The 144,179-nt window shown below is 38.3% G+C and overlaps 1 protein-coding gene and 1 long non-coding RNA gene across 8 annotated transcripts; one reads left to right on the top strand and one right to left on the bottom strand.

Moving 5' to 3' along the window:
- Nucleotides 1-28,640: 28,640 nt before the first annotated feature.
- Nucleotides 28,641-117,741, bottom strand: CSNK1G3 (casein kinase 1 gamma 3). 7 transcript variants are annotated; one of them, XM_052777707.1, is made up of 14 exons: nt 117,513-117,741; nt 90,613-91,030; nt 86,738-86,778; nt 78,262-78,331; nt 62,729-62,877; nt 61,182-61,416; nt 50,436-50,521; nt 50,224-50,308; nt 45,120-45,268; nt 43,987-44,082; nt 43,204-43,299; nt 34,753-34,859; nt 34,357-34,380; nt 28,939-29,060 (listed from the first exon to the last, which is right to left on the bottom strand). In XM_052777707.1, exons 2-14 carry the CDS (start codon nt 90,788-90,790, stop codon nt 29,006-29,008), a joined length of 1,371 nt encoding a protein of 456 aa, XP_052633667.1. In that variant the 5' UTR covers nt 90,791-91,030; nt 117,513-117,741; the 3' UTR covers nt 28,939-29,005. The 7 variants fall into 7 exon arrangements, with proteins under 7 accessions (XP_052633665.1, XP_052633672.1, XP_052633671.1 ...); XM_052777708.1 differs by lacking the exon at nt 34,357-34,380; XM_052777709.1 differs by lacking the exon at nt 43,204-43,299.
- A 401-nt stretch (nt 117,742-118,142) lies between these two features.
- LOC128137802 (uncharacterized) lies at nt 118,143-121,449 on the top strand. Its single transcript, XR_008233850.1, has 3 exons — nt 118,143-118,350; nt 119,837-119,906; nt 121,063-121,449. It is a non-coding gene; the product is annotated as an uncharacterized LOC128137802 (long non-coding RNA).
- The last annotated feature ends 22,730 nt before the right edge of the window (nt 121,450-144,179 follow it).

Raw genomic sequence — 144,179 nt, 5'->3', positions numbered from 1 at the left:
GGTTTGCATGACAAGGTTTTGGTAGCGGGGGGCTACAGGGGTGGTTTCTGTGAGAAGATGCCAGAAGCTTCCCCTTTGTCTGACAGAGCCAATGCCAGCCAGCTCCAACATGGACCCGCCGCTGGCCAAGGCAGCGATGGTGGTAGCACGTCTGGGATAATGTATTTAAGAATGGGAAAGAAAAAGTTGCTGTGCAACAGCAGCTGAGAGAGAGGAATGAGAATATGCGAGTGAAACAACCCTGCAGACACCAAGGTCAGTGAAAAAGGAGGGGGAGGAGGTGCTCCAGGCGCTGGAGCAGCCCATGGGGAAGACCATGGTGATGCAGGCTGTCCTCCCCCAGCCCATGGAGGTCCACGGTGGAGCAGATATCCACCTGCAGCCCATGGAGGACCCCACGCCAGAGCAGGTGGATGCCCAAAGGAGGCTGTGACCCCATAGGAAGCCCGCGCTGGAGCAGGCTCCCGGCAGGACCTGTGGCCCCGTGGAGAGAGGACCCCACAGAGCAGGTTTTCTGGCAGGACTTGTGACCCTGCGGGGGACCCACACTGGGGCAGTCTGTTCCTGAAAGACTGCTGCCTGTGGACAGGACTTGCATTGGAGCAGTTTGTGAAGAACTGCAGCCTGTGGGAAGAGCTCACGTTGGAGAAGTTCATGGAGGACTGTCTCCCGTGAGAGGGACCCCACGCTGGAGCAGGGGAAGAGTGAGGAGTCCTCCCCCTGAGGAGGAAGGAGCAGCAGAGACAATGTGTGATGAACTGACCCCAACCCCCACTCCCCGTCACCCTGCACCACTGCAGGGGAGGAAGTAGAGAAATCAGGAGTGAAGTTGAGCCTAGGAAGAAGGGAGGGGTGGGGGGAAGTTGTTTTAAGATTTGGTTTTATTTCTTATTATCCTACTCTGATTTTGATTAGCAATAAATTAAATTAATTTCCCCAAGCTGAATCTGTTTTGCCTGTGATGGTAATTGGTGAGTGATCTCTCCCTGTCCTTATCTCGACTCACCATCATTATGTTATAGTTTCTCTCCCTTGTCCAGCTGAGGAGATAGAATGGCTTGGTGGGCACCTGGCATCCAGCAAGGATCAACCCACCGTAACATATAATTCAGCATACTTAATCCCACCTAAGCAGTCATCCTAATCTTGTGCATTTCAGTAGCAAGTGGACTGATTTGGTATCCATTCTGTAGATTCAAAGGCATATTCATGTCCACAAAAAAAATAATGGGAAAGCAAAGAGACTCTATAGATAGGATCCAAATAAATTGAGAAGTAAAATTGAATAATACTGACTTATCAACTTCAGGCAGTGCCAAATCCTTGTCATCAGAATTATTTTTCTTCCAAGATCTTACTGTGTTATGCGTTCTTACTCTTCATAAGGCCTTCAGTTTTATGAACAATAAATGTTTTCCATACCATGAATGGATGCATTTAAATGCAATGTTTTTATTATAAAAGCTAAAGAAAAGCGTTAAAAATTAGCCCAACCAAAGAAAAGTAAGCTAAAGAAAAACAAACATTTCTTTTACTATGACAGTTCAAATGCTGTGTTTGCATCCAACCAAGGTGCATGGTCAGACAATCTCTTACATTGAAGGATATTAAAAATAACCAATACTCAACATACACTATGGGTTCCTTAACTTTTTGGACCCTGAACCATGTCAGCTCTCAAAATTACTTTTTTTTTTTTTACATGAAAATATTAGAGATGTTTCCTAGCATGAACTGAAGCCTGCCTTGAAGACCAGCTGTACATACACAACCTTGAAGACCACTGGTGTTTTTTGTATTAACAATGCCTACAATAAAAGAAAATCAAGTTTAAGAAGATAGTAACCATACTCACATTAGATACAGACACGGTTTGAAGCTGAATGAAAAACATGTTCACATTTGGATTTGATAATACTGAAATCGGAAGGCTGTAGGTCAAAGTTGCAGAACTATTTTCAGATTTCAAGAGCTTCCTTTTGACTACTTTCAACTTGAGGTGAAATGGTGTAAGAATATTTGGATTTTTCTGGTAATTTTGGCAATTGAATTAGTAATAAAGAAATAAACACCTTTTATATAAAAGTACCAACAACAAATACAAGGAATTTAATTAGGCCTTCAAGTTCAATATTTACCCATAAAAAATTCAGTTTTCCCCAAATGAGGTGTTTCTGCTGAAATAGCAGTATGCAAATACCATTTCAGTCCAAAAATGCAGCTATTACATAATAAGCTCACCTCATTAAAAAAAAAAAAAGCCTGGTCTGAGTCAAATTTTCATTGGAATTATTTGTACCTCAGAATAACAAAGACGTTAGCAAAATATTTCAGTCAGACCTTCCAAATCTCACTACTCTGAATTGCTCCAACTTAACTACATTTTAAACACAATAAAACTCAGCAACTATAATCTAAATCGTACACTTACCAGTCTTTTTCCCACAAGCCTTGAAGTCTAAAAGTTGCCATGGAAACAAATTCTACATTTCCACAAATTGGAAGAGCCAGTTAAAAACAAAACAAAACTGAAGAAAGATTAACTCATTGCTAACTATGCCCTGTTCAAGGTATAAAGATGGCAATGGCTAACCAGCTTGTAAGCAGTCAGGAATAACAAGAGTTACACTCTCATTAATTAATAAATTAATCAGGGATCTAAAGTGGTATGGTTCTCATAAGACCTTAAAAAAAAAAATTAAAGAAAAAAAAACACCCCACACTGTTTCTTCCAAAGAAGCATTTTTACAGTGCATTTACAACATGCCATTGTAACTGTTAATGTGTGATAAGAGTGCCACTAAACCACAAATTATCCTGTAACCTAAGTGGAGGCAGAACTGCTGGCTGAAGCTTTAGATTCAAGCAGCTTATACTCAAAGTGTTGCCTACATCACAGAATTACAGAGATATTTAATCTCTCACAGCTTTGGTTTCCTATCTATAAAATGGGAGTGGCAATACTTGTAATAACAGATAATACTTGTGAAAGGTACTGCTTAATGTTTATCTGCATGGCTACCTAATCATGCAACATCATACATTTGCCATATTGTGCTCTTTTTGTATTCCATGATGTTCATCTGTGATCTTGAGCAATACAAAGAAGCTGCAACTCCCGAGGTGATCTCTTGTTTCTGTAGAGGTGAACAGATGCATCTCCTGATATCTATTTTATAACAAGGTCTGATACGTTTCAGATTATACATGACCTAAAAGCAGATGAAAAATCAAAACACAAGGGCTAGAAGCCAAGAACATCCACAACTGGGGATCGGCTATCCTTGTTTGACCTTAGTCAAATTCTACTATTGGATGAATTAGGACTGGAATTCTTGTTATACCAGAAGTCCTTTTCTTATCCATAGGACATAAAAATAATCAGAAATGGTTCTGATATGGAAATTTGCTTGCAAAGTCTCCTGCTTCTGGGTGATATTATTCTCAAAATATCTAAGGTTGGGGGGCATCATCCTCCTGTTCAGTTTGACATCTGATTTATCCTCTAAATCCTCACCATTCATTTTAACCTTGTTTAATCACTATATTGATCTTAAACACTGTGTCTTCTGAGAATGCCAACGAATGTGACAGTCCTGATAATGGCTTATGTCATGTGAATCCCTGTCAATTATAAACCAGTTTCAGAGCACTAATGACACTGAAGTACATCAGATAATAACCATTCTTAACCTAAACCAGATTTGAAAACACAATGTAGAACAGCTGTATTCAGGTTTTTCACCTTTTTTTTCAGTAGGTTTTTCTAAGAGATCTTTGAAACATGGCAAGTTATTCATCAGGAGTTTTGAACCTGTACAGTAAAGAGTCACATAAACTGAAAAAGTTTAAAATCAGGAGTTGACGAGGAGTCAACAGATCTTTGGAATGCATTACAGCCCCATCCTGACTGCATCAGAAAACATATATGAAAAAAAAAGGCCATCTCATTTCTGCTTCTATTTTTTCTTACTATTCTTTAATTCTCAGTCTAGAAAGTTTCTTATAAAACAAGTATTTTCTTCACCCTCAATTGTAAAGCAATAAAGCAACAAAAAAGACAGCAAATATCTAAAGAATCTATATATTTCCTTAAAATTTAATAAATATTACAGGAATTGATTTTTTTTTTTTTTAACTTTAAATTGTGCATTAGAGGCAGACTAACTTTTTCCAGTTCTCCTCAAAAATAAATATGGCTACAATGGGAGGTCTTAAACCCTCAGTATTATTCCTCTGTGCTGTTTCAGTGCAAACAGTGAAACTATTTCTAGAAATTCAAACCACTCTTATAAGTGGCAGTTAGTAAAATCAAACCTATTGTTAAATACAGCTTTATTCTTCTTTTCCACTGGCAAAAACCAAGAAGGTATATGCTATTTTTGCTATAAAAATGCAAATTTGCAAAAATGCTATATGCTATTTTTGGCTTTGTAAAGACCAACTATAATTACAAATTTCATCAAATTTCCTAGCACTGTCTGCACAGGATAAACATTCACTGCTTTTACTTAGAAGTATGTTTCAACATTTTCAGATGAGAAACAATAGGTGTTCATGTGGCTTTAAGACTACCCCAGTTTCAGACTAGCTACTGTCTCTGGTTATTGAAGAAAAATCAGTGACAGAGCTTATAAGTAAAAGCGTTTTAGCATAATAAATGAAAAAAAGTAATAGATACTAAAGGAAGAAGGGGAGAGACAGCAAGAGAGAATTGCATGTTTCTTAAGACATATGGCACTGAGGACACTGATTAACTAATACCATCTAAACCAGAATATTCTAAGGGTGTTACATGTCAGACAAAGCTTTAAGGAGCAAAATAACTACTCCTCTCTCTGCTAAGAAAGCATACAGTAATAATCATTAAAGTAATCAGTCTCTGATTCAATCTTTTTTGTTTTATAAATCTTTAAAGCACCTCTGTATTGTTCTTTTCAAGTCCATTCTCCTTTTATGGTTTGATCACCTGCAACTCTCCCTCTGAGGCTGAAGACTCAACACCATTTTTTCCTACATCTTCTGTCAGGCAGAAAAGAAATAAGAAAATCTTCAATGATCTTTCCTTTTATAAAGTGACTATCATACAACTTTGAAAGCATTACTGCTTTTTGAAACTGTTTTTTCACACAGCAGTAGGGTGCACACACACTTGACCCAACATTAAAAGTTATATGCTTTAGTAATTCATTTCAAGGCATTCGTATTGCACCCCACTATCTGCCATGACAATTGACGTACTGTTTAGCAATCAGTATACATACAAGCTTACAATGCTATTTTTGTCATTTTAGAATAATCATCTAGAGTCAATGTAGCCTTTGATTTTCTAGCAAACAAATCTTTGCTATTTTTGGACTACAGTCCTGAAGTTACCTCAAACTGATCTTCATAAATATCATCATCAGTCTGCAACTTTACAGTGTTCCTTGTGAGTTTCCTTCACCTTTGCTTCAAACTAATTTACTTTCCCAGTAGAAATTATGTCTCCACTAAGACTAACACATGTTCATTTTACCACAAATTTTATCACAGTGATTTCAAATAGCCAATTACAAGATGTACTCTGATGCACAGGAGTTAAACAATAAAGTTTCCATTTAGGATACTCTAATCATTAGTTCACTGCTGACCCTTGAACATTTTCTACAAATAATTCTTCTTTACTATACAGGAAATAGAAAAAACACCTTAGTCCCTAAATAATGCGCATTTTATCTTTAACCAGAAGTTGCAAAATAGTTTGATTTCTTACTAATATAGTAACTTGGATTAAAAGCATGATATTTTTTGATCTGTATTCTCTTCATGTCACAAGTATTCACAGAGACCCTTGCACGCTAACCCTGTTTGCAAAGTGTAGATTCTTCCTTACAGAGTTCACTAATACTCTTCCTTATGCATACACCTAGAAATCTGAGGTACATTAACCCAGACAATGGTATGTTGCCTTGTTTCCTTAGTTCAAGGCTTGTTCGATTACATTCTGTATGGAAAATCCTATGCATTTTCAATCTTAAACCAAGATGTTGTAACATCTTACATATCGGTCAGAACATTCTCATCTGTTAAGAATGGCAAAACTTTTTGAGGAATTCATGGTTTTCATGTTTTGTGACACTTCTCCCTTTCTCAAAGGTTTGGACACGGGAGATACTTTTTGTGGTCTCATGTACAGTCTGAAAACATGTTCACTAAAGTGGACCGCTGTAGATTTCCATCTTCTAAAAACTGCATTTTTAGTCAGGCTGATTTTAAGCCAGCTAACTTCCAGTCATTATCCCTGTTTTCACTAGACATAAATAACTTTCACCAACACATGGGAAACACCATAGACTGTAACATCTTCCAATCCCTCAGAAACCAGACAACAATTATAGAGGACGTTAGCATCAAGCAACAGTTTCACAGACAATGAGAGACTGAGCCATTACATCTCTGAGAACAGCTGACAGCTTGCCCTCATTTAAAGAAGCATTCGCAATGCCTTCCAACAATAGGCCCAAGTCTATTCCACTTCTTTTCCACAGCTATATAAAGAGCATAGATCCCATATTCAGCTGGCTGTGCAGATCTTCATAGCACGTCTGAGATTGCCAATCAGGACACAAGACACAACCAATGCGGTGGGTTCCGCATTGACGTGTTCCTGCATTGATATCATTAAATTGCTGTGGAAACCATTCTATAACCATTCGAATTGTATTTACAGAGAAAATTGAAATAGTGTCTCTTCTTTGAATCTACTGTCTACTATCAGAATACCTGCTTTAAAATTATGTCCTTGCAGAAAGGCCTTCCACGATTTAATGTTTCCTTCCTTGGAAAAGCATCCGCTAAGACTTAGAACACACACATATTTTAATCACTAAAAATATAATACAATAAATCAGATAAACAAAACCTAACAAATACAAATACAACCCTACAGTTATAGATTGAATGGACTTTTTTTGTTGCCATCCTGTGAAAGGTTTAACCAGTGCCAGATTATTACCTTTGCCTTTTTATTAATCTTATCTGCACTGTTACGTTCACAGGCTACTACAAACATTGCATAAAGCCTTGTCTATATGGTAAATAAGCTCTATCTGGTTACCTAAGCACAACAGAAACCATTTTCTATGACCCGAATACAAAATTAAACATCTAAAAATGCAAACCTTAGGGAAAAAGACAACTAGGGTTTTCTGCCAGAATATATTATTTACATTTAATATTCATATTATCCTGTCAAATTTTCAAGCAATGAAAGTGAACAATATTTAGTGTAATTTAATTTTAAATCTTATGCTAACTGTCAGTGACCTTTGAACCTTGGAAGTAGTGCTACCATCCGCATGGAAAATGTAATTATGGAATTTGATTTCCTATATGTTGTAAGCAATGAAACTGCTTTAATTGACACTGATATGTATTTGTAATAACTTCTGTGTAAATTAAAAATCAATGCCAATTGTAGCTCCCTGGATACTATTTCTATCAAACTGGTTATTTCTTTAGAATTGGAAATATGCAGAAGCAAACATTTTGCAGAATGTACAGTATATGTTTTAAATCCCAGTGTAGTTTGCATGCATGCCATTTATGTTTCAAGCTTGCATATGTCACACTTATGTACACACACAAAGACAGATCCCATCCGATCGAGGCTATCTTCAGGAGATTTTGCTTCCAGCTGAGTTTTGATTGATTGTCAAGCATGCTTTACAATGACTAAGTGGGATATCATTGTATTATCTGGTATCAATGCTGCAGTGCACCATAGATATCCAAAACAGGGCTACAAAGGAAACTAAAAGTAGAGTTATTCACTTGACTTTTTTTTTTTTTTCAATTTTTATAAGGCAATCTAGATTTAGCAAACCTTTCAGCCCTGTTGTGCTTTCAGAGAAATACTTGGCAAACGCTGCTAATTTATTTCTTTCTTATCAATTTTCTTTGTCCCTATACTCATTGTTTAAATGTTGGAAAGCAAACTACAAATACAAATAGCTAAAATGAAGTTACAAGTTCATACCAAGGAGGGTGTTTTTGTTTGGCATCAATAAAAATATTTTGCCATCTGGAAACAGGTATTCTTTGTGAATTCAGGTAGATTTCAGACTAGGCTTTGAAATAGTCACAATAGCTGCTGTGAGGAGTGGAAGGTGATCTTTGTGGTTTCAGCCCTCAAAACCAGCATGCTGAATTGCGTAAAATATTTTTCTATTGTCATAAATATCATAGTAACTTATAATTTTTTCCCTAAAACTGATAGAAGTATATTTTGAAATTACCTTTTATGTTTAAATGATGTTAACCATATAAGCTATGTACTAAATAAAGATGGATTGAAGAACAATGAAAAGAACAAGAACACTCACAGCTCAAAGGTTTTGCTCTCACACACAGCACAGGGCCACATCTGATCTCACAGGGGTTTTTCCTGCTGTGACTGCATAGACTTCATTAAGCTTTATCCTTTATATAAACACAAATGAATACATAAATAGAAAGCAAAGAATTGCACAGATTTTACACTAGAAAAAGGGGCGGGGGAGCAATCTTAATTGGAAAGCATCCAGCTACAGCTCCAGTTCTGTTTTCAAAAGCTGTTCGTTCACATTGTACCTGTAGCAAGAAAGCTAATTTACATCATAGCTGCAAAGCAGCAAAACCAGTTCAACATTATAAAATATTAAGGAAATTTTGACTTTCAAAGAAATAGCATTTCTAACCTGTAATGGAAACTCGGCATGACCTAAATCAGGTCTTTAAATTAGAAGCATTAAACCATACCAGCCCTTTATAGTAATTTCTTTTTGCTCCATGTCAAGTAGAGAACTCTCTTCTTTCTTGGATCCTTTGCTAGCAGTACTAGTCAGTCACTGGGATGTACTTAGGACTTGTGCTCCACAGTGAGAACCATTACCACCCCTCTCACTCCAGGCTCTTTTCAGCAAACTGCGTTTGAGAAGAAGGGAAAATAGAAAAAAATCAGACAACTTCAAAACATAATTGATTTCTGTTAGCTTGCAAAAACAAGCACGTTTTTATAATCAATGATTTTATTGTAAGCAACTTCTCATGAACTAATCCCTTTTAAAAATAAATGAATGAGAAGAAACATTTTATAAGCTAGATTTTGTAAATGCCAGAGAGGCCCAGCATAACCCAACATAGCTGTAGTTGTATTTTACTCGGCAAACAAACCTTCAACTTGTATTTTGCTTCTGATGTAGCCTAAAAGCACTTTATTATATTAAAGCTTATTGATGCCTGTAAGGCCCTTTTGCCTACAGCTATTTCAAATGTAGTGAAATAATGCAACACTAATCTCTAAGACTTTTATTCCATAATAGATGTTTTTCTCACTAAATCAATTCAAAGGCTAATTGGGGTGGAAGGTGACTATCTCTAGTGGTTATAAATACATTTGCATTGCTATCAATCTTTTACACGACTGATGTTTAACGAGGCTGAACAGGAGCTCAGTCAAGCCTTGGAACGGTAAAACTCAGCTCAAACACGTAGTCAATGCTGCCATCAAGTGGCAAAACGAGCAGTTGCACGACTCGTCCGCTTCCAGCTCAGACTTCCTCGCACGCACTTCCTTGCCGGTGAGCACCCACGCAAGGGGAGGAGCAGCAGAAAGAGGCGGCAGGGTTGCAAGATTCTTTTGCTCAACTCCATACTTGTCCTGTGGGTTCCAACCTCCGAGCAGCAGTTCCAGCATACAGGTACTGTTGCCCAAACTCCCTCAGCTCTGCTGGTCACCTGAAACCCAACCCGTTACCATCTACCCCAGCCAGGGGTAACAAAGAGCAGCAAACAGCCCATGACGATTTAAACCAGACAAGCCTCACCTCATGGACTAGACAGACCAGAAAAAGTTATTGATTCCTTCAGTGTATCTTGGACCACAGTCTACATCCATACATTCTAAGTCACTCAAAACACCTGTAAGTATATTTCCCTCTTCTGTCCAACAGAGTCTCTACTCACTTTCTGAAATAAGCTTGCTCACACACACAACCCAGAAAAAAAGGCAAACACTTTGCAGTTGTATTGGGCACATAATTTAAGGTGTTATATATATATTCCACAAGTTCCAGGTGTCAGAGAGACAAGGACCCTCAATGCTCATCATGTGACCACCTCCAAAAAATTTACAGGCAAGGCTGTTCGTAATATTCCTCTGAGCTAAGTAGAACGGGATATCCAAAGCACGTAAGTCCAGTTTACCTTCCCCAAAAAAACCTGAATTTGTCTGAAACAGGTGATAAGGGTCTCCACAGACAATAAACTTAAAGAAACAATTTTGGGCTGAAGCATGTTTAAAAACATTTTTACAGCTTTTGCCTAATGAGAAATATAGAGATACAGGAAAGAAAGCAGCTGTTTTTCTACCAGAAAATTTATTTGGGGAAAGAGCCATTTTGTTTACTTGGTTTGCTTGTGAAACAGTCAGATTATCTAAGTGAGCTCAGTGACTCTTTCCTCCGTGCATCATTTCTGCATGGACAGCTTGCAATGAAGTCTATCTTCCTCTTGAAACTAATCTAAACCAATCTAAACCAATGATTTTGCCTACAGCTGCAACTTTTACCCATCACCAGCCAGACTGTTACAAGCATTATGCATGGAAGGATCATACATAGTGAATGGCATGTATATAATAAGCAAGCAGCCAATACAACCTTTATGAAGTTACAGTATTACTAGGTGCTCTCCAGAGATTTACAACCAGAAACTTAAAGTAGCCAATTGCTGATAGAAGACTGGGTTTACTGAAGCCAGCTATTATAATTCCAGAATTTTGCTTTCATGTGCCTAATGTTGCAGTAAACAGTTCATGAACCGTAAGTTATGATGTTAAGGCACTGGGCAAGAAACTTGTATTCTGTCCATTACTACTGAGTGTTTGTACATATGGTGTCAGAAGACAGTATTCCCTCTGTAAATATTAATGCTGTAGCATCATACTTCACATTGCAAATAAAGACAGTGACACAAAGCCTGTGTCTATGAATACACAGGCTAAAATGAGTACTGAAATAGAAGTGGAAGCCTAAGGGAAAACAGCATTATGAAGACAGACAAAATGAACAAAATAAAGTTAGAATCGTTGCAGACGCATATGCACAATGGTAGTTAATAGCATCTTCTCTAACTACAGTGTAAATTTGCACTGTTGTTTAAAAGGAACTAGGGGATATACTTGTCAGATGGTCAGAAAAAAAAAAACGTTTAAAAAGCTTTCTCAAGACTTAAGCCAAAAATTCACATAAAAAAAAAAAGAAAGAGTCCAGAATAAAAGTTCAGTTTAGGAGGCCTGTGGCTAAATAGGGAATGAATGTTACAAACAAAACCAAACTCACCTCAAATGTGTTGCATACACTGCAGCATTAGTATTGCTCCTTTCCTGCATTCCAAGATCACAGCTGGTGTCACACTGACATTTTTAATTTCTGCCTCAAGTACTTTTAAACAGAGAAATATACAATTAGAAGACAACTGAACAAACTACACCTTCTCATTTATTTGTTGCTCAGAAATCGAGACCTTCGCTGTTTATTGAAAGTTCCAAAACATGACCAGTTGAGGACAAATCTAACTGGTTTGCACAGTGTAAGCAGATGTGAAAAAAGGAAAAACTGAATACAGATAAAATATGCAGGATGTCAAAATAGGCATTCCAAATAGAAAAAGATAGCAATTGTCCATTCCAGATTATTTTCCTTGATATTGTGAAATACTGCAATGTATTAACAACAAAAATAAAACAAACTAGAACAAAAATAAATATAAAAAGGATGCGGCACTGTATATTAGGGCTAGTTAATGTGTCAGTGCAACCAAGACTACAGTCAGAGCCTGCCAATCCAACTAATGTTGCAGCCATTTCTAAATTTCCTTACCACTGCCATGCCACAGCAACAGAGGGGAGATCTGTGAAATCGGTCTCTAGCACTGTGACAAGTCATTGCTAAAGTTGTTCAGTGCCAGCCTAAGACAAGTTTCTAAAATCCTAGTAGCATCAGCACACTTACCTTTGAGCTTTCATTGTTATTATGCAGGAGTTGGATGTTCTACAGGCAACAAAACGCTCCCGGTCAAGTGGTAGCATTTTATGATCTTGCATTCTGAGTATCAGCCTCTGAAGTTCTACAATTATTGCACAGAATTACCAGTTCTTTCATATAGTAGGGCTAATGCATATTTTCAGAAGTTTAAAAAAAAAAAAAAAAAAAAAAAAAAAAAAGGACTAGGTTTTGGGTAAGCTCTGCTGAACTAATCTAGGAAGGTTAACACCAAGATTTTCCAGGCATCTAGCGTCTAAAGAGGTATACAACAGATAAGCCAGTGTAGAACGTGAAATTGGGGTCAAAGATGCTCTAGATACACATGGAAGTTCGAGTTCAGAAAGCAATCAGGCAACTTAACGGAAGAAAAAATAAAATTCACTGAGGTTATTAAACTGATAAATACTGCTTGTGACCAACAAAGTTCCTGAACTGTGGAATGCTGAAAGAGGTGACTACTGGGGAAAGTATTACTATAAGCTTTCACTTTCTCATGTTCTTTCTTGGGTATCTGATAGCGATCACTGAAGGTGACAGACTACTCTGCTAAATATACATTCAGTCTGCTGCAACATGGTTGTTCTTTTAGTGTGACCTTCAAAATCTTAGCTGTTTTCACTCTTAATTTGAACTAAGCATATTTGGTAAAACTACATTTGAAAAAAGTCACAAAAATTCATTAGAAATGTCCTTGTAATCACCTGTCTATGCTGAGACTGCTTGTAGTTTCTGATAAGCCATCTTAGTTTAAAAATATACTTCATTAAAAGCTTCACAGCTATTGAGTCAGACAACCTTGTATCTTCACATGAAACACGAACTAAACGTAATCTGCTGAGTTCCCATGCAAACGTATTTTATCCTTTTAGCTCTGCACCTTCTTTCATAAGTTATGAGGGCTCACTGCTACACTGCTTTTACATTAGCATGTTTGCTGAAGGTAAAGTTCAAACAAGCACAGCATCAGTGATGACCATAAACTAATATTTTACTAATAGGGAATGTTTGAATTTAAATCACTAAAACACTTCAGCAACCATAAAGTTCAGTTCATGAGTATTTTAAAGTTAAAAATTATAACAGCTAGCTATTTATCTATGCTTTTGTTTTATTTTGTTTCGATCTAAGAGCAGCATTGATGTTTAAAAAGAAAGATAGTTTTTGTTGCATGGTAAGATCATCCACATGGAAGCAGATGCAGTTTTTCTGCTGAATCAGGCCCTAATTTATATCATATTTTATCCAGCAGAAATGCCCTAGTTTTGTTGTACTATGTTAGCATCTATTAAAACAAAATTGGAATCTTTACAGTCCAACAGCTTTCCTTAAAAGACTCTTAGAGGCAGGTTTGATCTTTACATCATGAATTTCATTTCATTGTAAGCTCTTACATTTATATTACTGCTTAACATGAACTCTCACTGAAATGTGACCTGACAATTTCTATCTATAATTATTCATGCTAAGCTTTCTGCTTAACAACTATCAGGCTGAAAGTGTAGTACAGTTACTGTAGAAATCATATTTCCTGCTATTTGAGACAACGAAGGTCATACCAGCTTCACATAAAAGGAAATGTAATTTTTCATGTTTTTCAATTGCGGCATACATTTTAAATTCCTTATTATAATCACTTATAATAGAGTGTTTGCCAACATTGCTTTTTTCCCCAACTCCCTTTTCTCTCTTTTAAGTCAGGCATATAGTTTATCATTAGCACTGCCCTGCCTACAGGATAAAAATACAAAATACACAGATTCAAAACTTACTGAGCAATACAGCTGAAAGAAAACCCAAACCAAAACACCCAGGCTCAAGCCTGTCTGTGCCCGAGTTTTATTCACGCATTCTTATCCCATTGGCAAAATAACTTCAGCTTTCTGGAGTATGCATTCAAAGAAAGGATCCCAAAGAGATCTATAAGCTGTTAAGCATCATGTTCTTATTAAGCCAGATCAATAAGAGTAAGTACACAAGTCTAGTTCCATGATGAAATATGTGGTCAATTTCTAATTCAGTTTTATCTGCACATTAGCGCCTCAGTTCCTAGCTGGTCATCAGTACACAGTAACTATAGTTACTGTGCTAATTTCTGCATTACACATTTGTACATTAGACTTCCAAAGTTACTGGAAGGTTCAGAACAATAGATATTGCCATCATGAAAAGACAGTTACTGAAATTTTGAGTGCATTTTTCTAGTTAAAATTTTCTAGTTTTTCTATTATGGTTTTTCTTATAGCAGATAAATGTATTTAGAAATATGCAGGTATCTTTTGTGCTCTGTACGTATTCTTCCATGCTCACAGAAAATGCTCTACTGTACAATTTAAAAAAATATAATTTCAACAAGTTGTAAAACATTGTTTTGGTTTTGTGTGGCAGGGTTTTGGTAGTGGGGGACAGGCTGCAGGGGTGGTTCCTGTGAGAAGCTGCTAGAAGCTTGCCCGGCTCCAAGTCGGACCTGCCTCTGGCCAAGGCCAAGCCCTTCAGTGACAGTGGTAGCGCCTCTGGGAGAACAGATTAAAGAAGGGGAAAAAACCTGCAGTGGGGAAGAGATTGGAATGTGTGAGAAACCCCTGTGCAGACACCAAGTTCAGTGAAGAAGGAGGGGGAGGAGGAGCAGGGGAGGAGGGGATGCCCCTGCAGCCTGTGGTGAGACGGCAGGCTGTCCCCCCCCAGCCCATGGAGGGGAGCAGGGGAGCAGATGCCCACCTGCAGCCTGGGGAGAGAGGAGCTCACGCCAGAGCAGGGGGATGCCCCCCAAGATGGCTGGGACTCCATGGGAAAGCCCACGCTGGAGCAGCCTGTGCCCAAAGGACTGCAGCCCGTGGAAAGGACTCGCATGGGAGAAGTTCGTGAAGGACTGTCTCCTGTGGGAGGGACCCCACACTGGAGCAGGGGACAAGTGAAGAGTCCTCCACCTGAGGACAAAGGAGCAGCAGAGACAATGTGTGATGAACTGACCCCAACCCCCATTCCCTGTCCCCCTGTGCTGCTGGGGGGAGGAGGTAGAAAAAACCAGGAGTGGAGTTGAGCCAGGAAGGAGGTAGGGGTGGGGGAAAGGTGTTTTAAGATTTGGTTTTATTTCCCATTATCCTTGTTTTGATTGGTAGTAAGTTAAATGTATTTTGTTTTTTCCCCAAGTTGTCTTTTGCCCATGACCATAATTGGTGAGTGATCCCTCCCTGTCCTTGTCGTGACCCACAAGATTTTCTTTATATTTTCTCCTCATCACACTGGGACTGGGGGGGAGGAGTGAGCAAGCGGCTTCGTGGTGCTTTGGTGCTGGCTGGGCTTAAAGCACGACAAACATACAAATAGTTATAAGATAGTTCTTAAAAACAAAATTCACAGTCTTTTTTTTGTAGATGAGTTACAAGACACCTATTGAACATTCATAGGGTGTCAACATTTATGGAAGTTTAACATATTGAACACAAGATCAGTAGCTGGATTGGGGTTTTTTTAAGCAACGCATTTTAGCTACAAAATGGAGCATTTTCTGAAGCAGATATTCCATTCCTGGTTACAGTTCCCAATAAAGCATATTTTATTTGGCAATAACTAATGATTTCAGTTACAAAGTGCATATAATAAGAACTTTCAAAAGTCCACTCTAAGTGGCAGCATTGCAGCACAGCTGAAATAAAGTATTTTAGCACCCACAGCAGAGAAAAAAAAAAAAAAAAGGAATAAACAACGCCATGGAAAAATTCATTCAGCAGCATTGTTAGTTTTGTGTCCGTACAAGTGGTAGAAAATGTTTTGGTCCAGAGCTCCTTCTCTCCCTCAATAGCTCCATGCCAGTGATCCTGGACAGCACAGCTCCTGTCTCGCAACAATCCTTACCTCTGTACTCCTCCCTTCCCACAGGCAATTAACTCTGTCAAGAGACTGGAAATCTACCTGCTGTGCAGTTAGCTTGTGAGAGAGAAACATGAGCGTCTGGTGAGGGTGGTTATACAAACGCTTACTGTCAAGGTTTTACACTCGTACATGGATAGAGATCAGCTAAGGCAAATACTTGTAAAAATATGCAGCTTGATAGAAACCTCAACACTGACAGCAATCCCACCAAAGCATGTCAGCTGTATCCAATGAAATCCAGCAATGTTGATTTAATACACTGTAGCACACTGACCAAAAAAAAAGACATTATATGGAGATGGCACTGGGGTCATGACTGCTGAATGCATAGTAATTGCAGCCCATAATCAAGTTTTGAGCCATCAGCTCTATTACTAAGTTCCTCAAAAGCTGCATCTAAAAACCTGCTAGCATACTAACTGTGGAACCCAAGGCTAATATTGAATATCATACATTCAAGACATGGATATTCACTCTTTTATATGTTATTTGTAGACTTCAATATTGAGAAGCAGTATTATAGAACAGTTACAGTGTGCTACTAGACAGGACAAGACAAACAGCCACACGACAAAACAGTTTGGCTGCTACTGACATGCTTCTTGACAAGGTTAAATTCTGTCTCATGGACCAAATTCAACACAGGCATTAGTGTAATAATGCTTCTCTAGAATATGCCCATCTAGATTGATTTGACTGTGAAAGAATCCAGACCACTGGGTTCTGTGTACTATCAGTTGCATGGATGACCTGCTAGATAGCAATTCCAACATGAAATCAAGTATGATTGTGTAGTACCTCTAATACACTTTCTGTATTAAAAATACAGCAGTTGTATATGACTCATAGAACAATTTCCACATCAACTCTTACAGTTGCATGTATTGTACTTGGATGAGTTATTGGCACACTAAACAAGTTCATCTATGATAGGCATACCATGAGGAAAATCTTTGCAGCCAAAAGCCTGAATGAAACTATCTTCACCAGAACACATAATTACTTCTGAGACACCAATAACTGTTTCTGTTACACGTACAGATTTAGTGTATTACTATCTCTTCCTCCTCTTCATCTTCTCCCTCTTCCCCATCTTCATCACCTTCGTTACCTTCCCTTCACATCCAAGCACAATCCCTATACTATTCCCAGGATACACATCTGGTTCCACTGCCTCTCCATTTCCTTATTACACTTTAGTTTGACCAACACATCCTTATTCAGCCGTCCTGATCTCCTCCCACAATTACTTACACATTGCAATCAATACATTATAGAAGCCACACAGCCAACCATTCCTGTGTTCAAACTTCTGATCTCAAACTTCTTGGTAGGCTTGCACAGACACCACTTACTTTGAGTGACCAGCAGAGCTGCACCCTAAGTCTGCTGGTGACAAGACCAGGATCATCATCTGCTTCTGCTCCAGATGAGCTCATCGAGGCAGCAGACTCAACTTATCCTATCCCTCCAGGATGCAACAAAAGAGCAGCTTCTGATGCTTAGCATCTATAAAGGATGAAAAGGATTTCCAAGCTTGCAGGAAAGAGAAGACATGTTGCCCCAGACCATGCGCAAAGCCTTGTTCCTCAATACTCCTAGCCAGTTATGTGCATGAAGAACTTCAGTTAAGCCAATACATCAGGTAATTAATTACCTGTACTACTTCTCAGTAGCAACTATTATTCTTATACAGATCTTCTGCTACTTACTGTTGCAATAGGTGGTACAAACTTGTTCCTAGCTGTGTCCTCTTGGCTTGACCACCCACATTTTCTCAGCGCACACACAGTCCTTCTCTCCCAGGCTATTGAGTTGAACTGCTCTGCAGGGTAACAGCAAAGGCCACCTGACTTGCAACTTGCATCTGTCTGGGCCGGGCCTCCCGGGATGCTCTGGCACTTAGAGGAAACCTACCTTGCCCTGCCTAAACTCTCATTGGTTAGCTCTGCCCAGAGGGTCCAAAGGCTTAGTTGTCCTCATCTTTATTGTCTAAATATTTAGGTCAGGGTTTTGTAAACGTCCCAGGGACTGATCCAAATGCTGAAGGGAAGAGAAGCGCTGATTCCCACGGGTTCTACATCAAGCCTGTCCTTTACAGAAAAAAAAATCAAACTTGATCCAGTGGAGAGGGTGTTGACTCCGAAGGCTGACAGAAAATTATTGACTTTGTTCATTTGCTTCCTGAATTTTAAAAATAAAATAAAAGCATAGGAACCCATTCAAAGAAATGGTTTTTTTCCATATCTCCCGCTCGTATCGTTTGCAAAATGTACTTAGTCTTTTACTTCCAGTTGCTCCGACAGAGCAGCCACGGAGAGACTGCTGAAATGTGGGGGCATCACCTGGGTACAGGGACTGACCAGAACAGAAGGAGTGCTACTGAAATCACAGAGCCCTTGTTAGGCTACAGAAGAAATGGGGAGGAACTGGGCAGAGATTTTGATCTCCCTTGACCTGCACTGCTTGGGAAATGCATTTCAACACACAGCTGGGGAGCCCAGAGGGAAATACAGGAGGCCAGAAGGCAGCTATTCAGGGAACCACATGGCCAAGGCCAAGCAATGTCCAGAGGAGGAGCCACCCCACAAACCCACCTCACAGGCTGGGCACTGCTGCATCCCCAACTCCGCCCATCACAACTCTTGCTCAAGCAGGTTCTGAAGCAGGAGCTCCAAAGCCACCACTGCAGCAAAGAGGGCAAGGACATTTCTGCATGTGGGAGAGGTGCCCATCTGGGTAACCTCCACAATGGGGTACTTTGATCCCTAATGCTGCAGCCATCCCTCTTTCTCCCTGGCCACCAGCTCTTACAGCCAACGGGACACACCACTGCCCTGGCATTGCCTACACATTTCAACAGTTCCATTTACTGCTCGACTCTTTGAGACCAAACATCTGCAGCTCTGGAAATGACAAGTAACAACTGCTATGTAGCAGCTTCCTCTCTTGCTGCACCAGCATGCCAGGACACAGGCATATCATAATAGCTACTTAATTATATAGCCACCTACCGATCTCTATTTCATGCATCTCCTCCAAAGACAGAAACTTATGCAATGGTAAAAACACTCACCTGCAGAACTCATGCCTCCCTAATTGTAGAAACCAGAATATACAATATTTAAAGCCTTTTCCCAGTTAAGGAAGCTCTGTACAGATTCTAAGACCACGTTCCACTGTAACACTCAGAACACCATTCCAGTAAAAGATTTAAACTACATTTAGCATCTCCCAGGCTTCCTCTCTACTTCACTCTTACCTCCTACCCCCAGGAAGATGATTCATTCTTTTTGCAGACGCAGGTTGTCTCCATGGAAAGCTCATGGAAGAAAAGCATACCTTATACCAAATGCAAGTACTGGTTTGTTATGGATCTAGACTCTTCCCATATTCTTTGGCCAAAGTATGAAAGTTCTCTCTCATACATAAGGCACAGAAAACAAGTTGTCTGAGAAAAGAACCATGATCTGAAATTTTGTACGATATACTATGCAAGTCAGCATAAAGTATAGAAACTAGGATCAATGTGTTCAAACCTACTGAAGCCAAGATGCATGGCAAAGTTTTGTAAGAATTTAGATATCTGAAGCATTGAAGAATTCATGCTATTTTGTCTAGGTTCACCAGAAAAATCTCTCTAGTCAATGCAAGAAATTAATAATAAAAAAAATACTCAATTAATATGTGAGAAACTTAAGACCCATTTAGAAACTCGTGCCCAAACTGTCAATTAGCCAAACCAAGTGTAGGTCTATACTGCCAGCCAAAGATGACAGCATCAAAAATAGAATGAATATTTTGCAGTTATGCTGTCTCAAGCTCAGCCCCAGGAAGGTGGCTGTTCATCTACGACTCTTCATGTCCAAGCAACGACCGCTCAATGCCAGCACTTCAGGCATTTGGAAAACAGTATAATAGCATGTTCCTAGCATCTGAGTTCATGTTGGATGATCAATCTGTCTATTTGTAGATAATCTCAAATATGACTAAGAGATTCCATGACAGTATATCTTACATAGCCTTCTACTTTATCACTACAAAGAGGTGTATGTAGTACATAACTCACTCCATTGAATCTTCATTACTTCCTTCAAATATTGCAGCAATGGCTTATATTAGAATAGAATCATAGACTCATTTAGGTTGAAAAAGACACTTAAGATCATCAAGTCCAACCTCAAATTAGACAACATCAAGTCCATCAAGTTAATATAACACTGCCAAGTCCACCACTAAACCATGTCCCTAAGCACCACATCTACACATCTGTTAAATACCTCCAGGGATGGTGACTCAACCACTTCCCTGGGCAGCCTGTTTCAATGCTTGACAACCCTTTCAGTGAAAAAATTTTTCCTACTATCCAATCTAAACCTCCCTTCGCACAACTTGAGGCTGTTCCCTCTTATCGCTTGTTACTTGGGAAAGAGACTGACACCCACCTCATTACAACCTCCTTTCAGGTAGTTGTAGAGAGCGATTAGGTTTCCCCTCAGCCTCCTTTTCTCCAGGCTAAACAGCCCCAGCGCCCTCAGCTGCTCCTCATAAGAGTTATGCTCCAGGCCCCTCACCAGCTTCGTTGCCCTTCTCTGGACACACTCCAGCACCTCAGTGTCTTTCCTGTAGTGAGGGGCCCAAAACTGAACACAGTACTCGAGGTGCGGCCTCACCAGTGCCGAGTACAGGGGGACAATCACCTCCCTGCTCCTGCTGGCTGCACTATTTCTGATACAGGCCAGGATGCCGTTGGCCTTCTTGGCCACCTGGGCACACTGCTGGCTCATATTCAGCCGACTGTCAACCAGCACCCCCAGGTCTTTCTCGGCCGGGCAGCTTTCCAGCCACTCTTCCCCAAGCCTGTAGCGCTGCATGGGGTTGTTGTGACCCAAGTCCAGGACCCGGCACTTGGCCTTGTTGAACCTCATACAGTTGGCCTTAGCCCATGGATCCAGCCTGTCCAGATCCCTCTGTAGAGCCTTCCTTCCCTCAAGCAGATCAACACTCCCCCCCACTTTGGTGTCATCCGCAAACTTACTGAAGGTGCACTCAATCCCCTCACCCCAATCATTGATAAAGATATGAAACAGACCTGGCTCCAGTACTGACCCCTGGGGACCACCACTCGTGACCGGCCACCAACTGCATTTAACTCCATTCACCAGAATTCTTTGGGCCCGGCCATCCAGCCATTTTTTTACCCAGCAAAGAATACACCTGTCCAAGCCATGGGCAGCCAGTTTCTCCAGGAGAATGCGGTGGGAAATGGTGTCAAAGGCTTTACTAAAGTCCAGGTAAAGAAAATCCACAGCCTTTCCCTCAACCACTATGTGGGTCATCTTGTCATAGAAGGGGAGCAGGTTGGTCAAGCAGGACCTGCCTTTCATAAACCCATGCTGACTGGGCCTGATCACCGGGTTGTCCTGTACGTGCCATGTGATGGCACTCAAGACGATCTGCTCCATAACCTTTCCCTGCACCGAGGTCGTACTTACAGGCCTGTACTTCCCCAGATCCTCCTTCCTGCCCTTCTTGTAGATGGGCATCACGTTCGCTAACTTCCAGTCAACTGCAACCTCCCCGGTTAGCCAGGACTGCTAACAAATGATTGAAAGGGGCTCCGTGAGCACTTCCACCAGCTCCCTCAGTGCCCTTGGGTGGATCCCATCCGGCCCCATAGACTTGTGTAAGTGGTGTAGCAGGTCACTATCCTTTTCCCCTTGGATTATGATGGCTTCATTCAGCTCCCTGCCGTCTTCCAGCTCAGGGGGCTGGGTACACTGAGAACAATTGGTCTTACTATGAAAGAATGAGGCAAAGAAGGCATTAAGTACCTCAGCCTTTTCCTCATCCTTTGTCACTGTGTTTCCTCCTACATCCAAAACCACATGGAGATTCTCCGTAGCCCTCCTTGTGTTGTTCATGTATTGATAGAAACATTTTTTATTGTCTTACAGCAGTAGCCAGACTGAGTTCTAGCCGGGCTTTGGCCTTTCTAATTTTCTCCCTGCATGACCTCATGGCATCCTTGTAGTCCTCCTGAGTGACCTGCCCCTTCTTCCAAAGGTCACAAACTCTCCTTTTTTTCCTGACTTCCACCCAAAGCTCTCCGTTCAGCCAGACCAGTCTTCTTCCCCGCTGGCTCGTCTTTCAGCACATGGGGACAGTCTGCTCCTGTGCCTTCAAAATTTCCGTCTTGAAGAACATCCAGTCTTCCTGGACTCTTTTGCCCTTCAGGACTGCCTCCCAAGGGACTCTGTCAACCAGGCCCCTAAACAGGCCAAAGTCTGCCCTCCAGAAGTCCACGGTGGCAGGTCTGCTGACCACCCTCCTTGCTCCTCCCAAGAACTGAAAATTCTATCATTTCACGATTCCTACACCCAAGACGGCCTCCAGCCATCACATCACCCACAAGTCCCTCTCTGTAAACAAACAACAGGTCCACTGGGGCACCTGACCCAAATACAGATTCTCAGGGGACATTACTAACCAGTTCCTCGAGCAGCCTAAAGCCTGCTCTTCCAAAATCCAGGGTAGCATCTCTGCTCACAGTTTTTCTTATATTGCCAAAGATTTTAAACTCAACAATTTCATGATCCCTGTTGCCAAGACAAGCCACCAATCATCACTTCATCCACAAGACCATCTCTATTTACAAACAACTGACCTAGGAGGGCACCCTCCTACTCAGCTCCCTTAGCACCTGTATCAAAAAGTAATCTTCAACATGCTTCAGGACCTTGACAGGCTTTTGGAGTGGGCCCATGCAAACCTCAAGAAGTTCAACAAGGACAAGTTCAACAACCTGCACCTGCATCACAGCAATCCCCAGTATCAGTACAGACTGGGGGATGAAGGGATTGAGAGGAGAGAAAGACTTGGGGGTGCTGGTGGATGAAAAATTGGACATAAACCAGCAACGTATGCTTGCAGCCCAGAAAGCTGATTGTATCCTGGGCTGCATAAAAAGAAGCATGGCCAGCAGGCCAAGGGAGGTGATTCTCTGCCTCTACTCTGCTCTGGTGAGGCCCCACCTGGAGTACTGCACCATGCTCAGGGGCCCCCAGTACAAGAAACATTTGGGCCTGCTGGAGCGGGTCCAGAGGAGGGCCACAAAAATGATCAGAGGGCTGGAACACCTCTGCTATGAAGAAAGGCTGAGGCAGTTGGGGTTGTTCAGCCTGGAGAAGAAAAGGCTCTGGAAAGGCCTTATTGCAGCTTTTCAATGCTTAAAGGGGGCTTGTAAGAAAGATGGAGAGAGACATTTTACCAAGGCCTGCAGCGACAGAACAAGGGACAAGAGTTTTAAACTGAAAGAGGGTAGATTTAGATTGGAAGTAAGGAAGACTTTTTTTTACGTGGGGCTGGTAAGACCCTGGAACAGGTTGCCCAGAGAAGTTGTGGATGTCCCATCCCTGGAATTGCTCAAAGTCAGCTTGGAGGGGGCTTTGAGCAACCTGATCTAGTCAAAGAATTCAACGCCCATGTCAGGGAGGGGTGGACTCGATGGTCTTTAAAGGTCCCTTCCAAACCAAAACATTCTGTGATAATATGAATTCCCTGGACCTCTTTGTGTCTGCTGTATGACAGTCCCAGTTAACATCTGGGAAGTTGACATCGCCCATAAGGACAAGGGCAACTGATTTAGAGGGGGGGTTAATTCCTTATAGACTAATACATCAGTGCCATCATCCTGGCTGGGTGATCTGTAGCAGACTCCCACAACAATATCTGCTTTATTAGCTTTTCCCCTAATCCTTACCCAGAGGCTCTCAACCGTGTCACCCCCAGCTGCAAGCACTGTACAGTCCAACCCCACCTTTACCCACAGCGCTACCTCGCTGCCCTGCCTGCCTCTCCTGAAGAGCCTAGAACCGTCCATCACAGCACGCCAGTCGCAGGACTCTTCCCACCAAGTCTCGCTGACGCAAACATTGCCGTAGCTCTGGGACTGACCCAAAGCTTCCAGGTTTGGAAGCTTATTCCTCATACTGCGGGCATTTGTGTACAAACATTTGAAATGTGCTCCACTGTATTTGGTACATTGTGGAGCAGAGTGAAAGCCCTCACCAGCACAACATCACTCAAACCTCACCATGCTGTCCCAGAGCTTATCACTAGTAACCCTGTCCTGCCTCGCACCTCTGCACAGTCACCTTCCTGAGCAATGGCCGTGGCTTCTGCAAGAGGGGACAGCCAGTGCCTCTGGCACATGGAGGGCTGCTACACCTCACTGCACTCAGTGCAATGCTTCAAGCAACAGACTACAGCACGTGCCACTGCACTGAAGCTTTGTGCTGTGGACCCGAGACCTTGGTCCTTGGAAAGAAAACCAGCCTGAGAAAGCAGGCCAGCCCCTTTGCCAACTGCCACCTTGCATTGAGCTTCAAAAATAGGGTCAGTCTCATTTTTGTTGGGGCTTTCCCTTGTCCCCATTGCACAAACACCATCTTGAGACCTCCAACCACCACATCACTCACAAGCCCTTCTCTGTACACAAACAACACGTCCAGCAGGGTGCCTTCCCTAGTTGGCTCACTCACCAATTGTGTCAGGAAGTTATCTTCCACACACTCCAGGAACCTCCTAGACTGTTTCCTCCCTGCTGTATTGTATTTCTAGTGGACATCTGGCAAGTTGAAGTCCCCCATGAGAACAAGGGCTAGTGATTGTGAGACTTCTCCCAGCTGCTTATAGAATATTTCATCTGCCTCTTCATCTGGTTGGGTGGTCTATAACAGACTCCCACCATGATATCTGCCTTGTTGGCCTTTCCTCTGACTCTTGCCCATAAACACTTGACCCTTTGATCACCATCGTCAACCTCTAGACAATCAAAACATTTCCTAACAAAAAGGGCTACTCTACCACCTCTCCTTCCTTGCTTATCCCTCCTGAAGAGTTTATAGCCATCCATTGCGGCACTCTCATTCAATGTTCTCGAACGCTCTTGAATGATCTAGAGGCTCGTCCCTCTATTCACTAATGAAAAGGCATAAACATATATTTTTCAGCACTGTATTTTCAATTCAATGTCATGGTCATTTTCCAAATCCTGGAATAAAAAATAGTTAGAGCACAGTCTAGAATTTACAAATCCTCAATCAACATTTAAATTCTCAAGCTTTTTCAGAAGGAAGCAAAAGGCAGTTTAGGGATCAACATAAAAAATGGTCAGGTACAATGATCACAACTCACTGGATCCTTGCTTCCTTATCATTTGCTCTGTCCATCGACTGCTTTAAGTTTTCATGAAATTGTGAGTACTTGATTATCACCGAAGGCCGTGTATCAATGACTTCCTCGTTCCAGGCAATAGAAGAGCTCAGGGCACTGAGGTAGAGGTCTGTAGTTTACAAAACACCTATCAAAAAATTAAACACAGTCTCTGCCACAAACATGAAAGTAGCCTAACCACTCTAATATTTACAAAGCAGTTTCTTGGTGTTCCATATTTTTGGAAAATTTCAAAACCTAAGTGTTAGCTAAACGCTCAGGGCTAGCTAAACACTGAAGTGCTGCTCTTCAGTACACAAGAAAACACAAGTGTAGTCTAAAAAATAACTTGCAACTCAAACTAGTTAATGAAGAGTTGGTGCGTTGGTTTTGGATTTGTTTTTTTTTTAAGCAGTACTTTTTGACTCAGTAGCCTTTAATGACAACAGGATAATATTTCAGAGACAAGTTATGTGAAGACAAAAATATCTTAAATACCCCATGTCATAGTATGTGTCACCACAGGAAGTCCCACAAATATTCAGTAAAGCTGTATTTTGAGTAAGGTTCAAACAGATGTGGTAATAAGATATGGAACAGCCTATCTTACAAGAAAAATAAAAATTGAGCATCTGAGAACTGAATACATCCTTAAAACTATACTAGCTCAGTTATGATCACTCATCCTGAAAACTTAGAGGAAGGTATCCTTGGAAAATATACTGTTTAGTTTGATAAGACAATCAGTGAAACCGTACAGTGGCTTAATTCTGACACAACCAATTCTGCAATCTTCATGTTTGAAATATCCTTTAAAAAAAAGCTACTAAAGGCTTCTAAAAAGCTACTGAAAAATACATGGAAAAAAAAATTTAAGCACTCCAGTGTTAAAATTCCTAGTCTCAAAAAGAAGTTCTGAGGAAAACTTTAGTTTGAATAAAAAGAAACATGAAATTGAAAAAAATTTTCACTTGCAATAGTTCTGTAGCTCTGTAAGAGCACAAGCAACTGAAAACATCTGTTTATGAAGCAAACTGCTAGGAATCTTAACTAGAAGTCTAGCAACTGATTTTGCCTACTAACATTGTTCTCAAGTAAATATGCCCTTTTTTATATCATATCAAATGCTTTACAGATAAGAGCAATCATCTCAAGGTCGTGACTGAAGAACTAACTATAAGTCTTCCTTTTCTAGATACCTACCTAGCAAAATTCAAGACACATTTATTGCATATGTCACAGTATCTGTAATGGCTTTTATTCTAGGTGGCACAGACTGCATAGACTTTAATCCATGGAGACCATGAGTAGATTTCCTAGTTACAAACACATGCATTGAAATCTTTTCCCTCTATTGTTAACATTAGGTGTATTAAAGCATATAACAATAATACCTGTTAACTAAGCAAACATGACTATAACTGCAATGTTGAGGTAGCATTTCGAGTAATATACTTTCATATTCCTTGCCATCCAAAAAGGTTAAAACTGTTCAGCAATTCTTAAACAGCTTCCACTATTTCATCCAAGACTGTAGGAAAGGGGGAAAAAAGGCAAGTTTTAAAAAACTATCTTTATTTTTTTGTCTTACATTTAAACAGGGATGTAGTTCATTTTTAGACATCCAGCCAATGTTTACTTCATTAGTTTAGACAAGAAAAAAAAGGATATAAATGCAGATCATATTGGCATAACCTGAACATATCCACATCAGTACTGACCACTTTGCTTTGCTAGAAGAAAACCTTCTTCAGCATTAAAATCAAGCACTTAAAAAAAAAAAATGCTGAAAAGCAAGTGCCTAGATACTGGTCGTTTCAGCAAATAAACAGCTTATATATATTCAAATATTTTAAGTCCACAATATACACACTTTCTTGTTATGTGTATGGACTTCAGACCATACAAACAATGTACAGGTCAAAAACCTCCGAGAATAAAACTAATCAGGTATGTGAGAAATATACTTAACCACATGTACTTATAAATCTTACAAAGCAACAAAGTTGGTCAAGTTCTACAAAGGAGGATGTGTTTTCATACGAGAACAGTCAAGTAACCTACCTTTCAGCTCAAATAAAAACAAAGAAGCAACTTCCATGAGTTTGAGATAATCAGTAACACAAACTGGTGGAGTAGAATCTTATGACCTGTTATATGGTATGTATTTGTAGGCCAAGTTCACTTTTTTAAAACAAAAACTTAAGATCATGAACAGTAATAATGACAAAGATCAAAGTATACATATGAGCACATAATCCAAACAACAAAACACACTTTTGGCTGTTAAGGAAAAATAAATTACAAAATACAATTAAAGCCCTTGCAAATGCAATAATGAATTCAAAGGTGTGCATTTATTTTAATATATATTTTAAATGCTACCACAAAACAGATTAAAAATAAATAAGTATGCCAAAAGGGATGTATGGATAGAAAAAAATGCTAATTAGCTCTAGAAGAATTAAAAAAAAATGGACATAATCTGAATTTTGGTCAACAAATCTGTCTAGCCACTTCCATCTTTCACACCCCTTCTTCAGTAACTGACAGCTAAACGTCACAAAAGCACACCTCTGTCATTACGGCTTTAAAAGAAGCATATATTTTCTGAAGAAGAAAATATAAAATGGGCTGCCTTGCCTACAGAATTGCTGGTTTGTTTATATTGCAGGCACTTCATTGGACTGTGGGGAAGTACCTGACACATCCTTGCCATCCTATTATAGTAATGACATTACACTGAAGACAAGAAATTTCCAGGAAAATATCTCAGGAAATTTTGGGTGCTATGGGCTAGTACAGAGAGAAGGGAGAAGTCTCATTCACTTCCATTGCATTCCAAAACATTGCATGTTTTCTAAATTAAAGAGTAAAATAATTTAGAAACAGTTCTCTAACATTACATGGCACATCCACATTTTCAAGTTAAAGATGCTGTCAATCATCAGTTACCTTAGTGAACATACAGCCTTTAACACTTATTCCACTTTAACCAGATTCACATTTATTTCTTCTTTTGTAATTCATCTGTAGATCTCTTTTGAAGGTATTTCAATCTTACTAACATTACTGGAAGCACAACTTAAATCATACAAACTTCTGTATTCTTTGTACAAATACTCTTGTATTTTCTACTGTACTGCAACTCCATTGTAGGCATAACAAAAGCAGGTTTTCAAACCCTGAGGCTACTGGAAATACTTTCTGTTCATTAGTATCACCAGCATTTAAACAACTGTCAACAGTTAAATACTCCTCAGTATCTCTAGACAGTGAGTGTACCATGACACCACAGGCAGGGTTTAATGCTGATAAAATCTGACTACAGTATCACCAGTAATACTGGGACAAAAGAAAAAGAAAAATTAATGTAGGTGTCACAAAAGAAATCTGTTGTGCATCTCTCTCTTCTGCATTTTGAAGGAAACTGCTTTTGATGTGCTGCTATGAACTCAAATAACAGATTTATGACATCTGTCTTCAGCTAAGACACTAGCTAGTACTTCCTAGGACAGGAGAAATACTTTTCAAATTTAGTTTTGCTGAAGATACTGTTCATTTGTACCATTTCACTGGTCCATTTGTGGATGGTCAAAGCAGCACTCATATTTGACAAAACCTTGAAGCTTTCAGAATAGATGAATAAAAAGATGGATGCAGGAGAACCAAATCAAAGCACACAGGCATGACATTATTTCTAAGGGAGTCCTTGGAAAACATGTGGTCATTACAGAGGGGTGGGGGGGTTGTTTGGTTCTGGTTTTGTTTTGGATTTTGGGGGTTGTTTTCAAGATCACAAGACAGCAGTTGAACAAATGAGCAATTTCCCACGTTCTGCTTGGTTCCAGTCATTTGTGGCATTGAATGGTTTTCCTTTTCTTCCGCTTGAAAAAACAGCAGCACCTGCAAGTGTGACATGAATTACATATGATATAAAAAGAAATCACAAACCTAAACTGTTTACCATATTTGTCTCACTTGAAGTATGTAGTTCAGGTATAGCCAGCACCACAAGGAACACATTAAGCTCTACTGCAGGGGATTGATTTATTAGTGAAAGAAACTGAAGTAGAGATATTTTTGACACATTTCACCTTTTTGGGGGAAAAAGTATCAAACAAAAAAAGCTATAATAAAAATAGCTATTAAGTTTAGAGTATTGTGTAAGGGTATCAAAAGCATGGGCATTATAGGCTGGCTCAAAAATGTATTTGTAAGAATAAGGAATGTTCCATTACCTGAGTATTCTTTCACATTAACTGGCAATATGTCAAATAGAAGTTTGAGCTTAAGATTGCATCACTTGAACTGTGCACTCAAGATACTACTGTTGCTAATACAAGAAAACAGTTTGAGCTTCCTTTGTCAACCAGAACTTGGAAAATTCCCCAAGGCTATTCCCCAAAATATTTTAGAAGAAAATGTTCACGAACAATATAAATAATGTTTTGATTCAGTGCTGTGATAATATTACTAGTGAAAGATCACAGCTTTAAGTATATTGAAGTATACTGACATTCTTTCTTCTGCTTTAGTGCATACTACATGAAGGAAACTAAAATTGACAAATACTGCGAATTTCATTTAGCAAATAAAGACAATCTGAAAGTAACTGAAAAAACACTACAAAAGGAAAAAGAATTGGAGGGAGTTAGAGATAAGTAATACAGAGGAGGACTCCAGAAGTCCAGGAAGTATTTTTGAAAACAAATTAAAGAGGAAAGCAACAAATACACACAGAAACCTTTTTCATTTGCATGTAAAGTTAGCCTTATTATAAGCAACTCCCAGCTCCTGATCACCACCTTTAAAAAAATAAAAAAGCTTCCATTTAGTAAAGTATTCATAATTTGCAATCAGAAGTGAACATGCAAGCTGTCTACATTAACAGAGCTTGCCTCATGGAGTTCTGCAGTTTGGTTATTGAATTCTCACTTGCAGTGCTATATACTAAAGAGTCTTTCTTAAACTGTGAAGTACAGCGGAAGTGAAAATATAAACATACTGCATCAATAGCCTATCAGTAAGTCCTTAAGTTCACTAAGCATTTTATGCCACTAAAATTCAAAAGGAAACCTGCTGATTTAGTTTGGACTACAGGAATTGGGGAAAACATTTGAAAACCAGGGAGAATAAGGGTTTAAAAGTAAGGTTCTACAGGGTGAGAGAACAAAATCCAAAGTAAGGGGAGACAGAAGTTACCTCCTCCAAATATCCAAGGGCACCCTGTCACTCAGTCACTGAAAAAGTAGCAGTGGGCAGAGACAGACCAGAGCTGCTCTGAGAGTTACATAACTTTCAGTAGAAAAAAACATTGGTTATTGACAGAGAGGAAGCCCAAAATTAAAATTCAGCAGGGAAAACTACATATATAAATATTTTTACAGCTAACAGAAATATCATACTGTATTTATTAACTTTAAAGTACTTCTAAAAGAAACATAGTTGTTTTTGAAGGCTAGTAGCCACCAACTGCAACTGAAATTCCCCCATAACTAGTAACCCTTTTTCTTAGCATCAACCACTAATATCCATTATCACTTAAGCTTTGAATTTATATGCAGATGTATGGAGTCCAGCTTAGTTTAATCCTTCTTTCACCCCAACCTTTTCGCAAGTATTTTATATATGTATACACAACAAATATCATATCAAAACAAAGCATTTTAGTGTTCCTTCCCTTTCAGTGTGAACTATCCTATGATCCTATAAATCAGGAAATCCTAACCTGGACTGTGATGGTAAATCACTTTTGTACCTGTTTCAGATTAGGAGACCTCAGAGTAAGCTTACAGAAAAATTTTGTCTCGACTCACAGTTTTAGTATATACAGAACACAGGTTACATAAGTAACTGTAGGAAGATGGAATTGTGGCAGACAATTTATATTCTAGAAAAACAATCTAGAACTTTAACTCTTCACTGTTTAACTATATTTTGCTTATATGGAGCATGTCTCAAGTAACAGCAGATCACACTTCTTAAATGTTTAGAACTGCTTGGATCCTCTGTGTAATTCAAGGACACTTTAGGTTTTCTTGCTTTCCTTCCCAGAAAATTTTAACCCATACTTGCTACAAATCTCATACTGTTCTTTATTCCTTCTTCATAGCCTATTTAGTTTGCTACTTCTCTGTCAACCAGAGAAGGGCATCATGCAATGGGGAATTTAAGAGTTCTATCTTTAACCAACATAAAGCATTGCTTTTTTAATCTCCTGGTCTTCTGGAGTTTGCATAATAGTATTACAAACAGTATAATTTCTATTAACAGGTTTGTTGTTTGTTTGTTTGTTTTAAGTTATAGGAACTTTTCAACTGTATTCTAGTTCAGGGAATTTCACAAAATGCTGAAGACTTATTTGTGGGAAAATAAATCCCTTATTAATATATATCTAAAAAGTGTTAAAGGAATGCAAATTCCATAGAGCATTGTAAACCACAGGACTGGCTTGGAAACTTACTGAAATGTATATTTATCAGCCTCGAAGTGCTAGACATGTCAAACCTTCCAAGGCCAAACAGATGTCATTTTGAAATATATGCACATGGGAGTAAGACAGGTCAGACAACATTGTCTGATAATAAATTTTATGAAAGAAACCTAACCCTGAGATTAGAGATCCATAGTGCATAATCTCTTGAAGAGTATAATTTATAACAGATATGCAGACATGTTCCTAAGAATACTGTCACTAGAGGGTGTCATTATCACTTTTATATATATATTATACTGCTTGAAGCCATATTTAAAGCTACAGATATGGGCATTATTAATGAGTATTAAACCACAAATTTACCATATTATTCAATACGCATGCAAAATGCATAAGAATAGATATGCTTTGAAAATTTCTGATTTTAGGAAAGGAACTTTCTTTCTTTTTAAAGAAAGCATTTAATGACTGCTAACCTTTCTCTGTAGAGTATAAAACTTTTCCATAGCAGGCAGTATAATACCGATTTATGAAACTCAAGAAACAACTTACTTGTCCTGTACAATCTAAGTGACCTTTCAGATATTATCTAAGGTAGCAATCTCAGTATTATGGTTACAAACATTTTTGTCCTACTTAAAACATTATCATATCTTTTTTTTTTGTTAAACACCCTCTACCACTTGAGCAGTCCCTCAGCACAACATGCTAAAGCAACTTTAGTTGTCATTTGTGTTTAGATAGCTGTGTTTTGTATTTGTAATCTAGCATGTGGCAGCACTCATTGCGTAAACTGCAGGATTATTAACAGGTGTTTAAAGTGGCAAAAAAAGAATGCAAGATGCAAAAAGGACAGATCATATCATCTTCTGTTTGCCCTTCTCTATCCTCCCATGGCAGAACCTCTTGGTTATCTAAATTACACATGCTTCATAGAAGCAACTGTTCTGATGGCTAGCAAAGAGTTAAGGAAAGAACAGCTAATTGCTCAGTGATACCTGAAAGACCCATCTGTAGCAGATAAGATCTACAAGTGCCAGGACAGAACAGTGATCAGGTTAGTTTTCTCCCTGCTTTACAATTCCAGTAAGTAACAACTGAAATAGGGCTGAAAGCTGCTTTTCTAAACAAACAAAAAAACCACAAAACACCACCCCCCCAAACAAAACAAAACAAAACCAAACCACCAAAAAAACCAAAACCTAACACCCACTGCTAAGTCATGCTTGCTGCACGTGCTTGCTGCACAGCAATACCTGAGGAGCATGAAGATGACAAGGCATAAGATTTAGAATATATACTGCATGTTTGATATATATATTTATGTACTCACAATGGAAGTGTTGGATGAATGTCCCAAAACAATAAAATGCTTACTGAAAAAAATCCTTACTCTCTCTGATTTACAGAATCCCACTGAAATTGTAACAGGAGATCTAATATTCAGCTAAAAAATATTTGTGTTCATAGTTAAAATCAGACATAAGGCACTCTTTCTTCAATCTTTTAAAAAAAGATATGGTCATGCTAAGCTTCTAAAACTTGTAAACACCTAGAACAGAGTGAAGTGTTTCTAAAAATTATTCAAGTCTGTTTCCTCAGAGTATGAGGAAATATTAAAAGAGAAGATATCAGCAAGTGAGGTTAACTGTTGATATTTTCAGATGGAGAAAAGATTATGAAAGAGGCACAAAGTGAGAGTCTTTGATAAAACAATGTCTCCTTAAAAACAAAAATGTCTGTATCACTGAATTCTTGCCAGACTAATAAAAATACAGTACTCTGCAAAGATGGCAGATAAAGAACCGGTCTCAGTGCTAATGCACAAGTGTGGCACAACAGACACTTCCATTCACAATTTTTAACTACACAGGAACATAAATCTCATACCAAAACCAGAACCTGTAGAATAATCACTTCAAGAAAAAAAATTGTACTTTGAGAAATTTCCCCTTATCTAAAACTTAGGAAAATGGGTCCTACAAAAATTACTAGTATTAAAGAATGTTTACTGGATTTTTCTGCTACTAATGTATCCTTCATACTTCACTGCCTCTATTTTACGATAAACTAGATCCATACCCTTGTAAAATCCTATTCCAACCGTGATTATAAAAGAAAACATGTTGAAAGTTATAACACCTTCAGCTATCAAGAATATTTTTCTGTACTATTTTGCAAATCTGACTTTACTACTCAAATATATACACATTAGTTGTCCATCCCACATTAACAGACCTTGATATTTTCCCTTTTCATTACACTGTAACTTTAAGGAACCCTGAAGTTATGTTTTAGTAATTAGTTAGCAGGTTGTCAAAGACTAAGACTCTGGTAAATACTATGTTTACAGACATAACAGGCAAAGTTCAAGTATTTGCTAGCATTTATTACTTGTTCATATAAGTGAGTTATTTTCTAGATGTTAAAATACTAGCTGAATGCTACAACATCCGAAAAGAATATTTTCCTCTCTAAAACAGGATAGCAAGTAAGAAAAAAAATTCTACTACCCACTGAAAAGGATTATATAAAGTACACCACAGGCTACACAACTTAGAAGCAAGCAAGATTTGAAGCAGGCAAAATAGCTCCTGAAGGTGGCTGTTTGTAAAAACAGTTAGTTGTTTCACAATATTAAAACATGTTTTGTTTTTTCCAAATGGACTTGTTGTTTTAAAGTTCTCTGAAATTAGTTTTAAACCAAAAAACAAGAACGAAGCCCCTGGGGCTATTTCTGCCTGCCTGTGCTGTAGAACTCACCACATGTTCAACACTTTCTGGCAGCTATACAGAGAGTAAGAGGAAAAAAAGAGAATCAGAATACCACACAGAGGAAGAATTTTATATCTTTCATACGTAACTTTTAGTAGTCAAAACACTATCTTAAAATAAATATTACAGAATTAGTTGAAATATAAAAAATGCATGCACTTCCCTAGTATAGAGAGATGTGTTATTGAGGGCTTAGCCTAAAAAGCACAAGCTATAGAAAGTCTATTATTTAAATATTTAAAGCCAAAATTAAGTATAGCACTATAGTTTTGGCCCTCACCAGTGGCTATTCAGTTTAGACAATATTTTTTTAATAACTACACAAGAAAAATTTTGAAGTAGCTGAGCACACAAGATCCAAAGAATATAAAAAGATGGACATACTTAGTTTCATCCGTTACTTCTACTTCTGCAGGAGCTGTGATGGGTGCATTCGAACAGCCTGCAGTTGGGTCATCTGTGTTCAGTTCTCCATTTGTTGAGCTTACTACCTGAAATCACCAGAAATACCTGAAATTATGCTAGTGTCAGACATACATGTCAATTCTTAAAGTTACAATACATCTTCAAAAATCGGTAATTTTTGTTAATTCCATAATTCTTTTTATTCTAACAATAGTATCTTCTAGGTTTTATCCCTGCACTCCTGCCTTTTTCTTTTCATATCTACTAGTGGAACTGACATCTACATGACAGACTCAAAGTGAGCAGACTGTAAGCAAAGCAATTCTGTTGATCGGGTTTGCTGATCTTCCTCGTGTCTCTTCAGAGCCTTAAGGGAAGGCACTAACCCATTTACTGACACCAATTCAGTCAGTCTTACCCTATCTCTGCTTCTTTAGCATACTTAAGCTCCTTAGTTTCCTTCTTCGTGTGGCCCAATCCAGTTGTATCTCAAAGAGTACTCACCATAAGAGGGGAAAACTAAGACATTTTCTAGACCTAAAAGTGTAGGTGGTGTTTGGTTTTCACTCTTAGAGCACGAGAACACTTACTGCCATCAAACAAACAAACAAACAAACAAATCAGTAATCTTCCCTCCCATTAATTTACTTTCAAATTCCTGTTGTAAATTCTTGAGCCACCGGGACAGTTCTGGTTCTCTGGGAATATTTGTTTTGACTTTAATCCAAATGCAACCCAATATTCTCTCTCTTGGTTCCCGTCAGCTTCCCTGCATGACAAATGGTGCTATTCCAGATGCCCCTCCCTTATTCACCTCATTGAATCTGCCAGGAAGATGGTTAACTGGCTATAGACAAGGGCATATCTGGTCAGGGCAGCTGACAGTGCTAACTGACCCATTAAAGTATCAAGAGCTCTGCTAGCTCCAAAGCAGCAAATGCTTGGCCAAGCAACATTGCACAAAAATATCTAAAAGCCTGCAGAAAACATCTGTAAAACAATCAGCTACAGGGAAGTAGATCAATAGTAGTTCATAGTTCAAGATTCTTACCAGCTGTTGCCTGAAGGTCAGAGATTAAGGTAGAAAAAAGCAGAGGGAAGGAAAGTCATCATCATAATGTTACTACTCCCCTCACCCTCCCAAGCTCTCCTCTTAATGTAGCACTTGCATCTCATCTATTTATAACTGAAGCTAATAGCCTTGCCTGTTGAGGTTTGCTTTGTGGTTCCTATTGTAACTAAGTACAGAGCTTCAGAAGTTTGCTGAACTTAAGCCATTTTCCATGCCATGTGCCTACATCAGGCTGAGTTTTCTTATTTTTCAAGTTTCACTAAAATAGGAACCAATGCCAAAAAAACCCTGGAGCCCAATAACAAAACAAAAGGAAAGGTGTCTGAAATTGCAAGAATCCAATTAGTTAAATTTTGGTCAATATAACTGAAGGAATTTATTTCTGTGATGACAGGTAAGTCAGTGGAGTTTCAACCAGGTGGCTTAAGCTTTGTTTCATATCATTGGGGATAGCAGAAGCACTAAACATTCAATGACAGAAATAGGTAGGAATCATACTTTAACAAATCATAAAGACAGTGGGTCAGGCATCTTAAACTGAACACCCTGGATTAGATTTTTTTTTTCTTTTTGTTACAAGTATCTTAATATTTGTGGTCATCATTGTCCATATTTACTGGTAAGGGGAAATAGTATGATCCCAACCATCTCACCAGGTATCTTACTGTGAAGATAATTTCATTGCTTCTTGTGAAATAATCCAGTTGTAACAGTGATAAAGAGCAGAAACAGGCGGTGTTTGCATGGGAAGTACTTGCTAAATAAGACAGGATCATTCATGAAAATGCAAGGGTAAAAAAATTTGCCTAAGTTGTCCACCAAATGAGCTTTGGATCCAAAGGATGCAAATCATAACTACATAACTAATCACAGCTACAGCCTGCACTAGTCCATATAAAGCAATGCCACCCAATTAAGATTGTAGTCAAGCTCGCCTGCAGTCTTAATCATTCAGGATTTCTGCTCAATGTTCTAGACTTAAAATGAACTTCTCTGAAGAGATCCTCAAACCTGTGCTCAAGGTTTAGTAACATAGGTTGATCAGAAACAGAAGCCTTTGCCGTCAGGGTAGGGTACATCAAGAAACAAGACAGGTATATACCCCTCTCTGGATTGGAAGCAAGCCCATACACCTTAGCATTCCTGACTGTTGTAAAGAACAGGTGACACTTTGCACAGGTATTTGCAAGAACTCCTGTTTTCTTCTCTTTTCCTACAAAAAGCAAATGAAAATATTTATGACTTTTACTCAAATATCAACACATTGTCCAGTTCTAGCATCTATGGAGCTTTCACATGGCATTCTCCTTCATGCTTCTTTCCCAGGAGTGCCTGTTCAATGATTCACCTCTATCTTCTTGGACAGCAGGTTCAAAAAAAAAAAAAGGGATCAAACTCAAGCATGTACACATGCTTCATTTGAACTGGAAAACATAGAATCATAAAATGGTTTGGGTTGGAAGAGACCTTAAAGATCAACTAGTTCCAATCCCCCTGGCTATGGGCAGGGACACCTTCCACTAGACCAGGTTGCTCAAAGCCCCATCCAACCTGGCCTTGAACACTTCCAGGGATGGGGCATCCACAACTTCCCTAGGCAACCTGTTCCAGTGCCTCACCACCCTCATGGAAGTAGATATCTAAAAATCCTTCCTATATTAATAATCTAGTTATGAATATTATTTTTCAACAATAGGTTGGAAAAAATCCATCTTTCCCTTCTGATGTATAAAAAAGTCAGGAGAAAGTGAAAACATTTTGACAGGAACAAAACTGTATCTAAGCACATTTTTAACACCACTAGAGAAAGTCTATTTTGGAAAGGCAGGCAGATCAGCAAAAAAAGGTTTGCTACTCTGGTTCGAGATTCAGGGTTCCTATCAGCCTTTGTCAACAACTCTCTTCTGGTTTCTTTGGAACCTCTTCTGGCAATAGTTAAAAGAACACCTGCAAGATTTGAGCAAGTCATAAAAACAAAAACCCTCCTGTTTTATGACAGGTTTGCGTTGTTTTGTTTTAAATCACAGTTAGTCATACTAATCTAAGCTGACTTTAGCTTTAAAGGAGCAATAACCATCTTCTGCTTGGGCCAATGCACTGCCATATGGTAACAAAGAACAAAGCTTATTTCACGGTTTCCCAACACATTTATATGCTTATTAAAAAGGAAGCAGAGAAGCTGTAACAACCTGTTCAGGGATTCTTTTATTGAAATTCTTCAAACTGACTTCAAAACTGAATAATATTTTTTGACAGTGGTTTCCTTCAGTGGAAGAAGTCTTTATTTTGAAGACAGCATTTGTCCTAAGGTGCTTTTTTATTAATTTAAGAAAGTTTCTGTAAGGAACTTTAACACAAACTTTGTAGAAACCTTCGCAGCAGATAGCAGAAGATTATCCTGCCTCGCTGTGGTTGATCTCTACCAAAGAGATAGAGATCAACGAGAAAGAGACCTCAGTCCTTCCCATATACATACAGCAGACACATCCACCAAATACACAACCAAATACACAACCAAATACAACCAAGTATAACTGCCTGTTGCATGGCTTAGTTTAGATGGTAGGAAAATGAACTTCACGCTTCCGGGAAGAGTTGTGACCTCTGAAAGCATAAGTGAACCAAAGGGTATTGGTACTCTGAAAAACAGCATCAGTCATGCTTCTCCAGAATCACAAATGCCCTGAGTTTCACTGTAGTCTACTACTGCTGAAAACAGCTCTAGGAATGGTCTCAGTAAGATGAAGAACCAACAATTAATACACCTGCAACAGAGCAAAATATATACCTTAAAAAAAAAAAAATAACAAAGACTCATTTAAAGGAGCGCAAGAGATAGGCAGGAGTGCTTCAGTTCCAGTATCAGTAAGGCTACAACTGTATGATCTTACAATCATAAGTTCCGTACCTTGATGAAATAACCTACAGCACCAGAAGTTAATTCCCTGTGACATCAGTAAAATATTTTGCAATCTTACCAAAAATTGCATTTGGTAAAAGACCGATAATGCAGGGTAAATGAAGCAGTGTTAACACTTGTACAGTCCTGATCCTGGAGCATATGGGCTTAAGGTAGACCAACCATTAGACTTTTCTCTCTCAGACTACATGCCAATCATCTCAAAAATCAGCACAACTTACACAGAAAGATATGGGAATATAACAAAATTGAACAAGAATCAGTCACCTGGAAGACAGCATATGCACTGAAGTTGGGGTACACCAAATGCTGTAGCGAGCAAGTACCACAAATATGGCACAAAGAAGATTCATCATAGTGGATCCACATAAAAAGCTAAAATTTTATGAGAGAGAAGAACCAATACACAAAACCAATAGTACTTAAAGAGAAACTTTTCATTTCATTTCTCTATGACTGCAGTTGAACTGGATTTCCTCAGTAGCCTGATGAAAGATGGGAGGCACAATTCATTTCTTAATAGATTTGGATACAACTGTAGTGAAAAAATGTGGATATTCAAGTTATGTTTTTGCGCCTAAAAATTCTGTTAACAAGAAGTACATGAACATTTTTCCATGAATAGTCACAGAATTAGGTTTCTGAAAACTAATATTTTAAACTAAATTTCAAATTAGAAGTGTTTCAATGTTGAAGATTAACTTAAGCTACTCACCTATATACACGTTGGGGATTAACCACTAAACTGAAAATCTAAAACAACGTGAAGCATTTTGATAACAGGTCTTATCTTGGTTTAAATTTAGTTCCTTCAAATTTAATCGGTTCTTTAAAAGTTTAATTTGAAGAGCACATAAAGAAGCATATGCATCACATTGGCTGTTTCTTGCTACCCTCTAAGCCATAAGGCAAACAAACTTAAAATATTAGACCCACTACCTAATAATGAGATATATTAATTGTGGATCAGATTAGTCTCTTAGATATATGGTCCTTTAGAAGCTTGATAAGGGCCAGTTATAATAAAACCAAGTTAAGCCTGAATACCAATATCCTAAATGGTAACAATAAATCTTCAGGCTAGCCCCACGCTTTGCTTTGGATTGGTATGTAAACTAATCTTTTACTTGCTATGTTCAAAAATCAGTCAGAAAGTCTCTCATAAAACAAATTTTGCTCATTTTCCTGCTTATAATCACAACAAGGAATTGCAGAAATTTGAAAGACACATAGAAAATAATCCTTCATTTCATAACCAATCTCTAGTAACTGAATTCTCCACTCTTCAAAATATAAAGCCAGCCTTCATGCCTAAGCAATTTTTTAGTGATACTACAGAATGCTGTATTTTACTTTCAAAAAGCTTCCACTTAAAAGAATAGAAAAAATTCACACTATCTTTTTAATTCACAAAAGCTTATGGAAATTGATTTGTTTCATCTAACACATTGCTATCTTGACTTCTTGATGGAGAGTTGTCTTGCAACTCAAAACTACTTATATCAAATATCTAACCTTTCAAGCAGTTCCTAAGCACCTTTCAAGACCTATGGCACTTCACTGGGAACTCTTTAAACCTGATCTTTTAATGTAACCTGCTTTTAAAGAATTTCCAAATGGGAAAACAGAAAGAGAATGGATAAGAGGAAGGAGACTAGCTAGCAAGTGATAAAAAAACCTAATGAACAGATTAGTACAGTCTTTATGAGTTCATAACCAGTTTGCAGTTCATGCACAGAAGGAAACAATTCAGTGTTGTACAGCTGACATTTTTGGAACTGAGGCAAACATAAAAATAAAGACACAGGAAGTTGCTGAATGAATTGCTGGAAGTACAAGTTACTCTCATTAATAAGGCTACACAAACTAGAAAGATGGACTGCCACACTACAGCTTTTTTTATCTTATTAAAAATAGAGATAAGCGGAAGAAGGGATGTGAACTGTTTCTAGACCTCTTCCCTTTACAACTCAATTTACTAATAGTATTAGAACTTAAAACATGAACTGATGCTACAAAGTAAAATTAGACATGATTAAGCACATTGGTATATTTCTAACATGGGCATAGAGAGTCTGGGATAACTTAAATAAATACAAAACCCAGAATGATTACTATTAGTGAACAGACCATTTAGGACCTGAATGTTTCCCACTTGAACATCATTATTAAGAGCATAAAAATATATACTAACATACAAATACACACATACCAACATTCAGCTCACTTGAATTTAATATGTCACAGTGAAGAATCACTAACACATTTTAAGTCTTCTACAAAAAGGATCTCAGAGATGACATCAGCAGTAGTATTACAGAAGCCTAATAGCAGTGACATAAAAAACATTCCACTGTCACTTTAAAATAAAATTATCTGCCAGATTTTCATATCTTGCAGAAAAACGGATAATTCAGCATAAAACTGATCTCAAAGATGAGCAATGACTTGCTAATGTCACAGAAAAAATAAATACACTTATGTTTCATACCTCAGACTCAACTCTCCCTTAAGCAATTATCTGTAGCACTTTCAGAACTTGTCTCCTTGGGAGCAATTAGGAATCCAGCTAACCTATCTAGCTAATCATCCAACTTAATAGCATGATTCAGTTAGTATCACTACAACAAAGGGGTATTTGACAACAGTCAAGGGCTCAAACTTCAAAACAAAACTGAAGATACTATGTAGTTTTACAAGTGTTTTTAATGAGGAAGCATGACCACTCCACATTAAAAAGCAACCCAATTAAGCTGGCTTGAAAATACCCTTCGGTACAACACTTGATCTTCAAAGACACAGACCAAATGGCTGCAGTTTTCCACACTGCTCTTTTTACAAGACAACTGTTTAGTTTCAACTGATCTAAGTGATCTGAGCTCAGAATGCCTATATCCTTTGGGGAAAAAAAAAAAAAAAAAAAAAAACAAGGAAGAACATTATATTAACAGAAAGGAGTACTACTGGCATCTCCTAGAAAATGTTCTCCCTGCCACCAAAGGGTATGTAACACATATTACAATGGAATGAAATCTCTTGCAGTTGTTACATTTTACCTCAGAAAGAATAAAAAGTTACTTAAGTGCTGCGATAGCCAAGAGAGTGATACTACATACAATTTGAAAGTTCTACTAACTGGAATTTAACAAGTTAAATACGTATTTTTCTAACCTAAAAAATAAAATTAAAAAAAATAAGAAATATAATGATTTGAGGAGATACAATTTCAAATCCAATTTTGATTCCACATTACCATACTGTTCTTAAAGGGTAAATGACTACTTTTAAAACTGATGTTATTGAGAGAATTTTTGCAATTCAAGTTAAATATACAGGTAAAGTTTTTAAAATATTTGTTATTGAGAAGCATAGAACAATTTTTAAACTTCTCCTGATACACAGTGATAATTATCATCTACTAGTTTTTCTTACATGACACGACAGTAGTTTCTAAAGGAGCAAAATTTAGAGAATGTTAAGTTTGAATTGAGTTTCAAAGCATTTAAAGAAGAAACATAATTATCACACTGGTGATACTACAGCACTGTTTCCTCTACCCTGGACTTCTCATTCTTTCTTCAGGCATTGACAAATTTTTTCCAAAACAAAACTTCAAAAGAAATATATGTAACTTAGATTGTCAGAATCAAAAATGCAGCAGACAAAAAAAATATCTTCCCCCCCCAGATAACACTTTACAAAGCTAAATTATTTTCATTTTAGACTGAAAACTCAAAACCTCATATAGACTTTGCAGCTGGCATTTTGAATCCTTCTGTATTAAATTTAGATTTTTTATGTGTTTTCCCAATGATCTTGCCACTAAATATATTCACCAAAAAGTGAACACTGAAAAGTAAAATTAAGAGCAAATCAGGAAAAAAAGCTCCTTGAAGATGAAATAAACTAATAATAAAGGAAAAATTGTTGGGTTCTACTCATTTTTCTACTGATAAGTGTGAAGTACTGCCCTGGGAAACATTCCTTTAGTCAACTATTGTTTGAACAAAAGTAGTAAAGTTTAAGCAAAAATCACTACTTAACACTTTCATTTGAAGTTTGCTTAAGGAACATAAACCATGACTTGAACAACACTGAATTCAGTCAATACTGGTTTAGTTGCTAATACAACTAAATAACACATCAAAAGTCTAAACTTCAGTTGTTTGCACTGATGTTAAGTGTATTATTCCCTCAAAAAGAGAGAGAGTTTCATTGTTTTAGGCTTTCACTAAGAAACATGTAGCAGAAATTCCACATACAAGAAGATCTGCACCTGTTTTAATTTCAGTTGGGCAACTGTGAAGTAGGGATTAATAGGAATATTCTGAACATTACTGGAAAGTGAACTTAATGTGAAAACAGGAATCATGTGAGGCACTACAGGAAACTAGTATTATGTAATGCAAAATGACAGATCACGCAAAGCAGAATATACCTGTACTGAGCCACCATGTCTGTCAGCTGCTAGGTGAGCCCTCAAATGATGTGGATTGGCTTGCTGTGAGTCCCAAGCTGCCCTATGGTCTGTTGACTATCATTTTTGAATGCATTAGGAATATATGCAAAAAAAGAAATAAAAATTCCAAAAATGAACAATTCATTCTTTAATTATTACATATTATTTTTTAAAAGCACAGAAGCACTACATACTCAATTACTATATAGGTTGTACATCAATGTTATCTGCGTACTTACATATGCCTACACATACATTTTCATAGAGAAGTAAAGTAGCTAAAACTCAAAATTCCTAGTAAGAAACAAAGCCCACCAACACAACCCTGTAACTTAGCTTAGGTAAATGGACACAGATCTAAATTCCTGAAGTTTTTACCACCTTGGTAATTATCCTGGTTTAAAAAACAAAAGTGAAAATGCTATACATACATGTTAGAACCCAAATAGATGATATAGTATATGGGGAAGAGACAGTGATTAAAAAAAGAGAACTAAAAAAAATTTAAAGAAGTATCAGCAGAGAGAAAATTCACTACTGATATAAGCTATTTTATATCATAGCATAAAACAAGCAACCTTTTAGGACATTTTAAGGTCTACAGATATAGTAATATATTAACAAGGATATACTTAAATCGAAGAAAAAACAAAGAAAACCTGGAGTGAATTTTATTTTGGAGTTCTAATAAAAGCATTAACATAGCACAGATCATTAGACAAAAGACAAAGTAATGCTGATAATATTATATGAGCAGTTTACCTGACTTTTGGATTGTTGCATTTTATCTCTGTGCTGATATGCTTCTCTGTTTGAAGACAGTGCAGGGTCTGAATGTATTGAACCCACTGAAGTAGGCTACAAATACAAATAATATGTAGCAACTGGTAAAAAAAATAAATTTCTAAGTCTTGCCAGGAGTTATTGGTCTGTAATAGAAACTAATCTTTAAATCTGACAGTTTCCCATAACCCAAAATCATCAAATTAAAGCAAAAGCTTCACTAGATATTTACTAATATCAAAGAGAAAAAAAGGCAAACCAAGACTTACACAATTTAATGAACTAGCAATTCTAAGTATTATGAGACACTAATTTTCTGAAAGACTTCAGGCTGATACTTTCTGCAGTTAGCAGTTAGGACATTCTGATGAAAGCCTGAAGAAATGCTTAAAGTAATTTTTAATGCTAAACACCGAAAAAAGATTTAGCAATAAAATACTATGATTCTTTCAGAGAGTGACATATAGAACTTAAGGGTAAAATGTATAATTTGAAATTCTGCAACACACACTATCCCTTCCCTACTTATTAAAAAGAAGCAATGAAAAATTTGAGGTGCTGAAAAATTCATCTTCTACCCTTTCTTTAAAGAACATAAACACAGTATTTTCTGTAACTTTAGATGCACTGTGATGGAAACTGATATTCTGCATCATATTTCATTAGAATAATGCATATAGACAGTTTCTTCATAACAAACTTAAATATCTGGAGTATAACTCAGACGCAGGGAAGTGATTGCTCTACATTTTAAAAATACTGGGAGTAAGAAAGTCCCCAAAGCAAGAAAATACATGCAATAATGACGATCACCTGCAAAGTTTTAAACGCCTTCTTCAACTCCAAACCCAGTCTGTATTCTTACAACCTCATTTTGGATTGAACAGAGATTTACTTTGATATTAAGAGTACATGTTTGGAAAGAGACTCAGTATGAAATATCTCAAGCCAAAAGGTAATGTTTGAAAATGCATCTGAAAATTGGTTTGTAATAGCAGCTGTTCACAACAAATAGCAGCCGTAAGATGCACATGTATTCTGAAACTAACAGTGGGTCAAAACTGATCACACAAAAAACCCCAGTGTATTACTAATAACTTAATTGTACTCACCAACTGTTTGCCAAGCCAGTCATATTCATAATCAAACATATAGCCTTTCCGATCAAGTAAGTCTGTGAAAAGCTTTCTTAAGTAGTCATAGTCCGGCTTTTCAAAAAAATCTAGGCTTCTTACATAATGTAGGTATGTAGCCATTTCCTCTGTATAAATAAGAAATATACATAATTGCCTACTTGTTTTATTGGCACTCAAAAACCAGCACTTATTACATATTAAAGCATTCTACCTCTTCACCATAAAACCTGAGCAGTTGTTCACAATGAATCTGTAAATTACCAGGAAGAAAAGTTACTTAATAGTAATAAAATCCTTCAAGATATACTGCTATATTCTAAACATATTCTACCACGTCACCCCCCATTAATTTTCCCTTTACATTACCTATCGAGATCTTCCATCCAACCTTCCAATCCTGATGCAGTGTGCCAAAAAAGTGGGGAGATAAATGCCTCTACTTCTCAATTTTTATTTTTGTTTTTTCAATTAATTGTACAAAGACAGGCCTAAGGAAAGGTAAAGAATGGGGTATTATGAATGTACAAGGCGGAGTATGTCTCAAAGAACACCTGTTACCGGATCGTAACCTTCCTTCCTTTAAGAGAGGATCTACATGTATGTTCTAAAGTGGGCAACTCCAATTGTCCTGACAAAAAACACTTGGTATAGGCTCTGTTGAGCTGTAACTGTAGTATGACTATGGAAGGATGCAACAGCACTGAATGTTTCAGGCATCATGTTACATAAAAGTATTGAGCAGAACTGGTAAATATTCTGAGCAGAAACACTGCACAGAAGTACTAAGGTTACCTGGGCTCTTGTAGAATAACTTCTGACCAGTGTCAGTTTAATATCACTGTTTAAATACCTGATCACTGTCAACAAACAAATGGAGATTCATTTGGGAAGGCACTACATGGAAATTATAAGATTCTCCCAGTAGTGGAGACAACCAGGGAGATTTCTGAAAGGGCCTGGACCTGTAAAGATAAAAGGAAAGAGCTTTCCTAGTCATTAAAGTGTATGAAGTACAGACTGAGCACTAGCAGCCAGAAGCTTCTAGTTAAGACAAGAGTTCCAGCACAAATCTCTTGGCAGGTGAGTAAAGCATAAAGAAGTCCCATTCCTGATAATGAGTTTAAGCCATGAAAAGTTTCTGAGACAATAACTGTAAGGAACAAGCACCCTTATGGACAGAAGACTACACAAGAACCCAAGGGCTGAAAGAGAGGACCCATGAACATCTGAAGCACAAGCTCCAAATCCCACTGAGAAACTGCTCAGACACGTGACTACATTTGAAGTAACTCCTTCAGGAATCAAGTCAAATTAGGGACACGTGGAAATACAACAGTTTGAGAAAACAGCAGATGGTGAGACGAGATAAATGTTAACAAGCTTTCACAAAAGACCAAGTCCTACAAGTCCTTCCACTCCAGCAGGTCTTATAAGAAAGAACTAAAGTACTGGAAGACTGAAGAGAGCAACAACCTAACCATACTGAAATTTTGGTTCATTCAGACTGCATCCATCCACACCTTCCTGTTACAGAAAGAAAAAAAAAAAAAAAAAAAATCACACTGCAGTAGTTTGGAATAGAATACTGCAACAACTTCTTACAACCTGATGCGGACCAGGTGAAGCACTTGACCTGAGTCCTGGGACATTATTTCCAGGTGGACAGAGCTCTTGAAATCTAACTTGTTTAGGAAACTTTGTAGCTCATGAAAGAGTGGGAAACCACCCACTGGCAAGCCGTTCTGAGAAAAGCAATGACTCCTCACTCTCAAGCCAAAAAGGCTGTTCACATGGTCCCAAAGTACAAGAGAAGGCACCTCTCTATGACCAGAAATTCAGAGGACAAATAATGTTAAAAGTAGATGCCACCAGCAGTCACTGATCCTCTGAAGAGGCATGTATGTCATAAGCAGGACAACAGTATCGCTGCACACTCACCCTGACCCGCACATCTCATTCCACTAAGTCTGGAGAAGCTGACATATTATGGTACAAACAAGGTCCTGTAAGAAGACCATCTTCTGACAGAGGATGGCTGAGAAGTGCAGAGGCAGTGCTAAGACTGAGCTATGCTAAGTTAAACTCTTTCAAAGGTAGTGGGGTAGAAAGAGTGAGAAGTGAAGGTTTGAGACCACCTTGATAGTAAAAAGTCATGAAGTAGCATCATGGCAGTGCTGTCACAAATGCACAACAGGACAATGGTGCTGAAACATCATAAATTACTCAGTTCAGACAAAAATAGAGTATTAAGCACTAAGGTTTAGGCATGAGTAGGTGGAACAGTGGATAGGAAGAATTCCTTGGCACCTAAGGTGCAGCTCAGCAGATGAGCAAGAGTCGTCAGCAATACTAGCTGAGGAGATCAGTATTTGAAGAAGGTGAAGAGAAATGTCGACACATTGCTAGGGACCTCTTTAACAGTATTTTCCCAATGTAAACCAGAAACCAAAGCATGCAAGACATGTCTTTAGAGGTACGAAGGCTGGAACTCAGCCATTTAATGCAGCTGAATCTGTTACAACTGGCTGACTCCAAAAATCAAATACCACCCTCATCATGCATTTGAAGCACAAACTCCAGAGTTTAAATCCTTGTGCATATTTTATAAAAGGCTTGAAACAGCAGTAGTGTTGCACACTCAAAGACAGTACAATTCCACAGAACAGGGGATGAAAAAGATAAGTGTGACAATAACCAAGGTATCTTTCACTGATACTACAGAGTTTTCTTGCCTCATGGAACATCAGTCAGCTAGCTCAGTCCACAGGCTGACTAAAAAGAATCAAAATGATGGTGGATGTACTTCTCATTCCATTCTATGTCTCAAGTGACAAGAAGGACAGGAAAAGGTATAAATCCTTGGATATCTGACATGCAAAAACTTCCACATACAAGACTACATCTACTATGAAAATGTACATATGTACTATCAAAGCAGTTTATTTTTTGTGCCCTCCAAGGTCAAGTATCTCTTCCCTATTCCATTTTTCAGATCCAATCCTGTCAGCAAGCATGTACTTGATAAAATTTGGTGGAAACAGTCCACTAGAAATATGGAGCTACTCATGCATAATTATTTCCAGGAATTGTACCATATACATCTTAAACGAGATATTTAAAGGATTTTAGCAACTACACATAAAAATCAACATGGAAGACATGCATGCATTACTGGATGCAGATGATTTATATTCCAGAACAGTTTTTTTTCCCCCACATACAAACTTTTGTCAATTTACCAAACATATGTTCAGCCACTTGCTCCAAGTTCTGTAACAAAAGTGAATTTCACTTGATTTTATTATGTTTATTAATATACAGAAAAAAGTGAAATGAAAAACTTATGAAAAATTGATAATAGAGTAATTTTTACCACAGGGTTGGAAAGAACTTCAAAAGGTCATCTAGTATACCACCCTGTCCCATACCAAATCACTTACAGCCTTTCTGTCTGGTTTGTTTTCACAGAACTCCAGTGAAAGAAGCTCCATAGTCTCCTTGGCAATGGTAATCCCTTCATGCTCTTCACTATATTTGAAACACGGGAGTTCAAGTCTAAACTTAACCATTTTGGATTACATCCATTACTTTGTCCTCGCTGCTGTGGGTATAGCAAACTGATTCCTTTCATTTTTCTAGCAGCCAAAAGGTACTTGAGAACTTCTTTCCCTCACAATCTTGACTAAACCAACCTTCATTCCTTCAGTCTTTGGTGATCGATCTAGCAAACATGGCACATAAGCACTCACACTTCTTTGTAAGGTACCCTTATAATGGGATACATTTTCTTGAAGTACAGTCCCCAAAATTGATCATATTGCTTCAGCTGAGGCTTTACAGAATCAAGTAGAGTGGAAATAGCAAATCATGTGTCTTTCAGGCTATCCTGTTTATATAATCCAATTTAGTACAGGAGGTTTTTGTTTGTTTTTAAAGATGTAGCACCATGACACTGTTCACCTGCATTTACTTTGTGACTGACTGACTTTGAGTCATTACCTAAGGAACTTTTCCATACCCAATAATTCTTAATTTGGATTTGATCCTATCTTCATAGACTGCCTTGAATATGTTTTATTGAACTGTACCTTATATTTTTAAGACTGTATTTGTGTCAGGATGCTTTCATTCTAACCCCACTGTCCAGCTTACTAACTTCAAACTTACCATTCCCAAGTTTAATAAACATTCTCAATTATACAAGGCACTCAAAAATACTGAACAGATCCAGCAGAGATCTCTGTGGAATACCTGAAATGTTTCAAATGTGGCAACAATGTACTTAACTACTTCAAATTGTTTTACACTCTTCTTCCCATAGAAGATTCCTCTTAATTATACTTTTAAGATGACTTGTGAAGATATTTAAAAAGAACGTCGAAAGCATAAGTACTAAGATTTCATGACATAAAACATCTGCCTCCTGTCCACAAGGCCTGCTGTGGACAGGACTTCCTTTCGTAAGAGGAAATCAAATCAGATTGTCATGAGCTATTCTCAGCAAATCCATTGGTACTGTGATTACTTTGCAAGGTGTTTATTTTTATTTTGGCAAAATCGTGTCCATATCGTGGCGGTGCGTCCCCTGTCCCAAGCTGATTAGTCCAACTTTTAAAAGTGTCATATTTGCTTCTCTCTAATTTTCCAATACCTCATTGATTCTCTGTGCACTTAAGGAGAAAAAGAAGTCACACCTGAAACTAATTGCAAGTTATGTTAAATATTATTTCAAGCTGCTCCTCATGCAGCTTGTTTTAAAAAGTGATAGGATATCAGATTTGAGCTGAAAAGGCTCGCAAAACTTTATGTGTGAAGATAGAGGTGTAGACTAGTTGATAACTGTAAGAATATGTATCAATTTTTTTTAATGTTTCCTTTAGAAGAATCTGTCTTTGAGGAACACCAGCACTAGCTTACTGCTCTTTCAAAGGATAATTCTTGCATCTATTAGCATAGTACATAATAGATGTATTTGGAAGCATTATTTTATTTATTTTTTAAACCAGATATTAAACAACTATCTATAACAGTTTCATTTTCTAACTCAATACATAACATTTTTATTAACAGTAGACATCACCTGGGAAGTTTTCACACAGCACTTCTATGGGGGTTGCTCGTTTTGTGTCTCCAATTTTCTGGTAACGTTCTTTTAATGCATCAGCCTATGACACAAAAACAAAACAAGCTTCTTAAGTTATACAGTTTGCAGACAAACTTTGAAAAAGAAAAAGATTATGGCAAGAAAAGCTGATGATCTGAAAATAGGATAAAGACATGAAAAATCACTACCTTTAAACCTTGCCACGGAAGGCTTCCTCTTAGAAAATACATAAACATGTGACCTAAAGCTTCCAAATCATCTCGTCTACTTTGCTCTGAAACAAAATTGAAATATTATTAGAACATTTAATCTGCATAATTTTACGTTATATTTAAAAGATTAGCTTCCAAATTATGGAAAAAATAATTCTGAGGTATAAAGTAATTGAAATCAAAGTGAGCACGTGGGGGGCTTCTTGTGTACTATGGACTCTATTAAGAACACAGCTAAAACAAAAAAAAGCAGATGCAGACTGTAGGTATACTCATCTCAACAGTACTTTAAACAAATTATCTTGCTGTAAGAAATTGTTCTTATTTGAAAATGTATTTTGACCCTTTACATATATAATTGAATTTTAATTCTGATATTTTTTTGATCCATTAGTTGTGAACTTGAAAAAATTTAAGAAAGCTTTAATTTAACTCATTTTTCCTCTATAAATCATGGAAAAGTTGGTATGTTTCTCAGGAACCCCTTATGGAATTTCTGAGTAAGCCAAAGATGGACTGAAAGAGGCTCAGAAGTCATTATTTGATCAGAAAGCAGCATGGAGAGGCATGTACATACAGCCTGCTCTCAAGTCCAGCTGACTTAAAAGCTAAGTTACAAAAGACAATGTCTGGCATGGCTACAATTTTTCATCTGTAGTAGAGCAGTGGCAGTCCTTCAAAAAGTTTACAGAAGGTTAAAGGAAAGTAACAAGGAAAATGCAGTGCATTCAAAGTTCAAAGTTTTCAAAGTACATTCCATATTATTTTCAAATAAAATCCATTATTCTTAGGAAAGCTAAATTTAATAGAGAACAATAAAAGCCTTTAAATGACTAGTAGAAAACAGATTTTTACATTTGCACCTGTCTTCATTCTGTACTGCTGTTGAAACAACTGTTACAGAGTGTATTATGATTTGTAGTAACAGGTAGTATCTACCTCTGACTTCCTCCCTGACAGAAGGCAGAAAACCAAAATATTAATGTTGTTTCTACTCAGTATTTTCACAAAGACAAAATCATTATGCCTTGACAGCAAGAGAAATGGAGCAGAAAAGTAAATGAAAAAATGTTTTGTTAGATTTTGAACACAGGAAAGTTAAAGCCAACATGGCTTTGATCGGATCAACACAAAATATTGCTGCAAATACACTGCATCTGAAAAACAATTCTTAATCTTCATATAAAAAGAGCAATTTACTTATTACTCTGTTTTCTACCCCTATCTTCTCATCTGAACACTGAGTAAACACATACTAGCAAATGAACAAGAAAATACCAAAAAAAAGTATGGTAATTCAGAGCATGGGCTACATCTAGCGCCTTACTTCATCAGACCACACATCTGCCAGCCGTATGAGGCTCTTTCACAGTTATTTCTCCTTCACACGTTTCCATGTTTCCAATTGCCTTGCCAACACTCTTCTTGTTTGTGTCCACTCCTCCACTCTTATTGTCCACTGCTGCCACTTTTCTCAGTGAGCGCCCTCCAGACAATCTGGTCTTATTTGAATTTCTCTGCCAACCCTGCAACATCCCATTCGTTGACCATATGCTATCCTGATGCCAACCACACAGGTTAAGAAGAAAGCAGTAATAAGCAGTAGAGTTCTGTGCCTGACAGGTTTCAGTACATGAAAGAAATGTTGACTCCAGTTGCCTGGGGAAATCCTGTGCTCTTATGAGACAGGGTAGACACAGAGATCATGAGTACTTCAGAAGCACTGCTCATGACAAACATTTTGTGCATTGCAGTGTGTGGTTTATGTAAGAAAGATCAGTGGTAAGATGGTGCCAAAACATACACATATGTCACAAGTGCACAACAGATGACCCATCTATGGGCCACACTAAGGTACAGCCCACAAAAATGTACTGGAAAGTTCTATTTGGTCTTTGCTAAGGGACAATAATTCCTCTTTTGCATTAACTTCTACAGCTTATGCTGATGAAAAATTAACCTCTTCTCCTTTTAAAAAACTAAAAAAGCCTGAAGCAATTGCTCCTTCACTGAGAGTCCTTTGTATGAAAGGAGAAACTTTCAATCTTTACCCTGAAATGCTTTCTAATTAAGAGGATTTTTTTTTTTTTTAATAGCTTTGGACCATTGGGAGATATTTCTGTAGGATAGTTCTGTGGGAACTACTTTTAGGATACACCATTTGAATTCACAGTGCCCTCAAGAATCTGCTATGGGAAAGGATTTTTTTGTTTGTTTTAATTTTGGGGGAAGAAGATTTTTATTTAGAATCCATCTGAGTTCTTCACTGATCACTCTGGAGTAATTAAAAAATAGTAGTCAAATATCCTTTCCTATGGATGGAATTCTTCAAGATAAGCCTGAGAAACAGGAAACCCAAAGGTTATATTGCTATTGTTGGAAGAAGGACCTCTGAAAACTGGAAAAAAACTAGCAGTGGACCAACTGAAACACAAAAGGATTTCAAGCATCAGCAGGAGGAAGGGCTGCTGATGTACACTGATCCTAATGCATCACGATTTAATGAGATTGAGAGGATCTGTTGCCTAAAAGGTAATACGATCCTAAGATGACAAACACACAACAAACCTTTAGGGCACACAGTTTTCTCTCTCTCAAGGAGGTTACCTGAAGCTACCTAAATTAGTAAGAAACTAATACTTGATATTTAGTTCACAAAGTATAGACAAATTAATCATCTCAGTTCAAACAGATTGATTTTAATAAGAGCTAGAATCTCATTCAGCAGGCTATCTCCAGAAATTATCTTTTTTTAACATACATGGTAAAATAACCATAACACAGGTCAAAAAACAGACATTCAGTCTTCAGTAAGCATCCATTATAAACACTGCATTCCCCTCCAAAGTTTTACTGCTTGCTATAGGAATGCTGAAACAGTACAAACATACTGTCCATTTAGATCAGAAAACACAGTATTAGCTACCAGGACGATTTCACGGTTTGATACACAGACTCATTACTGTAATCACAAAGTAGATGGAAAGTGACAATCTACATATCCTGAACTGTCAGTCTATAAGGTTTAGCAAAAAAAAAAAAATTTGAAAGTTATCACCCAGAGTTTGTAGTCTTACTAAAAATGATATGATTCTGTACAACAATATAATTTGAGGCGAAAAAATAGCATCCCTTCCTGAACAAAATCATGAATCCTGAAGTTAATGATTCTGGTTCAGAAAAGTGAAGTTGTACGCCAATTTTATCATAAGCACACACTGTATGCCATACTGTTGTGTTAAGAATAATGTAGACTTTATGGAAAAAAAATACTATTTTCAGTTATACCTTTAATTATGGAAGCAAAGATTTATTTAGCTCAGTTTGTATTAGAAGCTTTGTTTCATATGATGATGGATTTGCAAGGTTAGTTTACACAGAAAAAAGTATTCATCTAAGGCAGCTACAATCCTGCCCCTGAGGTACAGTAATAATTCAGTAGGTATGAGAAGGAGACTAGTAAGTTTCCCATGGGAGTCCTAGGTCTGGAAAAGGACTTCATCCTGCACTGCTGCCTCAGTGACAAGTAAAAGTTGCTAGGACTCCTGGAACGCCATCACCACAAAGCACAGCCCCTAAATACAAAATCTCAAAATTTCCCAGTCAGAATCTACATTCTCTGGCATCCCTCTCTCTCCCTTCCTGAAAATGAAGGGGACTGAAAAAGAAGCATGGAGTAATTTTATCCCCAAAAGAAATTTCCTTATAGAAGCAAGGGCACCAGCTACATGCTGATAAGGGCTGCAGAATATTTCTGTTTCCTTCAAACAGCTATTTGAATAATGCCACATTGTTTTTCACATAGACAAAATACCTTCTATTCCATGTACAAACTCCCAGCTTGGCACAAAACTACCAGAAACCCTGGACCAAATGTCTGTTTCTGGAACAAAAGGTTCTTGAAATAACTGGCTACATGATGTTCAGTAGCTATACATCACCTTCATATATACCTCAAAAGAGTGGGCCCTGAAAATCTTGTGCAAGTTTCAAGTAAACTTATGCAAACATTTAAAGTCTTTCTATTGACTATGCACTTGTTATGACAGTTTTAAACACTAGGGATCCTAAAATATACTTTCGATCAAAGGACAACATACTTTCTTATTCATACATACTAACGTAGAACAAGTTACAGTTCAACAAATGCATACTTGAAATCAAGCTGTAAGAGAATTAAACCTGACAGACTCTCTCTTCTCTAAAAAAAGTGTTTTCAGTTGAGTCAGCTGAAACTTTGGATAGTCAAGAAGCAGTAATACATGCATTAGTTTTGCTATCAGACCATTCAATGCTGGTAAAATTACCTACAGACTAAAAATATTGCCCTAAAAAATTATCTTACTACTAGTATTTTCAGTGCTGAATATATCCTATATGCCACTGTCTCTGCAACCAAAGGGACAACAGAGCTTGAAGAGCTTTAGTGTTCTGTATATCCCACTGCACAAACTAAATAAAACACTACATTTTTAGAGGGGAATCACAGAACACACAGAAAAAACAAACGCTGCATAAAGGAGATGCTATGAAAGTAAGAGCCCCATTCATACTGTTCAGTGTTTGTTAGACCTAAGAGATCGTGAAAAATAGTTCTCTGTCACCCAAGAAATGCCTGCAAAATAATCAAGTCAAGAAGAACCACTGCTCTGAGTTTGAACTGAAGCAGGAATTATTACATGAGGTTGTGCTCCTTTGCGTGGTTTAGCAACATCACTGTAAAGATTTCAGAAATTCATTCTAAGCCTTTTCCATCTACATTTAAGAATTATCTATATATTTGAGAATCTCCTGTGAGAAGGAGACCTACTACAGTGAAGTGAGACAAGCTACCGCAAAGAGTATTAGCTTTGCCACAGCTACCTTGGCCAGAGGAGCCAGTATATACCTATCCACTCTTCCTCATGGCTTTGCATCAGCTGAGGGGTACAGGACTACCCATGATACACAAGCTGAATTTGGCAGAACTTTCATACACATTAAACAGGCTACCATTAGACAAAAATAACCTGTCCAACCAGAGATCAAAATTCTACCTAAGGAATGGAAAAGTCTCCCTTGAAGAAGGAAGTGTCATTTACTATGTTCCTGTGTTAATATCAGACATGTAATCTCCTCAAAATTCAGTTATGTTCTTCAAGTTTCAAGTAATTACCAGTTTTACATTTCAGTTTGTTTTCTTAAATGATATTGGGGGTTGGGGGTTGTCTCTTATTTAAGAAGGACTAAAAAAGCTTATTTGATTTAAATTTGGTTGTATCACCTTAAGCTGACACCAACTTGGTATACCATGCCTGAAAAATAAAGTGGATGCTTCCCTTGCTTCAGGAACTTGTGTTCTAAAAGATATGTTTAGTAAGTTCAAACCCTGCTATCAAGTTTTTAAATTGTCCTCAGTGTTAAATATTCATGACACCATCAGGAAATACTAGTATTTATGAAAAATCATTTAATCCAATCTTAAAGCTCTTCAGTTCTAATATAGCTTAACAACAATGCAGTTTCAGTCTTTACTTCGTGAAGAATAATAAACCTAGCAAACTTGACAAGATTACAATAGTTCAGTTACTTTTTACACATCCTTTTACTATGTGAATGCATACAGAATTAAGGCCAACTTCATATACAATGCATTTTTGTATGGGTAAGTGGGGTGGGAGGTCTTTCATTGTATTTAAATCACCTGGAATATGCTATTATACTGTTTTAATTAAGAGACTGCTTCTTATCAAGAATTACAAAACCCACTGACATCAGTGATGATAAGACTTGGAGTCATGACAAATTTGTCATCATTGTGGTCATAACTAGAAAATATCGTAGCACTAGTAAATACTGCTGGATTGTCCTTCCATTTTCAAACACTAAAGGAACTGTGCAAATACAGCTGGATACTGTATTTATATCTAACGTGGGGGAAAGGCCAAAATGTGTTCTAGTAGGCCCATTCTAAGATATGATTTCAATACCATTGTGGAAATAAATTTAACTGAAAAAGGAAAAGGATTCCTATTTTGCTACAACTGTAAAACAATAACATATTAGTTTAAGCTCATAACCATTACCACTAATAAATATTTTTAAAGTTAATAAATAAACCTTTTATCCATCTGACAAACTTTCAACTGTAACTACTAAACTAGTACAACTTAATGTGGTAAGAAAGTAGCACAAGTTTTCTGCTGTGTGTGTACTAAAGGAACATGTATTACTGGCACAGGTTGCCCACAGGAGTTGTGGAGTCTCCCTCCTTGAAGACATTCGAAAGCTGTCTGGACACAGTCCTGGACAACAGCTCTAGGTGGCCCTGCTTGAGCAGGGAGGTTGAACAAGACAACCTCCAGAGGTCCCTGCCAACCTCAACCATTCTGCAATTAGCAGTCCACTACTGGAATCTTTCTTTACTTGCCAAGGGTCACCAGCCACTTCTGCAATGAGGAAAGGAACCACAGTGGCCATGATGCTATGGCAAATGGGGATGCTGATACTTAAACTGTCAACTGCTGAAATACATAACCAGTATCTTCTAATTTTGAGATGTTTTCTGAGATTCAAACCAGCAGTTGAAGATGCACAAAGTAGAATGAGAGTAATATCCTGATGCTGTAAAGTATCAGTTGAAATAAGGAGAGCTTCCTCCCCCTCATTTGCCCCATCCACATGAAAACATGTGGATAGGCAGTTGAAAGCAAAGACAACTGTCAACTCTGAAGTAGTCAATATCGACCTTTGGAGGTTATTAGTCACTGACTGCAGAAGATGAACATCAGATGGCTGACATTGACTTTGGCCTTCCACTTACACCCTGAAATTACAGCCCTGTGGTAGGCATAACTGAACACTTTGTGAATCAACTCCCGAAACATGCCAGGTTTTTAGTGCGTTAGTTTTTAGATTTCAATAAACTGAAAGGTTTGTTAGCTTTAATATGTAATGCTGAAACCTATAGTTGTTTGTAATTTTCTTCATTATCCGTTTGGTCTTTCTTTCCATGACAACTACTACGAATCATCACTCTTTCCTTCTACAAGTAAGCACCACGTTCACTGGCCCACCTTTTAATCTGCTATCGCACTACAAGCTGTATGTTTTAATCTGGAACCTACAGTAAACTGCTAGACAATTCCTTGTAAAATTTACTTTCATCAATTTATTGAACACCTTGAAATTCTTAAATTTTTATCACTGTGTTCTACTTAGACAGAATAAACTATTTAGAATGAATACTAATAAACAATCTTTAAAGATACAGACTGCAAATATAGTAATTTGCATTTTTAACTCTGTAGGTTGCCTTGCAGACACGAACTATGCAAAAGTGCACATTAGTGTATCTTACAAAAGGATCACTACTCATACTATTTTATAAATATTATTTTTGTTTTTTAAAAAAAAATCTTGCTCATCAGTGAAAGGCTGAGTAGAAAACTACATGAAAACACTGACATACTTCAGGTATTGAAAAAGTTCTGGAGAAGGACAAAATGTGTTGGAATCTAAATATGGAAACCAGGCCTATTTAAGTACTTAAGTTGCAGTTCAAAACTTAGGCCCTTCTACTCCTCAGCTCTTTTGTCCATGTCAACCTGGTTCACAAATTGCTTATTTGAAGGAAGGATGCTTCCAGAATTTGTTTATATTATCAGAAATGGAAGTCTGCAAGAACAATAATAATAATAAAAAAAAAATCCCTCAAATTACCAAGACTCACCTTGCCAGCAAGATGAAGACATTTCTCACCTGTTTCATTTCATCTGTTCAACTACAACATGACAGTTAAACTTTTTTATGTTAATTAGCTTCTTTACGCATGAAAGCTTTAGTCTTAAAAAAAGAAAAGCAAACTGGGTAACTGTTTCACAGCTGCTCCGTTACATAAAAATCCACTGAATAAGCTTAGCCAAGCAAGCTGTATTCCAGGATGTTTACAGAGCCCAGAGTCTCAATTACTTTTCACAAGACTTGGTTATATTCTAGATATTAAATGTGTTTCTTTGACAACCAATATTGTTGAAATTTGTGCATTCGTGATGTGTAAGTACAAAGAATTACACCAGCGCTTCATATACTTAGCAGAAAGTATCTCAAATACCTGTTATTTACTTTAATTAATTCTATATTTTCTACAGAAGCCATTCCAAAAAACTGAAAAGATGGGCATAAGAGCCCAACCTCCTACCTTTAAAAAGGGAAGCAACTACTATTTTGTCTTATTTTCAGAACTTCCCCCTAAAAGCATGCATATAAGGAAGGTAGTCACCCTGTGAAGATGATTCCAGGATGTGGGACTGCCATTGAGATCTTAAAAGCAAGTCAGAAGGCTGCCTCCAAAATCAGGTATCAGATACAAAGGCAAGACAGCTACCCATTAAACAGCATTTTTTCCATTTCCCTTAAAATATGCAAAAGTTGTTTAAATTTAGTTTTACAGTACCCAAATACAGCTCTTATCAAGTGACTGGGATCACCTTTCAGGAATTGTCCAATTCATATTGGACCATATGCTTCTAATAATCCGGGGATCTTATATGCACTGTTCCTCTTAGAGATGGATGCATAACATAGACATAGTTACACCTGCTTTTTTCCCCCTACTTAACAGAGAAGTCTGAGGTTGTTTTAGAAATCTGTGTGGAGAAAGTGAGATCAACTCATGCCAAAATCTAGAATGAATGCCAGAATTGGTTTGCACATCATGAAATTAAATCCTTCAGCTTTGCTTGTTAAGAAACAAAGAAGCAGGATGCAGAGATGGAAGTCAGGTGAAATACAATTCAAAACTAATTTTAAATTATAAAGTAATGTTTGGCCATGTGAAATCAATACCCTTTTAAAATGTCAACATAGAAAAACATCTTCTTTTCATCATCAGTTAAATGTACCTGCTTAAGTTTTCCTCCTATCTGTTTTCAAGATTTACAGGTTTTGTTTAATTTGAAAAAGCTCCACATTCTTTAACTTGCCTGGAGATGCTGCAAATTTCCCAAGTTTGCTGTCCTGAAGTGGTGTTGAATGATGTTTTGTAAACACAGATCTACATTTGCCATGGAATGCACTAAACAGTAACAGTATATATTCTTTCTCTACATTTTCATAGAAAAGGCATATCTGAAGTCAGTTTAGTAGTCAAGAAAGTTAAGACAGGTCCTGCATCCCAATTTATTTTGAGACTAAGGCAGGTACCAAGACAAAAGCAGAAACAGGCAGAAACGCCTCATAATAATTAAGTAAAAAAATTTTTGCCTATAGAAGAGATAATTCAATTCTTTTTTTAAAAAAGCATAAAGGCTGAATGCACATGCCTAATCATTATCCTTTAAAGGAAACCTATTATGACTTTATTATAAAAAAATACATTAAATTGAACTACATTTGAGATGCTGCAGTATGTCCAAAGAAGAGCAATGAAGTTGGTGAGGGGTCTAGAGCACAACTCTTACGAGGAGTGGCTGAGGGAACTGGGGTTATTTAGCCTGGAGAAAAGGAGGCTGAGGGGAGACCTTATCGCTCTCTACACCTGTAGAGAGGTGGGTGTCGGTCTCTTTTCCCAGATAACAAGCAATAGCATAAGAGGTAATGGGCTTAAGTTGCACCAGGGGAGGTTTAGATTGGATATGAGGAAAAATTTTTTCACCGAAAGGGTTGTCAAGCACTGGACCAGCCTGCCCAGGGAAGTGGTTGAGTGACCATCCCTGGAAGTATTTGAAAGATGTGTAGATGTGGTGCTTAGGGACATGGTTTAGTGGTGGACTTGGCAGTGTTAGGTTAACAGTTGGACTCAGTGGTCTTAAAGTTCCTTTCCAACCTAAATGATTCTATGATTCTACACATTAACATCATTTCATCAGCTATGGCTGCTAACCACAAGCTACTATGGTCTGATTTGATTGATAAAGCACCTTATTACTATCTCGAAAATGTGAATGGTTTCTCATTTGCCATAGTAACATGAAGTACCTTTGAACTGTAAGTATTGTGCAACATTTTTTATGACCAATTCAAAGAGCAACCTAATTAGTGACTACCATGCAATGATGAGCAACTGGTTTATACAAATTCAAAGGTGTCAAACCTGTTTTCACTAGAAAACGTCTATATAACTGGAATAAACAAAGACCACTTTGAGTGTTCACACACCTTTTTCCAGCTAAATTTACTCATTCAGTAACTTCTCTCTATATATCCTGTCATTTCTTTAACTCATCATATTTACAACACTAGCATAACCTTTAACTACTCTGACAAAGCCTCATTAACAGTATAAGCATTAAAAAAAATAAATAAATAGCAGGAAATAAGCATCAAATATAAGCTGCTTTTATTCCAGTGCATGGATCAAAAAACTGGCAAGGTAGCATTGAAAACCTATGTTGCTGCAACCTATTCACTTTGGTATCTCTAATAAGCATGCCTACTTCCCACCCACCCCACCCCACCGTGGTATACTTCTAATGTGAAGATGTTATAATGCAAAAAGATACACCTCATCTTTCTTTTATGGATATCTAACAAAAATAACATAATTATTTGCTGAGACATGACCATGATGATTATTCCCACAAATAGTATTTCCGTAAGAGCAAACTATAATTTAGCACAGTACACGAAACTTGCAGTTCTTAATGACTACAGACTAAGAAAAATTACAACTTGAAAACAAGATTATTTCAGACAAATGACAGCTGTTGAAGTCTTGTTTCTCCACTTAAAAAGCACACGTACCTTTTCCTAAATGCGTATTTATACTCATGTATCTAGCTGTTCCTGTAAGGTTCTTGCGTTCTCGATATGGTATGTGCTTCTTTGTTTCTGGATCTATATACTCCTTTGCCAAACCAAAATCTATAATATGAATAATTTGCTGGGTTTTGTTTCCAGGTCGTCCAACCAAGAAGTTCTCCGGTTTTACATCTCTGTATATCAAGTTCTTTGAATGCACATATTCCATACGAGAAATCTTCAGTAAAAGAAAAAAACAACAGAAAGTTTAGTTTAAGCTTCAGGTTGCTACATTAAATTGTGGTAGAAGCTAAATAACTTACATTGACTTCATATTTAGAGGAAATCACCCCCTCCTATCACCTTAAAACCAAAGGGCTATTGCTCTTAACAAGGTACCTCCTAGATAAACCTAGTGAAATCTGTGCACATCCCCTAAGCAGATACACCAAATGGTGTATTGGAAACTTTCACACTGGACATTAGACATGAATCAGTATATAACAGAAGTTATCTTCTTCAAGAACAGCTGGCACGAAGTATGTTTTGTACACATTAAAACTATAACCAGAAATTCTGTCATCAAGCAGCAAAGTTCCATGTAGATTTATTGCATATTAAAGGTAAACGAGAGAACCACTGGAAGTTCACCACTATGCATACAACCTCCATTCTAGCTGGATCACTTTCTACCAAAATTTATATATTCAGAAAGGAATAGCAAGTATTAAAGAAAGATGACCTTTGGATCAGTGATAACTTGAGCATTTTAAAAAATAACTTTGTCATTTTTGGCTATAAATAAGCTGATTATGTCTATATGTTTATAGTTGCAGGCCTGTTATACAATTACAGTCGTGTTTTAAACAGCTATTTTTACCCTTCTTGGGTAAAAATATCACTACCTATTTAGGGAAGTGGAAATTCAGTATTATTAATATTTCATAAGGACTTACTTAAAACACATTGTATCAAGGTAAACATGCAAAGCCTTATTTCTCTTTCTCCTCCCACTTCTACTCACCCTCAGGTGGGAACCAAATCAGGAAATCTTCAAAAAAAGGGAAAAATTCTTCATTGAACAATTTTGTACTATTTTAGTATTTCTGAAAGGGTTTGGGGGATTTTTTTTGTTTATTTGTTTGCTTGCTTTCTTTCCAAGAATGCCCAGGAAAAATATTTATGCTATACAGTAGTCCCATCATCCAGCTGCTTTCATGGATTGAAATTATTTTTGTTTCATGAAGGTTTTTTTTTTAATTCAGTATGTCAAACTAAAATTCATGATTTCAGGTTGTGATTATGAGAACTCAGAAGACACAATGAAGCTACGTTCATGCAATGATTCTTGAAAAAACTAGAACAAAAGTAAATTAAAGTGACATATAACAGTCTTCCTGCTAAAACTGTATCACAGGCTCTTTAGAAACCACCAACACCAACTTAAAACATGCGAAGTGCAAATCCCTTAAGTGAAATAAGTATTTAATCCATTGAAGACTGACTTAGTTATTCAAATGAACACTCAAATTAACATCTATTCTACTTACCAACTGTATGGCTATCATAAGAACGGTTTTAAGAGAAAATGTCCTACCACACAAGTCAAATAAATCTTCCAGACTAGGTCCAAGTAGCTCTAGCACCATGGCATTATATTTGCCACATGGGCCAAAATAGTAAACCTGAGGTATTCCATCTGTAAAATGAAAACACAAAGTAATTATAAGAGGTTAAATAAGAATAATGAACATACCAGTAAAATTCCTACCTGATTTCAAATTGATCTGAAGTTAAAAATACATTTCTCACACAACAGCAACAATAAAACTTTGTAAAAACTACAGGTAGAAAATACAACGGGAGTAATGAAGGTAGTACCAGTTTCATTAAATATTTTATGAATATTACATTTTTGACTTGTGAAAGATCTAAAGTTTTTTATAAAAAATAAAAATCAGAACCTATCTGTTCAGTTTTGTAACTGTAAATTGAAAGAGGATTTTAAGAATGTATGAAAACAGGGTTAAATAAGGTCCTTTTAAAAAAAAAAACCCACAAATTAAAATTTGTAAATTAAGGCTATGACAAACCTATATTCAGGAATAAAACCACCTTACTATCTCTAGAAATCATTTAAAAATCCAAAAGAGGTTAACAAATCCTCAAGTTTAGTGAGACATTAAGTTTTAGATGCATCATCAAAATAAATACATGACAAATTGTTATCATCATCACTTGTTAGTATTAATTTTTTTCCAAATACAAGCATTTTCTACTTATATTTGCACTGGAAGGCTTCTCCTGTCTTCTCTTCCTCCATTATTTTTGGTTTCTGTTTAGATAGTACATAAAAGAATATTTTTCTTAAATGTGTGTTAGTCCATTAAAAATCTAAACACCACAGAGTGGAAATTTGGGGGGTGTTAAACTAGATTTCTAGTAGAATGTGTGGTAGACTGAGATTTATTAATTCAAACTATGTGTAGGAGAGGGATTTTTTTTTTTTAATGTAATCATAAGAACAGATGACAAAGGGAACTTTCTGAAGTCTCAAGGGCAACCTATGACAAAGATTCACCCTGATTTCACTTCTAACGTATCACACCAGACACCACTCAACTTCTTAAATTCTTTCAAAAATTGATGTCCAGAAAGAATCCACTAAATTCTATTCTTACTGTCAAATCATTACAATTATTTAGAAGAAGAATATCTTTGAATAAAACACGATTTCACATTTAAATTTTTATTCTAACACACAAAATTTTTTAAGTTTTAGTTGTGTATTTTTTTTTTTACTTCGAAAATTATTAAAATAAAAATTAAGTTCAGAACAAAACATACATCATTTCCAAACACAATATACGGGTACAAAAATATCCCACTGTATGTTCAGGTAACAATCTCTTAAATACTTTGTAAACAGGTGTAAAATACATCTACCTTGGAGGACAAAAGACAAATTTAGTGTTAAAGCTACATTTGTTTTCAAATCTTGCATGGAGTCTAAAATTCTTTATAAGTCTAAGATTTTTCCTGATGTAAAATATCAGTGTTATATTCTCCAGCACAAAACACTTGAAGAATATGTTAATTTGCTCTTCATAAAAACTATAAAAAACAAAGACTGTACTACTGTGTTGAAACATTGATTTTTGTGAGTTTTCTACAGCAGCATTCCAGAAACCCTGGCAGGAACACATACTCACAGTACATGTTTCCTCAGACAGCTGGTGATACCGAGGCCATTAAAGTCTTGAAAACTAGGTCTAACAGTCACATGCGTTGCACTGATTCCCTTACTATCTAGTCTGTTACCGGAATCACTGAACAAAGGTCTCCTGATGTGCAGCTCCTTAGACCAGCGAAACTACCTGTTACCTGAAAAAATTACTTCTATTTTTTTCCCTGAATAGAAGCACAATAAGCATGTCCATATAAGAAGGCTTCTCCTGGCACAGCAGGAGAACCAGTTAAATATGTTTAACAAATCAGTTAAAGGTATCTAAACCTTTAGCAGAGACATATCCAACTTTCAGTTTAAGTTAGCAGTGCACATAAGATCATCTGCTTCATTACAAAGTGCTTCCTGAAAGAATGTTTGACAAAATAAATGCAGACATCAAAAGATTGGAAATGTTCTTTAATGTTCTCAAGCACTGCATTTACAACTATGCTAGCAACAACGCCATGTTCTATCTTCATGTTCATATATACTCATATTCTTTACCAACACACTGAACAACACATATATTCCAAAAACCAATATGAAAATATCCTGCACTTCTGGACTTTATAGCTTTATATAAACACCTGCCTTAAGAAGCCAAGCAACCCAGAAGTTTGAAAATATCAGTATTTAAAGCCTTATGATCCAATTTTACTTTCACCTTTTTGTACATATGCATTGTGTGACTATATAATTAAAAATAACTTGTTATCATTGCCTCTATTCATCTTGCACTTCCTCATACGCACAGAACCTCTTCCTCATTCAGCAGAATGAATTTTGTTCACTTAAGGAAGCTAGTTATTCTGGGTTTTTTTGCTCTTCAGTATGTGTCCTCTGTGTCTCATTTACTCTAAATATTCAATACTCTGAAAACGTATTTTTGCTTTCATGTGAGCTTTTTCTATGCTCTCCATTGTTACAATACTGTACTATACAGAACTAGAAAACCTATTTTCAGAATACCCTAATGAAACACTGGATTTTGCCTGCCTTCTCTGCAGATCAAATGTAAGTTTAAAAATGAAAACAACCCTAACTCTGGGTGTTTTTTGAGGTACATCAAGTCTCAAGTTTTTCATACCTTACTACAGTGCTACTTACACTCAGGGCAAGAGATTTGTCATTTTGTCCGCTACAGATTTGGGTAAAACTTATTGTCTTAGCAAAACTAAAAGCAAATGAATGCAGCATTTTAAAGAGCATTTTCACTAATCTCTTTTCCTACAAGTGAGAATAATGACAATATAACCCCTAAAAATCCAGTTTAACTGTTCAATTTTCCGAAGACTAGAGTTTCCATTGATTTTTAAATATGTATAATCACACCCATATCTATACTAATATACTTAACATGCATGATCATACCCATTTCAGAAAGACTTCACAAGAGTACCTTATTGCTACTAATGAAGGAGCATAGACCACATTGCACACTACATGAGAACATGGTACAAGATAGTGGGTTTAGTTTCAAAAAGACCATCCCTAATTATCAGAAAATGTATTTGTACACATAAGTGGATATCATAACTCTACAATTCAAGTCTTCTGACTCCACTTTCTGGTATGGTGGAATTACACATGGAAATGTGGATGTACCTACAGCAGCAAATTAAGTTATCCAACAGATGTACAGAAGCATAAGTCCCCCCCCAAAAAAACAAAACCAAAACCAAACCACCTGAGCATACAAAGAGAAAGAAAAGCACTGGGAATTTGGAAGAAAGAGCACCACTTATAATAGCCTGAGACATGTTCTGAGAATCTCTGTTCTTATAATTGCACATTTGAAAACATTAACTCCAAAATATTCTCAAGAGAAGTTAGTCTCCTCTATTACCACTGCATCTGCTCTGTGTTTCTTTGTAACATTTTAAAATACTATATGCACTTCAAAAATACAGAAGCCAGAAGACTTTTGGGCTTTGTCTAGATTTATAGGACTTGTTTGCATGACTACATGCTAGTAAAAGAGGAAACATCTGTAGAAAGGAATTTGTGACATTGTCATATTTGTAGGCAGAGTTGCCAATTTCAGAAGTGTGTTTATAGGAGATGTCAAAAACACCCTTTAACTTTTTAATCTGCCACATCATATCATGAAAGCACCACAGCAACTCCTGTTAAGTATACATCCAGGGCAGGATGTTAGTGTTTCACCTGTGATCAATTTCATTTTCTTTAACATGGCAAGAACAATACTTATTCTACCCACAACACTTCATCTTCTGATAGGATGAAAACTTTAGAATACCCTAAAACTGTTTAACATGCTGTTACTAATTTCTGCAAGGCAGATATGGAGTATTATGTCTAAAGTTCCCCCTGTTCATGGAAACATTTCATATTAACAGTTCAAAGTACTAGAAGTTTGGGGGGTTGTTTTGTTTTTTGAAACAAAATAGTCTTGCTGGTTTTGCTTAAAAACAATAACCTATCATTCTGTTATTTGCATTATTTCTTCATGTCTCTAGATGTCCAGAAGAAAAGTCAGAAAGTAACATGTTACTAATAAGAGAGTATCTGAGGTTTTTTCCCCACAATAGACATATAATGTAAGCTCTTTTATAAATATCTGTAAGAAAAATTGGTTAAGTTAGAAAAACAAAAAAACTTCCATTTCTAGAAAATGAAGAATTCACCCTTTTGTTGACAGGATATTCCAATACTTACTACCAATTAAGAGTGTGTATTTTATTTACATTTTTAATTAGTCTGGCTTCAACCATTGAAGCCCTTTGGTGTAAGAATCTAAGAAGGAAATACTAGGAACTTAAGACACATCCCAGTCTTCTTTCTGTGAAATTAAAGTCAGTGTTCTTGCATATCTTGCTCAACAATTACTTTGATTACTATTCAACCCTTTCCATTAAAGCTTTATGGATCTTCTGCCCCATTCTCAAAAATCCTTTTTAAAAAAGAAGCACACCCCCCTTCCAAATTATGTGCAGAATTCAATGATTGTCACACTAATATCACTATAAAGCTACAAGTAACTTGCTGTTCTTTTGCCAATGAAGAAACCTACCTGTGGCCAAAAAACAGTAACACATACTCCCACTAAATTAACACTAAACCATCAAATTCCTTTCTATGTTTACAACTCTGAATACAGTATTCTTATTTTCTGATATGAGTCACATTTGCTTATCACTAGATGTTTATACTTGCTAACAAGTAAAAAACTTTCACTTGAATGGAATCAATTTACTAAAGCCATCTACAATGCTTGATGTGGCTGCCCTGTCATAAACTTGCAAATCCATTTTAAACCAATACGACTTTTAATCCCATTGTACTCGAGACAAAGAACAAGAAAGTCTTGACTTGGAAATTCACTACTTGACTACTGCTTGGATTCCAGTTTCTTTTTCTATAAAAGTTAATTTTCATTAGCCACCTAAAACACTGCTGCTGTACACCAGTGGTCTCCAAAAGAGAGTGCAGACACCCAAAAAGTATGCAAGACTATCCACTGGAGTGCTGGAAAAAAATATGCGAACTTATATTTATTTTTTATCTAAAAATAAGAAACGAAGCTTTGCTAATATTAAACATACAGCTTGACACTGCAGCCCTCACTCGGTCAGATGGTTGTGTCACATATGGTTCGCACAGGACAGATCCTGGCAGAAGAGTGGGAATACAGAGATGACAGCAGTGTACTTGTTTGCTCACTCACTTTTGGCTTATTGCAGTTTATGTGTACCTAGTCAAGTGGATTTATGGATTATATTGTTTAGTTTTCACTAAACTACCCCTCAAAAAGTGGACAAGCCACTTCAAACAATTCCTACAAAGAAACCACACACTGAAGATAATGCTACTAATGCTAGTACACGCAAACAAGAAAACAGCAGAGCTGACACTTCTGCTCCCTGTACAACCTTTTTGTCACGAAGAATTTCTTGAAAAGCTAACTACAGAAGACTACCACCTTATGATCATCAGATGAAGAAAACTGCATTAAGTATTCTGTATAAAATATCATGTTGCAATAAAAATTGTGCATCATCAAAATATCAAAATCAAAAATCTCATCAAAACATCAAATAAGGGGCACATATCCTCCAGTTAGTCATTTTTTCCATAACTGTATACATTGCAATCCCTCCAATATGTTACTATTAGTAAGTCAGACTTACACTTCGCTTTATATTCAGAGAGTAGAAAAGGAAAACAAGTGTTGTTTTCTTTTCTCCTGTTCCCCATTTCTTGGCACTGAGTAACGAGTTATTGAATAGAACCACCTCTGTCATCATGACTGGTTTATCATTCAAATGCTTTAGTCCACCATGTTTAGGTACATGGTGTCCAGAAAGTTTTTAAAGCTGGCAGGTCTGACTTCCTCTATAATGATGACAAGATAAAAACATTTGAATAAAGAAAATATTATTAGTAGATTACAACTGTATCTGTCAAACATCTTTAAAATAAATAAAAATCACGCAGAAGTTATTTCCAGTTCACGACCATTATCACCTTGGCTGCTATCTTTTTCAAGAACTTCAGCATCAAACCTAATTTAAGCCTGAAGCTACATGCTGTTCACTGCAATTATCTAATGCAATATGCATAATGACTAGCATGAACACAGATCCGTATCTTAAAGCAAAAATTCCAGCTACTTCCTTTAACACAGATACTACATAGTAGTCTCAATTATTGCATGTGTGTGTCCTCATTCAGAAAAAAAAAAGTTAACTTGATAACAAGCAGCACAGACTGACTGTCAAAGAAATATGTAAACACAAACATCTACTGCAATACCATTTGTACTTAACCTTGTGTTTCCAATCTACCACTGACTTAATTTTGAGTAGTATCTTGGCAAAATCTCTATGAAATACAACCTAAATTTGTAAAGCTACTAAGCAAGCAAGATGCTGTTCAGTGCTTTTCAGTTTCTTGTAATATTAGTTTCCTTTTAGAGTCTCCTCTAAGCCAGTCAGGAAACGCACCTACTGATGTGATCTGCATTATATATTACTGCTTAGATTATCTGTTAAAGCGGATCCATAAACACCAGTAAAATATACAAGATTTTCTGTATTCAGTTTCCTACACCCTACTGCCTTTTATCTGTAGTTTTAATTTTCATATGTGGCATTTCATTGGACACAAACAAAATACCCTAAACTGAGTAGATGGAAGATTTGCAGTAACAGCCATCTTCCATGGCAGCTTCGTACTGGTATTCTGTCAAGGATGCAATTCAACAACCTGCCACAAACACAAGTATTCCCTACGAAGACTACAGAATGTGGCCTGAATCCTCTGACAGTAAGCGATTACAAAATCCAGGATAGCGCCATGTATGGTTTTTGACTCGAACAAAACCATGCATACACAAAACCATGCATACACAAAAAGCCATACAATCTCCAGAAATGTAGCTCTTTATGGCTACTGAAACCATGATCACCCAAGCACTGTAAAACTCTAAACATGGAATGAGACACTATATAAGCAATATGACTTCAGCACTGCTAAAATGCCACATTGGAGGCACGCACTACAACACTTAGACTATATTTCTTATTTATAAATAGAAGAATACGTTTAAAAATATAAGAAACAGTAAGATTTTTCCATTAAAATAGATCTAATATAACTCGTTATTTACATTACTAAAACAGAATCAGACATGCATTGTTATTGTAAGCTTTATTAAATCACATAGTCATTTATCTACCATTCACAATGTTCTGCAATCCATACCATCAAGCCTCCTTCACAATTACAGCTATCTATTACATTTTACACAAAAACCACTGATTAATCTCTGAAATCTCTGTGATGTCACATTCCAAAATCAGTACAAGTTTTTGTATACCGCCAGGCTTCCTATAGTCAGTAATCATTGTTTCTCAGAAACATTAACATGTGCACCTATAAGTTACATTTAAATTTATGCAGCTGCCATTCTTACCTGATCTCTTGCACTTATTCTAGGGAAAAAAAATCACTTTAAATATAAATTGAGAGAATTCGGTACATTTACTTAAGCCAAATGCTAGAACAGACTGGCATAAAACAAGAAAAACTGCCAGCAACATTTCTTATAGTTTTTGTTGGACTATACTTAAAATAATAAGTTTGTAATCATCATCATCATTCATTCACTTAAATGTAAATATTAGCATATTCACATTAATAACTGAGCAGCTCAACCTTCCTGTTAAAGTATATCGGCAGCAACAGAACTCAAAACAGAGTCAGCTTTTTCCCCAAACAACTCACAACAAAACCATAGCAGTCATCAGTACACAGATTAACAGTGCATATGAATAGATACCTTTTCAGTCAAGAGATTCATTATTTGATTTGGTTTAAGTGCTTTTAAAATAAATTTTTAAATTAAGCACAGAGCATGATTTTCTAAGTTCACCTGCCCTGTATTTTTATTATTTAATAGAGATTGAAAAACACTTCAACTAACTGCTTATTGTTTATTCTCCTACATAACCCTTGTCAAAGTAGTACAAAAGTAATAAACTAGTACAGCATTACTAAAAAAATTTAAAAAAAAAAAATCAGTTTTCAGTTTAAGACCAAATTCTCAGCTACCTACCTAAGAGTGTAGCTCAAAGAAACGTTCATGTGAAGTTACTAAAACAATTCAGTTTGCATTTATACTGAATGACTGTTAGCAAGATATATGGACAGGTTATGAAGTGAGACAACTCAAAAGACACACATAACTCATAAAACATTATTTACATATGTAAAACTAAGAACTACTTAGATACTTCCTCGTGATATGGTAGAATATCAACCTAGTAAATAAGATACAATCTACCAATTGAGAAAGGAATTAAGAGATTATAATGAAGCAATGATAATTTTGTCTTGGGAAGAGTTAGAGGAGAGCACAGATGCTGATACACTGTCATGAAACCATGCTGTGCTGCATTTTCTTCCACAGGCTGGTGGAAGGCAGGGTGTCTATCGCCCAGGGGATGAGCTAGAGAAATTATCTCAATAGCAATCAGAAATCCCATTGTCTTCTCTCATATAAAAGTAGTATTTTTAGTGGATCACAGCGAAAGATTAAAAAAAAAAAAATTGCCTATCACTATCTTAAATACAAAAGATAGCCTCCCTTTCAGTGCCAGCATCTGCCTTATGCATTCTATATCCTGAATACAGTTGTATAAAAAAAATTGAAAAGATGTCATTCAACATTCAAATCTGATACACAGACTGAAGCTGGTCTGAACTGAAATTAGATGAAGAATCATATTTTCATTACCATAAATATTTTTGTCTTTATCTACAGGGAAAATCACTGTACACTGAAGTACTGAACGTTATTCTTGGCCTCCAGCCCATCAAACACCTTTTCAAGACAGAAAACAACAAAAAAACTATTAACAGTAATGTCTACCCTACCAGTCAACCATAAACTGTGTATAATGTACCTTGTAACAAAGCGATCAATCTCAAGCCTTAAGGCAATCTGCACCAAAAAAAATCAGAAATCCAGAGTATTTCAAACTGACTTTGCTACATTCTCAAACCAAAACACAATCATCAATCTGGAGAATCCCGACATGCTCAAAGTGCTAAACTAAATATTCTGCTGAGCTTGACTACCAAAATGGTGAGTAGATGCCACTCCTCTACAACAGCAGCTGACCACCATGCACAAATGCTTAGTACTTCCCTGGCTGCAACTTCTCAAGATTACATACAGACTTGTTCTTACACTAACAGTGTTTACTATCCAATACATACACAAGTGATGTGGTAACATTTCTGTATCTTCCAAAATCACATTGTGCCAGCACTGCAATCTTCTTCAACCATTAACCCAGTGGCAACTTTTTCATTACCACTGTCCAAGTAGTATGATTCTGTTATGTCTAAGGCAGGCTCTCATGACCTCAAAATTGAAAAATATATTTTTAGATAGCAATGCAAAGTGCATTTACCACATGACTGTTAGTACCAAACCATGAAAAATATTCTCATGTACAGAATGCAATACTTCGCATTCATTTCACACTGGCCATAACTTTTTAAAATAAAACACCTTTTTCCACAGTATACAAATAGGTATCTTATACATGCACTGGCCACCCTGTAAGAAAAGTGTTTGACTGCCAGTTTTAAGAGTGGAAGTGTTAGCTAGACTTCAGCTCAAAGAATAGAAGTACGAAAGTTAAGAAAAATAAAACACCATTGACAATACTGAGCATCTGCCTTCTCCGAAACATTAATACAGCAGTTTCAGAAGTAGGATAATCCACAGCTGAACAGATCTTTGTCTCTTTCAAAAATGACCTCAAATGAAAAACTAAAATTTAACAATGGATACCCTTTGTTGCTGTAGACAGGTACTATAGTAACAATCTGTTCTTGGTAAAACAGCAGCATTGCAGACACAAGCTCTACTAAGGCAAGTTGAGCAGCAGGAGCCACGCCATCCTTTTGTTCCACCTGTCAGATGGGTAAATATAAAAGTCCTCATTCACTTGTAAAGACTCTCAGACAATAAAAGTTGAATAGTTTTTATGCTCTTCAACACACAACAATACTTAACCTCTTTCACATGTACACAGATTCCTTATTGCAAAAGGGAACTGACCCATACTGTAAATACCTGTCAAAGAAATAAAGCATTTTAAAAGTTTTCACCAATAAGGTTTTTAAATAGAAGAAACCCTACATTAAAAAACTTCTCACCTTTACTGCTCAATACTCAAATTGAGCCAGCAGTTACTGATTTTTCCCCCCTCAGTCCCTCCTAGTAGGAAAGAACACTGAATTCAGGTGCAGTTATATTACGGGCATAGCACATGAAATACATCTACAGCTTGTCTTCTTATCATGAGGAGAAAGATCGATAGTGCAAAAGAAGAATACAAAAATCAATAAAAAAACCAAAACTTTTTCTATTCATTCCAAGTCTTAGTGTAATTTCAGGTAAGAATTCAGCTACAGTTTTATCTGTAGTACTGAACTTATGATGAGGTATCAGGTTTTCTTATCATTCATACTTGGATATTAAGAAAATACACTTTTACTAGAATATTATTAGGATTAAAGGTATTTTAAATTCCATCTGTAGATTACTCACTCAGTTGACTAGAAATTTCTGCATACTGACTAAATGATCTCAAACTTCATGAGGAGAAGATGCTCACAGTTACTGAATGACATGAAGATTATGCAGAAAAGAGACAGCAATTTTCATTAAAACCTCTATTGGTATATAAAACTTAAATGAAAGCTAAATAATGATGAGACTATAATAAGCCACTTAAACTAATTTAAGAACTGTTTTTAGTAAGTTTTAGATCCATGCCCCTGAATAATTAAAAATGTTTCAAAAAAAGCCCAGAAGTACATAAAATGTTTCCTGTTTAAGAAAGATTCTTGACATTTTTTCCTGGCAAACACCTACATGCTACTGCATGTTCACAGGCATGTTCAGAAAAAGCATATTATAAAGTTACAGATTATAACCCTTTTTTATGAGCAGATTCTCTCCAAAGGAATACAGTTGTGAAATGTTAATGTTTTTTTCATGCAAGTCAAAAGCACTTTTTATTAAATACAAAGAATGAATACTCTCAGTTCAAAAGTCCTGTGTATAAAAACTGCACATATATCATATTTCATGTCTATTTTTTCCTTGTTCTTTCACAGAGCAGTGCAATAAAAGACCCCCCAATTTTTCTTCACTCAAGCATGTCTTCCATCTTCATGGCATTCAAGACACAGAATAGCAAGACTCTTATCACAGAAATTAATAATAATAAAAAAAAATTTAAGTCACAAGGTCATTAGAAAAGAAAGAAAAGGGATTGTAAGTAAGTAGACTTGTAGTAGACAAATACTGGCTGGACATAAGGTAATACCAAGAAAACATACAATTTCAAAATGCTACTCCTTCCACCAAGGGCACTTACAAGATCAGAGGAAGCACTAAGATGCTTTGTTAAAAAGGGTCAGAAGGTAAGATAATCTGTCACACAGTAACATTTTCTTTACTTGCTTTCAGGAAGCTATTTCAGGAAAACAACCTCATTTTCTTCCAAAACAAGTCATGCACATGTTAATGCCTCTCCCTCCTCCCCATGCCACCCCCAAATAAACTGGGATTTCAAAAGTGCTACAGGTATTTTATCCCTTAACCTTCAGGTTATTTCACACTAAGCATGAGTCTGTAGCATAACCTGTGGAATTAATTTCTTATTTGTGGAAAATGAAGTTTTGTTTCTAGGAAATAACGGCTCTGCTTACAAAATTGGGAAAGAAAAGGAGTACTATTCCTTTTTCACCAGTTGATTCTGAAACCATTTTTTAGTCATCACTTGCTATTAATACACATGTATGCATGAGAACAAGTAAAAAGCTATTTAATACAATTAAATGCAAAATAAGCAGTCCACACTCACATATAAAGCTATCAGCCAAATGACAATAAGTTTTGCATGAATAAACAAAAACAGCTCCGGAAAAGACTACTTCATCATGATTAAGAAAGCCTGCAAACGAGGATTTTTAGAAGTTTAGAAGCCAGCAGGCTCCAGACAATGGGAACTGCTAGTTGTCCTAGTTTCGCCTGGGATAGAGTTAATCTTCTTTCTAGTACCTGGTATAGTGTTATGTTCTGGATTTAGTATGAGAAGAATGTTGATAACACAAGGATGTTTTCAGTTGTTGCTAAGTAGTGTTTAGACTAAGTCAAAGATTTTTCAGCTTCTCATGGCCAGCCAGCAAGAAGGCTGGAGGGGCACAAGAAGTTGGGAGGGGACACAGCCAGGATAGCTGACCCAAACTGGCCAAAGGTATGGTCCATACCATGTGACATCATGCCTAGTATATGAACTGGTAGGAGCTGGCCTGGGGGGATTACTGCTCAGGAACTAACTGGGCATCAGTTGGCAAGTGGTAAGCAATTGCATTGTGCATCACTTGTTTAGTATATTCTAATCCTTTTATTATTATTGTAATTTTATTATTGTTATTATTATCATTTTCTTTCTTTCTGTTCTACTAAACTGTTCTTATCTCAACCCATGGGTTTTACTCCCCACCCCCAATTCTCTCCCCCATCCCACTGGGTGAGGGGGAAGTGAGTGAGCAGCTGCATGGTGCTTAGTTGCTGGCTGGGGTTAAACCACAACACTACTACAGTAACTACTTATCAGAGAAACCTCATATCTACTCACAATTACTATACTTCAATTTTTTTCCAGCAAAACCAGCTATTTTTATACCTCCTGCAATGGATTCTTCTGCCACTTGCACAATGAAGATCCATTTCCTTCAATTTACTCTCTCTCTGACAGAAGTAAAACCACTGCCCATAAAGCAACACTATCTATATGGATAGATCTGGCATAAGATTTTTTAGTATCTCCTGTTCTATGTAGGAAGGATCAGCTGCTTTCTGAATTTATCACTTGGTCCATCAACTTTCTACCTCTATGTTTTCCAACTGTTCATGTGACAAAATTTCTTAAATCTACACTTGACAGTAAACACCTATGTCAGAAAAAAAATTAGTGAAGTAAAAGAAACTGCTTCCAATTACATGAGGACAGAAATTATATAATTCTTCAACTTCCTTCCTAAAAGAATCTTAGGCTGCATAACTTCCTGGGCTCGAGGATTCAGCATTTTTTTTTAACTTCTAAGATGATGGCAGCATATTACTTTCTTCATGATGAGTCTTTACCACAAAACTCATTAAAATGAGTCTCAAGTGGGGTACCTAACAAAGTCAGACAAAACTCAGAAAAGAACTTGCAGGGTTCTACACCTGCTAGGGGAGGCTTTCACTCGAATAGAAGTAGGTTACTTCAGAAACAGAGGAGGTCTATAACAAGCTTCTTCATAAATACTGCAGATGGATAGTACCTCACCAGGTTTATCTTCTTGTTTTCATCCCAAAGGTCTCCTCACCTTCATGCAAAGAGTCAGAGAGATCATTCTCCCATACAGTACTTCAGTAAGGCAACAGAGAAAGAATAAAGTTGCAACCAACAAATTGGGTTACAAAGGCTGAATGATATCTGAAGTAAAGTAGATAAACTTTGACTTGCCTACATTCTTACATTAAACACATTCCCCCAATCTTATTCAGTAAACAAAAAGGTAAACAAAATTCCATTTGCCAAGACATTTTTCCCAAGAAACATTCCCATAAGGGTTCCTACCTCTGAGAAGCATTGTCTATTTTCTGCAGTCTGATCCAGTAATTACAGTTTTATTCTTATTTCCACTACACAGCTCCTTTGCAATTTTAGATTGTTATACCTTGTTTTTCACAGCTGGTTGCTGTCCCTAACTTGTGGGTTGCCTCTCATTAGTCAAGCAATTAAGAACTCTGCTTTGCACTTATCAGCTATTTCACAATGCTAGTCTAGTGTATGCTGACAATTTACAACTACTTACAAAAAACCAGACATTATACCCTGATGACTTTCTCCACTTAACAAGCATATACAACTCAACGTTTTGACTAGACATTCTGCAACTTAGTTTTCCACCTATGAACAGGAATAGACAATATCATGTCTTGCAAAGAGTTATCTCTAAAGATTCCTGGTTGCAGAGCATTCATACTACAGCATCAGAAAAAAGTTCTGTATTAACTGAAAGTATTAGAAAGTATGTTTCCCTAGAGAGGGTCTCTAAAAAAGAGCACACAATTTTGAAAGCTACCTAACTAGAGAAACACTATCCAGTCTGTGCATCAATGAACATATGATCCTGAATTTTTGGAATTGAAAGTAGTATTTTAAAAGTATTGAAATTCATCATAACACACACATTCAAGGCAACAAAATGAAGCAGTATGGGCATGTTCATCTTGTATTCCCTGACTTTCAGAGATGACTTTTCAGCTTAAATAGTATTTTATTGTAGTTTAAGCATAACTTTAAAATCACGGTTACAAAATCCAAGTTGCCTTTGATAGAAAAAAACAAACACTAGTGTGCACGTAGAAAACCACTATTAGTAATCCATTTTATAGAATAAACTTCTAGATTAGTAGAAAATGGAAAAAGTAACTAACTACATGACCTATCAAAAAACTATTCTAGGGATTAAAGGAACATTTTCAAGAAAAACGTATTGTAAGATTTTTTCCTAGGGTATAACTGATTTAGGGAAGATTTGTACTCACTTTCCTACGTTAAGAAGCTTCACATCTTGCTAACTGACTATATGCAGTTTTGTGAAAGGCACAAAAATATGTGAGAAATTTTAGATATTGCACACCTATAAAACCAAAAGGTGATAACTGGATCATTGAGGGGATCATCATATGAGTAGCTGTAGGTGTAAAAGCACCAAGGGGAATGAAATGAGAAATTCAAATCTTAAACTGCATTTAAAGTTAAACTTTTTATAAAATTATTTAAGAAGCTTAAAACTAGTAAGCAGCAATATATACTGTATCAATGGAAGTGAAGTAAAGTAAAACTGAGACTGAAGCTATTTAAATATCATAGCAACTTTAAATGAAAATATGTGATTAGTAGATTAGCAGTTTGGTCATTTATAGTGTTTATTCAAAGAGAACGCACTGGGAATAGTTTAAAACTCCTTAGTTCAAGGTATACCCATAGGCTCACAAATTCTATGATATTTAAGACATTAAATAGTCTTAGGATTTCATAGACACACTTTAAAGAGTAGATCAAAAAAGTCTTACAATACTAGAAAAATTTATACATTAATTCACTGATTCATGGAACTTTTTTCTGCTTTAAGTAACGAGGGACACTTTAATAAATAGATATATGCCCCTAAATCAGAAAACTTGCATCAAAAATTGATCCTGGATTACATCACAGTAAAATGCATGACACTGCTTTTTACCTCCAGATCCTAGCTGCTTGTAGAATCTGTATTCCAAATGTAGCTGTGGTGCTCTCGACTTCAGTGGCTCCTGATTTAAAAACAAAAACAACGTTTAAAACAAAGCCTCTCTGCCAAAGCCTAAAAACTAATACATTAACCTACTACCAGCCAAACTAACCCTACTGCTGCCAAGCCACATGGAAAGTTTGAGTGTTTCTTCCAAAATGACTGGTAATTAAGAAACTAAGAAACATAAACCTCAGTCAGGTGAGACTAGAGCACCTAGGGACATTTACATCTTGTATTGCTGCACAGGACTGGGGTCCAACATGCAAACCCAATCACAGACCCACAATGGAATAGCTAAAAAATAATCTGTCTCTCCAAATTATGTGGGTGATGTGTCTTGCAGCTCTCAAAAGGTGGCACTGATATGCAGCTTAACAGATTGAAAAGACTCTCCACACACCTACTATACATGATAGAAGCATCTTTATAAAAAAGAAGTTTTCTCTTAGGATCTTGACAAAAAAATACCAAATCCTTCCACCAAATAGTAACAGCTTAGCAGAAATTAAGCAGCACCATTCAAAAAAAAAAAAAAAAAAAGGCACCAGAATAAGCTTGTAGTTTAAAATCTTTCTTTTCCCAACATAATTTTCATAAGTTAATGAAATCTTAGTTCTGTGTTCTACATACTAATGTGGCAAGGTCTCCTAGAATAAAGTGACATGAGATCGAGCACAGGAACACACAAGCAGCCTAAATGAAAGCCCTAACTTACTGAGCATCCCTTTGCAAAGTAAACGTACTTTATCATAAGATTCTTAAAAGAATTTCCTAGAGTGTCTTTTAGAAGATATGCCTTGTTTCTTGCAATATGTAACATCTTCCAATGCATCAGTGATAATCTGGACATTACCTGTGCATCATTCCCACACAGACTGCTCCTACTAGAATTGCAGCATGTAATTAGTAAGATTGTTAATACACTTATCAGCAATAACTGATACTGCTGGATGTCAATTTCCAGGAAAAGTTTGGGCAAGGTGCTCATCTCTTTCCTCACACCATCTTCTCCAGAAGCTGTTTATTGACCTGTGTTGTCTCCCAGTGGCACATCCAGGCCATAGAAACCATAAGGTAATGTGCAATCATGAGAAACTTAGTCCTCTTCCTCAACCCATCTCCCTCCAACACCCGGATGTTTCAAATTGCTGCTACTGGTACAGCCAAAGTCTCTGTCGGGGTACATTTATGCATTTGATTTTGCCAGGATGCCAAAGGTTGAGGCCCAAAAGTAAAGAGGGGCCAATCTAACAGTTTCTACAAAAAACAAATAGAATTTAATACATGCTTTTTATGCTCCAGAGCATTCACCCTAGCTGAACACTGAAATTCTTTGCCAAAAAGTACACAAGAGCTTTCTAAAACAAAAAGGTGTTGATCCTTCACAAACTGAATTACTAAGCGGGACTAAGAGGGCCACCAAAAGGTCCTACTTACAGTTTATGAGAACACATGAAATTTCTTGTCAAGTATTAAAGACAGATATCCCATAGCAAAACACTTTACCGTAAGCATGGGCCTAAGCAAGTCAGTGTAACCAACAACCCTTAGTACTCACCTTTCAGAGGTATAAGTAAAAGAACTATGAAGCATGTTACTGGAACATTTTAACCTTTTCAAAAGCACACAGATTTATCTAGGAGTTTGCCTACAGTATTGTTACACAAGTCTGTTGGTAACAAAATATACCACACTATACATAGTCTCTAATTAGGGCTTGTAATTCTGCCTGCTAAGAGGAAAATACTTTACTCCATAAACTTTGCATATCCACTGAATATACTAAGAAAAGACACCAGCTTACAGGCAGTTTGATTTTATTCAATTATATAGTTTTGCCTTAACTGATAGTACATTAGCAACTTAATCACCACACATGTTATAAGATGCTCCCATAATAAGGATGAAAAATAGCTTGTATGTATTAAATTTACATAAATCGACACAAAAAAAATTGTCCTAGGGAAAAGATACAGCTTCCAATTTTTGACATACACATCTGCACGTTTTCAAATGAATGCTTCTTGCTCTCATCATCAGCAGGAAATGGTTCTGATAAACCTCCAGAAGGCAAATGTTCTCAAACAGTCAAACAAGTCTACCTGACAACTGCACACCAGCCAAAGACTTAAGTTAAACCCTGTCTAGCAGAAAGACAATTAAATACTTTTACTCCAGTGATGGTGAAAAAAAAATGTGGTAGTATGTACTTGTAGTCCATTTATTGGCTGACAGTCTTCTGGATTGCCTTATTTTTGTAAGTAGGCTTAGATATCTTCCTAACTGTTCAGTAACTCCAAACATACAAAGGAAATACAATCTTTTTTTCAACAAAGCTTGTGAGAGGACAATCACAATAAGCTCTTCACATAGAAGTTGTTTTGTTCCTACACATCCCACTTAGCAGTATGCAGTGAACTACTGATAAATGAGAAAAGATACATAGATAAGGATAAATCAAGACAAAGGTATGTTAAATGTAATCTTCCACCGTAACATATGAGTGAAGAATATACCACTGTAACTACATTTTTAAGAATAAGTCTAAAAAGCGTATTCAAGAATAAAAAAAGAAATGGCAAATCATTGTTCTTCCTATTTTCATTAGCATTTCAGTACATTTCAGCATCTAAAAATAAGCTTGGAAACACATAACTGTTCAAACATCATGTTAATCCCAGAAGACTTTGAAGCCATCTCTGCTTACGAAAAGAAATTAGTGTGTTTTGTTTACTTGAATAAACTCAGGTCCTCACTAAACCATCCTGAAAAAACAGTTCCAGGATTTCTGCAATGTTCTCTAAACAACCTTCACTACACTGCTTTTCCATTTAAGTGTAATTATTTCAAAACTTCTATATTAAAACCTAGATAGCTTCTTTTCCCTGCAAAAGAGCATTTCACTCTCTTAATGGGGGTCTCTGTGTCTTGCTGCCATCAAAGAACTAATGTGCAGTTTACTAAGCACCAGTTCCCTAAGCAGCAGAAACAGTTCCTTAGTTCATCAGAGAGGTTCTTTTGAACCAAGTTTTTTCCCTCCTTTTTTATTTTGTGGGATGCTTATACATGCAAACAAAAGGATAAAAACACCTGAAATGTGAAACTGTTTCAAGTTCCTAATGGGGGGATTTTTGCTGTTGGTTTTGTGCCAAAAACATGGAATAAACTACTCTACAATTTTGAAGATATGACACTTCCCTTCTAAAGAGCTTTGAGAAAACAGACAGTTTACTTAATCTAATCATAAGGTTATAAATTTTCAAGAACTCTGATGTTAACCCAAAGCACAATGTACACATTCAGCTATTACCTGCTTTTCATGTTTTCAGTAATCCAGTGAGAACTCTTACTAGTAGATCTTCTGTCTCTGCTTCATTTTCTTAAGCAAGAGCAAACAAAAGCTATTTTCGGAAAAAAATTCTTAAAGAGGTAGGGCTCTTGTTAGAGGAAAAGATCAGTCTATTAAACAGAGCAGCACTTGCTTTGAAATTACTACAGCGTGCTAGGGAGGTTCTGAAATGGTATCATTCTAGACTGCTGTTTTGGGTTTGTATGGTGGGGTTTTGGTAGCAGGGTAGCGGCTGCAGGGGTGGCTCCTGTGAAAAGCTGCTAGAAGCTTCCCCACCTCCAAGTCAGACCTGCCTCTGGCCAAGGCTGAGCCCATCAGCAATGGTGGTAGTGCCTCTGGGAGAACAGATTAAAGAAGGGGAACCTGCAGTAGGGGAAGAGATTGAAATGTGTGAGAAACCCCTCTGCAGACACTGAGGTCAGTGAAGAAGGAGGGGGAGGAGGAGCGGGGGAGGAGGGGATGCCCCTGCAGCCCGTGGTGAGACAGCAGACTGTCCCCCCCCTGCCCGTGGAGGGGAGTGGGGGAGCAGATGCCCACCTGCAGCCCGGGGAGGACCCCATGTCAGAGCAGGTGGACGCCCCATGGTCATGACTCCATGGGAAATCCCATGCTGCAACAGCCTGTGCCTGAAGGACTGCAGCCCATGGCAGGGACCCATGCTGGAGCAGCTCATGAAGGACTGCAGCCCATGGGAAGGACTCAGGTTGGGGAAGTTCATGGAAGACTGTGTCCTCTGGGAGGGACCCCACACTGGAGCGGGGGACGAGTGAAGAGTCCTCCCCCTAAGGAGGAAGGAGCTGCAGAGACAACATGTGATGAACTGACCCCAACCCCCATTCTCCATCCCCCTGCACCGCTGCGGGGGGAGGAGGTAGAGAAAATCGTGAGTGGAGTTGAGCCAGGAAGGACAGAGGGGTGGGGGGAAGGTGTTATAAGATTTATTTTATTTCCTATTATCCTGTTCTGATGTGATTGGCAACAACTTAAAATGATGGGTTTTTTCCCAGGTCGAGTCTGGTTTTTGCCTGTGACCATAATCCATGTGTGATCCCCCCCGTCCTTGTCTCGACCCACAGCTTTTATTTATATTTTCTCCTCCCTATCCCACCAGGGGGGAGGCATGAGTGAGCAGCTTCATGGTGCTTTGTTGCCGACTGGGCTTAAACCACGACAACTGCAATAATTCTTTAAAAACAAAAAAGGAAGAAAAAATATTCCAGCCTTGGAACCAACTGCAATCTTCTTTCCACACACAGCCCACTTACCGTTTTAAGGATTAAAATCTTAACAGTTGAATGATCAATAAATTAAATATTACAGATTAAAAGCAGCAGTGACTACCTCATAACTTGCTTTCACACAAAGACAGAAGGAAAAACTGATTTATTTCCAGAAGCAGCTCAAGCAAAAATTCCTTTAGTTGGTATTTGGTTAGTGGTTAGGTATCCTGCAGAGGAGATGAGTTTGGGCAATGAAGAAATTTGTCAAAGGGAAAGGGAGGAAGACTGAAGGAGAGAGAAGAGCTGAATGGGGAATATGAGGTTTAAGTGAAGTAGAGGGTCATGTAATAAAAGAAGTAAACCTAACAATAAATTAAGAGGTGAGCAGGAAAGGTACAGTTCATGTATACCAAATGGCTCTTGCTGAACTACCTGATCACAAGATACCAATTTGTATACTAATAGACCAGCAGAAACATACAAACACCAGTAGACAGTGCACAACTGATAAAGCCTATTAAAAGTCTCATTTCAGTTCTTAAAAAAGTCTGTTCTAACCTTTCAAACTTGAGTATCTGCCCAACCAGAACAGGCTATAATGAAAGAAATCAAATTAAGAGTAAGATCCTGGAAGTGTAGCTGTTTTACCAGAATAAATATGCATTTACATATAAACTTTACACATTAAAACGCATACATTGTATGACTCTCAGGCCTAACACGTAAAACCTGTTTAAGTTGTTTCCTTACACAAGTAAGTCCTGAAGTTGCCATAAGCACCATAAACATACTTGTATAACGTTGTCCATGAGGGAAATATTAATTCAACACAATGAAATGTTTAAGGCAAAACAGTAGTTATAAAATCCATTTACTTTCAACATCAGCACTCCTGCAAGCTGCTGTATAAATGCAGCCATTATAACTCATGCTCTTGAGAGAAACCCACACAATTCTCCTGCACTGGGGTGTATGGTTACCATTTATACACAAAACATCTGGCATAGATGTCTTGCTGCTCACAAGAAAACAGTACATCAACAATGGAATGCCAGCATGAGGAATACAAATATGATTTTAAGATATTGCAGGAAATATATTACCACAACCGTAACTGGCAAGGGTAACTGCTCAAACTAGAATACATACATAATTCCAGTAACTCCATTGAGGAGGGCTAAAGTTGAACTACAGCAGGCACAAAACAGACAGGAAATTAAGAGTGCCTCATTTAGGATAACAAAACAAAGACTGACCATAGGCCTAATGACTGCTCTCAAAGCACAAAGGGAGTAACTGCTAGAGATAGGGAAAAACTGTTAGGCATACATTTTCAAAGGGGAAGGATGGTATACCCCACAAGCAAGCACTGATATAGAGAACGAACTGCTTATTGCTTAATGATTGTCTCTCTGTAACTTTACATACCAAGGACTGGTGTTTGTCAAGGATTAAGCCTGTCAGAGACTGGCACTTGGGAGTGATGAGCAAGAAGGAACCATGAGCGATCACAAAACTTAATTAAATGTTTGATGAACTTACGATCTTGTTAAGAAGGCACAAGTAGAGGCCTTGCTTGAATAGATAGGGCCAGAAAAGATAACAACTCCTGCCTTTGCTCTCGTCCTTGTAGATAATTTAGCTTAAACTAGCCATATGGTTCTAAACTACTAATGAAAACTTAGATAATAGGAGCACTAACAAACACTGAGGTATCAAAACTTGTAAAGGACCATACTGCGCAGAATCACCTGAGGAGGGTCAAATAGCGGACAAGTGAGGAAGACTATGGAAGACCACCAGAGGACTCCTGAAGACCACCAGAGACCTTCAATGTGCCTGCATAAAGGACATTTGCATATGCTAATAGTTTCCCAGAAAACTAATTAATATGTATAACATTTCTCGGAAATCTAGTGAATATGTATGTAGAACATGTACTTAACCTGCACAATTAGGCCCGACGGTGTGCACGATAGGTGGAGCGATCCCCCGTGCATCCAGCGCTGCCAATAAAGAATACCTACTTAATAGTTAATCAAACTATTGAGTTAGTTTCTTTGAATCAGTACAACCTACTTAACTGTTAGAATAAAGTCCTGGCACTGTCTCAAATAGGAGAAAAAAAAACAGCAAAAAACAAAATTCAACTAAAACCTACAATTTGATGTAGCTGCTTTTAACAAATTGAACCTTGTGACCCAAATCCCTTCAAATTTGGAAACAAATTCAGAAGAGCTGAAAGATATAAAAAAAATGAGAACGATATTAAAAGAGCCCACTAGTTCTACCTGCTAATAAATGTATTTTTACCTTACAACGATGATGCAAGCTCCTGTGTTGGTTTTCACTATTATTCCTTCTATCTGCTGTTTATTGCAAACACACTATAGCTTTTCAGACCACTAATGTAAGAGGACAACTTGAAAAGTTAACTACATATTCAGAATTCTTTAAGCACTAGTAGTAAATTACAGACATACTTTACTACACTGGTTCTTTAGTGACTTCAAAGTAAGTTATTCAATAATGATACTTCAAGCTTTTTGCACAGCTGTACATGAACAGCTGTAAGATTGAGTAATTTGGAAACAAAGTAAGAGTTGCCACTGAGTAGTACCTTTGAAAGTTGAAATGGGTTGAAATAGTAGCTGAGTTTATTAGTAGTTACCTATATAATAAAAATGGTTTTACCAAAACCCACTGATCAGATTAAAAAGTTCTCTTGCTCCACATCAAGTAATTAGTGTTTACAAAAAAAAAAATCGCTGTCTTGCAAACTATTTCTGAATGTACTTTTTAAACAGTCTTTAACTAGAGGAATTGTCAGACCATTTAAGTTTTACCAGACATACAAACTAAGTTCACGATACTTTAAATGAAAATTAATTTAAATATGGTATAACGCACACACAATAACCCTCAAAACTGCATCCAATATTACTCTTTCAAACCATATCTTGGATGTTTTTAAATCTGTAACTACTCCTGAAATAAATACTTTTCTAAGCAAAGTAAATGTTACAAATATTTTTCAGAAGTTTAGTATATACATTTGTAATGCTTTTTAGATTGCCCATCTAAAGCCATGTATTTCTGTTTCCATAGTTTACCTTTCACTTTATGGAACCAGAATTTCACCATACTGTGCTATGAAAAATGTTCTCTCCTACAGCAACAATAAGAAATTAATGTGAATTCTAAAATTCCTTCAATGACAAAAAAGTAAAAAAATGAATTTCACCTTGAAATACTTTGGTTACATAAACAGTCATTTACCAAGAAGTTAAAAGTATTCAGAAGCAAAACATGAAGTAAACTGAGTAGTTCGGATAAAAGATTCAGAAAAAGCAGAACAATGACATATTAAAAAAATACCCAAATTTACCACATTTGTAAGTGAAGGAAACGTTTTACACATCATTACAAATAAAACATGTCTACCAAAACAGATGTGCAAATACCAGTGATTACAGATTAAAAACAGTTTGGGTCAGGAATAAGGGTGTTAAAATACAGGCAGTCTGCAGACTCACATTAAATTTGGTGTTCCTCTACTTATTGCACAAAAAAGGAATCTACTAGAAGACTGCTAAGCGTATCCTTGAAGAAGCAGTCAATCATCGACTTTATAAACATAGATTTAGCTTTCAAAACAGTGACAACAATTAACACTGGTTTCATTCAACATAGCCACAGTATATCATTACATCTATGACTAACTGCTTTCATCTAGTCAGTTGAACACATACAAGACTACTAAGGAGTTCAACTAAGAAAATCAAACTATTATATATGAAAGGAAAATTCTGATTAGTTTTTTATCCCAAATCCTTAAAAAAAAAAATTAACTTACCAGCTTAATTGCCACATACTCATTTGTGTATAAATTTTTTCCTTGAAAAAAAGAACAAAAACAAGAGTGTGAGACATTCGCTTTCCTGTTCAATTATAATGCCATTTAAACCTCAAGAAAGTCTTTGAAACATGTTTGATCTAAGATGGTAGGTATTCTGGTAGTGACTTAAAAAATGTGGCTTCATTATTCTGGTACCATACTTCAAAGAGAACTTCATTCTTGAATAGTGTAAGAAGTGGCAGTTTCTCTGAGAGAGAGTTTCAGCTATTTCACTGAGTTTGCAAAATTTTTATACACTAGAAAAGCTTGAACATTGGTAAATTACTCTAAGTAGAATGTGATATCCTACACTTTCATATTTATTGCTGATAACTATTTAAAATTTATTTTTAAATTATCAAATGGTTTTGGAACACCAGACGCTAATTACAGTTAGAATTAACTAGGGCTATTTTTTCCTCAATTCCATAATTTACTAAGCTTAAAGTCAGGACAAACAGGGCAAGAATAGTACTGAGTTAAATTTTTACACCATTTGGAAAATGCATATGCTGCTTTAAAAGTGATTCTGTAACTGATTAAGAGTATTTCAACAAGCATTACCTCAAAGTGTATGCAATGACTACAATATTAAACAAGCTTTACAGATGTAAAATTAAAAAGTAGCAGATAAAGGAAAAAACTAGTTGTCACTTCTGATACTTTTAGTTTCTCTAGAGTCATCAAATGAGCTTAGTGTGTATTATTTTTAATGACAGTCCTACTTTTTTCTCTGCAGTATTACTCAGGTCTGAATTTCCCATGTTTAGGTCAGTTTTGTTAATGAAATCAAAGAGGGAAAAGACATGGACCAAGACAAAATGGTTCCCTGCGAAGACAGTTACATTTATAGTCAAAGACTATGATCTCAGCTCTAATCCTTCTTTTTAAAAACAGAGTACTCTTGCAAAGCTGAAAAAAGATGGATTAAAATCATGTGTCTGTTAAAGGATCAATCTACAACAAGCAAGGTACCTGAAGGCTGTGCAATAATAAACACAGAAACAGTATGGGCAGCATGCCCTAATTGGACCACCAAAAGAATGGATAATTCCAAGACCTATCCAGGGACTACAGTGGAAATCCAGGCATCTTAAATAGTTACTTCTTATCTTATGATCATTTGAGCTACATTTTTGACAAAAAGTGTACTTTTTTTGAAGTTGCTTTTGTGTCTTTGCATACTATTACAATCTAGAAGACATTAAAAGAAACTCTTGCAGAGGCCCTGCTCATTCAGTCTATTAGATACATAAATCAGCTACTGGAGCAGGTAACAAATCCAGTTACAGTTAAGCAACTGGATATTGGGTTTCAGTAGCCAAATGCAGTAACAACAGGCTTATTCTGAAGAAATATCAGAAGGGACATTATAATTTTCCATGTGGTGAATCAAGACAATTGTCTCTTTAAAATATGGAAGACAGCAGATTTGACACCACTGTTGATCTGTCTCTAAACACAGAACAGGTAATGCATAATCCATCACATGCAGCAGCAACAAGCTTTCTTTTACTACCACATCAGTTTATCTTAACTGTAACTCAGAAGAGCCTTAATCTTAACAGCTCAATATTCAAAACAATTTAGTCCTTGGAAAGTTAATGGTTGCACATCACAGATACTCATTTGCTACAGATGGCCAATTTACCATTTGATCCACAAGCCACTACAGAAGTCTGGCCATTCTTTTCTTCTCAAGAAGAACTACAATGGCTACCAATTCTAACTGAATTTTTATCTCCTGAGGTACAACTTCAGCTCTCCTTAACAACTTTATTCCTCCTTTAAGTCTTTAAGATTTGACCTTAAGACACATGATCAAAATGTATTCCAGTTTGCAGAAGTACATAAAACAGTTTAGGTGCTTGTATATGTCTTTGTAGGAAAGATGCCCACTTTAAGTTACTTGCTACTGTAGTAATGTAAATGCGAAAATAATAAATCTACATCAAATCTGTAATACTAATATTAAATCCTGCTTTCAGTAAATTACACTTAAAACATCCTGTCCCACAAATAACAATAAATAAGGTTCTGAAATATCTACTATATATGCAAAAAAAAGCAGACATTAAAAAGAGTAAGCCTTCACCTGTCCTGGTGGCTGTTGCAGGACAGTACACTACACTATTATCTTCCTCCTATTTCTTTTACTCGTTTGTCCTATTTTATTTCAGTACTATCAGACTTTAAGTCTTAACTACTCTAATACTGTATTTAGAACAGAAAAGATGATTTCACTCTCTATCTGCTGCAAGCAAATGAGTTAAACTGATACTGATCTGAAACAGATAATCAATTCTGTACATTGTGATCACTCCAAGATGACAGGAAAAAAATTAACTTTATTAGTTTACAGTTGCCTTCAGTAGTAAATGTGACATTAATTATATTGGCTTGATTTAGTTCATGGAGAGGTTTAAAAGAAAAATTATCATTCAAAGCCAGTTTAGAATAGGTTAGGAGAAGTTGAAGACAGAGTTTCAGCTTGACTTATATATGTGCTTCTACAGTTCACAACACTGTAAAGGTCAAAATAATCAATCTTGTTTAACTTTTAATAGGAATAACAAGAGCACCTCTCGTTCAGTCTGTGTTAAATTCAGTATCCTCCGTCAGAGCTCCAGCGATATTCTCTTTCATCCTTCTACAGTATTAACATGCTAAGCTTGTTTACATTTTGACTCAGACTAGATATAAGGCCCCCAGAAAGCACTATATTAAAAACATGTTATATTTTATGCATGTTATGAACATAACATGTTTATATATTTTATGCAAGCACTATATTGAAAACATTGTCTGAAGGACAATAAATGGTATTTCTACCAGAGGCAGAAGATCAACAGAAACACAACACCTACATAGCCCACCCTATTCTCAAATACCCTAACTTTCAAACCCATCTCTCTTTAAACCTTGAAACACTGCATTGACTCAAGGCTTCCAGGAACACTGGAATAAATTCTTGTCATTAAGTGTCAAGTTATATTTGTTAACACATACAGAATTCCCAGATCTCGAAAACCCTGGCTAATCATGCTGTTGTCACGGAAATTTAAGTCACCAAAACTAAATAGGTACCCTTCCAAAAGCATACACCCGTCATTTAGTGTCTATTTTAATAAATGGTAAAATTTCCAGCTTTTATGCCCAAATTCTTCAAAACTCCACAGGTCCTTCTCAGTCTGTCCCGTCTTCATAATTCGATTTTCATCCATCTGTTCAGCAGGGAACTAAATGTCTGAATTACCCACCTCCCAGATTCTCTCTACAGATGGATTCTCACTGCCCCTGTGTAACAGCAGCTCACTGTTTAGCCTCACTACACTGCTGCTGATGGAAAGGAAACCAAGGAATCCCAAGAGCTTGCTGCTATTAAAAACACTGTAGTGTCTCCAAGAGATCTCCACGACCACAGTACTATAAGCTGGACCTACAGGACAAGGATGTGTTTCACATACACTTAGCCCCAAATACATCTAAATAAACTGCTTCAGGAAGCCAGGAAAGGTAGCAAAACACCATAACCGTGAAGTAATTCCCCATGTCTTGGAAGACACAACTGACTGAATTTAGGATAGCACTGCACACAGCTACAAAACACTTTTAGTCCCAGAAAGACTCCTGCTACAGAGATTCTTAATATGTGATAGAGCTTGCATTGGCCGGGGTCAAGCCACAAAAGATGTACAAGGCAAATTTAACCTACCTGAAGCTTAAACTAGTTTGAAGAGCTGCGTGGTGTGTTTATGTAGACATTTTCATGCCTAGACTACATACAACGGTCTTGAATAATGTAAATTGAAATAAAGAGACAAGGATCTTACCTAACCGTAGTTCTCCAAAATTACCACATCCAATTTTTTTGCCAACTCTGAAGTTAGGGCCAACCATTAACACTCCAGAATTTGAAGAACCAGTTCCACGTGGATTATGGCCTGACCTCCCACTAGGCCGTGCAATTCTTTCATCCGGCTTGTCCTTGTCTTTCTTTCTGTTATCCATGTCAAGTTTATGGTACTCCACTTTGATTTCTTCCTCTTTTTAAAAATCAGTATAAGCAAAGTCCAATTGGACAAGGTGAGAATGAAAACATCACCAGTGAAGTGCCCAGCTGGTTACTGTCAGTAAGCAGTCACCAGCAGCCTGTTCATCCCATTCGCAAAGCCTTGGTAGTATTCTGTAGTAAAACTATATCTCCAGAATGCACACCACCACCAATATTTACTAGTATTTGCAGGAATTCTGTTAAAGAAAAACAAAAGTTATTCAATACAGTAAGATTCTTCTACAAAATTAACTCTCCCTTCAACTAGTCATACAATTAAGCTGTAAATAATTATATTTGCTTTACAGATCCTCTATGAAAAGCACTACTGTAAGGTTAAAGCCTCTGATTCTAGCACATAATAGCAACAGATACTGGTGTGACTGAAGTGAACTTATAAATCCCAAGGCTTAACGCAACAGGTATTGTCAAAAAAACCCCAAACAAACAAACAAACAAAAAAAAAAACAAACCCCACCAAACCCTATCAAACTACTTCCTGAGTACGTAAACACACTTAAAATCAACATTTAGACACTCATTGCAACTTATGCCAGCTCTGCAAAAGAAAGCGTTTTATTTCTGGTTTTTTTTCCCCAAGTAGTATCTGTTGATCTATGGAAATGCTCAAGCTGAACACTTATTGAAGTTATAGAAAGATATTCAAACTTAAAACAATTCCATTATCTTTTCTGAATTATAATTTCCAAGATGCAGTTTATAAACTCATGGCAGGGACACTTCAGTCCTTTCAGTAACTCCTAGAGTCTAAAAATAAAATATATTTACTTATTCTCTCCTGCCCCATTCAATTATGTCATAAATGTGCTTCCCCACTCCCCTTATCCACCATTTAGCATCATTGCCTAGACACTAATTCCTACATGGATTTCAGCAAAACTTGCAAGCTAGCTTACTACTGCAATAAAGAATCCCGAGAAAGCTTTCATTTTTACCTTGCCCATAAGAATAGTGCATATTTTTCTCTATTTAACAACAGTGGTTTAAAAACACAAAATTCAGAAGACAGTCAGCTACTACTTAGGCAAAATTTCAGGGTGAGTTAAATACCTGTTCAAAATTATTTTGCTACATTTGCTTCAATGCTGGGAATACACTGTAGTGAAATAAAACATCCTCTGAAAAAATAACATATTTTGTGTGCTACAGCCTATTTTAAAGATAGTTATCAGGAGCTTGTATTAAACACTTTGAACTGAAGACACTTTCATTTCTTAAACTCATTTCTCACAAAGTAAAATTATTACTCACATAATAGCTTATTACAACATTTAAAAAATCAGAAAGCCAGTAGAGAAACGATACCAAAGAATATGAATAACCACCCAAATAACTGCATCTGCTGAATCACAAGATATTCATAGCATGTTCATAACTAGATATGTAAAAATCACTAATCAACAACTGACTAACCTATCACCTGAACGATGAAGCATATGGAAATCTTTTTGGTGAAGAAACATGATCACCTTAACTACGAAAGGGGGGAATGAAAGACTTTTTCTGAGAACAACCAAAACACGCAAATGCAGGTTCCAGTCCAAGTAGACTTGCCTAATGCAAGGGAAAAGGACTTCATCAGTGAGTAGTGAATGCAGTGGTGTGGTATGGCATAGAGGGAAGCATTTTAGAAAAAAATACAAGCACCTCTCGCTACAACATAATCTTGCAGGTTCAAGCACCACCACTAGATACCCTAAAGTCACTTTCCAAACCACAAATCTGAGAGGAATAGGTAATTTTTCCTCACCCACTTTGCCACAAAAACGAGAGAAGAAATAAGAAAACTAGAAATGGAGAGCGTTGAGGTGGGACTTCAAGGGTACCATTTAGTACTTAGAAAGACGGTCAGTACATTTGATGCAGCACAATACATAAATGTTTTAAGTACCAAAGAAAAAAGACTTATGTTCCATGTCTTACTGGTTCTCCAGTGAGAAATAACAAGGTAAACAATCCTAGAATTTTTACTGCTAATACACAGACTTCATGGCAAATAGAAGCAATGCATGTAAGAACAGCATATTACTGCCATCACCAGAGAGTTAAAAAGCATATATAGCTATTCAGACAATGGTTTGGTAATCTCAGCAGAGTGGAAGTCAAACTTCCTGGCACTATTTTGCACATATCAAAATCTTCATACTACCAAGCACTGAAAGACATTACCTTGGAACAGTGAAAGGCTAGAAAGGCACTAACAGTTCATACCAATGATACCAAAGGGCTCCACAACAGAGCACTAGAACTACAGAACAGACTGGGTATGCAGGCAAATCTGAAGAAATTAAAATCTGATTTCAGAGTTAACAGGGTTCTTAGCTTACAAGTTTTCCATAGCTTACCTCTTGATATATATACAATATCTAATCACATGACAAATGAGTTTAAAATTGTATTTTTCTAATACATCACAACATAAGGCCGTGGAAAGGCTGTGGATGTTGTCTACCTGGACTTTAGTAAAGCCTGTGACACTGTCTCTCACAGCACAATCCTTGAGCAGCTGGTGGCTCATGGCTTGTTCAAGTGTACTCTTCGCTGGGTAAAAAACTGGCTGGATGGACAAGCCCAGAGGGTTGCAGAAAATGGAGTTACATCCAGCTGGTGGCCGGTCACGAGTGGTGTTCCCCAGGGGTCAGTACTGGAGCCAGTTTTCTTTAATACCTTTATCAATGATGTGGACAAAGGGATCAAGTGCACCCTCAGTAAGTTTGACAACACCACCAAGCTGGGAAGGAGGGTTGATCTGCTCGAGGGAAGGAAGGCTCTACAGAGGGATCTGGACAGGCTGGATCGATGGGCTGAGGCCAACTGTATGAGGCTCAACAAGGCCAAGTGCCAGGTCCTGGACTTGGGTCACGACAACCCCATACAGCGCTACAGGCTTGGGGAAGAGTGGCTGGAAAGCTGCCCAGCAGAGAAAGACCTGGGGGTGCTGGTTGACAGCCGGCTGAGTATGAGCCAGCAGTGTGCCCAGGTGGCCAAGAAGGCCAACGGCATCCTGGCCTCCATCAGAAATAGTGTGGCCAGCAGGAGCAGGGAGGTGATTGTTCCCCTGTACTCAGCACTGGTGAGGCCACACCTCGAGTACTGTGTTCAGTTTTGGGCCCCTCACTACAGGAAAGACATCGAGGTGCTGGAGCATGTCCAGAGAAGGGCAACAAAGCTGGTGAGGGGCCTGGAGCATAACTCTTATGAGGAGCGGCTGAGGGAGCTGGGGTTGCTTAGCTTGGAGAAAAGGAGGCTGAGGGGAGACCTAATCGCTCTCTACAACTACCTGAAGGGAGGTTGTAGTGAGGTGGGTGCTGGTCTCTTCTATCAAGTAACTAGTGATAGGACAAAAGGAAATGGCCTCAAGTTGCACCAGGGGAGGTTTAGATTGGGTATTAGGAAAAATTTCTTTACTGGAAGGGTTGTCAGATATTGGAACAGGCTGCCCAGGGAAGTGGTTGAGTCACCATCCCTGGAGGTGTTCAAAAAACACATAGACAAGGCACTTCAGGACATGATTTAGTGGGCACATTTGATGGTTGGACTCGATCTTAAGGGTCTTTTCCAACCTTAACGATTCTATGACTCTATAATTTCAGAAGGACAAAACAGTTCTAGTTTTGTCATCTATTTCAGTTTTCCCCATTTTGTCTTTGTATTTAACTATGACCTGAGCACACCATGTAGCCTTGCTAACTGAGCAGAAAACTTAGCTATAACAGGCCGTGTTCCGAGGATGCTGAGAAGGATGCATCAGGAGCATGGAATAACAAACAGGCAACATCAGAACAAAGGGCACCATAACTTTAGTAGCAGCTGTAAGGCAACAGTGATCTCTAAGAAAGCAGCTGTGAGCCAAACAAAGTCCATTATCACCAGAAAAGCTTCCAATCTCACACTGTTTCAGCTCATGTAGCAATAAAACAGTACCAGAGGAGCCAAGCTGGGAGCTCAAAGACAGATTAATTAGTATTTATGCAAAGCACAGTAGCTGCTCTGCACGCATGCTTGTCCAGTTGAAGCCTAGTAGTTAACAAGACACTGAAGCTTTACCACTAAAAAATTAATTTTCACAATACATTTTTTTTAACCCATTGTTTTGGGTTTGTGTGGTGGGGTTTTGGTAGTGGGGGAGGGGGCTGCAGGGATGGCTCCTGTGAGAAGCTGCTAGAAGCTTCCCCACCTCCAAGTCAGACCTGCCTCTGGCCAAGGCTGAGCCCATCAGCAATGGTGGTAGTGCCTCTGGGAGAACAGGTTTAAGAAGGGGAAAAATCCTGCAGCAGCGGAGGAGATTGGAATGTGAGAGAAACCCCTGTGCAGATATCAAGGTCAGTGAAGAAGGAAGGGGAGAAGGCGTGCCAGAGGAGGGAATGCCCCTGCAGCCCGTGGTGAGACGACAGGCTGTCCCCCCTCCAGCCCATGGAGGGGAGCAGGGGAGCAGATGCCCACCTGCAGCCTGGGGAGGAGCCCACACTGGAGCAAGGTGGATGCCCCCGAAGATGGCCGTGACTCCACAGGAAAGCCCACGCTGGAGCAGCCTGTGCCTGAAGGACTGCAGCCTGTGAACAGGACCCATGCTGGAGCAGCTCATGAAGGACTGCAGCCCATGGGAGGGACCCCACACTGCAGCAGGGGAAGAGTGAGGAGTCCTCCCCCTGAGAAAGAAGGAACAGCAGAGACAACATGTGATGAACTGACCCCAACCCCCATTCCCCTGTGCTACTGGCGGGGAGAAGGTGGAGAAAATCAGGAGTGGAGCTGAGCCTGGAAGGAGGGAGGGGTGGGGGTAAGGTGTTCCAAGGTTTGGTTTTACTTGTCATTATCCTGTTTTTATGTGATTGGCAACAAATTAAAATGATTGTTTTTTCCCCAAGCCAAGTCTGGTTTTGCCCATGACCATAACTGGTGCGTGATCCCTCCCTGTCATTGTCTAGACCCACTTTTGTTACATTTTTCTCCTGACCATCCCACCAGGGGGGAGGACTGAGTGAGTAGCTTCGTGGTGCTTTGTTGCTGGCTGGGCTTAAACTGTGACACTCATCTTTAATCACAGGAATATCTTTAATTTGGAAAATCCAAATCATAAGCAAGCCCACCCCTTAAAAGTATTAAGGTACCAGAGACAAAGACTTCCACTATGCTTAGAATCTTGATTTTAAAAATATCCTATCTTCACACCCAAATACCTTTTTCCAAAATTTAAGTCTGATTGATAATGGCATTGGACTTCAAGTCAGTTTATACTAATACTACAGCTTGTTGTGGAAGGTGGCAAAGCTGAGCTACATGAGCATGCAGATCACACTCAAATGAAATGTAAACAGCACGTGGCAATAATGGGATAAGATTGTGAGGCTATAATAGCACAGGAATGTATATAAATTATAGAGGCTATTATATTTTGGAGGCCTTTAAGGACTTTGTTTAGCCACTTAAAAGTAGTCATTCATGATAAAGCAGAACTCATAGCTTACTTAATGTTTTTGCTTAATATTGACCTATTGTCCAATTGGAGGAATAAGAAGATTCAGAAAACTCCACAGCCAGTTTGAGCGAGGAAAAGGAGACATAGCAACCACTACCCTAAAAACCAGGAAAGAGAAAGAACCCACCTAGAGGTGAGAAAAAGGACCCAGTGAGAGAATAGACAACCCCAGACCCAAATATTACTATTGGACCAGACTATGGTGGGAGGGGCAGGAATTTAGAATGTAAGAGTGTAATTGCCGAGGCTTTTTAGTGTTTGGGGTCCCTCTTTGGAAGCAGCCAGGTTGAATTGTCTAAATTTGTGCAACATAGATAAAAAGCATAATTTATTCTATTTTGGAGGTCTTGATCAGAGATTCTGCTTCAGAGAACCTAGGGTTGAGCATGAGGGAAGAAAAAGCATCGGGGTGGGCCGGGGGGGCGGGTCAGGAGGGGCATCCATCAGCTCACTGGAGTTGCCCACTGCAAAGGGAGTCCAATCCTAGCAGTTAAAGTCTCAGGTGGTGTGTGTGCGACTCCTTGATTGGTGTGTGAATGCTCAGGCAGCAGCTTCTCCCTTAACCAGTGTTCATCAAGAGAACATTTTCCTGATTACTCAATACACAGCCTCAGACACTGAAAATGTCTTACTATATACTGCACATTTATACAAATATCAAATCAGATGCTCTTTTAAGCCATTTATAAGTTAATACATTAACTGAAACAGCCTATTTGAAACAGAATCCTGTCAAAGAAACTATTGCCAATGTTTTTTAATTCCAGCCTTCACTCAAACTCAAGTTACAGAAGTTTTCATTAGCTTCAAAAACTGAGCTCATATATGGGAAATCTCTTTTTGCCTTTTTTTTTTTTTAATCTTCTGTGAGGTGCCCACCCAGCTGCTCTCTCACTCCCCCTCCTCAAAAGGGCAGTGGGAAGAAAATAGGATGAAAAAGCTCATGGGTCAACGCCAAGACAGGGAGATCACTTACCAGTTAGAGTCATGGGAAAAGAGACTTGACTTGGGCAAGATTGATTTAATTTGTCACCAATTAGAGTAGAGTAAGATGGTGAGAAACAAAGACAAAGCTAAAAACATCTTTCCCCCACCCCCCTTCTTCCCAGGCTCAACTTCATTCCTTCACTTCCCACTCCTCAACCTCCTCCCCTCTGCTGAGTGGCACAGGGGGATGGGGAATGGAGGTTGTGGTCAGTCCGTAACAGCTGCTCTCTGCTGCTCCTGCCTCCACATACTGTTCCCCTGCTCCAGCATGGGGTCCTATCCACAGGGTGCAGTCCTTCAGGAACAGACTGTTCCAGCATGGGTCCCCCATGGGGCACAAGTTCTGCCAGCAAACCTGCTCCAGTGTGGGCTCTTCACCATGGGCCACAGCTCCTGCCAGCAGCTGGCTCTGGCATGGGGTCTCCACAGGCTGCAACTTCCTTCAGGACATATCCACCTGCTCCGGTGTGGGTCCTCCACAGGCTGCAGGTAGGTATCTGCTCCACTGTGGTTCTCGATGGGCTGCAGGGGGACAAATTGCATCACCAGGGTCTTCTCCATGGGCTGCAGGGGAATCTCTGCTTTGGTGCCTGGAGCACCTCTTCCCCCTCCTTCACCAACCTTGGTGTCTGCAGGGCTGCTTCTCTCACAGCTGTTGCACAGCTTTTTTTACCTTCTCTTAATATGTTTTCCCACAGGCACCACCACCTTCACTGCCCAGCTTAGCTGTACCCCGCAGTGTCTGGCACAGGGCAGCCCGAGCCGAGCCTCACAGAGGCCCCTACAGCCCCCCTGCCAGCACCTGGGCACAGACATGCAGTACATTTACAAGAGCAACACTTATGTCTTACGAATTTGTGAAATTCCAAACACTACATGTGAGTAACTGCTTTTTTTAAAGCAGCAAGTGCTTCCAGGAGAAATAGCGTACCACGCACTTTTCAATTTAAGAAACCACTGCTTCTGAAACTTGTGTCTGCACACAGACCCACCACAACCTGTTTGCCAAATGTCATTTTAAAAAACTGGGAATGCAGTAATAGAAAAGGTAAGTTACAATGGATTCAAGGGGTAAAGATAAATACTGAAGCTCCTACTCAAGCTTATCAAGTAGATTAGTTTTGTAAACGGTACTAGCATTTTGAGAGCAAATCACAAAGCATGAAAAAACCTAATAAAACCCAATAAAATAAATAGTAAATAAACTGATTACTGAACTCCTTCCTAAAAAAATATTTTCTCATAACATTTAAGTAATGCTTTACTGAGTGTTTTACTGAAATTTAAGGCAACAATGCATGAAACCAAATACATTATTAACAACACAAATTTCAGTTTCCAAAAATGCATCTATTGCATGGACAAATCTATTATATGGTAACTTAGGCCCTTCCCTCTTCTGCTGTTGAACCAAAAGATATTCCAGTTACATTACAGGTATAATTTTTATATAAACTGAAATTAGCACCTTTTATCAGCTTCCTGCTAAACAAATATTGGAAGGCCCGTACATTTTTCACACACTACATGTCAGAAGGAAGACACACAAGCATTCCTGTCACAGTTTCTCCAGGACACAAGAGTTCTCTTACAACATTTCCTAATAAAATAATCTGCAGCTGATTTGAAATAAGGAGACCACTTGAAACTTTCTTCATATTGACATTCCTATATAACATTTTATGAAGTATTTACCTTAGAAATACAAAAGGCATTCATGGTTTTATTTACACTGCACTTACCTATGACAGAGTTATAGTGTTGATGGCAATATCTTTTCTTCACTGTAATGCTCACATTCTAGAGGAAAAGCACTAAAAGCAAAGATGTATATATGCAGTATTTGCAGTTACTTGGGCATGCAAAGACTTCTGATACAGAATGCAAGTAAATTATAAGTTATGTGAATTGCATTAGTTTTCCTAGATTGTTAAGGAGGATCCAGCAGATTTTTTTAAAGAGTTGACATAATTCATAGGGCTCAGAAGGCAGACACCATTCAAAAGCATGCATCATTTAAAGTGAAAAAACAACACATACAGTGTAAGCATTCTAAATTATTTGCATAATCGTTTTCTTGCTATGTGCTACTTATATGGGCTATATTCTCCTCACATGCAATCTGCCTGAAAAATGTGTCGTCCTCATCCTCATTTCACAGCTTGATTTTCTGTTTAATTTTCATCTCTGAAATTGGACACCTCTCCACGTGAAAGCAAACTGTGACCTGCACTCTGCTGCCAAAGGAACGGAGAAAAACACATTGGCAATATCAATTGTGGCATACCACGTGGCTGCCTTTGATGCCAGTTCATATTGGAGCTCTAACATGTCTGGTACAGCAGCACTCAGTGGTGGTGTCACTTTGTTCAGGCCGTGATAATCTACTGTTAACCTCCACCCTCCATCAGACTTTTGCACTGGCCATATAGGACTATTAAAAGGTGAATGAGGCTTGCTGATGACTCCTTGGCTCTCTAGTTGATGAATCAGCTCATGGATGGGAGCCAGGGAGTCCCGGTTTGTGCAATATTGCCGGTGGTGCACCGTCCTGGTAGTGATTGGCGCCCGCTGTTCTTCAACTCGCAGCAATCCCACAATGAAGGGATCTTCTGAGAGGCCAGGCAGGGCAGAGAGCTGTTTGATCTTCTCTGTGTTTACAGTGGCTATACCACTCACAATCTCAGCCAGACCCAATACAGTACTGTAACGCAGAAAGAACATTACTGAAGTTGTGAGGTCAAGTGCACAGAAATTTGGAAATGATAATGCATGTAGGTGAATTATAGCATGTTCATTTAATGGAGCAGACAACTGAGCAAATCCTCCTGAGCTGGGAATAGCTACTGTAGTTCCAGAGTTAGCAGTTTAGCCACACCAATGTGTTGGTGAATTCAAGCTAAGAAGTTTTGCCTTTGACTTCTTAAATCAATGAAATCAAATGTGTTAAAGCCAGCACTGGCAGAAATAGTTAATTCTTTATAGACCCAACGAATGCAGTTGTCCTCGGGTATTTCTTCATTGCAAATTGGGATTTTGTTTTGAGATGGTATTACTATAGTCTTGTGGCTATGTTTATGTTTATTTGGTTAATAGTATGCGATGATTTTCATCTCTGTCTACATAAATGAGCACACTTGACCCATAAGCTTCAGACAGACATCAGGGAATATTGTTAGAATTTAAATAAGCTTCTTGCTCAAAAAATACATGATTAAATATCAGTATAATGGCAAACATACCACCAAAGCCAAGTTAACAAAGCAAGATCTTAATTAGAAATTACATCTACAATCCATATAGATTGAGGATAAAAGGTAAAGCAAGACTGGAAAACCCGTAAGGAAGCAGTCAGAGTAACTGAGATGCAAAACTAACATCAGCTAATACAGGTTTTATTTATTTGATGGAATTTAACAGACATTCCCAAACACTGTAGAACGACTGCCTGAAAAGCAAGGAGAGGAGTGAAGACAAGCAAGAAAAGTGAAGACAATAGTCAGATACGTGTTTCAGTTGACTGACAGCAGTCATAAGCCTAACACCTGCAGAAAAGTAAAAGGAATCTTGGGCTCAGTTTTAGAAACATAAATTAAAATCAATGGCAAAAGACAGCCAGGCTACGGGTCTGTGTCAACACATGATTTAAATACAGAATGTAAGAGTCAAATTAACCAAATAGGTGATTAAATACTTCTTCAGCAAAGCCAAGGCAAGGACTAAAGGGACCACTCCCTAAAGACCTCTATTGTCTAAAAGGTTAGATGAGCAATTTTGTGATATTTGAAGAGGACAGACAGACAACTATTTCCTTGAAGGGACATCTTTACAGAATGTTTTACACATTCATGATTTGCATACAAAGCTTGCTTACTTAATAGACAAGGAGATTCCAGCTAGTAAAATCCAGCCTGTTTGAAAAGTTTGTTTGTCACTCTCAGCTGCACAGAATTCTACACAGAGAGCAACTGAATGAGTTTTAATGAAACTATGCAGGTGTGTAAACAAAACTGATCCTTCAATTCACCACTATGCTCAAACTTTATTTAAATTCATATTGTGAATATATAGTTATATAGTTGTATAATCCTGAAGAACTCAGAACACTGAAAAGTCCCTAAGAATACGTAGAGAACTAGATATACAGAAATTAAAATTAAGCAAATATCTCACTTCCAAATGAATTCACTGTGGGAAAACTTCAGTATTTTTTTCCCTCTAACAAACAGATTATGATCTCTGAACAATTTATACTTAAAGAATATTTGCCTAAACATCTAAAAAAAACTGTTTAAAGGCACTGAAGAAAAACACTGTAATATTATATACACAGTGAATAAATGGGTGAGTTAGAAAAACATACTGTCCTGGTTTCGGCTGTGATAGAGTTAATCTTCTTTCTAGTACCTGGTATAGCGTTATGTTCTGGATTTAGTATGAGAAGAATTTTGATACCACACTGATGTCTTCAGTTGTTGCTAAGTAGTATTTATACTAAGTCAAAGATTTTTCAGCTTCTCATGCCCAGCCAGCACAAAGGTTGGAAGGGCACAAGAAGCTGGGAGGGGACAGAGTGAGGACCGTTGACCCAACCTGGCCAAAGGGATATTCCATACCATGTGACATCATGCCCAGTATACAAACTGGGGGGAGTTGGCTGGGGGAGGATCACTGCTCAGGAGCTAAATGGGTATCGGCCAGTGAGTGGTGAGCAATTGCACTGTGAATCACTTGTTTTGTATATTCCAATTCTTTTGTCATTATTATTGTCACTTTATTATTGTTGTTATTATAATTTTCTTCCTTTCTGTCCTATTAAACTGTTCTTATCTCAACCCATGAGTTTTGCTTCCCTCCCCCGCCCAATTATCTCCCCCATCCCACTAGGTGGGGAAGTGAGTGAGTGGCTGTATCATGCTTAGCTGCTGGCTGGGCTTGAAACCATGACACATAGTCAGGCACTGTTCTGTCTTCTGTTCCATTATACACTCAGTATATTCAACAGCTTTGCTGCTATTGTTACAAGTTCACACATTACCCAAAAGAACACATTATATATTAAGCAAACATATGCTGCTACAGAAAATCTGTGAAGCAAAACAATCTTTACCTAAACCTACATTGGAGAAGTTTTCATTTAAATCCTTTTAATTTTTTCCTCCTTGATTCAGTATTCAAAACCTAATACAGCAGTGCAACACCAGCTATAAGAAAAAAGTGTAATTACACAAGGCCACAAAAATTTGATCAAATATTCTAATCATATTTGTATTAAAGTTCTCTTTTTTCAAATGCCCTAGAAACAACAGCCAGTTCTTTATGTTGCACCACTACCAAAGATCATACATACCCACTCAAACACAATTTCTTTCACATCTACTGGAAAAAAATCTCAAAGCCCCAGTTAGGCTGGCCATTTTAAAGCACTGTTGAGTTTTATTATCACACAAGTATTTATAATTTCTTGCACAGCCACACTTACATAAGAACATCCCATTCAAAGTTTGCTTTAGGGTCAAGTTATTGCCAGAAAGTGGCAGGCTGCTAAAATTCAAATTCTAATACAGGGAGGTAGCACACAGTAAGAAGTGACACCTAGAAAACATTTTAGACATCTTAGATTACAGGGATGCATATCTACACACGTCTCTAAATGTCATTTGAAAATGTCCCAATTAACACTACCAAAGACTATATGCCACATAACAAGAACCCTGCTCTGCAGCAATAAAGACTTTCTAGGACCTTATCTAAGGCAGGGTAAAAGACTAACTCATTTAAGCACCTTCTTTATTCATACAACTCTCAAATGGCTAAGCCTGCAGCAGCAGCACCACTGTAATTACATGCAAGTTTACATATTCCGAGGTGCATGTGATAACAATGTTCACATTCAAATGTGCAAATCATTTTAACTTTAAAATAAAAACTTACTAGCTACTTCATTCCGTTTTCATGTTCCAGATTCACTCTTAAATAAACCTATTAATGGAATGAGAAAGCTGCTAAATAAAACATTCCATTGTCCGGAAGTGACAAGGTTAAATGAAACATGCAACCGTAACTGTTGCCTTACGTATCATACGCATTTCCTCTCAGAGTTTAATTACAAGATCCTGTATCACTGATACTAGCAGTATACTAACGTTTTTCTCTGGTTTTAGAAAAAGCATACGGTAGCACAAGCACTAGGGAGGAAAATAAAAGATTCCATGAAACAGAAGGAAAGATGGTAAAGAAACACCTCTGGTTTAGGCATAAGGCATTTAAAAATTCACCCAGGCTCCTACCATTTTCATACATCTTCAGTTTTTCTCACCCCTCAAGTTCCTTTGTTCACATACTTCTACTCCCAAGGTCTCATATTTTTGGCACTGCCATTAATCTAGCAGCAAAGCTTCTCACACCTTCTAGAAGACTGCAGAGAAAGTTTCTAGTGCCTCTGCCACAGATTTCCAAGAGACTTCCTCTAACATTACACATAGTTTTTATGAAATAATTCACCTACTAAGTAGCCCTTATTTCAGAGAGAGAACAGTCACATTCAATTTCTAATATTCATCTGAATGTTACAAATACATTTGGACCACAGATAGAGTAACATGGAATTTTATTCAGCAAAACTTTATAAGTATTTAACAGAGGAAAAACTGCAATTCATACTACAAATCTGAAATCAAGCTCAGAATGAGACCTTCGTTGTGAGGTAATCAATACACAATTCAAATACCTAATCAACTATTTCTGGCATTGTTTGTGTGCCTCATGGAAAGATAAAGCTGCTCTTTCTAGCCTAGCTCTAAGATGACTGCATCATTTTCATTCATTTTTATCTACATGTCCCCAAGCAACAGAGGACACCTGATACTTCAAATCCACAGCAAAAAGGTTCACAACTGAAGAGCCCTTGAAAGTTTAGGACAGCAGTTTCTAACCTCGAAAAACTCTTGGGATAGAATTTGAATTGGAAAATATCTCTAAATTTATATATGATTTTGTAAGATTCATTGTTTACTTAAAATAAAAATAAATCCACTCTTTAATCATTAAATATTTAATTATTTTTGGTTTAGTCCAATTAGAGAAATTCAAACCTTCACATGACCTTCATGTGACCCAAAAAAGTAGAGTTGCTATTCTATCAATTTATATTACAAATTAATTTGCCTATAGCTTTATTTTTCGTACAAATAGATGCTTATAATATTCGTATCACACCACTTTGGTGGTTGTTTCCTTTTATTGCTAATTTGAGCCTGAAAAGAAAAATACTTTCATATATAAACTCCAAAATAAAAAACAGATGTTAAAAGGTTCATTGCATAACTCAAACATAACCTACCTGATTTTGACTTAATATTATTTCATCATTTTCCAGATTTTAGAAGCAGAAAAAAAAGCAAAGTCATTAGCATCTGTCAAAACTAAAAACGAGTGCTGAATGTCAAACTACCACAGATGCTACATGCTCATGACACAAGCTTTGAAAAACAAACAAAAAAACCATTTCCGAACAAATTCCTCCTCACAAGTTTCTCTCCCCAGCTATCAATAACCTGTATTGAAATTGCTCATTACTGTATCTTTTTACATTTCTTAGGTGTTCTCAATAAATGTAACCTCAACATAATGAAAACTTATTCATCAGTAACTCATTTTGTTCACAACAATATAATCCACTTGATATACATGGGGAATTTCAGTCTAAGCTTTGCAAGTCTAACACAGCCTAATTTTCTAGTTTTTTTAAATCTTTTAACATAAAAAAAACCCAAAATACAGCTTGGCATTATCTGCTCTTTCCTTTCTACCACTTCTGGCATACCTCAAGATTCATCGTAATTTCAAATGTTAGTTGATTCATCTAAGACTCTTTTATTCTACCCTTTCTTAGATACTTATCATTCTGACTTCAGTCAGGTAAACTACCTTGGAAGCTCTGTAAAAGGAACATATAAATCCTATGGAGCAACACCCTTCTCCCCCCCACCAAAACCAATAATATTTTGCAGCAGATGTGAACTAATCCAAGAAGCAAGGATGAACTTTTTCCGTTTCGCATAAGAGGACTGGTGTCTCTATATCAATGAGATGAGAAACATATGGAACACACAAGAGGTGATGATGCACCCAAATCAGATCTTCAGCAGCATTCACATTCAGGCCATCAAAAACCACTGTTCACATTCTTTCCCAGCCAGCTTGCCTTTCAGAATACTGAAGGCCAGATCCTATATTTACTACATTTATTCTACCAAGCATGCAATATATTAATGAGTTAGAAATCCTTCCTAGAGTTTCAGCAGCAAAGAAGGAAAATGAGCAAAGCAACTGCTACTTCTTGATGACATGCAGATCAAACTCTTCACACTTCAGAAGATACATGTGTTTATTTAGGAAAGCAAACATAATACACTAATTTCAAAGGCAAATGAAATCTCCTTATAACAGATGATGCAGGAGCTCAGCTGTGCAATTTGTTTCTCAGTATACACAGCCTCAAAACATTTCTAGTTTGATTTGTGCTCTTCAGCACTCCAAGGCAACTAACAGATCACAAGTGCACTTAAATTCTGTTTGCATTACCAGCACTTCCAACAATGCCATGTTTGTATCTCAGGGACCTTCTACATTACCACTTCTGTCTTTTTTTTTACTTAAAAGTCCGTGTCTTCCACAGATTCTTCTGTTCATTTTCTATGACTACCTCAGACAACTGTACTGTTCAGGCAGCAACCAGTCTTTTTCTGCTTCTTCGTTCTGTAATAACAACCCTTTCTAGATTAACAGAACAGTTTTGCAAAGCAAAACAAGAACAGAAATTATGAATTTTAGCATGCAAATTAGATTATCAGCATTCCTGAAAATGAATTTTTAAAAAACCTATTTGTTTACTTTTATATATTTGTAAGATTCTCCCCATACAACATCAAATTTTATGTAATTGAACACAACTCTACATACACACAGTCTCAGTCCACAAACACTTATGAACAAGAATCACTCAAATAAGCATAACATAATTGAAAATATCAAGGTAAGCCCAAGTAGCTTTCTCATGAATAAAAATTTACAAAGCCAAGCCTTCTAAAAAGTCAGGTTTTCCTGTCAAGTTGTGTGTGTGTGTACATATATATGTATATACACACACATATAAAAATCCAAAATTGCATTTCCCTCTTACAGTATCAGCTACCACACATTATTTTCAATGAACATAATTAGTTCAAGATTCTAGAATAAGCTTTTAAATTTGCACATATATAGCTATTTCCCTAGGGAAAGTTCATCAGCAAACCACATATGGCCATGTATAATCCCTCTTTAATATGCAATATCTAACAGAAAAACAGATTTATTAACACATTAAATTAAATCTTCCTCCATACAAAAACTAACCAAAAATATACCTTATATTTATTGAAGCTTGTTTAAAAGGTCCATTCTAGTTAAGCTACCGTAATGTTTCTTGTACCAAGGTTTACAGTCACATGAAATCTGAGGGCTATCAATATCCAAAATTTAGTATCTGATCTGTACATTTAATTTTGTCACTCGAAAGACTACTACCTAACCAACAATAATGCAGCTTTCTCCACCACCAAATTACCAGTTCCAGTGAAAATACTGTCAAATCAGAAGACATGTACAGTACAGTTAGGTCACCCTAACCCAATACAGTTTTTCCCCAAATGACAGACTAGACTAACCACATAACAATTAAGATCCCCAAGCAATCTCTTTACCTCTGTAAACTTAAAATGAACAACAACTTAAGACTGCTATTTTCTGTTCAGTGCATAAACATTTATATTTTCCTCACTGACCTAGAAGAAAAGTTTGGCCCTAAGCCACAAATCACACTTCATTATAGGCTTTCACCACAAAATCCCACTAGCTTCACTTTAGGATTGCATTCAAGTGAATGCACTTCCTTGGTTAAAATTTTTGTGCATGTATCCTTCTTGCAGGACCATATAATCATCATTTCAGAGTAACAGTTGAAAGTCAGTTTTCAGAAAGCAGTGGTATAATGCAAGGAATAATTAAAAAAAATCTAATAATGACAGTACTAAAGTTTACTTACTAAAGAACAGAAAAAGAAGGTAACTGCTGGTTAAGCAGCATTCCAGTAATTTGGTTTTTCACTTTTCCAACACCACCCCACACATACACTTAAATGGGCTATATTGTCCACAGCTGATGGAAAGCTATTGCTGAGCTAGCTAATGCTACATAATGGATGCTTCAATTTTCTACACCAAGCATTGTACCATCAGCACTCAACTGTTACAGTAGAACAACTGAAAGGTATAGATTAGCTTAAAGCTAGGCTAAAGAAACTGTAAAGTTGAACACATCTAAAAGTTAGAAAACAAAGCAAGGATAGCATTACATTTCATCTAACACCATAACTATGTCTGAAGACAAAATTAAGCATGATAGTGAAGCACTCCACTGCTATGTGGAAAAAACATTTTCTAAGAGTCTGAAAGTCACTAATTCTGTTTTCAGGTTAGAATTTGGATAGGATAAAGTACATCGTATGTTCTTAGTATTCCACTATGAGTGTGAAAAGCAGTTTTCAGAATGAAAAGTCTGTTTAACTCGAGACCAATTCCTCTTCACCCTTATCATTAATTACATGGTCATATTCTACTGTAAGAACTTAGAGGGGAGCCAAATTCAAGTTAAATTATTTTAACTCTGCAATTTTTCAACTTGCAACTGCAGTCACATCAGACATTAACTACTGTGCTACACTCCTGAAAAACAAGCCTAGAAAATAAGACATCACATGCTCATGCCTGACAGATCATGATTTGATCCCATAAGACAGTCATCTATTACCAGTAGTATTGGACATTATTACTTTTTAATGAGGCCAGACCTCCAGAGGCACATACTTCAGTTTCACAGTCTTTGACAACACAGAACTACTGAGAATATGTTTTAGTACCACTGCCTTTCCTCAATCTGACCTTACCAAAATTCACTTGCCCTCTCAACTGTTCCTGAATCACTTGGGGGTTTTTCCTCCTACAGCTCTCTTTCTACTTTAGTCCAACTACAACCGTACTGAACTGCAGCTTAAAGTGTGCTCTTCCATACATGGCCAGTATGGATACATGCACTGGGATCTGAGAGGTGGGAAATACTCCTTTGTCCCTCAGCTCAATGCCCAAGTCACAGACCTAGTCACCCACACACTGCTGAAGTCATGTGTTTCCTCCTTTTCCCAGGTAGAAGCAAAGAAAAGGCAGAAATCACAAGCTGGAAAGTCACTTTGTGTTAAATTCCACTGCCTGGCAGTACAGCGATCTACCATCAACATAACACAGCAGGTTCTAGAAGAGCTTTGTTCCATTTATGCAGCCCAGACTCAAAGACGGTCAGGACTTAATTTTGTAGAATTCCTTCCAAACTGTCATCTCTATTGCACTGTTATAAATGGTGGTTCCAAAAGCCTTAGACCTCAGCAAAACTTGACTAAGTAACAATTAAGAGATTGATAAACCACCCTACCAAAACTCTGGTACAAGCTTTAACTTAACAGTACCAGAAATTATCAGCATTGTTTTCTTTTGTTTTTAAACACCCCCCCATATCGGTAGGTCTTTCCCTATGCTTATTTTCCAAATCAGCCAAGAGGTTTAATCCAAACTATTCCTATTTCTGTTTGAGGCAGAAACTAGTATGAAAGACTTCAGACTTAATTTGACAATGTTTTTGCCACTGAAAATACACAATCTTACAACAGATGTTAATCATAGATGTTTCTGCCAACCCTGTACATAAGGAAAGGGATAACCCACAGTACAGGAAAATGTCTCCAAAGTAAGTTTTGCAGCCATGAATCCATCAGGGTTTTCTGACAATAACAAACTACACGGCAATCAAATGATTCTGCTGTTTTAATAGTCTCCATAAATTAGATGGAATTCATTGCTGTAGAAGGTACCCAAGTACTTTACTATCAGAAATACTTGCAACTCTCCCCTCACACGTATGGCTTTCACTGCAATGTCTACCTACAATGTCTTTACTAAAATGAAACTACAGAATTACATTCTCAAAAAGGCTTCAGTGAAGTATTCTTCTTGCTTTATAAGTTCAATATGGAATAAAATGTTATCGATAAAAAAGCCTCAGACACCACACCAATTAGAATCACACTTAACCACCTTCGTACTGAACACATAAGATATGTAGTGACACATATTTATAGAAAAAAAAGCCACAGTTAAGATCTTAAATTCATCATTAGTCATCTAATATAAAAAACACTTAAACCAATGACTTCCCATGAAACTCAGTGGAAAAAAACAAGTCTCCCAAAGTTTTATACAAAACCAAACGATACTGAATATGAAATCATCTGGTGTAAATGAAAAGTTCTGAGAACAAAACAACCTGTATGCTACTGACATCAGTTTTGCCAAGGTCTGATGGTAACTAACTACACCAATTTTAATTTAAAACAAAATTCTCATGCACTAAAATAAGAAAACATCAGTATCTTGATGTGGGCACTGTGTGGTAAATGCTTAATTTACTACTTAGGGAGATTAAGACAGATTCAGACTAAGCAAAGTATTCCTCAAAAGCAACGTTAGCTAAGCTTAGCTCTCTACAGATTAGTGTTCAACGCCCACACAGCCTCACTGCAGTAACTGCAGCTTGTTGGATATCATCCATGTGTTTCCAGGCCTCCCCCTGTTACACTTGAGCTCTCTTTTTTGCAAAACCCCTAGTTTCTTCCCACAGTAAAACTCTTCACCTTCACTTCTCACTCAACGAAGATGATGTAGTACTGGGCAAGCAACAGTACAAGTTGCAAGCTGAACAGCTCTCAAGCTACTACGACAGCACAGATAACGTCCTTCCTTCACTGTGTATAGTTAACAAATATCTACTCTATCTAAATTGTTTTTTATGAAGCTTATAGGAACATATCTTCAGAGGCATAAAAATCTATGCTTGGTTACAACTGGCCAGTAAGTTCCACATTTGTATAGGCAGCAGATGAGAGAACTGCAGATCAAAAATACCTTATTTCCTTAAAAAATAGACTTTTTTTTTTTCCAGAAGAAAATTCCAAGTACAATCAACAGGTTTTACTTAGAGCTCAAAGTCAAAAAATTAAAAGCAAACCTTAAAAGAGCATTTCTGGAAGGCAAAGACATTCATCTCTCAGTCTGGCAAAAGCTTAAGAGTAAATTTAGCCATTTTGTCTTCCTGTTACCTTTTGGTAAAATTCTTCTCTGCCTGTTTCCTGTTGCCTGTAAATTCAAGTTTCATCATTTGTTATCTCTCCAGATTTAGAGATGTCTCAGCCTACTGTCAGCAAATGTTAGAAGTAAAAACTTTCATAAACTGATATATTGAGCAACCTGCTCCTGGAATACTGTAAGAAATGAGTAAGTAGTAATTGTTTGAGGCAATCTTCACAGAAAAAGAAAGGAAGAATGTTTCATACTGACCTTCTTAGAAGCCACTGTTTGCAAGGCACAAGGTCGAGGTTAGAGTGAAACATGTCTCCCACAACCCTTAGAGCAATCATGTCCCTGACTGCAATCTCTACAATATTACTTTGTCTTCCCAAGATTACCACAGAACTTAAGATACCTGTATTTATATGGACATTATCTACATTTAAACTGACATCAACAGTATCAATAATATCTGAAATTAATTACGTACTTCATTTTAAGCTAGTGGAACTCCTCTAAAGCAACACTGAACCTTTGTTAGATTGCTTTATATCATTACATTAAAAAGCTGTTGAAACATGAAAAGTCTTTCATGTCTTTACATAGAGAAATGCAAACTGCTTCATTCCTAAAATGGAAAATGTCTAGTGCCTTAAATACAGAAAGGTACCCAAGAGACTTTTCTATACATAACAATACAATTTTTAAGTAGTACTTTCTTCTAGGGTGCAAAGGTGTGTCCTACCCTGGACTAAACCACAAGTCCTAGCATCACAAAGGTAATCTGCCAAGAAACCCGTACTTCGGAAGCACAACACTATTTTTCTACAAAAATACAGCCCATGCAGCCTTCTGAACGTAACAGATAAACGTTTACTAGGTAATTAGCACTTCAAGCCCAACAACAAACTGAACTAAAAAGAACAGTTTTAAGGCTACAATACAACCTAAGTCTGAAATTTTGTTTTGAAAAATGCAATTAGACAATATAATGGGTCAGCATGATTACTGTCTTGTCCTGCTGCATCTGGCCACAGGTACCTGCTGCTCCTGTTGCTCACTTTAGACCAGCTTCAGCACTCAAAACACCGCTATAATGCCATTAGATTCACTAACCTAGTAGAAAGTTCACACACTCAGCAGTAACTTGCTACTGAACAGAAGCTGAATCAACTCAGTGGAGGATACAAGAGACAGATGCAGAGCAAGAATGGAGGTACAAAAGTGCACAGCCAGGAACAGGGAAGAGAAAGAAATACCTGATAGTAGAGAGGACGACCTTCCCAACAGCCTGTGATGTAATTTCAGTGACTGCTGTTTCACAGTAGGTTTAGTGCACCTCTTAAAAGATAGCACACTTGTTCTTTAATGACCTCCATAGGCTAACTGCCACCAAACATCACCATTAACCATGCTTCTGTTTGAAACTGTTCCACCTACTTTCTGTTATTGTACATGGCTTACTGAATAAAGAGCACGGCACCTCAAGAGTTACTCAGTGAATAAACACAGAGACTACAAGAAAGCGTGACAACCCACATACTTTAAACTGGAATCTAGGCCCCACTTGTCATAAAACAGCTCTGTATTTTCGTACTACTGAAGAAGACGTTATCCTCCATTGTTATAGTCCACATCCTGTCTTAATCAAAAATAACGTAATTTAAACATGTGGTTGATGAAGAGTATAAATTCCCATGAAGGCAATTACATCCAAGTAATATGGAAAAAAAATCCTTTCTAGGAAAATGACATTAAATTACTAACAGATTTTAGTTAAGTAAAACAGTTATTAAAAAAGTCTTGGTATGTTAAAAGTTACACAGGCTAGTAAGCTTACAGGGAAGATCATAAAACATAGGAAAAAACTGTTGTAATTACATTACTAATGTTCTGCACAAAGTCAGATTATGTAGTAAACCTACTTGAAGTATGCAAGTCTTACCTGTGTCTGTCATGAACTTCTGTGACCTGCAGTTATCTGAGTAAACATGTCCGCAAAGACAGTTCTGACTGATCAATGTCTCCTCCCATTCCTAACACCACTGCACAAGGCAACAATAGGATACTAGACACAAAAATAGCAAAAAAAAAATTGTCATCTTTCCATACCTGCAGGGTAGACTTATTTGGTATAAGACACCTCTTTGAACAGCCAGAAGTTGATATTACCTATCTTGTATTAAAAAGCTTTCCTAAAACATACGCTGACCTTTTACATGTAGATATACTCAAAAACACCAGATAAGGGAATAAACAAGAGAGAAAAGTAGATCAGGGAAACAACAGTGAAGCATGTTCAAACAAAAATGCTCTATGCAACAGATGAAGGACAATGCAGTTCAATAAACATCCTAGGAGAACACACTGGTAAAAACATTTGTAACATTCTGAAAAGTGTTGCATATTTAATATTTACAAATATTCTCTGCACCTTTTCTTAGAAAGCTTCCTCCTACTCTCTCATTTAAGGTAATGAACATATCTATCAAACACTAGAACTAAATGTAACAGGTGAGCCAAATCTGATCAAAATAAATTCATCTGTATTTTTTGAACATAGCCGAGTACTTTACTACTTACCAAGAGTTTCAGAACTTCCTTTGAAAGTACTGCTTTCAGAAAGCTCTCTAAGTAACCAAAATTCAAACCAATTCTACAGCATAGACTGGTGTCTAATGTCTCCTCTTCTACATTCTCCCTACGCTGAAGGGAGCCATTAAATTGTAAGTGGCTTACCTAAGGTCACCCTGAGGGACAGACGTTCCAGTCACTGTCTTTATCTGTGACCATCAGCCTAGCTTTTAACTACTTTCTTACTAGACTGCTTTTATTTATGCAATTATTTTGCTTAAAAACACACATTTTTCTTCACTGAACTATTTCAGCTGTGGCCCACAAACCCCTAGAACTCCAGTGACAATGTCTAGGAAGCTACTCAGAACTATGCTCAGAAAAACAAGCTCAGCAGCAGGCTTGATTTCACTGCACTGGTTCTGCAGCAGCATTGAGGAAGCATTAAAATGCCTGCATAGCAAAAAAAAAAAAAATTCAAATTAAGGATTGCCTGAAAGTATGCAACAATTAGATAAAAGTTACTTTTTTACCTTATAATACATCAGGGAAAACAATTATATAGAAGTCTCAAAACACTTTTGAAAGAATGTTAAAGCCCGGGAAGCAAAGCAAACAACATGTTAGAATTCTTAGGCTTTTGCCTACTCTGCCAGGGTACATTAGTTGCTCCTTGGGAACATACCATGCCGTTTTCATTGCTAAATAAGCCCCAGGTATCATGATCAGTTTAAGATCATCTAACCATACTCTGCTGCTGAAAAGCATTGTCCCACTCTTCCCCTAAGCACTATGTCAACTTTTTTGCTCATACAACTGTGGGTGGGGTACATAGGATTGACTGAAAACTCTTGCAATTAGTTTTCAGTTGAATCACTGAGCTTAAACTGTGAAGAAGCAGCACCCCAAAATCCTTTACAACTTTGTTCTTCCTGTGGTTTGTGTGTGCCTTTAATCGCACTATTACTTCTGTGTATATCATTCCAAAACCATCAGTTAACAGCAAAAAGAAAACCTAAGGAACAAGAAGTAGCTGTATCTTTTGTTTACAACTGTGACTGGTTGACCCTGGCTGAACTCCAGGTGCCCACCAAAGCCCTTCTATCAATCCCCCCTCCTCAGCTGGACAGGGGAGAGAAAATATGACAAAGGGCTCGTGGGTCGAGGTAAGGACAAGAGAGATCACGCAACCAGTTACTGTCACGGGCAAAACAGACTCAACTTGGGGAAAATTAACTCAATTTATTACCAATCAACCAGAGTAGGGTAATGAGAAATAAACCCAAATCTCAGAACACCTTCCCCTCACCCATCCCTCCTTCCCAGGCTTAGCTGTACTCCCAAATTCTCTACCTCCTCCCCACCAGTGGCACAGGGGGACAGGGAATGGGGGTTGGCGTCAGTTCATCACACATTGTCTCTGCTGCTCCTTCCTCCTCAGGGGGAGGACTCCTCACTCTTCCCATGCTCTGGCGTGGGGTCCCTCCCATGGGAGGCAGTCCTCCATGAACTGCTCCAACATGAGCCCTTCCCACAGGCTGCAGTTCTTCACAAACTGCTCCAGCGTGGGTCCTTTCCACGGGCTGCAGTCCTTCAGGAGCACACTGCTCCAGCATGGGTCCCCCCATGGGGTCAAGAGTCCTGCCAGAAGACCTGCTCTGTGGGCTCTTCTCTCCACGGGGCCACAGGTCCTGCCGGGAGCCTGCTCCAGCGCGGGCTTCCTATGGGGTCACAGCCTCCTTTGGGCATCCACCTGCTCTGGTGTGGGGTCCTCCATGGGCTGCAGGTGGATATCTGCTCCACCGTGGACCTCCGTGGGCTGCAGGGGGACAGCCTGCCTCACCATGGTCTTCCCCACGGGCTGCAGGGGAATCTCTGCTCCGGTGCCTGGAGCATCTTCTTCCCCTCCTTCTTCACTGACCTTGGTGTCTGCAACGTTGTTTCTCTTACATGTTCTCACTCCTCTCTCCGGCTGCCATTTCTGTCTGTCCCGCAACTTCTTTTTCCATCTTAAAAATGTTATCACAGAGGTGCTACCACTATTGCTGATTGGCTCGGCCTTGGCTGGCGGCGGGTCCATCTTAGAGCCAGCTGGTATTGGTTCTGTTGGACACAGGGGAAGCTTCCAGCAGCTTCTCACAGAAGCCACCCCTGTAACCCCACCCCCGCTACCAAAACCTTGCCACACAAAGCCAATACAACAACAGAGTGAAAAAACCTGTTTAGGTGGTATGACTTATTAAGAAAAGTTAGATAGAGACAGTTAATACAGCTGATCAGTACTTTGTTCTTTAGAAAGTTGGTTTTGTAATTACAGGATGCTGGAGAAAAGTAACTACTGCCACTTTCCTATTCCTCACATTTGACCTATTGTTGTCTGAAAGTCATAACTAAACTAAACTCACCTTAAACACCAGCAGACTTCCTAATATTAAAATAAAATTCTCAGACAAAAGTGACGATGTTACAAATACACGTAACTTTGATTCTTCTAATCACAGAACAACTTAGCATAGTCACTACTGAAGCATAAACAATCCTATTTTCATAAGACACACTTTGTGGAGGTAGTTGGGACACTAAGTTTTGATACACTGCATCAGCTTTAAAAATGTATTTAATCTAGTTATGAGACTAGTAAGAAGTGAAAAATTACCACAGGAAGTAAATTCAGTCTTGTTAATTGTACATAAGCAAACTGGATAAGAAAAAACTCTTTTGCAGGTTCAGTGACTTTTTGTTGCTGTTGTTAGGGAAGAACAACTTCAGAAAGGTTATTAAGACAGAGCCTGCAAGTCTTCCAAACAAACTGGTTGAATCTCCTAACTAACCTTGAATATCTTTATCTTGATCATGCAGGAAGAAAACCTACAGAAAACGCAATGTATCATGGTACCAGAACCAGTATTCTAGCTTCTGAAATTCATTTACACGTTATAAGCAAATGCATCTATTTGATTCAAAAGTACAGTAGCAAGACAAAAAGATTCATTTCATTAGCTGAAAGCCATTCTCAGCTGACGAGCTAGTGTGCTGTTTGCCAGGTAATTTCTCTATTTCAGGCCAGCACAATAACATACCACTTATTTCCATTGCAAATACTGTTTCACTTGTTGAAACATGAAGACAAAAGGATGTTGAGGTCAGTAGAAGACATCTCCTATAACAGAGTTAGCAAAGAAACCTGTCTCATCTTTTCTCTCTAAAAAGAAAATTGCATTACTCGCACCGTGGATTTTAACATCCCAATGCAGCTCAGGATAAAATGCATCTGCTAGACATTTGTTAGCGTTCAGAAAAGGTGTGAGTCTATAGTGCAAAGAAGTTGTTTATCCCTACAAGCAGTCATACCCCAAGTAGCAACACTTAATACACTTAAGTGTGCTTCACTTAACACACTTAAGAACATGCAAAATAAAGGATAATTTTACACAGTAAATATTTATAACTACTTATGTACTTGCAAAAGATCCTACATACAAAATGCATTAAGGAAAAAAAAATATTCCATTATATTCCAACTCCTTTTACACACAGGACATCACTTTAACACCCGTTAAGGGTTCGCCAGCAAAGTCAACAGAGAAGCCTGAAAATAAACTCTGGACAAAGTTTCAGAGCAAATCCCCTGAAACATCAGTCTTAGAGATTTTAAAGAATCAAACTTAAAACGACTCTATTCAGAGTGTGTTTGTAAATAACTTTAAAATAACTAAATAAACTAACTAACTTTAAAATAACCAAAAAGCACGGGCAGCTCAGTTTGCCTCTAATCTGCTAACCAAGCCAGCACAAATGCACTCCAGCAACCTGCTTCTACAGAACAGGAAAGCGAACTTCCTCACTTGTTCCTACAACAGCAGCTCAGTGCTCGCTCGGTAACCACCGCCAGCAGCACCGCAACCGGCGATCAGTCAGGCAACCAAACGAGCCGCGAGCCACTTTTCTTCAGGAGAGGGGGCAGCCGGAGCCCTCACCGCGACCGCCTTCGCCACCCAGGAGAGAAGCCACAGGAGAGCGAGGGCCCTTCCACCGCCGGCTGCGGGTCGCGTCGCGTCGCCTCCCCTCGCCCCGCGCTGCCGGCGCCGCCACGGCCCGCACTCCCGCCCGCCTCACCCCGCCGTCCTCCCGCCTCCCACCCGGAGGAAAGGAGCGCAGCGCGGACCCGCAACGGCCCCACGACAGACGCTCTCTCTGACCCCCCCCGCCCCGCCCCAGGCGAGCCGCTCCGACCGCCACCTGCACCCGCCGCCGCGCGCGCCCGCACGAAGCGGGGAGGCTCTGCCTCCCCGGGGCTACCGCAGGAAGGGGGGGAGGGAGCCGGTTAAAGGCCTCGGCCGAAGGGGGTGCTGCGGCCGCCGCGACCGACGCCCCTCCGAAAGGCGGCCGGGGACAGCTACCTACCGGCTCCGCGGGGCGGCAGGAGCCGCTGCGGAGAGTGGGGCGGAGAGGAGCCGGCTGTGCCGTGCGACGGGGTAAGAGTCTGGCTCGGCGTCCGGCCGGCAGAGTCTGCGGCCAGACCTTCACCTCTGGGCACTGGGCACTGCCCTAGCCCCTGCCCGTGCCGTGGGAGCTCCGAGGGGGGTCCAGTCAGAGGGGAAGAGACGGCGGCGGCACGGAGGACCCGCCCCTTCCCGCAGCAGCAGCAGCAGCAGCAGCAGCAGCAGCAGCAGCAGCAGCAGCAGCAGCAGCAGCCTCGGCGGGCCGGCCGCGCCTCCGCCCGGATGCGGCGGGGGCGCGCGCGTGGGCGACGCCTCCCGGAGAGGGGAAAGGGGGGAGCACGGGGCCAAGGGCGACTGGCGCCTCTGTCCCTTCGCGCGAGAGATTGACAGCGCCCGCCGGCCACTCGGGCGACGAGAAGCGAACGCCAGGCCTCGGGAGGGGGCAGGGCTCGCTGGTGGGCAGAGGAGGTAGCCAATGAGGGAGGAGCTGGGCGTGGCAGAGCCAGGGGGCGGGGCCGAGCGGCGGCGCGGGCGGCGGGTCTCGTTGCCGCCCGCTCCCTCCCCGGCGCTGGCGGGGCGGGTAACGGTCTCCCCGCGCCGGGGGGGCGGCCGCGCCCGAAGGGGTCCGGCTGGGGGTCGGCGCTTGGGTGCGCGCTGGGCTCCGGCGGGCTTCTGACCGACTGCCGGTCCCCGGCCGCGCCAGCCGCGCTGCTTCCCCTGAAAACTTAGAGATTCTGTTCAAAGGAGGCGGCGGTGAGCCCCTCCGCCTCAGCTGCTCGCCTCCCTCGCCTTCAGCCTCGGTGAGCTGATGCGCTTTACCGCTCTCCGTGGTAGGGGCAAAGGTAGCCCCTTGAAGCGGGAAGGGCTGGCTTCGAGAGGTTGCCCTGTGCCCGGGCGCGGCTGGGTCAGCTGCGGACCGCAGCCGCGGCCCGCCTGGAAATAGAGCTCTTTTTAATGCTCTGCTGGGCACCAGTCCCCAAAATGCCGCCAACATCCTCTGACGTCAGACTGCTCACATTTGGTAGTTTCTCAAAAATGCTATTGCCCTCCGTGTAGTCCCCGCATCTGGAAGGGGTGCCACCGCATGTTTGGCACTGTAGTTACAGGTGCGTGAGGTTAGCGACTGCTGCCTTCGCTCAGGCCTCTGCACTCCCTGCGTGTCTGCGTAGGAAGCCGGGAAATCGGAACCCCACTCCCCCTTGATGGCTGCCGGAGCTGCCCTGTAAATGTTAAAAAGTAGGCTTACAAATACAGTATAGTCGACTTTGTGACAATGCTTGCGCAAAAGAAAAGATCTTTAGGCCCTTTTCGTGTTGTCCCATCAGGGGCGAGCAGCATGTAGGCCACAGAGGGTCTAAGATTTTAAGTAAAAGGAATTTTTTTTTATTTGAAAACTTAAAAATGGCTTTTGAAGTTTATTAACAGCTTGATTTACAGTCATTATAAATATGGAGGAGAAAGGATGCAAAGGATAAGCATTGGAGCTTCTAACAGGTATTGACTATTGCTTACCCAAGTAATTTTTTAGGGAAAGTTTGCATCTTTCCAGAACCACCTAGAAATACTTGCAGAACAAAGAATTAAAGAACATATAGCTGCAAGAGACTTTAAGAAGTCATTTGCTCAGTCAACTTTTCCCGAACTGTACATTTCCTAGTCTCAGTAGACATTTAATTACTTTTGCCAAAAAACCTCCACAGGCAATCTGTCTGTTGCTCCCAAGAGAACCCAGAAAGAGATCCCAAGAAAGATTTTGCTGACATTTAACAGTGGTCTAGTAAGTTAAGCCCATTGATAATTGTCCTGTATTCATGCTAAGTATTTGGTGGTGCGCTGGTATATAAGGCACACCCCAGTAACGTCATTTTCATTCATTCGCAGAAATGTGTAACTCCTCGCTTACCACGTGGAGCGCGGATTCACTTACAGAACATCTTTCTTCTAGCAATTCACCTGGTCTTCTCCAGCATCATAGAGTATGCAGTCTTGGGACAATGCAGAGGGGTTTGTGCTGTTTTGCATTAAAAGTCTCCCCTCTGCAAAAGACCGTTTCATTGAAGAGGAGTGAGCATGTACTTAGTTCCAATTAGCATTCCAGGATCCTGTCAGATGCTTAAAGCATTCCACTCTTACAAAGCAACTAAGCATAGACAAAAACAAGTCTTGCATTACTGTGATTCCATATTTGTTTTGTAGAACCATCCTCAAATTTTCTAGCAACTTTAATCAGAAATGGACGCATTCGCACCAAGACTAATATTGCCTTTCCCAACCTTTTCTAAACAGACTGTCGTAACCTAACAACAAGTGGAGACTTCCTTTTCATGTAAAAGCTGTAGGATATTTTTCCAGGTAAGTTATGATTTCTGACTTAAAAAAAAAATGCAATTAATTTGCCTTCAGTTCAACTCAACAGATTACTTAATAACCTGTAATTCTAGGATTTAGGTGAAGAACATAAGGCAAAAGGGAAAGATGTCTTCTCCATCTCAGAATTTTTAAAAAAAAGTGCATCTGTTTGGGGTGGTTAGAATTACAGTCAGTTAGGCAGCAGTGGTGAAGAAAGTGGATAATTGCTACATGTAAAATGTGTTCCTACTCTTAATCATCAAGAACAACACAGACATACCATGCCCTATGTTGGTTACATAAAATAGAAAAGGAATGCTGTGGCTTCAACTTTATAATGTGATGTACCTTGCAATGTACATGCATGAATGCTGTTCCAAGTGAAGGAAAAAGTACTTCCAGTGTTTAATCCCAGACTCAGCATTATTGCCATCATGGAACCCTGTGAAAATTCCTGCACACAGCAAAATAACAGAGCTTGCCAGATACTGTGCCTCTTAACTTTCCAAAGCTTTTCATTTTTAAGAAGTGCTTTATCATAAAGTTGACAAGATATTTCATTCCCTGTAAAATTTCATTTTAATATTCATCATTTTGCACTGAGATTTCAACAGCTGTTTCCAGAAGACTACACAATTTCATTTATGCAGTGTTTCTGATGAACTTATTCCTCCGTGCCATGTTAAAATATTTAATTACTAGATACTAGTAAATTAAGCACTTGAACTTAAAAACCCCACAGGCATAACTTACGGCTTTTCAGTATTACAGTTCAGATTTCCCTTAACAACAACTGTTCCAATTTGTTAAGATCTTTGTTCTTTTCACACATGTGGAAGAAATAATCATATGATTCCTCCTTCCATGCAATGTTTTAAACTCATATTCGGTTCTAAATATTGGTCTTTTTTCCACTGTTATATGACTTGAGCCAGTCAAGCTCATTTAGAATGATTGCTCTCACTGTGGTATCTTGATCACAGTCCTTTCAAATTTCTGCCATTAAGGATCCTGTAACTTAATCCATGTACCTAAGAAGATCTCAACACCTAAAAATAGAGCTAAACAGGCAGTAATATAAGCTGCTGCAGTAAATTAATTCTTTCTTATGGATCATCAAAATTCTGTTTGACTAACCTTTAGCTTTTTTGTTCTAGACAAAGAGTTCCCAGTATGCGACACAAAAATTACTGCAACATAGCAAACTACAGAGTCATGAGCCAGCACGTTGCCAACTTTTAGCCCTATGTGGAGAGGTAGTGGAGGGAATCTGTTCCTGGCTGCTGTAAACGTGTGCCTGCAAACAGAGAAAACAAACAACACTGGGTAGTTTTCATTTGTTCTAAAGTTCATACAGTTCAGCAGCATGCACTGTTTGTGAAGGAGAAAGCCTCACCGGGCTGGACTTAGCAGTATGCATTGCAGGTTGGGGTTGAAGGTACACTTCTGGGTTCCAAAATTTCAGGACCACAGGGAGCCTGTTATAGTCCTCTTCTGAACGTGGAGAGCACAGCAAGGAACGTAGGCTTGTTAACACCATGTGAGAGAAAGGTGGGCCCAGCAAAAGAAGCAGGAGCTTGTGCGATTGCTAGTGTAGTGCTGTCATTGCTAATGATGGTAGCAAAAAGCATGCCCAGTTTGAGAATGCCTGTAATAAATACATCATCCTCATACATCATACAACATTAAGCAGTTAACAGAATGTCATTACTTCAACTAAAAAAGCAAAAACAGGCTTCAGCTGTTTATGTCATCTGACCCACATACAAATGTTATGCTACTTTCTCTCCATAATCCTGAAGGTGTTGGTTGAGCTGACTTATCAGCAGTTTGCTGTTCTCAATTTTTCCTCAGAAGAACTCCCCATAACCTGGGGAGAGTACTTTTACATGAGGGAGAGATGTGAAAAAGTGCCGTACTCAGGCTGATCCCTTCCATACTAATGGACAACAATGAGCTTTTAAAAGCTGGTGGAAATGAGAGTTGCACAAAAAAAGCAGAAAGACATGTAGATCTTCACTGGTGCCATGCCTCAACTGCATCAAAATCTATTTCAGTACAACTGGGGAATTAGCCCATTAAGTGGTATAATGAAAACATTATGAGTCATGTCAAGTGAAAGGAGTGAAAAGGCCCCATGCATGAGAACCACATGATGAGGTCCAGAAACACAGGCACTTTGGCAAAACAGTAGAATTCTCAATTTTAAGATAGCGATAAGTGATCTGATTGTTGATCTAATGTTGGTTCACCTAGAGAGAAGATTTTGTTTATTTTAAGCATTTAATCACAGACCTGCTTCAACCAATGGTAATCACTTTGTCATTTATCCAAGAGGCTGAAAAGAAGTTACATATTTTTTCATTTAGGTGAAAGTGATAGTCAAAGCTTGAACTTTAGGGAAAACAAAAATGGATAGAAAGATTTCTGCAAAATTTTTAAGAAGTATTTGAAAAGGTTTTCTGCCCCATAAGCACTTTCAAATCTAAGCTTCCCAGTAAGTGTTGAAAATAAAACTAGATCCTCGTGGTAGAATATTTAGAAATAAATGTATTGGTTTTATTATAAAGTTACTTCTTTATTTTCATTCTATGATTCCAAGAGTAATTAATTTAATTTAAAGCTGATACAGACTTTTAAAAATTGAGCTTTCTTTTATTAATATAAAGAGGGGGTTTTTAGAGTAACTTTTTTTCAGTAGTATAAACTTCCTTATATTTTGTTTTCAAACATTTTCTGTTTTCAGTATGTTTTAGAAATGTCTCCATAACTCTGCAAGTTGAATTAAAAAAAAAAAAAAAAGAAGAAATATTGCTATTATGTAAACATTTTCAGTGTTTTTCAGGCACTGCATCTTTGTGTTTATTTTCCTCTCTTAATGTAACAGTCAAGTAGTACAAATAAACTATTTATGTGTTTCAAGCTCTTCCGCAATATTTCCACTTCCTTTCATAACAGCAATTAGTCAAGTTCCAGGGTTTTTAAAACGCTGCATTTGCTAATATATCACAAACTACGCTATAAATTGTACTTGTTTTTTATGCCAGCTGCTAAATGATTCATGATCTGGCTTCACCAGTATTTGTAGTTCTTCCTAATCCTTTCCCCTGAAGAGGAGCAATGAATAGTCCTTTGCCTGAACCTAGATTTTTACCCTTCTTACCCCCAACACCCTGCCCTCAAATCCTGTTCTCTAGTTTATGAATTGTTTGAATTCTACCTTAGAAAATCAGTAGTGAATTAGTCACAAAGCACTAATTCTTAGCATACAAAAAGTACTAACAAGGCGACTCTTCTGCAATGCAAAATTTACATTTTCCAACCATTGTTCTAACTGCTGTTCCTCAGTAACTGACTTAACCGCTGTGCTCCCTAATCATTTCCAGAATATGTTATGTGAACAACAAAGCAAAAAAGGGAAGACTTATTAGAAGCAGCTGGTAAAAATGCAGAATAAACTTTTCTGTAGATGCTTCTGCCTCCCTCTCATCATCTCTTAGAGCTGTTGCTGTTTCCTACATGTCAGATGATGGCCTTCAGTGTTTTCCAAAGGAAATCCCACCACTGTCTGTATTCTGTCTGCTTCCCATGAAACTCTCTCAGTCTGAGAGATGAGACAAAATGTTTCATAATAGCACCAAGTTAATTTGTGTGCTATTGTATTGAGTGTGGGCAAAGGTCACCAAATATAGCAGGAGATCATTTAAATGGAAAGTATGTGGGGGAGCAGAACTGTACTCAGATGAGGGCACCCATTAATTAGCTTGCTGAATCATTGCAGCTCTTTCCCAAAGCCAATTAATTTTCTTTCAATGTCATATAACATTATCAAGAATATCCTGTTACTTGTTAGGAGATCACATGTTCTGTAATCTCTGTAAGACAGATTTCTTGCACACATCAAGGGCTCCCTCCATTTCAACATACAAGCCTCCTGTGTGTCACCTTTCCTTAGGAATCTTTTGGAGTCTGTACCTGCCATTAATTCTGTGTGTACCTTAATTTTGACTATCCAAAATCACAAGGGTTCCTTTTGTCTTTTACCCTTACATACCAAAAGCTATGCCATTTGTGTTCCTTGTTTGCATTGTAGGAGTCATTTTCCAGCCCTGTTCTGCTGAGTGTGAGTACATTTCCATTTTGCCCTTTCTATAAAACCGGTTGTTTGATTAATGGAAAATAATGAAGGTGCTTGAGTCTGTCACTCTACTAAACAAGCAGAACAGATTCCACAGGTTTTCTGTTTTCCCCTTTTTGGCTTTTTAGTTGTCCACCCAATCAATAGCATTCTGCCCACTGACACTAAAAATTTTTCCTGAAATTGAGGAATTGATCGGATACAGAGCTACATGGCAGAATTATGGCTGTGCTACCTAGACCAAGTGGTTTTTGTATAGTAGAAGTTAGAGAAGTCACTGAAGATTTGTATCCCATTATACTGGCTCTTATGAAAATGGATCGGAATACATATTTCTCATTAATAAGTGACAGAGAAGCAAATCATATCCATCATCACCATCTTGCCTTCCTGTTGGAAATAGCTAGTTTTACAGCAGTAAAATTAATATTCAGATTTGTATTGCTTTTGTTTGGTTTTCCAGATACAAATATTGCACTGGATTGATCACTGTATTTTATGTTTTCTCTGAAAGTTGAGATCAATGAACTATATTTCACAGATAGGAAATCAAAGCAGAACCTGCTCTAAAAAAACCAACTTTGCTGCTAACTCGCATTCAAAAGGAGTTTCTCTTGGCTTTATTTCTGTTTCTATTATACTATTGATTTCTTAAGAGTTTATTCCACTAGTTATGAATTAGAAAGCTTTGAACTTTTATTTTATTTGAGCATTAACCCTAAAGAAGCCCTATGTATCTTTTTAAAATATGAGTATTAAATTTCTGGAAATTGGATTCACATGGATTTGGAGGGCAAACAAAGATTTCCTGCTTCATCCAGAAATAGAAACCATTTAAACTGTCAGGTGGAACATAAGGCTTGAGGTACTAATTGCCTTTTCATTAATTCAATAAAAGTCTGTTTTTAAGGGCTCTTTATGTGCTCTGTGGTACTGCTATTATATAATTTTCTGCTGAAACTCACTAATGATGTGCTGAAAACATGGATATTTCCACAGAACTTGTCTTCTTTATTCATGAAAAGTAATAGTCTAGTCAGTAAAATGCTAAGTTCAGGGGTGATGATTTCTATGACAAGATCAAGGATATTTCTATGAACTGCTTTTCTGTGAAAATCCTTGCATTTGTAATCTGCAAATTCTGGCAGCTGCTGTATTAAAAAATTCGATTGTGTGGGAATGGTAGAGAAATAAAATGTGAGCTTTTTTTTACAAATAGGTTGCTATACATAAATTATTAGACATTCTGTTAAAAAAAGTATTGGGGGCGGGGGCGGAGTGTCCCAGGCATTTAGGTATTACTTTAATCAATTAAATTGAAGAGAGAATTTTTTGTCAATCCAAAGTTGCATAAGCAAATTTCTAGTTCTATGGATCACATTTTATGCTTAGTTATATTCTGTCTCTAAAGGTTGCAGACATAAAATATATTCTGATTTATATTGCTATATGAGCAAATGAGGCATTGGAATATAACTGGCTGGAAGCAGCTAGTGGATCCCTGAAATGACTAGCTCATATAGTTCTTAATTCTCCCTCCTTTGCTTTCTGAAGACAAAGATGTATCACTGCCCAGAGGTATCATCACATGCTTCACATTTTCATCTGAAAAAAAATTTCACTTTTACAAAACTTCCCCATTCTGCTAGGAAAATTACTTTGGTAAGATACATTGCAACTGCTTTGTATTCATAGCAATCCCATCTGAAGAAACACTAACAAAAAGATAATGCCAGCCTGACTTAAAGACATACTGAGGGATTTCCACTGGAACCAGCAAGACTGGAAGCCTGCAGCATCTTTGGAAACAGGCCCTTGGCCTTTACATGAGAACAAATGCAACCAGCGTTCCACAGCTACCTCATTATTTGTTCAAAGGACATGAACCATCAATGCCCAAGGATTAGTGAGAACATAGCAATGACATATGAGACTGCCCCCACATACTTTCCTAGTTGCTGATTACTTTCAGGTCAGGGAATTCCTTTGCTTTTTCGGTTTAGTAACCCTCAACAGATTTCCTTTACAATACTAGCCCAGGCTTCGCTTGAACTAATGTCAAGTTTTTGCATTGACAACAGCCTATAGTGAGGAGATTCACAGAAAACTTGGCTGCTGTCTGAAGAATTTGCTTGTTTTGGTCTTGGCTCCTCCTGGCCTCGGCTCTTTTGTTAGAAGTCCTGCTGAATTTATGCCACCAGTGATTTTGCAACCTCTGCCATAACCCTTAATAAACTGCCTTTTTTTTTTTCCAGACTGAAAAATCCTAGCTTGGAAAGTTGTTCCTTGTAAAGAAGCTGTTCCATGCTTTGGTCATCCTTGTTACTCTTCTCTGAATCTTTTCTAGTTCCAATACATCTTTTCTGAGGTAAGGGGATCAGAACAATCCCCCTAGTTTATTTCATACTGCTTTTCAAATAATTCCTAATATCCGATTTTCTTTTTTGGCCTCTATAGAGCTTAAGCTGAAGTTTTGCACAGATGTTTTATAAACTAAGGTCCTGCTCCTGCATTGTTATGATCAGCCCACCATTTTGTATGTGAAGCTAGGATTGTTTTTCCCCGTGTCCATCACTTTACATTTGCCTGTCTTGGAAGTTCATCTTCCATTTCAACTGCTATGTGATTCGGTCATATAAGGTGCAGTGTCGTCTGGGAAGTTTTATCATTAGATCATCTGAAAAATCACATTGGTACACATTTCTAGGATACATTTAAAACATAGATCAAGCTTGGGTTTGTAGTTATCTTTTGTTTTTAAAAAGTTAAGTGGCATTATAAGATGAAAAAGTGAATGACAAGTCATTTATCTTAAGAAAATTGGAAATTCCTTCATATTAAGGTTGGTAGAGGAGGCCAACATACCACTGAAGATCTATCTCTGTGCATCCGACTCACTCAAAAAAATTTACACTTTTCAAAGAGTAAGCAATTTACTCTTTTCAAAAGACTGCATCGCAGTTATTTTTTTCCGTTCAAATTGACCGTAAGTCCCTATCTTTGTTTTTCTATGTGGCAAAAGAATACCCCACAGTGTAGTTTTAGTTAGAATCCACACCGGGTAAAGGCATTTAATCCCAGTTCCACTACATACCTTAAGTTGCAAACAAGAGTATGAATGTCCACTTCATGGATGGTAGAACATAGAAGCTATCTAGCAGGACATGGCTCTCTAAGGTTTTTGAAGTTGTTGAACTTGAGGAATAATGAAAATAAGTGTTAGGACAAAGAAAATATGGGAAATATTTTCTGCTGGTAGGAAAGAGAGAGGTGAGGAAAAAAATGCTTTAAGGGATATGGACCAACATAATTTTGTTGTGAGAAAAGCATGGCTCATCTGTTCTTAGTGTAGTTAATAAAAGCTCTGGCAGTATGAAATGTATGCATTCAACTTCTTTCCCCAGAACCAGAAATGCCAGAAGGGGAGGAAAAAAAAAAGTAAGTCTAAGGATCTGAGTTACCAAAGCATCACTGAAGTTCACAAAATCTAAACAAGGAACTATATGAATAACCACACAAGCTAGACAGAATACTATACGCTCCTGAATTAAACATAATGAACTATCCTTACGCCTGAACAATCCCTCCAGACTCCAGAAGAAAGGTAGTGAAGAAAAAGGCTTGCATTCTATCAGGACATATCTGTAGCTGAAAATAGATGTCAAAGGAAAAAGAGTGGAATGACTTTAAAGGACCACCCCGAGCCTTGAAAATGTGTCAGAGATACCATCCTTCTATTTTGATATTGTCTAATCTTTCCAGTATGCATTTGTGTGTTTTTCTTATGGGGTGTGACATCCTCCAAGTTTTATGATCTGATCCACTTTACAGCTGTTTATTCCTAACATAAATCCTGCAGAAATAATTTCACAATTTTCCTTCCAGTTGTAGTTTTAGTAGCATTTATAATTATCTGTCAATAAAGCTGTATTTTTCAGCAATACCAATTTAAATGTGCTGAGTTGTCTTTCCACTGTAATTTCTCTACTGCTATTTCTATTAGAGTAATTTCATGGACTAGAGCCTTGTAGAGATATAATTTGGAATCTATATAAAATTTGTTACACATTCCTATCAAGCCATAGGCTGTAGCACTGCTTGTGGTATATGCTACATTGTATATTGATAAATGTATATTTTACATTTATCCTGATAGCTTTACTTCTGCTATTATTATTCAAATTATATAAACTTCCATATACTCTATACAAATTCTATTTCCATAGAGCTAATTCTCAATTATTTCGCTAGTTATGTGCCTCTTATTTTTAATCTGGCAAAGCTAACATAAGTGGAACCATAAGAATTTGTGCAAATTATTAAGTCTTTTCTTATTCTTCCTATTCAGTTAATATGCTATCCATTCTCAGACAGCCCACCATAAAAAATTTTATAGCAACTCTTAGTAGACTACTTTCTGAGTCATTTAGACCATTGTGACACACCCCCCCCCCGCAAAAAAAAACCCAACTACCACCAAACAAAAAAAACCCAGCTAAGCAATTATAGCAAGGGTAAATATTTTTTGTGTCCACACACAATATTGCCAAAATTAAATAGTGTTGCTTACCCAGTGTATTTTTAGCATTCGGCCAAAGGATAAAAGCAGTGAACATTCTTTTATTCTCCATTTGAACAGTACTACTATTCAAAGGAATAATTTCCCTCCCTCAGCTTTGTAGCCCTTTTAGAAAAATATATCAGCATTTTATCCAACTTTTTTTGTGACCTATACTCATGTAATTTCTTGAAATCGTAAACTAATTAAATCTGGAAAGCATCGATTTTAAATTATCAATACGTGTATTGTAGACTTCTGACAATTAGACAGTTAAATTAAAAAATAATGCTCTAAGAGGCCCTTAGAGATCATAATTTCCAACTCCCTGCTTCAAGACTGTAAGTACATTAATTCAAGCAGGTGCTTGTCTCATCTTTTCCTAAAAGATTTCCAATGGCCAGGTTATTGGCAATATAGGCCAAAAGTCACTCTTGCCTTTAGTACTATGTCAATCTATAAATTCTATACTACTGAAAAATTAGGGACCATGAAGAAAAAGCTTCAGTTTCTTTATGGGGATGATACTTAACATTATTATGTTGCTTCCCAGCTCTATCAGAAAAGGATAGACCTCTAAGTGAAGTTTAAAAAAAGTATATAATCAATAGTTGCAGCTGAACTTCTATGGTAAAAAACAGGAGGATGGAACTGAGTAAGTTAATACGGAAGTAGCTTGATCTGAAAGAAATTAATTAATGTCCTAATCTAAAACCCTTTTAAAGTCAGTGGAAAAACTGTTGAAAGTTGACATGCTAACAAACATTGGAGTGTATGGAGATTTAATTAATTTATTAGAGTTATTTCATATTTAGATGTAAGCACCCAAAAGATATGTTGTAAAGGCCTAATTACAAATACACATACAGTCAAAAATGTTCCAAAACAGTGAGTAGTAGAAGCACACAGGTAAGTGTAAACTCAGCAATCCAGAAACAAAAGGAAAAGACAAGACAAAGTGCTGCCAATAAACTTCTTTTTACCTCTGCACAGTATTACATTAAAAAAATGAAAGGTGTGTGTAGGGTTAACCTCCAGGGAAACTACAAAAAAATAATTATGTTCACTCACCTCTCTAATAATTTAGTCCATCTTTCACTTGAGAATTAATTATTTTTATTCATGTAAAATTATTTTTCTCCAGGAATATATGTGATTATTTTGTTTTGTCATGGAATGAAAATGTGTAACAGTCATCAGGTATAATTTCCTCTCTCAGTATATCAGTTTTTGAGACCTGGAGGACATACATTTCTCTACCATATAGAATGCCTGCAAGCCAATTGTAAAGTTATATGCATTCTCACTACTGAGAAGAATTCATCCAAAAAATTTAAGACCTGAACACTCCCAAGCATATGAATAGCTTTTCTTCCACATGAATTATCATTTTGACTTCACTAGGACTGCTTACATTTTTCAGGCTTGGCAGGATGAGGATTATCAGGTTTATCATGCAAAAAAATCACTTAAGAAGATAAAACCAAGGCAGAAATTTCTTAGTGTTAAGAAATCAAAAAAACTTGTCAAATTATTGCCAGAATACAATACAGTGAAAACCCACTGCAAATAAACCAGATTTAAATATGCAGGTATCCAGTAAAATGAAACATTTTTAAATTACTGTTTTCAGTTTTAGTGTAATCTTGTAAGTCAACATTCTCCAACATATCTTTTGTTGTCAGAGCGTGCTTCTCACTAACATACACTTCAGCCTTTGATTCTGAGATATTCCTCTGATCTTGCATAATGCCTTGGGTGGAGTCCACCACTCATCAGTGCCAATGGGAATTGTGCCCTTGACTTCAATCCCAGAAATTTCCATTTGGAGTCCTGGTTATAGGCAAGTAAAAGGCAAATTATTCTATTCAAGACATGCACCCTTAATGTGAGGGTGATTCATGTTTTAAAACAGGTAAAGCAAAAGTACGTGGTGCTGATACTTTTTAATGCTGCATGCTTTTCTTGATAATACACAGGACCAGTAAGATAGTTTTCATCACATTCTTTGGATGAATAAAACAGGAAAAAACCAAATCAATCTGCAAAATTCCTGCTTTTCAAAAAATATTTCTAGTACCATTTCAGTATTTTCAGTGAATTGCTATTAGTACCATTTCAGTATTTTCAGTGAGTTGCTATAAATCTAAGACTTCAGGTTAAAAAAAAAAGAGAACCCCTGGAAAGAGATCTATTTCTGTGATTTAACACTCTCGTCATTTCAGCAATACAAGCGACGTTTTCAATCACTTTAGAACATGCTTTTAGATGTTATTTTAATTTACACTGCTGTTCTGGTTTCAGCTGGGATAGAGTTAATTTTCTTTCTAGTACCTGGTATAGTGTTATGTTTTGGGTTCAGTATGAGAAGAATTTTGATAATACATGGATATTTTCAGTTGTTGCTAAGTAGTGTTTATATTAAGTCAAGGATTTTTCAGCTTCTCATGCCCAGCCAGCAAGAAGGCTGGAGGGGCACAAGACATTGGGAGGGGACACAGCCAGGGCAGCCGACCCAACCTGGCCAAAGGGATATTCCATACTATGTGATGTCATGCCCAGTATATAAACTGGGGAGAGTTGGCTGTGCAGGGGCAGGGAATCACTGCTCGGAAACTAACTGGGCATCAGTCAGCAAGTGGTGAGCAATTGCACTGTGCATCACTTGTTTTGTATATTCCAATTCTTTTACCATTATTATTATTATTGTCATTTTATTATTGTTATTATTATCATTATTATTTTCTGCCTTTCTGTCCTATTAAACTCTCTTTATCACAACTCACGAGTTTTACTTTTTTTTTACCCTTCTGGTTCTCTCCCCTATCCCACTGTGAGGGAGGTGAATGAGCGGCTGCGTGGTGCTTAGCTGCTGGCTGGGGTTAAACCACCACGACTGCTGTATCATTCACTTAACATTTTAACATTAAAATCTTATCCAAGAAAAGGACAAGCATCAGAACATCCTAGAAATACCTTCTGAATTAGCAACTAATGGAAGCTTCTAGAATTCGAAATAAATATATTAAGTTCTTAGATAAATACTTTTTTTCAGACACTGAGGTCTTACTGATTTTCTGCAGAGAGATTTTTGGGGCTTGGAAATATTAACATACAGCAGAAGGTATTAACTTGTGAATTCAGACAGTGTATTTATTCACCCCGGAGGTGGAATGATATGGAAGTCATCTTCTTACAACTATATATATTAATAAAAATGTATGTCTTGGGAGCAGTGTCCTTTGAAATCTAGTTATTCTGGTTGCATTCCAGTATAATCCCAATTGATTCATTCTAATTTTTTCATGGTTATTTAGAGGATGCAAAAGAAAAAATACAGTCACTGCTAAATTTTGCTTATCTGGAACTGTAAGTGAATATTATTGATTTTTACACATCACTTTTAAAACCTAATAGCATTTAGATTGAAGGCAGTGGCAAAACTAAAATCCCCTATGTCAGTAGTGTACTAAAGACATAGAAAAAAAAAAGTAAAATGTTCCAAAATAAATCATACCTTGTTTAGTCTTTGGACGCTGCCCAATTTAAGCAAAGGATTTAAGACTTCAAAATGTTTCTCTGATACTGCGATGAAAGCAAGACTAGAAGGGAAGAATCCAGGCTAGATCCCTTTAAAAGCATCAGAATGCACTAGTAAGACAAATTTCTTAGGTTTTCAAGTATAAATTCTTTGGAGTGGGAAAAATATGGAACATGCAGGATATATGTAGTGTAATATTCTATAATAACATAAAATTAAACACCATCGTTTGCATTAAGTAGTGTCCAACACTTATGCTAGGCTTACAGTTAAGTGAGGATTCTTGTCAGAAGAGTGCTATGCCTGACAGACAGTTGATAATTGATTTACCTTGGTAGTGAAGAAGAGAGTAAGAGATATTTTTTTCCTTTAATATACATCAACATTTTGTATAAAGGAGCCTTGATCCTTCCTTGGAGCGTCTAGGAATTAGTACCATTAAAAAATAACTATGGTTGATTTACAATAGTTCTACAGTATCTCTGAGTCTGCATTCTTATGCCATATTAGATGCTGTTCAGCACTGTAAATATTTAAATAGTTAATATTCATGGCCATTTTATCACGAATAATAATCACAATGGCCATATTTTACACCTCCATCTCATGTAGTTCCAAGAATAATGATAAATGCTTTCTAGTAATAGTGAAAGAAGGAGGCCTCAGACAAAAAAGTAATTGAACCAACATCTCTGTAGTTTGTAGAAGTACATAGGCAGAGAATGCAAACTTTGGATAAATTGTGTTATACCTACAGAAACATTCCTTGTTTTTAGACTAGGCATTTCATCAAAGCAGTCCACCTGGATTTTATTTTTCTCATTAAAAATATGTTTAGCAGAAGCGATTTGCAGTATGGTTCAGCGTCACTTTATGCATTAGAGAGTATGTTCCAAAAAAAATCTCAGAATGGCTCATGTAGTGTGAATTCATTTATTACAGTTTTTTTAGTTAATAATATTGCCTTAAATCGGCCTGGTATAATGAAGTAAGATTAATTTAGTTAATTTAAACCTAATTATCCCTAAAATATATCCTTTTTTTCACCCTGCTGAGTGCTACCAGCAGTCTAGAGAACAATAAATCTAGTTTACTGAAATGTAAGATCATGTGAAGATTGGCCACTGGATTCAGCAACTGTTGATGGTATTGCATTTCCTACAAATAAGCATTTAGAGAAGAAAATTAGTATTCTGATGAGTAGAGGAAAGCATTGACCCCCATAAAAATTTTAACAGTATTGTGCAAACTAAGTGCAGGCCACAATGTATGTTATGAAAGTTGCTTGTTTTTTTCTGGTACTTAGGAGGTCCAACTGTTACTATTTCTATTTAAAAACTATGCTGCAATATTTGTTTACATTCCCTCTCTCACCCTCCAGCCTGAATGTAAAAACAGATATATCCAGATCCCTTATGAAGTCCTAAACTATCAATAGGATTAAATCAATTGAACATCTACATACACCATCTCTTGTCTATATAAACACTACTGATGTAGTTGACAAGTCCAGAAGATGGTAGTATCATATCTGTAAAAACTAATCTTTCACTAAAAATCTGTTTCAGTTTTATATTAATTATATGGGAAATAACATATCCAACAGACTTTAAGAGACATGATACTGTAGATGCACATTTTACAGTTGCATGAAGAGCACTGAAAATAAAGAGCTACGTGTTTACATTCTTTTGTTTCAGTTTCCTGTAAGATTTCTTGAAGACTGAGTGGGTGATGAAATTCTAATAACTAATACCAGAAATAATATTAAAAACAATGTAAAAAAGTGAAGTAAAGCTCCTTTGTATCCCTCTAGGCACTACTGTAATCCATTGTCGGAAATCCTAAGGACAGCTGAAAAGCTTTTCACAGAGAACACTACTGAGCATAACTCCAGGAAGAATCAAAGCAGAAGGCTATACATGGCACATTTACCTAAGCAGAATTTATAGCTGCTAGCTCATGAAGGACAGCTATTATTTTTTCCAAAATACTCCACCCTTATGAAAAATCAAAGGGGATCTTTTTTTAACAAGACTAGGGAAAAAAACATTTGTGTCCACATTGTGTCTTGTCTGCAGTTCTTTTTGATAACCACTTTAAATATGGGTAGCACCTCTGGCACCATCATGCTGGTGAACTTTCCAGTGGCATAAAAGGAACATATGCTTGCATCCAGCATACAAGCCAATCTGCAGCCAGCTTTGGACCACTGTACTGATACTTGACAAAAAGCTGATCGTGCAATGCAGCAAATAATTTGGCCTTTTCTGCATTTCATTTTTATACACTGCACAAAATTTCAAAAGTGATTTAGCTTGTTAAAAAGAAGACAGTTATTTCATTTTGTTGTACTTCCACTCCTCTTCTAATCACCAATATAGTGAGGAGTCTTCTGGGTATGGTGGTGAAATTAATATGCACATAAGGGATTTATATCTTTGGAGCACTCCATGTAGAAATATAAAAAAGCTGAAAGGGTGAGGCAAGCCAGATAAAATACTTTTTTCTCCTCAAGTTTGAGTTGTAATGTTGAGAACCCATGTAGCGCACGGCCACCAGTGGCCCACATAGAACTCTTTTCAGCCTCAGGCAGGATCATATTGCCAGATTTTTTTAAACATCTCAGAAAAATGCAAATACAAGATGATATATTCATGGTTATTCATTATGTGGTATTCTCTCCCCTCTGAATCAGTTATAACTAGTGCTATAATGCAACACCTAATGTGGGTGATAGTATAAAAGTTTTTGGATACTATGTTGTGTTATGTTCTTAGAATAACATATAAAATTAAATGAAGCCCATTAATAGTCACTAATAGTATTTGGGAACCTTTCATAAAATCTGTAGAGCTAATAGGGAATTTCTAGCAAAATGCCATTTTGCTGAAAATCAAAAATTATTTTCCAAACACCTATGAAAAATATTTTTTCTTCAATAAATATAAAAAAATAGTTATAATTATGTAATTTCCATGGCTTATTATATCATTTGCATTGCAAACTTTATGGCTAACTAAAATTCCCTCTGCAGTGCTAATCAGGAAGGTATTCATTTCACATCCCAAATTGTTTTGTAACGTTCATGCATGTTGTTGAATAGCTTCTCATTTTCACAATGCATCTAGTAGTATGACAGCACTTGGTGAAGGTTCCTGAATGCAAACTGTGTGTTGCATTGTAATGTATGCAAAAATTTATGTAAGGCCCATTGAAAAAGACTATCATACACGCAAGCCATATAGTGTACTTTTAAGCATAGTTCTGGCTTCATTTCCAGTCTCAAACAGACCTGAAGACAGCCTGTGCCTTGCTTTATGGCATCTGCAACAAATAAAAGAATAACAACAGAAGTCATGGTTCCACTGCTTTAGAAAATGAACTTCTTGAGAACTGACTGACAGTGGTTTAACAGTTTTCCCTTGAAATCATGGTTGTTTTTCCAAAATAAGTGATTCCATTAAACCTGAACTGAACTGTTCTTTTATCATTAAACATCCAGGAAAAGTTAATAACAGGTATTAAAAAACATTAATGCATTCATACCTCATGAATATTTAAAAATGCAGAATGGCTTTTAAACATGCATAAAATAATTATGGGACAGTCTCATTTTGAGTAGAATACAGTTGGCCTGGAACAATTCCTACAAACTTAAGTTGGACCAGAATTTTAGAAAATTTCTTTTAAGATTACTGAGAATAGATCCTTCCAGCAATACCAGAGATGTAGTATAAGACACCTTGATACAAAATACGAAAATGAGAAATCCAAGAGGGCATTAGGAAAAACTTCAATACCAAACCAGTGAAAAATAATATCTATAATACATTCTAGTCAATTTATGCACAATAGCCTGTACAATGTGGGTAATTACCTAATTTTGTTTCCTTTTTAAACGTGAGGCTATTCAGGCATGCATTTTCAAAAGTTTCTGGCTTGGGGATAGTTGAACAATTCCAAATGAAATCAATGATAGTTGTGAGTTTGCAATACTACTGAAAAATCATGACTAATATATTTCAAATTTGATATCCAGAAAGCAAGATGCACTAAATATGCCATTTCTGAAGATGCGTCCATTTATGATGCAAGCTGTGCTCCACAAGGTTCAGCCTTAAAGCTGGAGCTAAAATGGAAACAGTTCTAGCTTAAATCACCACAGTCTGTACTGATGGCATTAACTGAAATCAGTACTGGGTTCCTGTGGTTTTATCTCACAGATGCTGAATTACCGAAGTGAAACTATGGCACAATATACGTTTCTTGTACACTAATTTTCTATGCTTTTATTATACTAAAAAGTTGCAAAAATAAGCAGCCATTTCTCCATTACTTAATTCTCAAGTGATGAATAAAATCCTTATTTTTCTGTAACATGGTGCTGTGGTGGGTTAAACTCAGTTGGCTGCCAGATGCCTGCCCAGCTGCTCTCTCACTCCCCCTCCTCACCAGGACAGGGGGAAAAAGCAAGACAGAAAAGGTCATGTGTCAAGCTAAAGACAGGGAGATCACTTACCAATTGCCATCATGGTCAAAACAGACTTGACTTGGGGAAGACAGAACAAATCCTCCTGGAAGCTATATTGAGGCATATGGATGGCAGGGAGGTGACTAGAGACAGCCAACATAGCTTCACCAAGAGCAAATCGTGCCTGACTAATCTAGTGGTCTTCTATGATGGAGTGACTGCACTGGTGGATAAGGGAAAAGCAACTGATGTCATATGCCTTGTCTTCTGTAAGGCCTTTGACACGGTCCCACAAAACATCCTTCTCACTAATGTGGAGACACACGTGATTGATGGATGGACTATTCAATGGACAAGGAACTGTCTGGATGGACACATCCAAAGAGTTGCAGTCAACGGTGGCATCTCCAAATGGAGATCAGTAACAAGTGGTGTCTCTCAGGGGTTCATATTGGGATGAGCATTGTTCGGTATCTTTATTAATGACATAGACAGTGGGATTAAGTGCACCCTCAGCAAATTGTGGATGACATCAAGCTGAGTGGTGCAGTTTATGCACTTGAGGGAAGAGATGCCATCCACCGGGACCTTGACAGGCTTGAGGAATGGGCCTGTGTGAACCTCATGCAGTTCAACAAGGCCAAGTGCAAGGCCCACTATCAGTACAGGCTGGGGGATGAAGGGATTGAGAACAGCCCTCCGGAGAAGGAGATACTGGTGGATGAAAAACTGGACACGAGCTGACAATGTGCGCTTCACAGCCCAGAAAGCCAACCATATCCTGGGCTGCATCAAAAGGAGGTGGCCAGCAGGATGAGGGAGGTGATTCTGCCCCTCTACTCTGCTCTGGTGATGCCAGGAGGCTTTGGAAGAGTTTAATAACAAACTGCATAAGATCGTAACAGAAAAAAATGTTTCCAGCATGAAAAAAAAGTACTATTAAGCCGGTTGGGTCACTTCAGGGCAAAATATGCATTTTATAATTTCATACAACCAAAACTAGGAACTTATACATACGCGTGTGTTAAGGCAAAGAGAACACTTTCTTTTATTTTAAATTCTCTTTAAAATAATTCAACTTTAGTATCTGTTACTGGTTTAGGACTTATCATGAACTCATCTCAAACTCCTGATCCCAAATTCACCACAACCTTGTCCGAATCAATGGGGCTGCAGTAATGTTTTATGGTTTGCTCAATCATTAGCAAACTATGCATTAATTACCTTCATCTTGCTCTTCAAAATCATAGACTGAGAAATTACTGCTATAGACTGTAAAATATCCTGTTTATTAATAATCTTAATGATCTTAACAAAGCTTTTGGCTAAGGATGCCAAATCCAGTCCAAATTTCACACTATTTTTAGATTTCTTTAATACCTAAAGTAGTAAATTAAAGATATCTGTATTGACAACTTTCTCTTTGCTGTCTACTTTTTATACAATAACCTTTATATTTCATTTTAAAATACCAGTGTTGAGAAAATAATCTTTCTTGAGTGTGTCCTTTCCTGAGTGATTCATACATCATATACCATAAACCTGAGGACCAAACTACAAATATTTCCTTCTTGTTAGATAATATACATATGGCATGCTTCTTCACAGTTCTAATTTGGAGACTATCCAACATGGTAGAGAGAAATCAATTAACATAGTGAACACTAATCTGGCTACTGAATCCATAGATTATATAATAGTAACATAGAAACAGGGATAGACCTCTGGGCCACTGTGGCTAAGTGCCTGCTCACTGCTCTTGCAGCACCAACACCCCACAGGTGCCCTGGGTCTGGGGTCAGGGAGGAATTTTTTTCCCTGGGGCAGAGGGGCACTGGTGAGGCAGGACAGGGTGTTTCCCATGCTCCCTGGTCCAGGCACTATGCTTTTTGAACAGGATGAGCAGAGCAGGAGATGACTGCAAGCACTCATGGTCACAGCAAGACTTTGGGTGATGTCCCCTGCTCACACGAGCCCTGGGGAGGGAGCGTGGCTTGCAGGAGTGCCCGAGTGTGGCAGGTACACCCACCCTGATAGACAGCAAAACTTCTGTGCCCCTGGGCACATGGACCTCCTCGAGGCCACCACCCCAAAGGCCTTCCTCCTGTGCGGCCCTCCACTGTGACATGGGGGGCCCCACCACCCCCACCTCACAGTGCCACCACCCAGCAACACAGCATCACCGTGCCTGGACAGGATAAAAGGGGCATCCCCCCATGGCGGCATCCCCCCATGCCCCACCACCAGCCTGCCAGGCTGCGCCGTGGGGACACAGCTGGCCAGGGGCCGCCCCACGGCGTGGGAGAGGACATCTTTGAGGGGCCTGTGGGGTTAATTGGAGGGGCTGAAGAGGGAAGGCTCGAGGCTGGACAAGGCTGCTGGAGGTTCTCTGCCACAGTCCCAGCTCCTGGCAGGGCCACGTTCAAAGCTGCATCTGCTGGCTGGAAATCCTGCTTCATCCTTCCTTCAGGGAATGGAGACAAGCTCCTGGGAAGGCGAGAAGTGCCACAAAGACCTGGAGGTGCCCACGGCCGTCAGGCCTTTTCAGCTGGACAGCAGTGGCAAAGGTTGGCTGGGGGGCCTGCCAAGACCACGGGAATGCACTGCTGGTGCTTGAGGAGCACTCCCAAGCTCGCCGTCCTCATCCCCTGCGGAGCCAGTGGCAGCGGCACCCAGGAATGGGCTGCAAAGATTCGCAACGGCTGTCAGAGCCGGCACCTTCCCCAGTGCTTTGGAGCACCCAGTGGTGTCCTGCCGGGCATGGGAAGGATTCCCGCCCCAAGGTCGATCTGGGCAGGGGCTTTCGCCACTCCTGGAAGCCCCTGAGGTGGATCCGGGTTGCAGGAGAGAAGGGGTCGGGCAGTGGTGGAGTCCCTGGTAGGTGTGACAACCCCGTGGGGCTGGGAGGCAGGTCTTGCTCACATGCTCAGGGAACAGCCAGTCGAGCGCCAGCTCTGGGGTCAGGAAGGAATTTTTCCACCCTAGGGCAGATTGGCACTGGTCCCTGGGGGGGTTTCGCCTTCCTCTGCAGCACTGAGCAGGGCCCCTTGCCAGGGCTCCTCTGGGCCATTTTGGGCGACTGCCTGCTGCTCTTGCAGCACCAAGACACCACTGGTGCCCTGGGTCTGTAGTCAGGAGGGATTTTTTTCCCCCTGGGTCAGATTGGCACTGGTCCCCAGGGGTTTTTTTGTCCTTCCTCTGCAGCACTGAGCAGAGCCCCTTGCCAGGGCTCCTCTCGGCCATTTTGGATAAATTCCTGCCTGCTGCTCTTGCAGCAAGTAGAAGCTGCTCCTACAGCATGAAGACACCACTGGTGCCCTGCATCTGCAGTCAGGAGGAATTTTTTCCCCCCTGGGTCAGGTTGGCACTGGTCCCCGGAGGTTTTTTTTCCTTCCTTTGCAGCACTGAGCAGAGCCCCTTGCCAGGGCTCCTCTGGACCATTTTGGATAAGGTCCTGCCTGCTGCTCTTGCAGCAATTAGATGCTTCTTTTTCAGCATGAAGATGCCATGGGTGCCCTGGTCTGGGGTCAGGATTGGCCCTGGTCTTCAGGGGGATTTTGCCTTACTCAGCCGCATTGAGCCCAGACCCTTGCCAGGGCTTCTCTGGGCCATTTTGGCAAATTAACTGCCTGATGCAGCAGGAAGATGCCACTTGTGGCCTGGATCTAGGGTCTAGAAGGACTTGTTTTCCCTGTGGGTTTTTTGTCTTCTTCAGCCACGTTGAGCACAGCCCCTTGCCAGGGCTTCTCTGGGCCATTTTGGCCAAGTGCCTGCCCACTGTTCTTGCAGCACGAAGACACCATGGATGCCCTGGATCTCTCAGGAGCTGCCACTTTTCAGCTGCCCCTGAATGCAATAAAAGTGCAGTTTTCTCCTTAATCTGCGTTCATGTTATGTGTGTCATGGTCTCAGCAGGGAACCTTTTCCTGCAGCTGTGCCATCAGCAATGGTATGTATGCTCACACCATGGGCCTGGCAGCACCCTGGCAGAGCTGGGAGGGTTGGTTGGTTGCCCAAGTCTATCCAGAGTGCAAGGCATGTTCAGCCACTGCTTCCTGGCCACTCAAGCTCAGCCTCCAGCACCTGGTGCTCCACACACCCACGTTGCTTCCCATCCAGGTCTGCTTAGTCACTTGCATACTGCACCAGGGGTGGGGGCAAAGCCCTGCTCTGCATCATGTACTCGTCTCCCTTTCTGCTCCACACTCCCTGCTCTACCCTGAGATGCTCCCCTCCTGTGCCACTCGCAGCTTGCAGGGGAGTAGAGAGGGTAACAAGAAGGAGGCCTCCCTGTAACTTCTCCATCTTGGACCACTCAAGATGGTGTTTGTGCAATGGAGAAAAGGGGCAGCCCCAACAAAAATAAGACTGACCCCATCTTTGCAGCTCAACGCAAGGTGGCAGTTGGCAAAGGGGCTGGCCTGCCTTCTCAGGCTGGTTTTCTTTCCAAGGACCAAGGTCTCAGTTGGGTCCACAGCACGAAGCTTCAGTGCAGTGGCACGTGCTGTAGTCTGTTGCTTGAAGCATTGCACTGAGTGCAGTGAGGTGTAGCAGCCCTCCATGTGCCAGAGGCACTGGCTGTCCCCTCTTGCAGAAGCCATGGCCATTGCTCAGGAAGGTGACTGTGCAGAGGTGTGAGGCAGGACAGGGTTACTAGTGATAAGCTCTGGGACAGCATGGTGAGGTTTGAGTGATGTTGTGCTGGTGAGGGTTTTCACTCTGCTCCACAATGTACCAAACACAGTGGAGCACATTTCAAATGTTTGTACACAAATGCCCGCAGTATGAGGAATAAGCTTCCAAACCTGGAAGCTTTGGCTCAGTCCCAGAGCTACGGCAATGTTTGCGTCAGCGAGACTTGGTGGGAAGAGTCCTGCGACTGGCGTGCTGTGATGGACGGTTCTAGGCTCTTCAGGAGAGGCAGGCAGGGCAGCGAGGTAGCGCTGTGGGTAAAGGTGGGGTTGGACTGTACAGTGCTTGCAGCTGGGGGTGACACGGTTGAGAGCCTCTGGGTAAGGATTAGGGGAAAAGCTAATAAAGCAGATATTGTTGTGGGAGTCTGCTACAGATCACCCAGCCAGGATGATGGCACTGATGTATTAGTCTATAAGGAATTAACCCCCCCTCTAAATCAGTTGCCCTTGTCCTTATGGCCGATGTCAACTTCCCAGATGTTAACTGGGACTGTCATACAGCAGACACAAAGAGGTCCAGGAAATTCCTGAAGCAGGTTGAAGACAACTTTTTGGTACAGGTGGTAAGGGAGCAGAGAGGGAGGTGCTGATCTCTTTTCTGTGGTGTCCGGTGATAGAACAGAAGGGAATGGCTTAGTGACAGGGGAAGGTCAGACTGGATATTAGGAAAAAGTTCTTCACTGAGAGGGTGGTCAAGCACTGGAACAAGCTCCCCAGGGAAGTAGTCATGGCTCCCAGCCTGTTGGTGTTCAAGAAGCAGATGGTTTATCTTTTGGTTGCCCTGTCAGGATTTGGACTCAGTGATCCTCATGGGTCCCTTCCAACTCAGGATATTCTGTGATTCTATATCCTATATTTAACTGTCTCGTAAGTACTTTTCACTCAAACAGTAATTTACACAAACTTTGTGAGAGAGGAGGAATAAGTCTATTCATTTGTATGATAGTTGCAATTTTTTTGCATCATTTTGGTGATTTAGGAATTTAAAAAGCAGTTACCTTGCACCCTGCACAACAATTAGAAAAAAAAGGAAACAATATATATGATAGAGCATATGCTGTCTAGCATCCAATGAACTTCACAACACATTACAATTAGCTCAAAAAGTAACTTTTTAGATACAGTACTATGTTCTGGATAGGACACCATAGTGGAATGTGGAAAAGAGGATTAAATTCATAGCTTTATCATTCCTATGCATTCCTGGGCAAGTCATTCAGTCCTTCTATTAACACAGTCATCCATCTCCATAATGGGATTAAAAATCCTGTCTCCATCTCTCTGTTCATCTGGTGCATCTAAGACCAGATTCTAACTCACCCTGGCAGAGTTACCAGTTACAGAGATAGTTTGTGTGAGGAAATGCATACGAATGCAAGTATAGATTACTGCTTGCTAGACTGTAAACTCCCTGGGACTCTCTTTTTCCATGCATCACTTTCTATGATCACCACAATGAAGTCATCCCTGCCTTAAGGATTGGCTTTAGCACACTTCCAATATTCTGGTCTTTGGAGCCAGAACATTCATACCTGTTATTTTTTGTTAAATAAATGTTATATGCATATTCTCCATATTCTGTTCTTCATACCATATAGCAAAGACTAGTTTCTAATTTAATACTCTGTAAGGACTTATTATACATGTATACAGATATTTGAAAGCAGATCCTAGAATGTGACTTCCATCACTTGATTTTAGTGTCACAATCACCAACATGTATTTGACATTCATTCGGGCTTTTTCTATGTACCTGAGTGCCCCAGAATATTAGTGAATTTGTCAAGAATATTATGATGTTGTGCATCTGCACAGATAGAATCTTAGAAATCACGCATTTATGGGAAGGAATATAATCCCCAAGTTGGGAAGGTGACTGAGTGCCAGCAGTCTTTGATCAATATCATTCCCTCAGGGCAGAACAGCACTAGTGCTTCTTGTTGTAAGTAGTTTATTAAGACTACATAACTACATTTTCCCACTGATTTGTTAACATCTACTCTGAATCTTCCACTTGCCTCCTTATAATTAAATTTACATTGCTACTTGTGATAGAGAAATTGGGAAGGAAGGTTGTTGTACTGAACATACTTCTTATGCTTTTTCTTTTCTTCACTAACGTCTGAAGAATACTTACTGTGCAACCTCACCACAGACAAGCTGATCCAAAGTCCTGTGCAGCGTCCAAGTCATCTCTGAGTCCCTGTTCTCTCTTGTTTTTCATCAGATGTGCTTCTGCCTACTCTTAACCTATCAAGTCTAAATAAATTAATTAGATGCCTATGTCCCATTATCAGCAGTGGATGTGGTAGCAATCCAAACTGGAATACCAGACCCAAGTGACTTTTTCTTAAAATGTTCTAAAAAGTATATCATATTAACATCTTTGCTGTCACTGACCACAGACTGAAGAATTATTTTGATGGTTTTGTCCTTAATTTCTCCTTTCTTATATTACACAGCATGTTCAGCTTTACAAATGGTCTCTTTGAAAAAGAAAGATAATGTCTTGATTTATATTAAGACCAGCAAGGCCTAGTGTATAGATAAAAGAACTAAGATTTGGGAGATCAAGGTTCGCAGTTTTTCACTGACCTGCCAGGTTACACAAGCCAAAATGATATCATTCTTTTTGGTTAAACGACAAAAATCCACTGTGTTAGCTGTTCAAATATGACCTGAACTGTGCGGATGACCCTTCTGCTTGCATATCTGTAGGAGTATGGTCACTTGGGACAAGATCCAAAATCCACTAAAGTTATCCCTTCAAAGAAACCTTCTCACTGACTCACATGGATGCTGAATTAGGCCCTTATTTTAACTTAGTGTTTAAATTTAACTTAGTAGTTCTTTCAAGATGCAAGGAGTTTTCTGC

The sequence above is a fragment of the Harpia harpyja genome, chromosome Z (genome assembly GCF_026419915.1).
Source record: "Harpia harpyja isolate bHarHar1 chromosome Z, bHarHar1 primary haplotype, whole genome shotgun sequence".
NCBI classification, from domain to species: Eukaryota; Metazoa; Chordata; class Aves; order Accipitriformes; family Accipitridae; genus Harpia; species Harpia harpyja.
The sequence above is the reverse complement of the archived record's forward strand: the minus strand, read 5'-3'. Positions and strand labels throughout refer to the sequence as shown.

Excerpts from the sequence above, each read along its gene's own strand:
- CSNK1G3 (XM_052777705.1), bottom strand. The coding sequence starts at position 90,790 with ATGGATAACAGAAAGAAAGACAAGGACAAGCCGGATGAAAGAATTGCA. Across the intron at positions 78,332-86,737 it reads AGTATGTGGCAATTAAGCTG|GAGCCACTGAAGTCGAGAGC; the intron begins GTAAGTTAATTT and ends TTTTTAAATCAG. Across the intron at positions 29,061-43,203 it reads GACATGGTGGCTCAGTACAG|GTGCTGCTGTTTTTTCAAGC; the intron begins GTATATTCTGCT and ends TCACACTTGCAG.